Source organism: Megascapheus bottae, chromosome 8 (genome assembly GCF_031878675.1).
Source record: "Megascapheus bottae isolate mThoBot1 chromosome 8, mThoBot2.hap1, whole genome shotgun sequence".
Classification (NCBI taxonomy): Eukaryota; Metazoa; Chordata; class Mammalia; order Rodentia; family Geomyidae; genus Megascapheus; species Megascapheus bottae.
Genome location: NC_143516.1, coordinates 23,189,378 through 23,300,621, shown reverse-complemented (window position 1 = coordinate 23,300,621; position 111,244 = coordinate 23,189,378). Strand labels below are relative to the sequence as shown.

General features: G+C 38.1%; 2 protein-coding genes across 4 annotated transcripts; one reads left to right on the top strand and one right to left on the bottom strand.

The window, feature by feature from the left end:
- The first annotated feature begins 49,000 nt into the window (after positions 1 to 49,000).
- Arg1 (arginase 1) lies at positions 49,001 to 60,837 on the top strand. The gene is made up of 8 exons (XM_090338117.1): positions 49,001 to 49,220; positions 54,008 to 54,080; positions 55,932 to 56,106; positions 57,608 to 57,767; positions 59,186 to 59,280; positions 59,675 to 59,779; positions 59,973 to 60,109; positions 60,345 to 60,837. The coding sequence occupies exons 1-8, from the start codon at positions 49,158 to 49,160 to the stop codon at positions 60,512 to 60,514; spliced, it is 978 nt and encodes a 325-aa protein (XP_090194243.1). The 5' UTR covers positions 49,001 to 49,157; the 3' UTR covers positions 60,515 to 60,837.
- Positions 60,838 to 64,992: 4,155 nt separating this feature from the next.
- Positions 64,993 to 109,340, bottom strand: Med23 (mediator complex subunit 23). Of its 3 annotated transcripts, XM_090338115.1 has the most exons (30): positions 109,148 to 109,340; positions 108,842 to 108,873; positions 108,571 to 108,658; positions 108,320 to 108,444; positions 106,396 to 106,507; positions 105,594 to 105,692; positions 105,308 to 105,409; positions 104,643 to 104,712; positions 103,221 to 103,333; positions 100,034 to 100,129; positions 99,465 to 99,482; positions 94,222 to 94,422; positions 93,296 to 93,439; positions 90,165 to 90,310; positions 88,366 to 88,611; positions 86,193 to 86,335; positions 85,026 to 85,200; positions 83,712 to 83,875; positions 82,175 to 82,299; positions 79,091 to 79,296; positions 78,823 to 79,003; positions 77,801 to 77,971; positions 76,926 to 77,142; positions 74,092 to 74,328; positions 72,529 to 72,694; positions 71,842 to 71,914; positions 70,695 to 70,909; positions 69,948 to 70,068; positions 69,138 to 69,269; positions 64,993 to 65,955 (listed from the first exon to the last, which is right to left on the bottom strand). In XM_090338115.1, exons 1-30 carry the CDS (start codon positions 109,184 to 109,186, stop codon positions 65,788 to 65,790), a joined length of 4,125 nt encoding a protein of 1,374 aa, XP_090194241.1. In that variant the 5' UTR covers positions 109,187 to 109,340; the 3' UTR covers positions 64,993 to 65,787. The 3 variants fall into 3 exon arrangements, with proteins under 3 accessions (XP_090194241.1, XP_090194242.1, XP_090194240.1); XM_090338116.1 differs by lacking the exon at positions 99,465 to 99,482; XM_090338114.1 differs by lacking the exons at positions 64,993 to 65,955; positions 69,138 to 69,269; positions 69,948 to 70,068; ... (2 more) ...; positions 72,529 to 72,694; positions 99,465 to 99,482 and having other exon boundaries at positions 73,943 to 74,328.
- Between the last annotated feature and the right edge of the window lie 1,904 nt (positions 109,341 to 111,244).

Below are 111,244 nucleotides of genomic sequence, written 5' to 3'. Positions count from 1 at the left end.
GTGTGTGGGGGGGGGACAAAAATGAAGAAGCAGACTGAAGCAGGTTAAAGAGAGAACGTAGGGAGCAAGTCAAGGGAGCAAAGAAATCAGATGAGGGATCAAAAGAGAAGGACTTAAGATGGGAACAGGAATAACCCCTCAAGAGAGACTGAGGCAGTGGGTGCTTGGTTCAGTAAAGGTTAGGGAAGAATGTGTGGAAAGGGCAACATGAGCTGTGCGGAGAAGTTAAATTGACAGAGAAATAACAAGCATTTAGTGTCCAATGCAGTCTACTAGCACCACTTCTTACCTGTGAAAGCTCAGTCTCAGTGCTTCATTTTTCTGATCCCGAGTTTCTTCATATCTGAAAACAGGACACAGATGACTTCATGTGGTTGTTGTGAAGATTAGAGAAAAGGATGTTTATAAAAGGCTTAGCATGGTGCCTGAAACAAAAAAGGAGGACCCATCAAATATAAATAAGCCATTATTACTTTATAATTATTAATTAGCATTAACAGATCTCAGGGTTCCAAAGGCATGTGGGAAGGATGTAGCCCTGTTCCTTCAGGCAAAGTCTCCAGTAGATGAGATTGTCATAAACACAGATAGGACCAGGATGCTTCAGAAGAAACCTCAGTGCTCATCAAGCCAGCTAAGAATAGTACAAGTCCTGGCAGTAGCTTCTAGCAGTGAGAAACTGTGATAAGGTTTTTGTTGGGATACATTTACATAAAAGTATCTCTAACTACCTCAAGGGATCTCTCTTTCTCTTTCATCTGTCCCTACATGTCCATTCTATATTTCACTTGTCCAACAGGCCCTGAACATTTACATGTCATGCACATTGGCTCTTATTGCCTAACATGATTTAAATCTAATTTAAGTATATGCCTGGAGCGTGGCCTAGTGGTAGAGAGATTGCCTAGCATGCATGAATCTCTGGGTTAGATTCCTTTGTACCATGTACAAAGCTGGAAGTGGTGCTGTGGCTCAAGTGGTAGAGCACTAGCCTTGAGAAAGCCCAAGGACAGTGCCCAGGCCCTGAGTTCAAGCCCTGGGACTGGCAAACAAAACAAAACAAAAACAAAAACAAAACAAAACAAAAAAACCAACCAAACCCTGACTCCTATAGTCCAGAAAGTCCCCTTTCTTCATATTTTAATTTTTCAAATCTCTTGTCTTTAAAATATGAATCAGATGTGTGTATACATTGATTCTTTCCTAGGTTAGCACTACTGTACTTTGCTGTAAAATATATTAATCTGCACATATCTAAGTTGTTAATTTGTTCTGGGATTATGCTCTATTTTTCATATCATAAGCTTCTTTTGGAGAGGGTCCTCTTTTTCTTTTCCAGTCAATTCCTCACAAGCCATTACAATGTTCTGCAAACTTTAGACACACGGGTCATTTGGGGTAAGTATAAGTGGGATGAATCAAAAGCGAGTCTAGGGTCAGGCAAGGTGGCATACATCTTTCATGTCAGCTACTCAGGAAGCAAAGGCAAGATGATTGTGAGTTTGAAGCCAGCACAGGTAAAGGTAGAGAGGACTCATGTCCTAAAAGCTCTACACAAAGGGAACTGAGGTATAGATGAAGTGGTAGAGGGCTTGTTGGCAACTGAAGCCCTGGGATTAATATGGATGCTGAAGTGTGTGTGTGTGTGTGTGTGTGTGTGTGTGTGTGTGTGTGTGTGTGTGTGTGTGTGTGTGTGTGTTGTATGCAAGTGGGCTCAGGGGAAGAAGGGTGCATAAGTGAACTCAAGAGATTTAGGAAACATGAATTAATAGGATTAGTCTTTCCTTGCACCAATTTTTTTTGCTTCTCCATTTTCTAATGGGTTTAACAATATCTTTTATTTTCGATTCTTTCCTATGCCTTCCTTTTCTTCCTTCTTTATGGAGTGGAAAGACCTGTGCATTCTAGGAAAAAAGCCTTATATTGTTCCTGTCACTTTGGAACAAAAACAGGGCAGACCAGGTCCCTTCTGCTTTCCAGTAACCTCTTGGCATGTCTTTCACACAGTCTCTCTCTCATCCTGGAGAAGTGGAGGAAAGCCATGGATATAGAAAATCTGCTGCAAGGGTGTCACTGGGGCTCAGTACTGCCTACCCTGCTGGCTTCCAGGAAGAATGGGCATTTACTTAGGAATTGCTGAGCTTGGCTCTGTGGCTTATAATTAGCAGGCTCCTCTTCACTCGTTCCAGGCGAATTATTTCTTCTTCTTCTTTTTTTTTTTGTCTTGCCCCTGGCAGTGACCAGTCATACTTCTTACTGCTAACTCAGTTAAATCCCCAGGAGAGGAGGAATAAGAATAGTTCCTAGCAAATTATAGCAAATTATTCTTTCATAAAGAATTTAAATTAGGAAATGGGGTAGCTTTAATAGTGTTGGCACCCAACTGGGAAACTTAGTGAAATGTCTTTAAGTACTTTAACACATTAATAAAGATTCATTCAAAGTATAACTTGTGTGGCTTAATTAAAAAAAACTTGGTACTTTCAAATTTTAAAAACTTACAATTATAATATGGGAGAAATGTGAATTCTCTTAAATGTACTTGAATTATATCCTTACTAAGATTTTGAAATCACCTATTAAATGACTGAATTTTACCTTTTAAATTAGAAGTACTAATCTAACACTAAGGCTAATGTGACACTCAGGCTAAATTCTTAAAAGAAGCATGATAATAACCTAGATATTTATGCTGTGGTGCTAATTCATGTGTTCATTTCTCTATCCAATTCTAAAGTTTTTTAAATTATCTTTAGGTAGCTTTACAAAGGAGTGGCAGATTCACAAAGAAGTTTATGAATACAGTGCATCTTGATCAATGTTGGAAGATAGCTAAACATCTGGGAAATATGCCATCATAATCAGTTCTGATGCCATTCCAACCAGTGGAAATGCTGTGAGAACTAGAGAGTTCAGATGGAACAGATTAAATTCTTACTGATGATCTAATGATCATGTTTTGCTCTGTTCTTTTATTTTAAGTAGAGTGATCTCATGCTCCGTGGACTATACTCCTGTGTTCAGGTAATGCATGACCCAATTATTATTTGGGATGAAGGTCTTGAACTCAGGGCCTGAGCACTGTCCTTGAGCTTTCTCAAGGTCAGCACTCTACCATCTGAGCCACAGCACCACTTCCAGCCTTTTCTGTGTATGTGGTACTGTGGAATAGAACTCAGGGTTTCATACATGCTAGATAGGTTCTTTATCACTAGGCCACACTCCTGGCTCCAATTATTTTATACTCTCTGAGTTTGGGATTCTTCCACTGTGCATCATCATAGATCACCCTTTTGTGTACTTATTGTTCTTTTAGGAGGGCTTGACAAAAGGATCTTATTCTACCTACATAACAAAATCTATTATATTATATCTTACAATACTGTGAGACAGGAACTTGGACAAGGACCCGTTGGTTCGTTCTTTCCACCTCAACATCATCACCTAGAGGAGGAGAATCAACCAGATGAGCCTCATAGGCTCCTGACCCACAACATGGTGAAGTGCAATTCAATAATATGAAGGGTCTGGTGGTGGGCAGGGGTTGGGGGTATCACTTGTACATCCTGACATTTGGGAGTTTGTCTGAAAGGCTGTGCTTAGCTAAAATTGTCAGTGTCAGGGCTTAATATGGTCTCTCTAGCAATCGAACCCCAAAGCTGGCAGACACTGTGATTGAAAGTCCTAGAAGGCCATTCTACTTGAGAAAATCATGTATAAGAATGAAGGGGGGAGGGGGGAGAATGTAGTCAAAATTAAGAATGCCACAAAATTAAGAAAAGGGAAGGGGTGGGGGCACGGCACTGATAAGATGCATTGCATTCATAAACTGCTTTGCTATACGTCATCTCCTTTGCACAACTACTTACAAATACTTCTGAAAAAATAAAAGAAGGAAGTTTTTAACATTATTTTCTAATATGCCTCAAACTATGAGCCTCTTATCTCAGCCTCCCATGGATTTGGGATTGCAGCCATTGTGTCATGTCCTTTTTCACTTTTCTTGACTTGATAGATGTGCAATGGAAAGTATGTTATTGTGTATTAATATCAACACACGCAAAGTTTCTTCTATAAGTGAAGCAATAAAGAAAGGTCTGTATTTTACCTGGTACTGATGGTTGGGAGACTATTGAAGACAAAAGGGACCAGATGAGCAACCAAGGAAAGAAAGCCCCCAATAAGCTTAAGAAGGAATGTACAAGCAGTGACATAGCAAACCTTACTCTACTCAGCTGAGGCTCAGGAGCGGCCACATGTCTTATTCTATCTGGTTTTCTCCAATGAGAATATTTTTTTCTTCTTCTTTCAGTTACATTCGCCAGATAGTAGGTGCATTACTTCTCACACATTGATACCCCTTCTCGTGGTTTTGTCCCCATTTTCCTCCTCCCATCCCCTCCCAATCATCTTGTTTTCTCCCCTTCCCTTTCCTATTTCAAATAAACAAATAAAGGCATATATAATACACCAGGTAACAAAATCAGATACAGTAACAATATGAGATTAACCAAAGGGCAACAAAGGAGAAGAGAAATGACATAGTACATTAAGAACAATAATCACACAAGATAAAGCTCTTGTTTCCATATCCTAGAGATCCTTTCATTTAGCCACATCCTACATAGCCATATGTGCATAGCTTTTGAACCATTCTGATTCTCTGCTCAGGCTATCCTATACATATACTAATTATTACAAGTGAGGGAAACCATTGAGCCTATGTTCCTTTGGGTCTGGCTTACTTTACTTAATATGATTTTTTCTAAGTCTTTCCATTTCCTTACAAATGAGGCAATGTCATTCTTTCTGAAGGCAGCATAGAATTCCATTGTGTATAAATATCACATCTTCTTGATCCAATCATCTACCGAGGGGCATCTAGGTTGGTTCCATATCTTTGCTATGGTAAATAGTGCTGCAATAAACATCATTGTGATAGTGGCTTTATGTCTTTGTTTCTAGATTTTTGGGTAAATGCCAATGAGTGGGATTGCTGGGTTATAGGGGTAGCTCCAATGGGAATCTTAATAATGTTTCTGCATTTTGGATGAATTTTTTTCCTCTTCATATTGGGAAAAATCTCAGATAAGATACTGGATAGTAGATATTTGTTGACTGAATAAACAGATGAGGAGTTTTCTGAGAATTTGATTATAATTTGTTAGCCATTAACACTAAAATCACATGGCTCAAAATTTATTTCTAAAGGATCAGGAGACAGATTAAGTCCTCAGGAATCACATGTTATTTATTTTCCCATCATTTTGTTTTGTTTCTCTTTCTGTTCGTATTTTGGCTCCAGATAAAGAGATAATACTGATTTCTTTCCAACTGAGTTTTTTGTCTAAACAAGAGTATAGAAAACTGGGCTGGGACCCTCAATGTCAGCTTGCTGGGACTGAATACTATAAGAAAATAAGAGTAAGATATGCTCCAGAACAAAGTCTTCTTTTGTCTCAGGAATACACTGAGGAGAGAGTATGTATTTGATGTAAGGAGAAAAACAAGATAATGTTCTAAAATTGTAGCCATCAAAACTCAGTGACTTTTTTAACCTTGGCTGGCTGGATTGTATAGTGTGGAGTGTAGACTGTGAGGTTCATTTTTGCGATGGGCCACTCAGTTTCTATAAAGTTACAAGGTTGTCTTATCCTGTCTTTTATATTGCATAGCTTGTCTCAATCTCCACTTTACCTCCCTCCCTCCCAAGTGCTGTGTTTGCTTTGCTTTGTCTTCCTGCTTTATACAGCTCTGGGAAAAAAAAGTAACAACAGCAACAACAATAATATCTTCTGTAGTTAAGAAGGGCTTAGAGAGGGAAAGCTGTACCCCTGATTTTTTTTTGTCTGTTGTGGGGCTTGAACTCGGGGCCTGGATCAGGCCCTGAGCTCTTCAGCTCAAGGCTACCATCTTGAGCCACAGTATCACTACCAGTTTTCTAGTAGTTAATTGGAAATAAGAGTCTCTTGATCTTCAGTGCCTGGCTGGCTTTGAACCACAATCCTCAGATTTTAGCCTCCGGAGTAGCTAGGATTATAGTTGTGAGCCACTGTGCCCATCATGTACCCAAGATTTCAAGGGAGGATTTCAATTCCCAAACACACACTGGGTATAGCATTTACTTGCTTAAAAACCAAACATGGTAGCTTTCTAGCTTTCATGGATGTGGAGGAAGTCTTGTCCAGAGCACAGGAAGGGAAATCAGGTGCCAAGCTGAGCTGTATTTGGGTAGGGACATTCAGGAGGAGTCTCACTGACAGACACGGGAGGGGGGTGGGAGATAGGGGAGGTCTGTTTACCATGTGCATTTACAGCTGAATGTTTCCCTACTACTTACCAGCAGTGTTGCTATAGGAGGGCTTGTGGCTATTTTGGATTCCTTACTCCTTTTTCTGACTCTAGACATGAATGAGAAGTGAGAAGTAGTTGATAGAGCATCTGATGATTTATTTAGTCATGTAATTCTGGGGCATCACTTGCAGCATGAGGACAATATCAGTGTGGCCACATGAGACACATCAAGGTTTCTATTATTTCCACTTCCTAGAATGTTATCAGTACACATTTTGAATACAGGCTCATGGACATTAGCTTTAAAAGGTCTGGTTTTCCATAACAGGTTTAAAGTTCCTTTCTACTATAATGGTCACACACATACAAAACCAATAAACCAACAGCAAAAAGCAAACTGCAGGCTCTCCCTTCTTCTCTACACTCTGTTTACCCAACTTTAAATTTACAGAGTCCTCCTAGCAACCCTAGCATTTCAGGAGTTGTCTGTAAGGAAGGAGACTCTTTTACTTTGGAATTTCTAGGTATTACAGCTGCTCAGGGACTTTGGGATCCACAGAGATAAGTTCTTACTGCTTTACAAACTAGGCCATGGGGATCTAGTGGGTAAGTCTTTAGGAAAAGAGCCTTAAATGAAAATTAAGTTAGGGAAACGAAAGCCTCCAAAGTAGTGTGACTGAAAAAGTTTTGCTTTTGCTTTGTTTTTAATCAGTAAATAAGATGTCAGGTACAAAGATTCTAGTGCTGTTTTATCTTCCTTTTCCACTGAGTATGACTCAGATACATTTGTCATCTGGATTTTATTGGGTTAATGTGTCAAATTTACTTTCATATGCCACCTTGGCTAATATTGGCATTTCATTGTTCTGCATTAGTTATTATTCCTGAAGGAGTTGTCTTTGGTCCTATTTCTGATTTTATTGGAAATGGATTAATGTTTTAATCTGAAATTTACTTGTAAAAAATCAGATGGTTTAAAAAATGCAAATCAAAACAACATTTGAGATTCTACCCCATCCCAGTTAGAATGGCCATTATCAAGAAATCTAGTAACAATGTATCAACAGATGCTGGTAGGGATGTAGTCAAAAGGGAACGCCACTACACTGTTGGTAGGAGTAAAAACTCATTCAACTACTCTGGAAAGCAATATGGAGGTTCCTCAAATGACTAAACATAGAGCTCCCCTATGACCCAGCAATCCCACTTGTGAGCATTTACCCAAATGATCATAAACAAGGTCATATTAAACCTACCAGAACAACCATGTTCATTGCAGCACTATTTACTATAGCTAGGATATGGACCCAACCCAGATGCCCCTTAGTAGATGAATGCATCAAGAAGATGTGGTACTTATACACAATGGAATTCTATGCTGTCATCAGAAAAAATGACAGTGCCCCCATTTGTAAGGAAATGGAAAGACTTGGAAAAAAAATCATATTAAGTGAAGTAAGCCAGACCCAAAGGAACATAGGCTCAATGGTTTCCCTCATTTGTAATAATTAGTGTGTGTGTAGGATCGCCCTAGCAGAGGATCAGGATAGTTCAAAAGCTATGCACATATGGCTCTATAGGATGTGGCTAAACGAAATGAACTCCAGGATATGGAAACAAGAGGGTTATCTTTGTGGTTGTTCTTTTTAACATACTATGTGAAGCTATTTCTTTACTCTTTTGTGTTTTTTCCTTATGATTTGTTCCCTGTTTTTGCTGTTTCTGACTTTGATACTTGGTGTATTGCATGTATGTCTATCTATTTTATTTGAAGTAGGGAAGGGAAGGTTAAAATAAGATGATGAGACAAAGGACAAAGGATGAACTGATGTAATAGTGATAGACACTGGGAATTTCACAACTTGGGAGGGGGTGGGGGGAATGGGAAAAAACAGGAAGGAGTAACGATGTTCAAAAAGTAATGTACTCACTACCTTATGAATGTAACTGTAATCTCTCTACACATCATCCTGATAATAAAATGAAAACTTAAAAAAATCAGATGGGGGGCTGGGAGTTTGGCCTAGTGATAGAGTGCTTGCCTAGCATGCACGAAGACCTGGGTTCGATTCCTCGGTACCACATACTTAGAAAAAACCAGAAGTGGCCAGAAGTGGTGCTGAGGCTCAAGTGGTAGAGCTCTAGCCTTGAGAAAAATCCAAGGACAGTGCTCAGGCCCTGAGCTTAAGCCCAGGACTGGCAAAAAAAAAATCAGATGGCTGTAGGCTTGTGTGTGTGTGTGTGTGTGTGTGTGTGTGTGTGTGTGAGGGGGGGGGAGATCTATGTGGGTTTTTAATTTCACCAGTGTTGGTTTAACATGTTAGTTGCACCAATATTTGTTATATGTGGAACACTTGGTATACATAAAACAGTTATGTCTTCTTGATGGCAAGTTCTCTCTCTTTATTAATATGAAGTGACCTTCTTTGTCTGCTATGATTAATTTTTATTTAATACCTATCTCTGTTTTATGTAGCTACTACGCCTACTTTGAGCATTTGCTTAGAAGATGTTTATACAACCTTTCACACTGAGGCAGTGTGTGTTTTCATCAGGTAAATGTGTTTCTCATAGATAACAAATGGCTGACTCTTGCCTTTTGATTCAGCTCTCCATTCTATGTAATTTGATTGGAGAATTGAGCCTATTGATATTATTCCTCCATATTTTTACTGATCTTTTTGTGTGTGTGTGTGCAGAAATCATTAAGTACCTTTTGTGATGCTGGCTAATATCAATAAATAGTTTTATTTTTTGTTAATCATAGAATATTTAGATTTGTTCTTCTATTTGGACAAATAGTTTTACTGGTGATAGTATTCTGGATTGGTAGTTATTAGCTTTCAGCATGTGAAATACATCAATCTAAGCTCTTCTTGCAGTAAGGATTTCTTTTGAGAAACTTCTTGTTATTCTGATAAATTTTCCCTTGTACATAATTCATGTTTTTCTCCGTGCAATTTCCAGATTTCTTTCTTTTACTCCTCTCTGCTTAGTCTTTTAATTATATTGTCCAGCATTGTTCTTTCTGCTTAGGTCTTTTAGATGTTCTAAAAGCCACTTTTTCCTGGATGGGCTTTTTTTTCTCTCCAATATTTGGAAGTTTTCTGCTCTTACTCTATTGAATATATTGACTAAGGCTTTTGTTATCATCTCTTCACCTTCAGCAATAATACACACAGTCTTTAAATTGAGTCTTGAATTTCTTGCAAATTCTTTTGTCCTGAATTTTCATCTACTCTTTCTTTTTTTTTTAACTTTATATCCTTCTTTGTGCCTAGTAATTCTGTCTTCTTTATGATCCACTCTGCTAGAGAGGCTTTCCACTTTATTTTTCAGTTTAGTTAAGTTTCAGGATTTTGTTTTTTGTCAGTCCTGGGGTTTGAACTCAGGGCTTGGGCACTATCCTTGGGCTTTCTCAAGGCTAGAGTTCTTCCACTTCAGCCACAGCACCACTTCCGGCTTTCTTTTCCTCTGTATGTGGAACCAAGGAATCAAACCTGGGTCTTCATGAATGCTAGGCAAGCACTCTACCACCAGCCCCAAGTTTCAGGATTTTTATCTCTTTATTGGGATCCTTTTGTATTGGTTTCTTTATTTTCTTAATGCATCTATGTTTTTTTCTTTCTTCTCTTTTAGCTACATTAATGCATTCTCTTTGAACACATTTAGCTCTTGCATTGACTTAGTTATTTTTAATCTGTGTCATTGCTAAACTCCTTCATTTCTTTATTTGTATGTTCTTTATGTTCTTTGTGTTTGTATAGTTCTTGTAGAGGTATTCTTTTTTTTTTTTTAACTTGTTCTGGGGCTTGAACTCAGAGGGCCTCAGGTGCTGTCCTTGAGCCTCTCCTTGCTCAATGCTAATGTTTTATCACTTGAGACACATACCACTTCTGGATTTTTCTGATTTGTTTATTGGTGATGAGTCCCACAGACTTCCCTAGTTCTGGCTTTGAACCATGATCCTCAGATCTCAGGCTCCTGAGTCGCTAGAATTACAGGCATTAATCACTTGCACCTGGCTGAGGTCCTCTTTTATTGCACTGAAATTCTTACCACAGTCCTTTGAGCTCAATGTACAGGTTTCTTCTCTTTCACTGTCATTTTAATCCTTTGCTGTATAATTATTGATTTCTGGAAATGCTGTATTTCCGTGTTCTCCTATCTCATATGTCATATTTCTGTCATATTTTACTTATTTGAAGACCTTTGAGATTTGAGCTTTCAGTTGCTTGACTATTCCCTCTGAGTTAAACCCTATATTCTCCGTGGACTGAGCATTGGCTTAGTTGACGAGCTGTTTCTTGCCCCTAGCATGGGAGCGTCTTTCAATATTAAGAACTACGCCAACTCAAAATCCAATAGATTTCTTGCTTCTAAAATGTGAGCTAAATGAAGGAGGATGAGGGGAAAGAGGCAAAGAATAAAAAGTTATTCCTCAACCAAAATCATTATTCCCATTTTTAGTAGAACTATATAGCAAAAAAGTGTACTATATTATTATTATACATTTCAAATTTTAACCGGAAAATGAATTTCTTTAGCTCTGAGCATAGTTCAAATGCTAGAGCAATCTTTCAGCAACTATAATATTCTGTAGGCTTAATCTGCAGTATCTTACACACACACACACACACACACACACACACACAATTATCTCCTATTATATTAGAACATATGTAATATGTTTCTTTCTTTCTTTCTTTTTTCTGTTTTCCATTTTGATTGGTCATGGGACTTGAACTTTGAGCCTAGATTCTATCCCTGAGCTCTTCAGCTCAACAAGGATACCGCTCTACTAGTTGAGCCACAGTGCCACATCCAGTTTTCTGGTGGTTAATTGGAATAAGAATCTCAGACTTTACTGCTGGGCTGTCTTTGCACTGGGATCCTCAAATCTCAGCCTCTTGAGTAGCTAGGATTACAGGTGTGAGCCACCAGTGCTGGCTCCTTGGGTTTATTTCTTAGCAGACAACCCTTAAGCTATTTGGAATTGAAAGAAAAAGTACATTCTCTTCTGGCAGGTACCAGAGTTAAAGTTCACAAAGTCTTGCTTATTTGTCATTTTTGTAACCACTAATTTCACAGCTTAGTTTAGAGGCAATGAATGATTAACCCAATTAGTTCAGATGCTTGTTGATTTTTTTATATACAAATGTAATTTTTGAAAAGGTAAGCATGTACATTATTTAATTTAGAAGGCCTATCAGCCTGTCTCCACAAGTCAGGCTAATCCACTGCTACAGTTGAGGGTTTATCACTTTAAAACACCTTTGCTTCCTATTTAATATTGTAAAAAAAAAAAAAAAGACTAGAGAGCTGCTTATTGTAGTTGTATCCATTTGTAGACTTTCCTCTTCTGGGTGATAGGCCAGCTTGTATGAGTAAGTTTTTAACAAAGAGAACAAATATTAAACTAGTTAGATTTGTTATTCACATCTACAGAGACATGACAGACTATTCCAAAATGTAGTAGCTGTAATATAATTCAATATATTATCTCTGTGAGTTGTCCAAGTCATTCTCCACTGTCTGGTGGGCTAGTAGGAAGACTGGAAGGACCTAAATAACTTCACTCGCCGGGTGTTTGGCCTAGTGGTAGAGTGATTGCCTAGCATGCACAAAAGCCCTGGGTTCGATTCTTCGGTACCACATACATAGAAAAAAAAAGCTAGAAGTGGTGCTGAAGCTCAAGTGGTAGAGCTCTATCTAGCCTTGAGGAAGTCCAAGGACAGTGCTCAGGCTCTGAGCTCAAGCCCAGAACTGGCAAAAACAACTTTACTTACACTGGTGACAGTTGGGGTTGTTGGTTGTGGGTAGGTCTTAAGTCTTCTCTAGTGGGCCTCTTCATATAGCTTCCTGGGCTTTTTTCTTCATGGAAGCAGTAAAGGAACATTCCACCTAAGGCCAAGTAGTTACATATCATCTTTTAGTTCTATTAATTAAATTCTATTAAAAAATTACACTGGTTTTAGAATCTGTTAACACTATGGAAGTTCGGGTAAAAAGTACAATAACCCACTATATCATGTTTGTTACTCCTACATAAGTTAAAATTATTTTAAAGTAAAAAAAAAATAAAGAAAAAGACCATGATTTAAGGAAGTTGGAACAGAATCTATCACTTGATTGCAAGACCACATGAAATAAGAGAGGTTGTCATATTCACACATTGTGCTTCAAAATCTATTTGACAAGCTGGACACTGGTGGCTCACACCTCTAATCCTACTCAGGAGGCTGAGAACTGAGGATTGTGGATCGAAGTCAACCTGTGCAGAAAAGTTCCAATGAGACTCTTATCTCCAATTAACTACCCCAAACTGGAAGTGGCACTGTATCTCAAAGTGATGGAGCACTAGCCTTGAGCACAAAGATGCTCAGGGACAGCACCCAGAGTTCAAACCCCACAAGCTTATGTGTCTGTCTGTCCATCTCTATACCAGCTGGTCAATCTGCCTCTGTTAGTCATCACCCTTTTTCTCTTCTGAATCAGCTTTGTTCGTATCGCTACCATTGTTCCTTAAATTACATTTTTCTGAGCAAGTTCCAGAAAGAATAGGTTGCTTTAATCAGACCAAAGAGCAGTCACTGACTTGACTACTGTGTCATACTGATCTCAAGACTGAGAATCCTCCACTGATTCCATTGTGAGGAGGATTTTGCAACAAAGAAGGAAGGAAGGAAGGAAGGAAGGAAGGAAGGAAGGAAGGAAGGAAGGAAGGAAGGAAGGAAGGAAGGAAGGAAGGAAGAGAGGAAGAAAGGAAGAAAGGAAGAGAAAGAAAAGTAAATGTGAGGGGGGAGAGAACTTTAGGTATATGGCTTCACTCTCTAAAGTCCAGATGAACTCTTCATTATCAGTATCTCCTTTGTGGGGTAACATGTCATAAAACACTTATGTGTGACGCTTGGCTGCTTGTCTGTGATAATTTACAATCATTTGTAGACATCTCAAATAGTCAAATTGTATTTGCTGCCTGGGCTGTTACCAAAGCTCTAAATTAACTTTCTATTCTTTTAGCATTCCTTTAGGCCCTAGCATTGGAATACAGAACTTATGATGAGAAAGAAGAAAGCCTAGGATTATTTGACATGGAAATTCTACTATTGCTTAAAAAATATTAAGCTCATAAATGCAATTGGTATCTTGTTTCTTTTGTGTTGTCTGCATTCTAATTGTAATAAGAAATGTGCTGGTTTTCTAAAAGGAATTGGAAAAAACTGGTTCTTAGAAAATTTGATTTTTCCTATGTTCAGTAATCATGTAAATAATCATGTAAATAATATCAGAACCACCCCTTCCTTGAAGGTCAGGTAGATCAATCTATAAAGATTTAGACACTCTTTTTTAAGGTAGATCTTGGGTATTTTTCTTAAAATTTTTCTTAGTTATTAGTCTACTCATGTTTTCTACTTGAGTCAATTTTGAAAACTATTTCCTAGAAAACCAGCAATTTCACTGTGACCTTCATTTTTACTGGTAAAATGAAAGTCCTTTCGAGTGATTCGTCTGTAATATAATGAATAATTTAAAGATGTTCAGAGTAAGTCAAGCATAAAGGACAGGGAGAAATAAAATAAGCACATTTTAACAGTATATTGGGAGCTATACCCTGCCCAGACTGCTGTCACATTCTTTAAAGCAATTTAGAGTTTTATGATTTTTAGAACAAAAGTTATTCAGAAGGTTATACTAAAAAAAAATCACATTCTGAGTAGTTTGGTTTTCTGTGAGGTTTTTCCTTTGAGCCAGCTGTATAGAGTCCCACATTATGAAATGGAAATGTTTCCTTTTCAAAACAAAGGCAGATTCTTGATGAATAAGAAAACATTTTTATGTCACTGGAGAAACAGACTAGTCTGCTACCATGTTTACAATTTACAGAGAATAACTGAAACTGAGACTTCACCAACTACTGATCATTATAAATGAAAAAGTAATTTCTTGGATTCAGATTTCTCTGAGATCATAAAATCCCTCTTAATTTAATTGCAGAGAAAATAAAACTTTTTCCTGGAACGTTATGTAAATTGGAGAATGATGAATCATTATATGTATTGCACTGTCATGTTCAACACTGTTAATTACATCATCGCCACAGCTGGAATTCCCTGGTCCCACACAACTCTCTGAATTTGTCCAAACATTTTTCTTTCACATTACACTCACACGCATCTTATGAGACTCCTAACTTCTTTAGTAGCCCCACGTTTGCTTGCTTTGAGATATAGCCACCTTCGGCTCCATATCCCCCTTGAATTTCTCCTTGCAATCAATCACCATCAGTTCTACCTTCAATGCCTTTTTCTTTTTCAGACCCCTTTTCAGTATCTCCTGTTTTCAAAAACAAGAGAAGTGAGATTCACCTGGGCTTATCACTTATTCTTTTGCCCAAGGGTAGCACTCTATCACTTGAGCCACACTGGCTTTTTCTGTTTATGTGGCACTGGGGAACCGAACCCAGAGCTTCATGCATGCTAGGCAAGTACTCTATCACTAAGCCACATTCCTAGTCCTGTGTTCATATGTCTTGACTGCCTTAATGAAGAACCATAAATGTGGAAGCTTAAGATGCAGAGCTATGCTTTTTTATAATTTTGCTAAGCACTCTTCTACAGAAGGAAAACACCGACTTGATAGTATATCTGACCTCTTAGAAATAAAGGCAAAAGAGAAAGATCAGCAGGTGATAAGATTTTATAAAATACATTAAAATTGATGATTAGATGATAAAGAGTAGAATGAACTACATGATTTGTTTTATCTTTGTAACTTATTTATAAAATTGCAATCTTAGGAGCTTAAGACACACAAATACACTTCCTCATAATTTTGTTGCTCACTCTTCAACAAGACCATTCCATGTTTCCTCTCATGACAGACTTGAACTGGTGACTTTCAAAAGAGTAGTATAGTGTTTGTGGCTATCTCTCCCCTGTACCTTTCCATGTTTCTGGAAATGCACTACTGGTTTCTTTTCTCTCCCCTGAAACTCTTACCCAGCCACATAACTTCCTTGGTGTCCTTTTTGCTTCAACAGAAAGTCCCCTAGGGTGAGGGCTTTCTGTGATAACCCCAGCCGTGCTTCTCTCCTGAGATTCAAGGTCACAGACAAAGAAATTATGCACCTAAAAAACCTGGACACTTGGGCTGAGAGCATGGCCTAGTGGTTTGCCTAGCATGCCTAAAGCCTTGGGTTTGATTCCCTGGTACCATGTACACAGAAAAAGCCAAAAGTGGTGCTGTAGCTCAAGTCGTAGAGCCTTGAGAAAGCCCAAGCACAATGCTCAGACTCTGAGTTCAAGTCCCAGGATTGGCAAAGCAAAACAAAAGAACCTAGACATTTTGTTTCCTGAGTCACAGATTGCTGTCTTCCATTGTCTTCAGAAGTGGTTCCAATTAGCTTCAATTTTCACCGTACACACCATCAATTTCATGAGACTACATGCTGGGACTCCTGAGAATTTTTTTTTTTTTTTTGCCAGTCCTAGGGCTTGAACTCAGGGCTTGGGCACTGTCCTTGATCTTTCTCAAGGTTAATGTTCTATCACTTGAGCCACAGTACCACTTCTGGATTTTTTTGGTGTATGTGGTACCAATGAATTGAACCCAGGGCTTCATGCATGACAGGCAAGCACTTTACTGCTAGGCCACACTCCCAGTCCTTCTGAGAACTTTTTATAGTCTTTTTTTAGTTGCTGCACTTTCTGTAAGGGCATAGCAATAAGTTTCTATGGCATAACAACCCTCCCCTGGCCAGGAACAGCCAAGTCTCTTTCTGGACAAAATTTCCAATTTCTGAAGGGTTCTCATTATTGTTAAACTTGAGACAGTTATGAGAAGGGAAAATGCCATGATATTTTAGATTTTTCTTCAGAGAGCCTCTTTTATCTGGTATCATTGAAGTGGCTGGTAATATTTCAGCAAAAAAACTTCTGGAAAGTGAACAGTAGTTGAAATTGTATCTGAATTTCAGAAAAGAACAATTAAACACAAGATCAGGAAAGATTAAGTATTTTAAATAGGATAAGAGGATAAAAGCCAGGAAAAATGCTATTATTTATCTTCCCTTTATAACTTCTACAAATCTATAATTAGAATTATATATATATATAATTATTTTTGCCAGTCCTGGGCTTGAGCTCAGGGCCTGAGCACTGTCCTTGGGTTTTCTCAAGGCTGGAGCTCTACCACTTGAGCCACAGCATCATTTCTGGCTTTTTGCTATGCATGTGGTACCAAGGAATCGAACCCGGGTCTTCGTGCATGCTAGGCAAGCACTGTACCACTGTGTCCAACTCCTGGCCCCAATTACTTAGAATTTTAAAAGTGGACAAATAATAGTAAAAATCAATGGAAGAACACAGAGAGGTTGTAAGCAGAACAAACAAACAAAATGTTTTGGAAATGGGTTTCAGCTACCTTAGTATTTTAGATCAACTACAGGCATTTTCTAGTTCATTCCTTCTCTTTTCCTCCTTTCCTCCTCTCCTACCTTCTTATTAGTGCATCTATTTGAATTGCCCTCTATTTCTATGAACCTTATTTTTCTCCCCATCATACCTGTATTTTCTGTTTTCTTAGTTTGTTGAACAATGGCAGTTCCCAAGGTAGAATAAAAAAACAGTGACAGGAATACTGACAGATGTTGACAAGATGAGAAGATCAAATATATTTGCTAAATACTTTGTGAAACAATATGAATAAGCATTGATACTCCCTTTATTAAGTTAGTGTAAAGACTAATGGTGGCATAAATTTTTTACAGCATATGCTGGACACAGAAGCTACAATCTCTATCTTGTTCCCTCCCCATCATGTCTTCTCTAGGTATAATGTGAGAAATGAGGAACATGAGGGTAAAGAAGCCAGAAGATTTTCCCATATTACCCTTGTGTCTACTGGGAAGTAAGTTTATGGTTAGTAGCAAATTCTTGCCGTTTAGTTCTGAATGTATGCAGTCTTTGGCTCATTGGGCAGTCAGCAGATACTTTTTGAGCTAATGTTGTCTCAGTCTTTTTTAGTTATCACATTAGATAGCATTTGAGTTCTAAGATAATGGTCATGAAGACTTTGAACTTTTTTAAAAAGTAGAATTGAATATTTCTTCAAAATCATTGCTTTTTATCCAGTGACATTGACTTAGTGCCTAACAACTCTATAAATTGTCACCATGACAACACATGGTCCTCAATCCTATTCAGACCATTAGACAGATGTTATAAATAGAATGTTCTCTTCCATTTCATCCAATTATGCCTTAACCGTTATTGCAATAAAATCAAAGATAGTACATAGCATATTAAATATTTTGCCTTAAAACTCCTGAGTTTCATGAGTTTCCCATTTAATAATTCCCACAATTATGTGAGGCATGATGATTATTTCATATTTAGAAATTATTTTGTTCCCTTAACAAGTAACAGGAAGTCTATTATCTGGTGAGTATAAGGTTATGTACAAAATAAGTACAAAGAGAAGCAAAAATAACTTTTCTTTCTTTGGGAAATGAATAACACAAGAACCATAGACCATCTATAGATGATCTATGAATCTGTTAATTCAGAATTAGATAATATGGTGCTTACTTTTACTTCCAGCAGTGCAAACACAACTGATTATCTCCTTACAGCTGCAGTTTGTTTGATTCCATTGTGAGTATCTCAGTTTATTACAATAGTGAAAAGTTATTAACTTGCTAAATGACAAGCCAGCTAAGTTAGGAGGGGGAAAAAGTGTGTAAATTCCGACTCATGGATTGTCTTTCTGTTATATTTAGAAATACATTTGTAAAGAAATATCTTTCTTAATGCCAAAGAATATGCTTTAGGAAAATGTTTAGGGAACAAAACTATGTACATTATTTAATCATATTTTACATTCAATCTTAATGATCATTTTTCTGACTGTCTGAGGGATATGAAAGATTGCAGAGCTGTCTGGAATTGGTAGTGACCATAGTAGTTATTGTTAACCAGCTAGTATGTTTTGGAAATGCCCATAATCATTATCATAATCTAATAAGATGTCTATTTTCAACAACCTTACTTTTAAGATGGAAGACTTGGGACTTAAAGAGATTGGTATGTTGTCTGGCTCCTCGGTGATGGAGGCAAAGCAGAGAAGATTCCGGGTGCTTCTGGGATTCATCTTCAGTGGTTTTTAATCCTATGGTAAGTGACGCATAGAGCATTTTAAAATGGGATTTCACAAGTGAATATTTCATTAAGTAAAGATGATTCTAGTCTTGTCAGATGGCTTGAGATATTACATTCTCTCATTATGAATAAAACCCACTTCCTGCAATTCTGTTGCACCAAAATAAAATTCCACTAGATGTGGAACCAAAAGCCTCACCTCTGAGGTCATTTGTGGTGTTCTACTTAGACCTGCCTCTAACCCAAATTTCCTATTCTGCACCCTTGACTTAGGGAGTGCAAATGGCTCAGGTGGCCTTGCCATAAATGGACTGTGGCTGATAAGCCCATCAGTAGTGAGCCCTGCTCTGGATGGAAACAAAGAAACTCTCAGTTTGGGAGGCAATGAAAACACACACTGTACGTGAAAGCAATGGAAAGAAATGGGGTCATCATTATTTTTCCATAGAGACCCTACACCGCAGAAAGCACACTAAAACTTCTATCCTCATATTCCCATAACTAGGAAATGTGTCTTAATTTTACAGATGTTTCTCTCTCTCCTCTCTCCCTCCCTCCCTTTCTCTCTCCCTCCCTCCCTCCCTCCCTCCCTCCCTCCCTCCCTCCCTCCCTCCCTCCCTCCCTCCCTCTCTCTCTCTCTCTCTCTCTCTCTCTCTCTCTCTCTCTCTCTCTCTCTCTCTCTCTCTCTCTCTCTTCTCTCTTTCTTTCCCTCTCTCTCTCTTTCTTCCTAAGATCAAGCCTTGCCAGTGAATGAAAAGAATTGTTTCACTTAGGGTCTTGTAAAAAAGAAAAGAAGAAAAATCAGAGCTTAAATATGAAGAGATATTTAGGACTTCAGAGGTCTAAAATCCTCAGAGTTAAAGGGCAAATTTTCAAAGTCTTGACTACTCAAAAGTAACTTGAATGAATTTCTGTGACTTGGATAAACGTCACTGGATAAATATCATTCCAGCAAGGATTAAAATATGTCATTAACCTTAGCACACAGGATTGCATGGCCTACAGCAGAGCTCCTCAGTCTTGGCATTATTCATACTTGAGGTCAGGCAATTCTTCACTGTGGGTCTGATTTTAATAGCATCCTTGACCTCTGTCTACCACATGGCTGAAGCATGCCCTTTTGATGGTCATGACATCTGTAAAGTCCTCCAGATACTGCTAAATGTTCCCTTTATAGGAAAATTACTCCAGGGAAGAATTACTGCTGAGACATTTCTCATTCAAGCTCCGGTGATGTCTGTTACTTCAGTTGAGTCCTAGAGTTCCCAAGACCAGCTCTATGAAAATGTCCCATACTCTTGAAGATGGCTTGGAAGTCTAACTTGTACAGTTACTAACTATGTTTCACTATTCAAATGACAAAATAATGATACCAGTAGTATTATTTATCCAATTCACTCACTTTTTTTTTGTTAGTTCTGGGGCTTGAACTCAGGGCCTGAGCACCATCCTTGGGCTTTCTCAAGGCTAGAGCTCTACCACTGGAGCCACAACACCACTTCTGGCTTTTTCTATGTATGTGATACTGAGGAATCAAACCCAGGTGTTGATGAATACTAGGCAAGCATTCTACCAGTAGGCCAAACTCCTCGTCCGGACTTCATTCATATATTTTTTTTTTTGGTTTTGTTTTTGGTTTTGTTTTATTTTTTCCAGTCCTGGGCTTGAGCTTAAGGCCTGAGCACTGTCCTCGGATTTTCTCAAGGCTAAAGCTCTACCACTTGAGCCTCAGCACCACTTCAGACTTTTTTCTATGTATGTGGTACCCAGGAATTGAGCCCAGGTCTTCGTGCATGCTAGACAAGCACTCTACCACTAGGCCAAACGCCCGACCTTCAGTCATATATTTTAAATTCACTTATCCAACCAAAATGTGCCAGAAAAACAGGAAACATTATGTTTTAGGGATTCAGATTGCTGCCTCCCCCAGAAAATCCTGATTGTTTTGATTTCCTGGAACTTGCAACCTAGCAGAGAGATAGATATTAATCACACAACTGTTCACCTAATTACAGCAAGAGGGCACTGTGGAATACATGCCATCCATGATTAGAGATAAACAAAAACAGAACAAAGCAACAAGCATTCTGTAACATCAGAGTAGTTTCTGTGGTTACCATAATACCAAACTATAATGGCAGACCCACAAAGAGCAAGATCACATTTTGTTGTTGTGGTCATGGGGCTTGAACTTAGGACCTGAGTTCTGCCTCTGAGCAATTTTGCTCAAGGTTAGTGTTCTACCACTTTCAGCCACAACACCATGTCTGGTTTTCTGGTGGTTAATTGGAGATAAGTCTCATCGACTTTCCTGCTGGGGCTGGCTTATGATCTGCAATCCTCAGATCTCAGCCTCCTACGTGGCTGGGATAACATGGACCCCCCCCAAGATCAAGATCACTTTTTAGAGAGGATAAAGAAGTCTATTGCTGTGCAACACGAACCAGGCTAGTGCCAGGAAGAAGTCTGGATCCCGAGGGAGGGGAAACCCAGAGTTTTTATACAAGCTGGTTACATTAAAAATGGGCATTAAAAAATAAAATTAAAAATTAAAAATGGGCATTAATCAATACCAAAAGTCAGGGGACCTCACCTCTACTTCTGATCAGGCTGTCAATACCTTTCTAGTTGTACAGAAATCAGACATACTGTTACTACCCCTTTGGTACTTTTTTCTTTCTTTTTCTTTTTTTCCCCCCGGTCGTGAACTCAGGGCCTGGACACTGTCTTTGGATTTTCTCAAGGCTAGAGATCTACCCTTGAACCATAGCACCATTTCAGGCTTTTTCTGTGTATATGGTACCAAGGAATCAAGCCCATGGGTTCGTGCATGCTAGGCAAGCACTCTACCATTAGGCCACGTCAGTATTGTTTTTAAAATGGGCTTTCCCACTGTAGATCCAGATGGCCCCACCTAGTCTGTGCCCAACCCCACAGCCCCACCAGGCCACATTCCTGCAAGTGGGCGGGACCTTATTTCTGGCAACTGTGTGCTGGAAAGTCCCTCCTCTCAGAGGGACTAACTCTACTTCAAAGAATTCTCCTAAGCACGTTTTTTTTTTGTTTTTTTTTTTTTTCAAATCACACAGAGTGCATGATGCAGGAATGACACAGGTACTGTTGTTGCTGTGCTGTAGTCAGTCAGTTTGGAGTCTCAAGTTCTGAGAGTAAATGCTTAGATTGTTGTACGGGAATTCAGTCATGAAAAACAGAGAAGCCACATTCTGAGAGGTGGAATCAGGAGTTTCCATTGGAAAGCCAAAGACTGCAGGTAGATTCTTGTCTCAACGACTTGCAGCCCCTTGAATAAACTTACTGTAAGAAAACTGATCCATGAGAACAGGAGGGGAAAGAAAGAGCAGAAACAAAACAAAACAAAAAACAATCTAGATCACCTCCCATGGAGAACTAAAGTGGGACACCAATGTGACCAGAGAAGAACCAGGCAGGCAACAGGAGAAATGACACATTAGGCATGGTGTAAAGGTGCCTGAGCTGCTCTGGGCCTAAATAGGGCCGCAGAGGGCAGGGTCACAAGAAACTGGCAGGTCCAGTTACCTATGAACCAACCCTGCCCCGCCTCTAGGCATTCTGGCATGCTGTTACCTGGACATGGAACTTCCCTGCCTTTACCATGGAGAGGAGACGGTGCCAATTAAACCCAATTCCCTGTTTTACATGAGGTGGCAAATTTGGTGCCGTTTACATACAATATCTTTATTTCACGATTTAAGACAAGATCTGTTGGACATTGCCGCCATTAGTCTTTGCTTCTCATTACATGATTACATGTTTATGACTGTCTCTTTTAGCTTTATATATGATTGGCTTACTTTTAAGGATAAAGCATTTCACATATACACAAACGTATAGCTCGTGATATAATAAATACCCATTTGGGCCAGGAGTTTGGCCTAGTGGTAGAGTGCTTGCGTTTTAGCTTGCACAAAGAACCAGGTTCAATTCCTCACTACCACATACATAGAAAAAGCTGGAAATGGTGCTGTGGGCTCAAGTGGTAGAGTGCTAGCCTTGAGAAAGTCCAAGGACAGCACTCAGTCCCTGAGTTCAAGCCTCAGGACTGGCGAAGAAGAAGAAGAAAGAAGAAGAAGAAGAAGAAGAAGAAGAAGAAGAAGAAGAAGAAGAGGAAGAAGAAGAGGAAGAAGAAGAGGAAGAAGAAGAGGAAGAAGAAGAAGAAGAAGAAGAAGAAGAAGAAGAAGAAGAAGAAGAAGAAGAAGAAGAGAAGAAGAGGAGGAGGAGGAGGAGGAGGAGGAGGAAGAGGAAGAAGAGGAAGAAGAGGAAGAAGAGGGAGAAGAGGAGGAGGAGGAGGAGGAGGAGGAGGAGGAGGAGGAGGAGGAGGAGGAGGAAATAATACCCATTTATCCTTTCCTCAGATGGAGAAATTAAATGTTACCAATAAATACACTTGGAGCCCTGGTGTCTATGTCCTCCTCAAAGAAGCTTTTTGGAAGGAGGACAATTACAGCCATCTTGAATGAGGTATGCAATAGTATACCTTTACTACATGTATTTATTGCAGTCCCGAAAAAAAAAAAAAAGGATTGTCCATGCTCTTCAAGTATAAAGTCATATCATGTTATAGGAGCTGTAGGCCCCTGTCCTGAAGAGGCCTTGATGGCTTTCTCCTAGATTCCAGGATAGACTGCCACATGTCTGCAGGAGAGAAAAGCTTGGAGCGAAGGGCAGAAGTAGAAAATGGAGTTTGGACCTAGCCCTGGTGGCTCACACCTGTTATCCTAGTTACTCAGGAGACTGAGATTTGAGGATTGTGGTTCAAATTCAGCCGCAGCATGAAAGTTTGTGAGACTCTTACCTCCAATTAATCACCAGAAAAGTGATGGAAGTGGCGTTGTGGCTCAAGTGGCAGAGTGCTAGCCTTGAGCTGAAGAGCTCAAGGACAGTGCCCACACCTAGAATTCAAGGAGTTTGAGATACTTAATTTTTATCTTGCTTTTGGCTAATGCATGAGACCAGTAAGAGTCAATGCTTTCAGCAAAAGTCACTTCTGAATGCCTACTAGAGTGACCTGTATTCATCCTGCTGTAATTTGTTCTGCATGAATTAGTTTGTAGTTGATCTAGGCTGAAACATGAAGGTCTAGTTTATTTATTATTGCTGCTCTACAATATTCAATGCATACAATTACAATTTATTTATTCCCTCCCATGTTGCTGAACTGTATTGTATTCAAGTGCTTTGTTTTTTTTTAATGCTGTGATAATATTCTTGGGCACAAAGTTCAGTTTTTCTGAAGACTATGGGCAAAGATTGACAGGTTGAAGGGTATAACACATCTTCAATTCCCTGGACATTGTTAAATGGATATTCCAAGTAACGCTACTTAAAAAAAACTTTATCAAGTACATGAGATATCTCCTTGTTTCTTGTCTCTCTTCTCCAAACTTAGTACATTGTCAATCAGATATTATGTTTCTCCAAGTCTGTAGCTTGTCATTTCACTTTATTTATGATGTTTACTGTTAAGCAAAACTAAATTCTAGCATAATTAAATCTATCAATCTTTTTATCCATGGTTTGTGCTTTTTGGTGTCCTGGTTGGTGAAGCCATATAAATTAATGACTTTTAAATGTTGTTTGCATATTTTGACTACTGTTTTGTTAGTTGTGCATAATGGTTTCCTTTTAATTTCCTCCATGTCTTTTATTATTTGGTTTTATGTTCTTTTTGAAAATTTATTTGCCAGTTATGTATGTATGTGGCAAGTAGTTTCTCAGCTCAAAACTTACGTTCATTTTATGTTCTTTTGCCAAAATTCATCTTAAAACCAAAACCACCAAGATTTAGTCTCAAAAAGATTTAATTAAAAAATTTTAGGATCTCATAGTCTCTTCAACCAATAATGCTGGGGGAACTGTATCTCCACACATAAAAATCTGAACCCACACCCTCATCTTTTACCCTGTACAAAATATTCCTTCAAAATGGATCAAACATGTCAGAACAGAAACAATGAAATCACTACAGGAAAATACAGGGGAACACTAGAAGGAACAGACAATGAAGGTCTCTGTAGGACTCTAATTGCTCAGGAAATAAAAGATTGACAAATGGGACTGCATTAAATGAAAGTTTCTGCATAGCAAGAGAAACAATTACCAGAGTAGGAGAGACTCATGTAGCTATTTATTGGACAAAGAACTGACATCCAAAAAATATTAAGTGAGTAAGAAACCAAAAACCAAAACAGCAAATAACCTAATTAGTTGGACATTTGGGCAAGCAAACTGAACAGAAATCTCAAAAGAAGTATAAATGCTCAATAAATGTACAAAGAAACATTCAGCAATCCGTATCCATGAAGGAAATGCAAAAGAAGCAACATTTAAATTCCATCTCATCCCAGTCAAAATGGGCACTATCAAGAAAACAAACAAGAAAGACTCTTGTTGGGAATGCACATTGGTCCATTAGGTTAGCCACTAACTGACCCAGCCACTACAGAAATCATATAGCATGTGTCCTTATAAAACTGAAGCTAGAACTACTATATTAATGGGCACCAGCTAGTCATGAGCCATGGGAAAAAAACAAAGGACATTCTAAGGGGAGGGCAGAATCACAATATTTTTCCTTATTAAATTAGTGCTGTAACCTTCAGTTACAGGTAACCTCAGCCCTGTAGAGAAGACCTAGGAATAGAAATTTTCATTGGCAATCTTAAGAATGATTAAACCCCAAAAGTCTCATCTTGTTTTCTCCTAAGACATAATCCATATTCAGTCCTCTGGAACTCTTCTTGGCTTTTTAGTTAATTTCTTGTCCACTTGCAGGAAAATTGGCTGATCTGCACATCCACTTGCTTTTTGTGTCTCTTATTGTCTTATTGATTTTATCCAGGATCTATTGTTTTTCTTTCTTAATTCTTTGTTTCTCTGAACATAGATTTTTTTTTAAGTTCCATCAGATATCATTGTTATTCTTATTGGAACATACTGAATTTAGAGATTAACTGAGAGAAACATTCTCTTTTACAGAGTCATATAAAACCATGTAAATATCTCTACTCTGTCACTAGCATATAAAAGTGAAGTTGAGTTTTGTATAGTGTTTTTATATCTAATAATAGGGTTAAACTCTACATCTCAGAGTTGTTTACTTTTCTATATAGACAACCATAATATGTATGGAATTTTTTTAAAAAACCCAGACATCGCCGTGAGTTTGGCCTAGTGGTAGAGTGCTTGCCTTGCATGCCCAAAGACCCGGGTTCGATTCCTCGGTGCCACATACATAGAGAAAAGCCAGAAATGGTGCTGAGGCTCAAGTGGCAGAGCTCTAGCCTTGAGACAGTCCAAGGACAGTGCTCAGGCCCTGAGCTGAAGCCCAGGACTGGCAAAACAAAACAAAACAAAACAAAAAAATCCTTTAGGGGGAATTTGGCCTAGTGGTAGAGTGCTTGCCTAGCATGCACGAAGACCTGGGTTCGATTCCTCGGTACCACATACATAGAAAAAAAAGCCAGAAATGGTGCTGAGGCTCAAGTGGTAGAGCTCTAGCCTTGAGAAAGTCAAAGGACAGTGCTCAGGCCCTGAGCTCAAGACCACGACTGGCAAAAAACAACAACAACAAAAACTCTGACATCATCCGTTTTGTGCTAGTAAGACAAAGTAGCTAAGACTATGTGATTCATGAGCAAACAGTACATTTTTTTTATTGTCTGTGAGGCTTGGATTTCCACAACTGAATCCATGTTATCTGGTGTGAGTCTTACTACATTGTCACATAGTGAAGGAAGATGAAGAAAAGAGAGAATTCTAAAATATCCTCACATGACGAGTGGAAGAGAGACGACCACTCCCACAAAATCCTTTTCTTTTCCTCCCTTCCTTCCTTCCTTCCTTCCTTCCTTCCTTCCTTCCTTCCTTCCTTCCTTCCTTCCTTCCTTCCTTCCTTCCTTCTTTCCCTTCTTTGCCAGTCCTGGGCTTGAGCTCAGGGTCTGGCACTGTCCTGGCCACAGCACCACTTCTGGCTTTTTCTAAGTATGTGGTACTGAGCAGGTTTTCATGAATGCTAGGTAAGGACTCTACCACTAGCCAAACTCCCTGCTCCACAAAGCCCGCCCCTTTTTTATAGTGCTGTTAATCCATTTGTGAAGATAGATCCCTTGTAATATAAGCCTCCTATTAGATACCACTTTCCAACACCACTGCATTCAGGATTAAGGTTCTAATATGAAAATACTGGGGGACTATACTCAAACCAAAGCAATTTGTATGTATTTAATATACTCTCTGTCATGTAGTAGCTAAAATTCCTAGCAACAGCTCACGCTCCATTAAAATACTAAATGTCAATAGTAAACAAGTCACTTTATTCATTTTTTATTTTAAAGCTGGATTTCTATGTTCCCACAATGCACACTTGATATTTACCGTGCATTTAAAAACGACATACAGTCTTTACTAACTTGAGGAAGTCCTTCTGTGAAAAGGTTGCTAATATAGCTTATCATCATTAGAAATCAAAATATTTAGTCTCATTTCCTGCATGTATTTAGATTTTTCTTCAATCTGTTCTTGTATCAATGAGTGTATCAAATTAGGCTCTGTTTTTCTCAATAGCAAATAATATACATTCTTCCATATGTCATAGGCTGACATAATAGGCCCATCTGTAGTGTTTTGTTAGCTATTAAATTAGAAGGTATCTAGGAATTTCCAGTCTGTTGAAAAATAAAAACCATGCATGTTCATCTCTAGACACATTCTCTATTCTGGCTCTGTGCCCAAGGGACTGCATTGGCTATCAGTGGCTGGTTCCTTCCTGTGGCACAAGTTCAGTCAATAGAAGGCAAGAGTGGGATAAAGTTGGAGTATATTTTCTCCCAGCTAAATCAATGCTAGGCCACAGCAAATTGTCTTCCTACTTCACTAAGAACTCAGGTCCTATCACCCAGCTTTCTCTATCCCCTGCTTGATCACACCAAATTCCACTAAGATGCCTTCCTAGCTGCCCTTCTGAGCAGATGGCAGCTATCCTCCCACTTATAGTTACTCACCTCTAAGTGCTGTTTTGTTGTACATTGGTTCCATAATCTCTGTCTGCACCTTTGTGAATCTCCCTTTTCTTCCTTTATTTCAGTGGCCTTACATAATTCATTTTGTGCTTGTGTTTCCTGCTAGGAGACAAGCACAGAAGTGAATAAATTGTCCATTCTTTACCACTATAGCCTGGATATGGAGGTGGATGGCTTTTAAATCAAGTATTTCTGCAGCATATCTATTCATTGTCCTGAATGATATAAATGACCAAGTTAATAATTATTACTTCTGGTGGTGTCAGAACTCTTTTCTGTTGTCATTGATTTGGACTGCTGTAGGTTTCAAGCAAGAGTTAAATGTGCCACATAGAAGGAAGCTAACACAATGCTCTAACAAATTATCAAGATACCATGACATTTATTTGGCTTGAAAGGGGGAAAAATGAAAGGGTTAGGAAATGCTTCCAAAGTAGAGATTTGAGCTACTGCCATAATTTTCTAGCTCGTGTTCTGTAGACCCAATATTACCTCTAATCTGGCAAACTATAAAGGAAATTACAGAGTACAAGTCAGATGTGGAAAGCAAAGATATGGGGAGTTATTTAACATATCAAAAGGAATCTACATGGACTCCAGTCCCTCCTGGTTATGCCACAATGACTTTCATTTAGAATGTTTCTGATAAGCATTATATTTGACCTTTAAGCTGACATATTGGACCAAGTCGAAATTAAGCTGGAACTGGAGAACTGTTACATTATCATCAGAGTGAGGAAACAGGAACAATCATACATTTGATGATATTACTGTTTGTGGTATATTTTCATTTGTCCTAGGATGAGGAGAAATTTCAGGTGAAATTTTAAGTTCCAAGTAATAGAGTTCATAGGCTTTCCAGCTCTTCCTGGGGTGTCAACTATCTCTTAGAAAAATGGTAACTGAGACCTGAAACCAGGGAATTTATCCTCAGCATCTAAAATTGTGTCTTTAATATGTACAAGGTACAACACCAAATCTTGTTTAGAGAAATACTCAATAAGTTATTATTGAACTTGTTTTTGCAAAAATACTCCAGATTTGTAGTTTCAAAACAAATAAGTAGTTTGTTATAATAGACAAATATATACTTTAAAACATTCAACAGATGTTGTTTCAATAGATCCTAACAATTGGGTCACATTCTTGAATTTCTGCAAAGTCCTCTTATCTAGCCAGTACTGTTTAAAGAAACATTGACTTAGTATAGAAGTTGTAGTAAAATTTGTATAAGGATAAGCCCAACAGAAAACAAAATAGTAGAAGTTCTTTTGGTTGGCTTATTTAAAATATCTTTCACTCCATCATATTTTTCTCTTCCTCTTCTGAAAGATTGTGTTTCTCTGAATCTTAAAGACAGATTTCTAGATGTGACTTGGGTCCTTCTCTTCAGAGGCTCTTCTGAGATTTCAGTTTCTAAGAAAGCCTTATATGGATAATGCATGGTTTGAAGCATCTGTTTCTGTAGTAGAGGTCAGGGCACAGATCACATGTATGTACTGGCAGCTCAGATGGTGGCTTTGTGATCCCATAGCTTCAGCTATGAAGAGTCAACAGCTCCTGGAAGCTTGGTCAGTTTCTGCAGTCATCCTAAAAAGTTTTTGTCATACTGTCTGTGGGGCAGGGCAAGAGAGGATGGATGTATGGTCTTTCACTAAGACCCTGCCCAATAAAGTGGATCACAGGACAACACTGCTTTCTCAGTACAGATGAGATGACTAATGACAGAAAAGAATCTGCCATTGGAAATACACATGTAGGAATAGTCAGTGTGCACTTATTATCACTATTTCCTGTGCAATGGATAAGGAATGGCTGCCATGAACTGGTAAATATGAGTATGAGGAGTCTGATAGTCAAGGAGAAAGGACAAAGAAGGATTGATTGACAGATAAAAGCCAAGTGCTGAAGTATTCAAGTACAACTTATATAGAGTGTGCCAGTCTTGAAAGCAGACAGATATCTTTTGAAATCAGGTAGAGAAGAAAGGAAAGCAGGATAGCTGAGTAGGAAAACATTTTTTAAATAACACTGGAGAAAAGTCATATTAAGTCAAGCTAGACCCAAAGAAACATAGGCTCCATGGGTTCCCTCATTTGTAATAATTAGCATACATCTAGGATAGTCCTAGCAGAGGCTCACAATAACTCAGCTATGTACATATGACAATATGAAATGATGCTAATCAAAATGAATTCCAAGATCTGGAGTTCCTCTCTACCCCTTTTTGGTTTATCCCCTGCTGTCACTGTTTTTGATTTTGGTGCCCTGTGTCTTCTGTACATGTTCAGCTGATTTGGGGAAAGGAAGGAGAAAAACCAAATGATGAGACAAAAGACAAATGCCGAACCAATGCAACAGTGATATCACAGGACACCGTGTTAGAAATGAACTTTACAAGTTGGGGGGAAGAGAGTCAGGAGGAAAGGAGAGGGGAAAATGAGGGAGGGGCAACAATGTTTGACCCAAAATCATACTCATTACCTTGCTTATATAATTTGTAATCCCTCTGTACACCCCCCCTTACAATGAAACAAAAATGAAAACAAATAAATGCATACACACAGAGGCAATAATGTGGTATGAACTCAGGGTCTAGTGTTTCCTAAGCAGGGACTCTCACCACTGAACCATGACTCCAGACTTGATTTTTGCTGGGTATGTTTGGATAGTGAAGTAGGGATGCTGAATCTGATTGGCACCATCTTAGCCGCATGGGGGATGATGGGGCATCAGGTTTAACTGGTGTCCCTCTGGTGGCACTCATGGTGGAGGCAGGGAATTCTCACCTCCCAGCTGGGGGGCATAAATGAATTCCTAAAGGCAGGGGCAGGGAGTTGGACCATAGGTTACTGGGCCTGCCAGTCTTGGGTCATAAACCCTCAAGCTCCTGTGACCTTTCCCCCTGATCTGATCCCGTTGAGGCCTGGACTAGCTCAGGCCTAGATACTCCATGCGGCCTGTCTCCACATCAGGTCTCCTTGTCTACTGGTACTCCTGCTGGTCAACATAGTGCCGCTTCAGCTTTCCCCTGGAGCTGGTCTGGCTTGTTGGTTTTGTTTTTCTGCTCTTTCTTTCCAGTTCTCATGGCTCAGTTCTCTGACAATGTGAAGTGAATTCGCAGGGCTGCAGGTCTTTGTGACAAGAATCACCTGCGGTAACCGCCCTAAGAAAGACTCCTGACTTGACCTTTCAAAATATGGCTGCATTTCCTCACTGTCCAATTTCTGTAGCTCAGAATCCACATTGTTTTTAATTTAGTGTGATATAATGGTAGTGGAGGTGGACTGAACTTCCTGGCTATCTTTGTAGAGTTAGTCCAAAAAATGTGAGTGCCAAATGACATTTTGAGTTTTGAGCATTTTTTTTTTAACCGTGGGCTTTCCCTACAGCCTATGACTTTTTTCCTCTTGTACATAAATTTATATCTTTGTACTTCAGTTGTTTAAACTAAGTACATTTGAAATGACAATGCGAATGGTTCTAGACATCTCTTATTCCTCAAAATTTTACTGATTTTTCCCTCATTCCAACTAGACATATCTCTGTGGACTGGCAAAAGGTCGAGTTAGGAATGAGCCTGCCAGAATAATCTGTTCATTGGTAACAAGGAATGACCTATTTTGAACTAAACAACCTTGAATTAGTCTCCCCCTAGAGGTGATTATTTTTAGTCTATTGAAAATATATTTTAAAAACAGAACAACAAACTAAGCAGCAGCAACAACAAAGAAAACCCAAGGGAGCCAGTCCTTTTTAAGGACATTGACATTCTGTACCAACTTAATTTACTTTAACAACTGTTTCTAACCAGTTAACATAATGCATGGCACAGGAATAGTTTACTATCTGAGACTCCACTGCTGTTTTCAAATCAAGTGAGGTGTATGTGCATGCTCGCCAGACATTTGTGGGTTGTGTCTATGTATTCCTGTTTTGGGATTCATTTGAAGATACTTTTTGAATTCTCGGATGTGAAAACAGATTGTGTTACATATGGAATGTGAGAGCATTCTCTAATTGCTAAATATTGTCCATTCTCAGCCTTGACAAAAAAACCCTTAAAATTCATCTTAAATTATCTACTAAAGTTAATTTGCATACTATCCTTTTATGGGGCATTTTATTATATGTTAATCTAACACCCTCTAGTGTAACAGTTTGCTACAACAAAGTTGAGTGTCTATTGTTGATTTCTACTTTCTCTTTTTTTATTTTCTCACCACATAGCCTACATCAGTCTGATCTCAAACAATTCTCCTATCTTGCCCTTCTAAAGCATTGCTAGTGTGTGTCATCATATTTGGCTCTGATTTCTAATTTGTACAGATCTATGGTTATTAGATAATGTCATTTTATCTTTTTTTTTTTTTTGCCAGTCATGGGGTCTGAACTCAGGGCCTGAGCACTGTCCTTGGGCTTTCTCAAGGCTAGAGCCCTACCACTTGAGCCACAGCACCACTTCCAGCTTTTTTCTATGTATGTGGTACCAAGCAATTGAACCCGGGTCTTCATGCATGCTAGGCAAGCACTCTTACCACTAGCCCAAATTCCCAGCCTTATTTTATCTTCTTTGCATTTCATTTCCAAAGTGTCCACAATAAAAAAATACTGACCTAAACAGGACTTGCAAGACTCATGCCATGATTGTCGGTTAATAAAAATGACTTTTCTGAATCAGAACATTTTTATTTGCTTATTTATCTGCCTCTGTATTTATTTATTTGATTCAGAACACTTATCTGTGTGTTTATTTGTAACTCTATGAGTATTCGTGTTCATATTTTACTATTTCTTTATATATTGATTTATAGTTTATTGTTCCCTTACTGTTTTTTCTATACATATTGAGATAAGACTGGTTGTCCAGTCACTCTGTAACCTCGGCTGACTTTGAACTCTCAAGGGTCCTGCCTTCGCCTCTTGAATACTAGTCTTACAGGAGTGCATAACCACTCCTGAGAAGACATTCAGTCCCGAGTGTCAAAGGAAAAATAATTTTGGAGAACAAAACAGTTGTTCTAATGTAGTTGTTCTTGGAATTTTAGAGCCAAAGGAAAATAGAGAAGCCTAGTGAGAGCTAGGCTGCATTTTTTGATGTCACTGTCTTTGGGAAAGGCTGTAAGTGGCATTTCTGGGGTTTCCTTTAGTATACAGTGCTCTGGCAGGTTTTTTTTCTGCCTCAGGGGCTCTGGTGTAGTGACAAAGGCATAGCCCTGTACACAAGGCGCTCTCTCAGGCAGTTGCTGAGATTGCAGGTTTGAGACTCCTCAGGACATGGGCTGATATCACAGCAGCAATCTTTGTTCTTGCATGCTGTTCTGAGCTAAACTCCATCTCTCAAATTTCAGATGTTGAAGTCACAGCCCTATGACCAGTTCCTCAGAACGTGACTGCAGAATGGAGAACAGGGGCTTTATCGAGGCTATCAAGTTAAAATGGGATCATTTAGATAAACTCTAACTCAGTAGCAGTAGCAACCTTATAAAAGGGGAAATTTGTGGAGATGAAAGCAGAGACTGAAGTGGGGGTGGAGAGACTAAGGAAATCTAAGATCAGTGACAAATCAGAACCTGAGGAAAGACATGAAACAAATTCTCCTTTCCAACTTTCGTCATGAAACCACTACTTGATCATCACTTTTATCTTCTTCTAGATGAACAAGGGAGCTGTCGTTGCTTGTTATACCGCCAATAAGAGCATTTATTATTTAGACCGAGCAACTTAAAATCTCCAGACACATGACAACTTTTTAATATGATGTGGTTTACATCCTATTCAATAAAATAGCATCTCAGGGAGAAAAGACTTTTGGTAATTGCCCAGAAGGTTATCATTTTATAAATTCAAAATTAAATACAAACGCTCTGTTATAATTAAGCATTTGGGGCTAGTGTACATCCTATACAATATGTTCACTTTATATGACACTTCATTAGTGCACTCCTGATTCTGACTGTCCACCAAGAGATGCTGAGGGAGCCACTGATGCTGGAACAACACTTTTGATCCCCTCATCACGACCAGAAACTTCTCTGCACAGACATCTCGTTCCCAATCAACTGTCCATCTGACCTGTCAATAATTTTACAAGAATAAAGTGCTCCAAAATAATTACTTCCTATGTCTGTCCGTTCACATAAACTGATTAGGGGCTTTAGGTTATTCTGCAATTCTATTCTTCCTCATTATTCATACATTGTCACAGTGAAGAGATAAAGAGCTACCTCAATAGGTGACAAGTAAAGTATCTTTTCCCCCCACCCCTGAATTTCCTCTTTGTTTGTACTGCAGACTTATAGATATCAGTGGGTTTCATAAAGGTAAACAGAGCCTGAATAATGGATTTTCATATCTTTCTGTTGTATGGTGAGAAAACACAGAAGCCACAATTTGAGAGGTCAAATTTGGTGCCATTATTGGAGTGTCGGTGGCCTGCACATTGACTCCTGTCACAAAGGTATGCAGCCCAGCGAATACACTTAGAGATACTGTCAGAAAACTGAGCCACGAGAGCCAGAGAGGAAAGAAAGCACAGCAAACCAAATCAACTCCAATAGAGAGCTAAAGTTCACGGGGAGGAGTATCAGGAGACACAGAGTTATAAACACAGAGATAGGAGGCATAGTGTCACCACACCTGGGCTGTTTGGGACCTGACTAGAATCAGAGTCAGAGGGCAGGGTCACAGGAAAATAGAGAGCCTCGAGTTCAAAGCACAGGATTGACAGGTCCAGTCACTTATTGTCCAAGTCCCTCCCCCTGCCCCTAGCAACTAAAGCACACCCACCACCTGGGTGGTGAGACTTGCCCTTCCTCCATCATGAAGATAAAATGGCTCCAGACAAACCTAACACCTATCATCCACCACCCAGATGGCCAAGATGGTGCTGGTTAGATTCAGCATCCCTCCTAATTCAGTCTCTTGCAATCATGGCATATAGTTGTCCCCTCCCCCGGCCCATGGGGTTTGTTCAACTAGGACCTGGGAAGAGAAGGGCAGACGAATGGAGGGGCAGGAGACACGAAGAAGGAGAGCAAGTCGGAAGGTTTGATCAAGCTCTCATTTATTGAAGGTTGCAGTACAGTTTTTATACTAGTTTAGCAGGTGAGGACTTTTCAGGCTAGGGGGAGATCAAAAACAAAAATGAGGAAGTTGTGGCAATGAAGTCATTGCAACAATTGTTCAGTTGTGGCAATGTCAAACCACAGGAGGTATCGCCTAACTTCTGAGAACCTGTTGACTAACAGAAACTATATGGATGGCTGAGTTGACTAACTAGAAAACAAAAATTATATGGATGGCTGAGAGGGTATTTCCTTTCCTGCGCTCCCGGCAGTCCCTCAGTGTCCATGAGGATAGATTTGAAGACTCTCATGATCCCCAATCCTCAAGTCCCTTGTGTTACATTTGGAAATAGCCTACACAACCTTTCCATAATACTTTAAATCATAATACATAACAAATACTATGCCAATACGTGTTAAATACTACTGATAAGATCAAAGATCTGAACAATTAGGGAATTAATTAAGGAAGAATTTTTTTCCCCAAAATAATTTCCAGTCCCAGTTGCTTCTGATAGGAATCTGCTTTGTTCTCATAAGTTCGTGTTCCTTCCCTCTCAGTCCAATTGTTTTTAATTTTTTATTGTAATTAATAGAAGGGTTACAGTTATATTCACCAGATAGTGTATTATCAGTCCAATTTTTTTTTGCCAGTCCTGGGCTTGAGATCAGGGCCTGAGCACTGTCCTTGGGCTTTCTCAAGGCTAGAGCTCTATCACTTGAGCCTCAGTATCCAAAGACCCTATATGAAGGACTTTCCTCTTCCCCCTTGGCCCAGTGTTTTTATGTATCTAAAGATGGAATATGACGGTCCAGCAAAGCATCAGGTGCATTGCATGTTTGTCCTCAGGCAGGTCACTGCAACTTTGGCTTAGCTGAAAGCCCCTCACCCCAGGTGGAACATTCCATTCTTGGCCTCCAAGAGACCATAGCCTAGATGTTATTTTGTGCTTCCATGTTAAGACCCATATAAGCCACCCCAAACCCAGCCCTCTGCATAACTTCCATACCTGTGGGAAGGTTTGTACCCTTCTCTGGCAATAAATAGTCCTAGCCAGTTGAAGATTGAGTCTGGTCTATTCTTTTTCTGTTCTGCATTTTTCTAACAGATTTCCTAGCAGTTCTGCACCCGTAGATAAGGATGGAAGACTAAAAACATACATTTCCTGGATTCTTCCAGCCAGGCTGTACTGGTAGTGAGGCCTTTTTGTGTCATTGGATTGGTTCTGAGAACCATTCCTGCTGCTGCAGAAGGGGCCAGGGTGACCAGGGTACTTGGAGTGCTATTGAGTCCACTTTCTGACTACAGGACACACAGTTGCTGGACTTCTGTGGGCTAGAAGGAAAACTTTCCTCAGGAAAACTCCTTGCAATCAAACTCTCCCCTACTGACATTGTGAAGTTTGGGCCTTCATTTTCCAGGAACTTATCTCGGAACCTGATTTTCCAGTATGTCATTTTTCTGAGCTGACTGGGATCCTTTTTAAGAAATTCATTTTCCAGTTTAATTGGCACCCAAATCCTTTTCTTCCCCATACCTGAGAACTCTGACCTACATACTCTTTATGAAAAACTAAATGACTCAACAATATTAAAAATAGAATAAAGTGGACCATCTATCCTTAAATTCCTGGGAAATAAATTTCCTTTGATTTCTTCTCTCAGCCCTTCCACAACTTTATGCCATTGTCATCATGTGGTTAAAAGAAAAAAATACCAAATTTGTAATTTAATGTTCAGCTTACTCTTTGAGGATAATAAAACTCTATTCACCAGTATTTCCTAGTCCCTATTCTTTTTCTGTTTTTGTTGTGGGTTGTTTTTTGTCTTTTCTTTTTTGGTACTGGGGATCAAACCCAGGACATTGCACTTGCTAGGCAAGTGCTTTGCCACTGAACTACATCCCAGCACTCCTTGGTTCCTATTCTTATCTGTCTCTTATTCTGGAAGCAAAGATGGCCTGGAGAATGCACTGCTCTCAGGTCAGCATGCCTGTGCCTGTTGATTTTTTAGTTCTAGATATTTATACATCTCCCTTAGTAAGGCTTAATATGTTAATCTTCAAAGCAAGTCTTTTGATTCAAAGGGCTAGAAGTTTAAGAGAATAGAGAAATATGTTTGATTAATTTGATTCAGCATTCATTTTTCTTCATTTTGTCTTCAAATAGCAGAGACAAAGCAGAGAAAACTCATAGACTTGTTTGTGACCAATCATGGAGTTGAGGAGATTGGACGATATCTTCAGAAAGGGTTGTGTTTTTCTGCCTCTTCTATTTTTCTTTTTTCTTTTTGCCATTCCTGGTCTTGGGCACTGCCTTTGGGCTTTCTCAAGGCTAGCCCTCTACCACTTAAGCCACAGCACCACTTTTAGCTTTTGCTGTGTATGTAGTACGAAGGAATCAAATCCAGGACTTCATGCATGTTTGGTAAGCACTAGGCCACACTCCCAGTTGCCTCTTCTAAAAGAGATGTGGCCGAGATACTAATGGGTACATGTGGGCCAATTAATTAGTCAATAACTTCTTTTACAGGTTTTATGTAGCTCCGAGAACTATTGGGGGGATTAGAAAAGCAGGCACAGGGCTAAGTTTCTGGGAACAAGGGCTCAGGCATTCATAGGCAGCTGTAGGAATGTAGGGAGAGGCTTTCACATCTGGACATTCAAGGGCAGACGGGGACTAAAGGAACAATGATCACTACCAGGAAAACTTCTCAGTCTTGCCTGATCCCCATACTGTGATCATTGTCATAGGTTACTTAGCAGCCTTCCTGCATTACCAGAACTGTGACAGTACATTGTTCTTTTCTGTGACTAGGCAGGAGCAGGCCTTCGCCAGCACTGGAATTAAGCACTTAGCAAATTGTGTAGGCTATTGGAAAGTACAGATACTTGTTCCCCAGAGAGTGACCAGAGAGCACATACTCAAGACCTGAGACATACTCAAGACCTCCCGAAAGTCTCTAAACCTGGGATGGAGTAGAACTAGATCTGGAAGTCAAAAATTAGTAACTTCTACACTCTTCGAGGTCAAAGGCGTTGCAGTGAGCCCAGATATATTCAACAAGAAGGAGCAAAAAGAAAGGGCTTCCTGAAGTTTGTGGCACAGAGATAAGACTTGGATATTCATATATTGTTCAATGCCAGATTCAGTTCTGGTTGATGACTTAACAAGACTAAGCCTGATAGTTAATATTCTAATTAATTTTAGGTAGAGTTAATGTTCAGTCTTCATTTTCTCACTTCCTCTTTTCGTCTTCTGCAGTGCACAGATGATCCCAGATATGTTCCGTGGCTCTCTGCTTACTAAGTCTCCCCCTGGGGCTAAGATACCTCACTGGCTCCATATGTCTTGCATTTTTGAGTTTTCATCTCTTAATTCCTATCCACTAATCTTCAGGGTTTGGACAGTTTATCCAAGTTAAAATGTCTATAAATAAAAATAGGTGGTAGCTTGTGCTTGTTTTCAAGAGATTGTAAATTCACATGAGACAGGAAATCCACATTCATCAGGATGTCCTGTATTCTGTACTATGCAAACAGTAGTACGTTGTAAGTATTCACTATCTGACATCTATGCTGAATGCTTCAGGCTCTGTCCTCAGCGTCACAGGTGCAAAAATTAAACAGCACTAGATGTTCCAAATTTGTTTGTTTTTCTTTCCCAAGAGGACTGTTTTGCATTTGTCTAGGCAGTTTCACTAGGTGGTAGCAAACCACAGCCTTATCCAATAAAATTGCTTGGCCACTGATGTCAAAGAACTAAAACCAGTAACCTTTAGGACAAACCAAGATCTCTGACTTTCACCTGTTTGTTCTAAGTATATCTAGAGTGCTTGCTTGTGTTTCCTTAGCTTTATCCCATGTTTAATTTTATATAAGAAAAAACTTTGTATTGATTGGCTGAGTAGTGAGGTTTAATCTGCTCATATATGTAAAACAACGAACACATCATTGACACCATGAAAGCTCTTTTGTTGTATGCTAGGCTTGCTAATTGATCTTCAGAAAATTCAATCTATTCATCCATCTCTGATGAAATAGTATCCTGCACTATGTAAGAAGTGTTGAACATGCCAGGATTCGTAGTTTTATTCATTCTTTCCCATGGTCTCTGTGTCTTTCTTACACCCTAGAGTAACTGCAAATATTAACACTGTAGGAAGAAAGTGCATTCTCTGTGTATTATTTATAGCCCTGTTACCCAAAAAAGAGCTGGCCCAGTTTCTCATTCCACCGGAGCAATCGGCACAGCCCACATTCCATTTGATTATTAGGAGACACAACAGGTCATACTTCTTTAGCTAAACCTAGACATCCATGCGGTCCTGAAATTTGGTGAGAAAAAAAGCCCCTCCTGGGAAACTGATTTGCAAGAAATTTGCTATTTGGAGATGAATCTCCAGGAATCCTGTGATGGGATTCAAGTCAAGAAAATGTGTACAGTACATGAGCCTGTGTTAAACTTACATGTGTGTTAGCCAAGGAGGCTTAAATAAGAACAAGCAATTGACATGCCAGTCCAGTCCATTTCAGTGATTTTTCAGATTCTCATCTGCATCCATCAAAAACATTTGGAGGAGTTTGTGAAAGGTCAGGATCAAGGACAAAATTTGCTCTACACACATTCAAATTCATCAAGTTTGGGAGGGTAAAGGGCTAGGAATATTCCAGCAAAGCTATATGGCAAACTGATTTCTGAGAATGTTTGTTAGGAAACATTTATGTTCTGAGCCTTGGGTGAATGCACAGGGTGAAAACTAAGGCATCAACCAAAGTTAACGTATACAGTATATCAGGAAGATAGGGAACAGAACATTGACAAAGCAATGTAGTCCTTCATTTTTGTGGGTGTTTTTGGACAGTTTTCAAACACATGCATATCCACTGCTTCTCAGCATCAGCAATATTGAGAAGCAGTGATTGTTAGTTATGTTTAATACAAATAAAGAAAACTTGTGTAATTTCCTCTAAGTTTCTGTATGTCTAAGATGAAAAAAACAGATTGTCCCATGACTGTTGACTGCTGAGTCTGGAAGAAGGAAATCTAAGGTAGGTTAATTAATTCCCCACACAACGAGGGAATAAAGCTGGATTTAAGTGAATGTTCATTGCTATATCATGGAAATCTAGGGATACTCAGTCTTCATCCACAGGGAACACATTCAGAAACCAAAAGCAGCTATCACATCCATACAAGGCAATATTATTTAGTCTTTCCAAATAATAATGGAGATCCTCAATAACACAGATATATCTTGGTATATACTGTACTACAGAATTCCATGTGAAGAATGGTACCTTTCATGTAAAAATGTATATGCACTTATAACTCTGAAAGCTCATTTCATTATAAACATCTAGAGATAAAAGCAAAGTAAGATAAAGGAGAAAGAGCTAGAGACTATAAGAAATGCAGGTTACTGTTTTAGCTATTTTTCTTGAATCTTGGTGAGGAAATCAACAGCAATAATAGAAACTTTACTGGACTCTAAATGGAAGAAAGCACTCAGAAGAAAATTTTCTCTAATTTGTATGTAAGTTATAGAAATGTCTAGCACAGAAATAATATCTACTGAGTTTGGGAAGATAGCCCATTATTTGGAAGTTTCTCTAGAGCATCGTATCCCTGTTCTTAATGCTAACTATAAAACGTACTATTTCATATAACAGTAACAGTGTTAGCATCCAGCAATATTACAGTGAAGGAATTCATTAAAATGTGCCAATCACATTTGATCATTGCTATAGTTGTCAAAATGTAAGATATTTTTCAAAAGCGCTTTGTCTTCTGGATTTTTGAAATTTTAGAATGAAGAATTTGGTCCAGGGAGAAGGGTTAAATCCTAACAACGTTTGATTTTTGTTTTAAGCAATCAAGAAAACTTTTCCAACTCTTAGCTACAGAATACCATAAAACTTATTGATAGTTTTTTATTTCATTGTATGCTTTTTCAAAAATTAATAACATATTATCAGCTTAGTCCACTTTTTCTGCATAGGCCTAAAGAGTAAAAGGATAACAAGACAGAGTCCCATTCCAGAGAAGCTGCTCATCTTACCATTTAGTTTTCATATGGCAATAAATTCTCTCCAGGGTAAAAGAAGCACAGATGTACTCCTTGAATGAAGGACTTTCATGTGCAGAACAGCTCCGAGATAAAGAAACTGTCTTCAGTGGCTGGTTTATTAATTTGAACAAAATGAAATACTCTTTGTGATCATCAATAGTAATTTTGGGGGGGGGAAGAGGAGACAATAAATGAACACATGAATCTAGAGAAAAACATCCCATTAAGAGCATATTAACACTTGTAGACCACAGATTCTCCCTTAAGCATGGGACAAATGTGAAAAATTGTCCTCTGAGGGTGCCTGCCTACCCAGTATTGCAGACAATTGCAGAAATTCAACAACCATGAAGTACATTCATGGACATCAGTTTATCAGCCTTGTTCTAGAAATTTGTTCTTGTCAAATGGAAATGTGGCAATATTTATTCAGCAAATATTTTTAGAACACCTACACTAGCAGAGGCTCTGTGTCAACCAACCCTCCCACCCAACTCATTACGATGTGTTTTAAGTTTTAAGACGCACTGGCTTGAGTCAAAATGTGCCATACTCAGTTCCTGGTCCCAGAAGTTCTTATTTATTTAGTCTGAGGTGAGATTGCTGTCATTGGTGTTTGTTTCTTAAACTTCTCCAAGAAAGTTTCCTGCGTAAGTATACATAGGAAACATTGGAGACGTACACACACACACACACACACACACACACACATATGCAAGCACACACACACACACACACACACACACACACATTTCTTGTTAAACAGAAACAGCCCTAAAGGGAAGGAAGTTATACTGTCCACACCTATATGTCTGTGACCTAAAGTATGATGGTAAACTAGCCAGGAACTTTATAAGCATCTAGTATGAGAGGCAGTTTTGCTTCAGACACTAAGATACTTTGTAAGTTGTGTATTCCAGTCACTAGTCTGCAACTAATTTACTGTGGAAAAGCAGGAGCTTAAAGTGTTGCTTTCTAGCTAATTTCTCCTTTAGAAATTTTCAGTGCTGTGGACCAAACCGAGGACCTTCCTAATCACAGCCATGTTCTTTTATGCTGGCCCGGGCACTGTCTCTGAGCATTGGTGTTGCAGGCTAGCGCTCTACCTCTTGAGCCCCGGTTTCACATTTGACTCTTGAAGCTTTATAGCTGGGGCTGGCTTCCAGCCCTGATTCTCAGATCTCAGCCCCCTGAGTATCAGTTAGGATTACAGGTGTGAGCCACTGGTACCTCGCTAAAGTTGTTTTTTGCTGGAAATTTTAAGATAAAATATCCACATGGTCGGCATGAAACTGTAGGAGAGGAACCTTATTTTTAGGGTGGTGGCTTTGAACTTCCAATTGCTGCCGTTAGTGACAAAAATAGATCAATGTTCGTTACTAATCAGCCATTCTGCTAACAGTCTCTGTGAGGCACATGGGTTTCACAACTAATGGAGAAATCTTTGCTCTAAACAGTGTCTATGCTTGTAATTCACACAAGAAGCGATTTTTGCAAGTCACTGCCCTCTGGAATATCTACCTCCACTCAAGTCCAGCAAACCATCCTATCTTGCCCAATGGAGTGATCTTTATTACATCGCTCACTAAAAGGATTCTGTCCAGGGTAGGTACTACTTTGAGGACGTTGGGCTAACAAGGAGAAAGAAGGAGGTCGGCCCTGGTGGTTCATGCCTCTATTTAGGATGCTGAGACCTAAGAATCACAGTTCAAAGCCATCCTGAGCAGGAAAGTCCATGAAACTTTATCTCCAATTAACCACCGTAAAACCATAAGTGAAGCAATGGCTTCTAGCAATAGAGTGCTAGCCTTGAGTCCAGGCCCTGAGTTCAAGGCCCAGGACTGACCAGATCAACAACAAAAAGAACAATACAGGAAAAAGATAATTTACAATGATGCAAACAGAACAATTGAACTTGCTGAAATTGGCTTCAGAAGTGGGGAAGAGAGGCAGAGAGAATGATGGGGGGAGAAGTTGAGGTTAGTGCAATGTAAACACGGGTGGAAAGGTAGCAATAGAATACCCCTTGGCAAAAATAATGTAAGCTAAGAAGAAAGCAAAAAGAAAAAAGCCTTCCAATCACTATGTATGTATACACAAACATGTCAAATATACAGATGTGCTTAAAAATAATAGTCATCTTTTAAATTAAACATTTGCCATATCTAGGACCAAGATGGGCCATATTACATAGATTAGTCAATATAGCCTTCATAAGAACCATGAAAAGTTGGTATTATTATCCTCATTTTGAGCTGACTATCCCAGTTTATATTTCCAGTGTTCAACTCAGTTCTGGTCCCAGCATCTCCAGACATTTCATTATCTTTCCAATTTTTTTATGCTGTTATGATGCACAGAATCCTGATACTGACCTCATGCTTCCTTACTTTGCTATGAGTGAAGGCTCATATGACAGAGCCACAATCTCTTGCAACCCAACATGTGAAAATATTTGAGGAACTAGCTGCAAAATTCTTGTCACCTCCCTGTTTCTGGTTTTCATGAAATCTCTGTTTTAAGCAGGTTAGACATTCCTATTCAACTTGGGATTTATCTTGGCAGTTGCCTGGGAGCCTTTAGGATGAATTAAGCTATTTACAACTTCATCTGTTATATCATTCAACTAATACTGGGCCAAATACTTCTCCGAGAATTAAGTGCTCTTAATGGTAAGTTAATCCCAGCTAATAAGAAATTATGTGCTTAAGTCCTGATGTGATGTGTCTTTGTTAAAGAGAGCACAACAACAACAACTACAGAAACACTGGTCAAATCCTTCCCTTGATCAATGACATGATGGCCCTAAAAGGGGGGAGTTAGAATTTTATACCTGCTTGCAATGACTATGATACTTGGGGGAGGGGGCTTTTGGGGTATCCCTTATCTTCTGCACTCAGGGCTGATGCTATACCACTTGGCCCACAGATCCATTCCTGGGTTTTTGATGGTTAACTGGAGAAAGTAATCTTAAATAGTTTTTCCCCCTGGACTAACTTTGAGCTCCAATTTTCAAAGATCAGCCCCCAAGTATATAGGTTTAGAGGCATGAACCACCATTACCTAGCTACCGTTGCCATGATTCTTAAGTACTTAAAAACCCCCATAAAGCTAGAACTACATATCCCCACAATAACCAAACCATGAAATCAAATCTGGGATACCCGTCAGCGGATGAATGCACGAAGAAAACATGGCACATAAACATACGACGGGGTAATACACAATATTAAAAGGAAGAATAGAATGAAATATGAGGGTTGTAGGAACTATAAATACATCATCAGGTTAAGCCTGAAAGCCAGACTCAGAAAGGCGTGTGTGTGTGTGTGTGTGTGTGTGTGTGTGTGTGTGTGTAGCATCCAGATTTTTAAAAAGGCATGATTGTAAAAGGGGATATTTTGGTGAGGGAAAAGCACATGGAGAGGGAAAATGGAGATGGTGAGAAAGTGAACATGATGAATCCCAGAACTGGGATATAGAAGAAATGGGACCAAAATTAAGTTCCTATATTTATATGCAAAATGTCACACTCTAGGAAATCCTGAAGTAAGCAGAGATATTCAAAAGACAAAAAGAAGTTTTCCAATCACTTAAACAAGTAAAGATCATCCAATCTAGCCAGAGAATTCCATAAGGACATCTAGGAATTATTGTTTAAGATAGACAAATGGCATATGTGTTCTCTCATGTGCTGAAGCTAGATCTAAAATACACCCAGACACAATCACTTGAACAAGACTCTAGGCATTCACACACAGTGAGACCAAAGAGAATACTTTAAAGGAGGAACAAAAGTGCAATGTCTCTATGCTTCTAATTGTTTAAAATAATATGTGTCAAAAGGAACTCTAGGAAATTGAAACAGGTTATTTTTGTGGCTTGCTTGTTCATTCATCTGTCTTTGGGAGATGCTGGGGGGGATGGGAGGCACAGGGTATATAAATGCAGCAGTGATACTTATTAGACACTATGTTGAAACTGAGCTAGACAACTTGTGGGTGGAGGTAAGAGGGAAAGACTAGGTGATAGTGAGGGAAGGGATGACATTGTCTTAATAGAATGCATTCATTACCTGATTTATGAAATGCTGACTCCTCTGTACACCACCTTTATAATAATAATCATTTTAAAGAGTTTTATTTATATTTCTGTTTTAGACTCATTTTAAGAATGTTGCCTGTGGGCTGGGAGTTTGGCCTAGCAGGCTTGAAGACTCCAGTTCGATTCCTCAGTACCACATACATAGAAAAAGCCAGAAGTGGTGCCGTGGCTCAAGCAGTAGAGCTCTAACCTCGAGAAAGCTCAAGGACAGTGCTCAGGCCCTGAGTTCAAGCCCCAGGACTGGCAAAAAAATAATGTTGCCTCTGAATTATGATTTGTAAGCAAAATGACAAAACCTCCAACAAAACACAAGGCGACAAATACAACCAAGTCTATTCTTTTTGCCCCTTCCAACACTGAGGTTGAACTCAGAGCCTGGTACTCTGTCATGACCCAGTCCCCAGAGACCTAAAACCCCTTCTTCAGGGACATCTGTATCTTACAGTTTGTCAGGATCCTGCTTCTTTGCACCTTACCTCCTGTGACTGCCCCTAACTTGGCTTCTCTCTCCCTTGCACGGTGACATATGAAGAGCTCTGGAAGTCGGCTGATTGATCATCATATTTTACAATTCTCCAAGTAGACTCATAGTGAGTATATTTGTTGTCATTCTAATTCTTTTTCTTTTAGAATAAAAATGACTTATTAAATGCTTTTAAGTCAAATAATATCAGTATGATACTTCCTAATCAAGTTTGCAAAAACAGAATTTCTTTTTCTTTGCTTTTGTACAACATTTTATTGAACAGTTCTATTTCTAATAAACTAGTTTCTAATAGTGAAGTAAGCTCTCCCAAGTAAAAGTCATTCTCCAGTTTTTCTTTTTTTAATTTAATTTTTATTGTAATGTATAGAGGGGTTACAGTTATATTCGCCAGATAGAAGGTGCATTACTTCTCACACATTGATAGCCCTTTTCATGGTCTTGTCCCCATTTCCTATCCCCACTCCCTCCCAATCATTTTGTTTTCCCCCCTTTCCTTTCCTATTTCAAATAAACATATATATAATATACCAGGTAACAAAGTCAGATACAGTAACAATATGAGATTAACCAAAGGGCAACAAAAGAGAAGAGAAATAACATAGTACAGTAAGAACAACAATCACTCAAGATAAAGCTCTTGTTTCCATATTCTGGAGACCCTTTCATTTAGCCTCATCCTATATGGCCTTATGTACGAAATTCTTTTATATCCTAAAAAAAAACCTCTTAAATTCTCTGTCATAGCCCCATCACCCACCTAACAAAAACACCCTCAGCACTTTGCTTTGTAATTCTCTCCACTCTATTGCCCCTTTCCTGGGTGGGTGGGGGTCACAGCTTTGGCAAGTCAGGGCCAGGAGTTTTAGCAAATGATGTCCCCATCTGGTTGTTGGTCAATGTGTGTTGCCACAGGATTTCTATAAATCAGTGATTCAGTAGTTCTCAGTTTTTGCTGAACTGTGATAAGGCAGAAGTCTTTATGGTTGTTTCCTGTTTACATGCTGAAATATGCTTTGGGATGATGCATAACAGAGCCAGGGAAGGAAATGAGTAGGGCTGGTTGGCCAAGAAGAATAATCTTACAATCTTTGTCCCTTTGACTTGTTCTCATGAAATGTGTCTCAAGAGAGTCTCTAGTTCCCGCTCTCCTCACTTTTGTTGTAGAAGAAATTTCTTCCTTTCTTAATTATGGTCAAAACACTTCAGCTAGACTAGATGTAGTTTCTTTTAACTATGTACTTCCCTGATCCTCTTTCTACTCTAGGAGGTTAAGAAATGAATGTCAGGAGGTTTGCAACCTCATCAGTTCTCTGCCTAAGCCCCTCCCTCTGATTCTCACTGGAGGGAGGGTCTAAAAGTCAAGCTCATAGATGATACAAAGTACAATGAAATTTTATGAAGGCACTTGTCAGATTTCTTTTGGAATAAGATGGAATGGTTGAGTTGGGAATTAGTCCACAGTTTCATCTATACATTTATTACTAATGAATGGAATGGGACAGTTGAGTTATGGTTTCTGGTAAAGGAACACAGAATTCTTACACAAGACACCTCCCTCTTTAAAAAAAATCAGAAATGGGATCATTACCACATTAGTTTGATGGGCTCAGGTTCTGGGTGGGGAGAATGTTTAAGGAAGTAATAGACAAGTTGGGTGCTTTGAAAATAAATGACTAGGTTTATGGATCATGTAATAGAGGAATTTCTTGAAATATTTCAGTACAGTCATCCTAAATAAGAGAGACTTAAACAATAGAGACATGACAGTCTAGACAGAATGCTTTACATCGATGAAAGGGTCATTGACCATTGGGTCAAATGACAGGAAAGGATTCTTAGCTCCGAGACATATTAAAGTTCTCCAAAGAAAAAATTTTGGCAGTGAATTAAAAGTCTGTTTACTAGTGGATATTAACTGTACCAAGGGGTTTCATTATCAGATAAACTAATTCACATAGAAGAAAATATGAAGTAAATACTTGAGGAATAGGCATAACTCTTTTTTTTTTTTTTGCCAGTCCTGGGCTTGAGCTCAGGGCCTGAGCACTGTCCTTGGACTTTTTTCTCAAGGCTAGAGCTCTACCACTTGAGCCTCAGCACCACTTCTGGCTTTTTTCTATGTATGTGGTATCGAGGAATTGAACCCGGGTCTTCATGCATGCTAGGCAAGCACTTTAACCACTAGGCCAAACTCCCGGTCCTAGGCATAACCCTTAAGTTAGAAGGCCTAAGGAGGAAATTATTCAATTATTTTAAAATTAGCACTTTGGGGTAATACTAGCACTTGGGAGGTCAAGGCAGGAAGGTCCCCAGTTCGAAGCCAGTCCAGTATACTACATAACAAGATCTTGCTTCAAACAACAAGCAGTCAAAGAATGCTATACATTTACATTATATACGCAAAAGCACAAGTAGATGTAGAAAACCTATTTGGGAAACAATCATGTCCAATGGTCTGGAGAGTCCTTGCTTTCTTCATGGATTCATTCTATAATTAGGTTTTCAGTATGAACATCTTACCAGCCCTGATGCTTCAGCAAACAGAATCCTTGCCTTAAGATATTTAAACGATCCACTATGTTTTCTATCTCAAAAAGCTAAAGGACTTTGTTTCTTTTCCCTTGTAAATTACAATCATGGCAGTTTTGAAGTGGGGAGAATCCTTGGGTACCTTTTTTCATCTGGATTCATTCCTTTGCTCAAAGACAACTTCTCAGGAACATGTAAGTAGTTAATAGCTGATTCTTTCTAGTGACTACAATGCAAGCTTGAGGGTTAGGTCCATCTAGAATGCCTAGAATGGAATCTTTCTCCAGAACCTCTCCAAACTTTGGTTTCTTCATTCATTAAAAAGATCCAGTGATGGCAGGGACTTGCCTAGCATACACGAAGTCCCAGGTTCAATTCCTCAGTACCACATACATGGAAAAAGTTGGAAGTGGTGCTGAGGTTCAAGTAGTGGAGCTCTAGCACTGAGAGAAAGCCCAAGGACAGAGCCCAAGTCCTGAGTTCAAGCCATTGCTGGTAGAAAAAAAGATCTAGCGATTAGATTTAGCATAAAATTGGTGTAGAGATGAAATGAACTCGTATAGAACAGAACATTGGACACATGGTGAAAACTCTGCTAATGGAATAAGAAAATATGATCTATCTATACAGTGGAGATCTACTAAGCATAATATAAGGTTCTGATTTTAAGACTAAAGGATTAGAAATTTTCACCTCTCTGTATTTTTAATATTTTGATTTCAAAAATTATTATTTTTGTGTACATCACATCTAAAAATTTGTAATTTTTTCAGTTATCAATTAACTACTTTTTCCCCCTTTAATAATTCAAAAGGAAGTCATGCACTTTCTCGGAGAGTATATATCCTAGTGGTATATAAAATGTGTGTCATGGGTTAGCCATTTATTCCAGTAAATGAACTGTACCTCCACTCAGGATATTAGAACAGGAAGGAAAGTAAGAGGCAGTGATGACAGACCCAGCCTTCTCTGTCAATGCTCCTTACAGTCACAGCACTGGGGAGGATAATTTGCATAGATGGAGCCATTGGACTGCATGTGCTTATGAAATCATGTGTCACTGAGGAAAGATGAATGCTATTCATCCCATCTGGCTTTAACATTTTTTAAAGGGTGTGAGCTACGAACATGAATAATGCACACGTAACTAGAAACCTGGGCTCAGAGGAATCCAACTCATTCCACGTACAAAGCGTTTGCAAGACTTTCTGTTGACTCTGTCATTCTTCCGTTCAGTGGGTGTGGCCAGCCACCCTCATTAAAACAAAAATAAACAAAGCCAACCCAATTATAAGTAAGGAGGAAGATGTGCCCTCTGTGTTGCTGGCTTGCAGCAGGTGGTGGCCAGCTGGACAACAGTGAATAGCCTGTGTATTACAGCAGAGAGATGGATATAAGGAACAAGGCAAAATCTGTAGGGATTATTGGAGCTCCTTTCTCCAAGGGACAGGTGAGTGGAAAATCTGGCTTCCAATAGCTGGTATTCATTGGACTATTTTAGGACTTTCGTATTTATAAGGCATTACTGTATGATTATGTTTCTCTGTATACTCTAGCCAAGGAACATGTGGTTTAAAGTTGTCTTACCATTTGTGATACAGTGTATTTATAATCTCAGCCCTATTTACTCTTACGGTTCCCAATCTCAGCCATCATAGTCCATTTGAGATGAATCTATTGAATGTTTACTCCTATTTTTCTTGGAATGGAAATGGGCTTTCTGTGTTGTAACTCCTCATGTAGGATTTTTGCTCTTGCTATTTTTGATGATTGCTGTGTAATTAGTGGGAAGGAGAATTTTAAGAAAATACATTTGTTTGGTTATGTAGCTAATGACCAGAAAAAAATCTTAATTGGTAGCAACCTTCACACTTCCAATGTGGATAACTTAAATGTTATTGATTTGTGTAAACTAGGTGAATGATTCATATTATTTTAGAGTTGTACTGAATCTCTAAAAACATTTGTTCTTGGGCTAAGGTAGAAATATGTACATGTCTCTTTCATTGTCATAGGCTCTTGTGGCCAGAAGGGGCTTCACAAGAATCAATTTCATCATGTAACTGATGAAATAGCATCCAGGTGCCAAGACCAAGAATGTCAAATAACTTAGGAAACACCTTGTCAGTAAGTGCAGTAGTAGATATTCAAGATCTTCCTATACCTATGAATAAAGACATATCATTCTCTTCCTTGGTTTTAGGCCCAGGGCATTCTACTAAATCATATTTATTTATTTTTAAATGATATGGATTTTCCAATACTAATACAAACAAATTATGAAAGTGTAATCTCAGGTTGTCCATCATTCTGAAGAAAATGGTGCCTAAGCTATTCACAATAAATCACTTACATTTTAAGAAGTGTTAAAAAAAGAAATATGTACATGTCTCTTTCTAAGGAGGAAAACATAAAAAAAATTCTGCATGCAGAACAAACCAGAGTTTACTTTGTCTTGATACTTTTATGTACAAGGAAAGTTTTATATGGACATTTTTGTACCAAAACCATGGGCTTTTATAAATATTGTTTCTAATGCAATTCTGTTTGTAAATTCATTTATAATGTGAACTGGGGTAGCAAAGACAGGCTTTTTTGTGGTTGTTGTGCTAAAAAGAATCCATGAAATAGACGTTTAAGTGGAATGAAAAAAAAATCCCGGCCACAATGACAGGAATAATGGATTCATGAATCTCTCAGATTGCCTCGGATCCATGGAAGTGTGAATCAACACACACCAGCAATGTGTGAGTGGACAGTCTTTTTTTTTTTCTGCCTGGGCACACTCATCATGGTAATTATAATGAAATGACAGAATGCCTTGGATTTTAACATGGCTATGATTAAAGAGAAAGAAAAAAAGTCAAAGGTAGTTGCAACTCCTAAGGCTGATTTTGTTTTTCAATGGAATATTTTCCTCAGTGTTTGTTGTTGTTAATAAAAAATCCAGTCAGTCTCCATCTCTTACCTCTTTCAGTTTTGAAATTTTCCTGTGCGCTCTAGCTTTTATTGCAAAACAAATTGGAAGAGGTCAGAGGTTGGAGGCCCAAATCACATTTGGGCTGTCAGTAAATAATGCTTCACTTCTCCTGGCAACCATCCAGGGATCTCCCAGAACACAGGGATATTTTGCTGACACATGTTCCTTTAAAAACCCACAATCTGATCACCTGTGCTTAGAGCAGTTTATATTATTGATAGGAAGGAAAGGAAAAGAGGAAGGAAGGAAGGAAGAAAGGAAGGAAGGAAGGAAGGAAGGAAGGAAGGAAGGAAAAAAGGAAGGAAAAAAGGAAGGAAAAAAGGAAGGAAGGAAAGAAGGAAGAATCTCACTTGACTCTTCTTTCAATAAAACATGAAGATAAATGTGGAGCTTATTGTCCCTTGAGTATAAGGAATAAAATTGAGTTTTTACATTCTAATTCATATAATAGAGGAAAAATGGCCAATATAGAAGCTTTGTTCCACCTAAAGGTGGTAAAAGTTTGACATTCAGGTACAGAGGGATTAGAGGTCAGATGACTAAAAGCTTGGGCCTGAGGAACAGCTCCATCCATTGTCTCACCTACTTGCAAGGCAATGAATAAGAAATGAGGTAAGTGCTATTTTTCTGTATCATGGGGTTAACTAAGGCTCAGGGATTTCGCTAACTTGCTCAGGGTCACATAGTCCTGGCTTCTGATTCCAAAATTTCCAGCCTTGTCTTGCACTAATGCCTCTTCAAAGAGCCCAACGACATAGTGGACCTGACACTTGTGACCAGCTAGGGACTGGGATCTGTTTAGAAAGTCAGTGGAGTTGGCCAAACAATTGTGGAAGTGAACAGATAAAACCAAGCAATGAGCAAAGACTGATCTTAAGAAGCAAGCAGTTAGCTGGGCGCTAGTAGTCTGTAATCCTAATTACTCAGGAAACTGAGATCTGAGAATCATGGTTCAAAGCCAGACTCAGCAGGAAAGTCCATGAGACTCTTATATCTTATTATGAACCACCAGAAAATCAGAAGTGGAGCTGTGGCTCAAGGTGATAGGTGTTAGCCTTGAGCAGAAAAAGCTAAGGAAAACCACCAAGCCCCTCAGTTCAAGTCCCATAACTGATAAAAAGTAAAAGTAAAATAATAAAAGTTAATTATTATTAAAAGAAGAAGCAGCAGAAGAAGAAGCAAAAGAAGGAGGAGGAGGAGGAGGAAGAGGAGGAGGAGGAGGAGGAGGAGGAGGAGGAGGAGAAGAAGAAGAAGAAGAAGAAGAAGAAGAAGAAGAAGAAGAAGAAGAAGAGGAAGAAGAGGAAGAAGAAGAGGAAGAAGAGGAGGAGGAGGAGGAGGAGGAGGAGGAGGAGGAGGAAGAAGAAGAAGAAGAAGAAGAAGAAGAAGAAGAAGAAGAAGAAGAAGAAGAAGAAGAAGAAATTAGACAAACAAAGAATGCAGAAATTCAACGATTTTCTTACGAAAAATACAATGTCCACTAAAGGATGTAGGAGATTTTTTCTAACATCTGTAGGAGAGGGAAAAACGGCAAGGGATTTTTTAAAAAATTAAATCACGATTTTTAAAGTTTCTTCTATATGCCAACCCTACATGGATCAATCTAAAGTTTAGATTTAAATCTAACAATGGTGAGAAAAAGAGACAGGAAACCTTTTTATCTACTAGATGGGATGGGAGGAGGTTGGCTGATAACACTCCTGTGGAAAAAAGAAGTCAGTTCTGATTTTCTATACACAGCTGGCTATAAACAATGAACATGGATGCACTGCACATTTCAAGATAGTTATATGAGAGGATGTTAATTAAAAAATGGTTAAAATTAGGGCTGGGAGTTTGGCCTAGTGGTAAAATGCTTGCCTAGCATGCAGAAAGACCTAGGTTTGATTCCTTGGTATTACATACATAGAAAAAAGCTGGAAGTGGTGCTGACGCTCAAGTGGTAGAGCTCTAGCCTTGAGAAAGTCCAAGGACAGAGCTCAGGCCCAGGACTGGCAAAAAAAAATGGTTAAAGTTAAAGATGATGACTATGCTAATAACTCTGAGTTGAGCATGATCCAGTGTACTCAGGAATCATGCACATACCTTTCCTCACACGTACATACAAATATTACTGTCAGTCAAAAAATAAATTAAAAACTTTAGCAATGAACGGCATAAAGGAACAGAATGGAGCATACATAGGTGGTCTAGGGGCCAGATGGGGAATTTAACATTGATCATTTTCCAGACCTCATTGAGGATTTTCCTAGTCATCTGCCATTTGACTGACAAAATTTTTGCTTACCTTGGGAACTACAGCTCCCGAACTTGACACATACACATTTCTTTCCACACATCTTTTCATCGGACACAAGGAAGTAGCTTTATGTATATAAAGTGCTGTTGGGAATTAGGCTCAGACAGATAAATACTTCTTTAGACCTGTATCAGTCGGGGGGCTGGGGAAAACACACATGGAAAAGGAATATTGGTTTGTAAGATAGCTGTTCAGCACAGGTAGAATTTCTCGTGGCCTGTTTAAGCAGGATAGCATCTGACAGTACTGGGCTAGGCTTTGTTTGTAGTTTCAGTTCCTAGGTGACAACTTCTCTGTTGCCTCTTTCTCCCCAAGAGTCCTAACTTCTTTCTGGGAGGATTTGCATATGGATTTCTTTCACATTCTTTCCTTGCAGATTCCTGTGCCCAAACTGTTTTCCAGGTTGTTGTGAGGTTTCTGCATTATCATCTCATCAGGTTTCTTTGATTTCCTACTGATACTGAAGGATTTGGCTCAAAGCTCAGCTGCTCAGGCAGCCTTTGCTGACACATCTCTCCTTGGCTGAATTAGAAGCATTCTGTTTCATTTATTGTGTGTGTGTGCGACATTTTACAAATTGAGGTCAAATGTCCACATTTTGTACCAGCTTACAAGTGACTCAATGACAGATGACCTTTTCATTTCATGATTCTATCTTCAACTGTGCTTTGTTGTTTATCTTGTGGTTGGGGGGTGGGGCAGCAACCTAGTATGATGGAAAGAAGTGGGGTAGGTTTTGAAATTCGAAGACTCATTATCTGTGCACCAACAGGAAAATCAAATCACTTTATGATTTGGATTCTTTATTCCTTATTCCTGAATTATCTTGGGGTGGCATAAGTCTACTTTAATGTGATGATTAAATGCAAGAGTAGAAATCTGGCTTTGTAGTAGCTGAAGCTATGGGAGTTACAATTTGATAGTCATGATGATGGAAGCACTTTCTTTTTCCCTTTTTCAGCCACGAGGAGGGGTGGAAAAGGGCCCTGAGGCACTGAGAAATGCTGGTCTTCTGGAGAAACTTATAGACCAAGGTAATGTTCAAGAGAAAGGACAGCCAGCTTGAGTTCCTCTCCACACGGAGGGGAGAGTCTGCAGTACTGCTTATGTCACAGGAGTGCAAGGCTGCTTTGAAATTCAGAACCATATCCTAGTAAACAAGCAGACAGATCATGAGACAAATGCTGAATATGTATTAGTGAATATGTATTAGAAAGACATTCTGTTTTTCCTGTCGAACTGCTATACAAAAGAATCTATGTAGTCAAGAACTGGGGTCTGGTAAATAGTAGTGGAGTTAGGGTATTAAAAGGGAAAAACAGGAGTTACAGTTAGTATCCTACAAGTCAGATGATTTTTTTTTTTGTAAAAAAGACAAACAGTAATAGTGGTGTCTACTGTTTATATACTGTGTGCTCACAAATACATAGCACACAAATGTAAAATTATGTATATTAAACATGTAGGCATAAGTATATGTTATCTTTATATAAAAACTCTCATTTACATGGTGATGAATGAGACTGTGGGACAACTGGAACCCTTATATATTTTCAGTGGGAATGTAAATGACACTGCCACCCTGCAAGGTACTTTAGATTGACCTTGAATGGATAGTAGCAATATTTATGATTACAAACAAAATGAAAAAACAATATGGCCCATCAAGTGATGAAAATATAGAAAGTGGTAGGTCCATACAATGAGATAAGAGTACTCAACAGTGGAAAGAACTGGACTAATCACGTGGACAAAACTCTGATTAATGCCATAAACAGCACGTCAAGTGAAAGAGGAGAGACATAAATGACTATGTGACTGCATTGATTGGATTTCTAGAAAGACCAATGTATAGCTAAAGAAAGTAAATCAGTGATTCCTATGAGTAGAGCAGGAATTACAAGGAATGGAAATGTTTTACATATTGACCATAGTAATAATTACAAGATGTAGACAGTACCAGAACTCATTTGAGCTGTACATTAAAGTGAGTTTTAATAATTAAGAATTATATTTCAAAAGGTCATAAAAAGGGGAATGAAAAGGAAGTAGAAAGGAAGAAAACAGGGCAAAAAGGAGAAGGAAGAAAAGAAGGAAGGGAGGGAAAGAAGGAGGGAGGAAGGGAGGAAGAGAGGAAGGAAAGAAGAAAGAAGGAAATAAGTATGAGAGGGAGGAATGCACCCAAGAGAGAAAAGAAAGCATGGGTAAATGGCCTTTTCCTCAGCAAATATAGTTTGGTCACGTTATAATCAGGTGAAATTTCTTTCTTTCTTTTTCTTTTTGCCAGTCCTAGGCTTAGGCTCAGGGACTGAGCACTGTCCTTGGGTTTTCTCAAGGCTAGAGCTCTACACTTTAGCCACAGCACCACTTCTGGCTTTTTTCTATGTATGTGGTACCGAGGAATCAAACGCCGGTCTTCGTTTCATATTCTACCAAACACTCTACCACTAGGCCAAACTCCCAGCCCTCAGGTGAAATTTCTTGAAGGTGAGTCAAAAATACCCATAGACATTAAAATAAATACAATGAACACTGACTAGTTCAGAACACGGAGTTGATCCCATATCATAATTTTTCAGGAAACGCTCTAGTTTTTTGAAAAAAAAAATTCTGGCTCTTTTTGGGAGTCTATCCAGGTCAAACATATTTGTTATAGAAAGATGAAAAGCGTACAGACACAGAGAGATTTCTACTGGTGTTACATTTGTGTGTCTAGGCTAAGTGGATTGATTTGAGAATTATCTGTGCGTGTGGCTGGATGCGACGTCAGGCAGAGGCAGTCATTAGTTTCATCTTCACAATGATCACTGTCTTCAGACTTCTCTTTTGCTTGTTACTTATGAGTGACATGCTTCTATTTAGTAACCTGAACCTTTGACTCGTAGGCTGTGATGTGAAGGACTATGGAGACTTGTCCTTTGATGACGTTCCGAATGACATGCCCTTTCAAATGGTGAAGAATCCTAGATCTGTAGGAAGTGCCACCTGCAAGCTGGCTGGTGTGGTGGAAAACGCCCAGAGGCAGAAGAGAATCAGCGTGGTCCTGGGAGGAGACCACAGGTCTGGCACCGGGGCTGTACACCGGGAACTGGGTATAAACGGAGTAAGAGAAGAACAACAAAGATCACAAGAGAAAATGAAGACAGGAAGGCACTGGTCATTATTTTCTGCCTTAAGAAAATACTTTATGGTTTACTTTACGATGGAAGCATAGACTTAGCTCTACTGGAAGTCCTACCCTATCTCTATTTTTTAAAATCTATTACAACAGAAAATACATAAAGTAAAAATTGGATTTCATCATAGGTTTACATTTCTTAATAATAAACCACTAGGGAAATTCATACCATAATTCAACTTGATCACTGATGATACAATATATGTGCTTATTATTCTATATTATAATTTAAATTCTATATTATAAAAATTTTATTCTATAGGATAAAAATTTTGTAAGTGCACACACACGTAAATGCATGAGTCTGTCAACTCATCATGTTATATGTGTTTCTCTTCCTCCTCCTCCTCCTCCTCCTCTTTCTCCTCCACCTTCTTCTTTTTCTTCTTCTTCTGATTTTCATGTCTTCAAGTAATATGGCCAAGATCAGTTTTACACATGGAACCTTTTCAGTCTTCACACTAAAATGTAATTTTTCCATCTCATTTTTCCAATGAGATAAAAAAGAAGAAACATTCCTATGGCTGTTGGCATAAGCCCTAATTACTTCACTATCCTTAGTTTCCTCTTCTGTGACAATGCCACAATCAAAAGGTGGATTCACTTTCTTTTTCAAGAGGGAGAAACATTTAATGGAAATTTTACAAGTGGCAAGTGGCCAAAACATAAGAAACAAGAAGTAACAACAGACACCTAGAGTCACTCTCTAGGTGACATTGAGACATGACTGCTTCCAGTGTGAGAATCTGAAAATTCATGATTCTCTGAATAATATTTACATGTTCCCAAATGGGAAAATCTAGACATTTTTTTTAGTAATTTTCAAAATGTTTAAGTTCTCTTCAAGACACCCCTAGAGATCCCATTCTAGCAAGATGGATGGGCTTTGATGATCCTGGGATGTCAGAGGAGATAGTATGGCAGGAGAGTGGACAGTTACTGTATTAGCGCATTGCATAAAGTGGCTAAGAACCACTGGCTATAGCATAAGGATGGAGTGATGTTCCCGTTACAAACGAGTTGGTGTTGAAAAACAGTTAAGGACTTTTTAGTTACCATTCACTTAAGTATTCAGCCATACTCAACTTTGAGTGTTGGATAGGAATTTATGCCAACGATTTTCTTCCATGATTTTCATTAGAAAAAGCTTTTATAAATGCAGTTGCACTTCAGTAATGTTAGCAGTGTAATGATCACTTGTGGGTAAGAATTTGTACGTGCTCTACCTTCTGCACTGCTACAAGTGCTTATCTCTAAAGCCCAAGAGAAACAGCAACTTCAATGCAAAAAAAAGAAAACCACGCAGGCACACTAGATTAAGGGCATGATAGCTATGTGATGGTGTCCTGAACGTGCTTTTCACGTCAACTTTTTCCTCCGAAGTCTGGCGATCGGGAGCATCTCTGGTCACACCATGGTCCACAAGGACCTTGCAGTCATCTGGGTAGATGCACACACGGACATCAACACTCCATGGACTACCACCACTGGGAACTTGCATGGACAACCCGTGGCTTTCCTCCTGCGTGAACTGAAAGAAAAGGTAAAAGGCTGCTTGGTACTCTGATATGAAGACTGTTCAGTAGTAGTAAGCAGCAGTCGTCACTGTCATCCTTGTCATAGTAGATCAGGAGGTGCAAGACAAGTAGGAAGCGTCTGACATCGAGATTCTTAGGCATAATTGCAAACCATTTTCTCTGCAGCAAATGAGTTTTGACTCTACCTTAAATGCGTTCCATGTAAGCTTGACACTGTTTTCAGATTACTTCCAGGAGCCCAAACCTTGAGCAAGCTCACATAGTATTTGCACTTAACCCAGGCACACCTTCCATCCACTTTAAATCCTGCTGACAGTGCTTATACTACTCACCCACTACAAATGATACCTAAATAGTTCTACTGTATTGTTTAAGTAATAATAAAATGATATAATTAAAGGATAGATTTTACTGTATGGTTTAGGGAATAATGACATGATATGTAAATAGTTCTACTGTATTGCTTAGGGAATAGTGATAAGGGGATTTACATGTTCATTATAGACTCAATCATAATAGGCCTATTTTTCCAGCTTGACTGTGTATCTTTCCTTGGAGGTGGGGCAGAGTCCTGCTTTATAAACATGTTACAGAAGTTCATAGATGAGCAAACATACAGAAGACGATATACCAAGCATATCTTGGAACAAGGGCTAAGCCAAGTCTCCCTGCTATGTGTCCCATGGCTTTCCTGTTTTGCAAAACGGTTCCCTCCACATCACAGAGTCTATGAGAATAGTCTTAAAATGCAGATGAATTTACTATTTCATACTTTTACTATCCTACATCATAACAAGAAGGATATCTGTTCCTGTTCTCCATAAATTTCCTTTCTAAAATAGTGAAGATAAAATTTGAGTGTTCACTGATACAGTTCTAATAGCTCAGTCCTTTTGGGTGATAAAAGAGGATACAAAGTGACTCATGTCAAATACGCGAAGGTAACATCTTTTCCACAAGGGATGTGTTTACAAACACACAAAGCACCAGGCTTTGGAAGCTTGGACTCAGGACAAAGCAGGTGTCATTCGTCACATCACAACAGCGGGAGCGTGGAAGGGTCTTGTCCGGTATTTCCATCAGCTTCTCCAGGCTGCTCTCTGGATTAGGTTCTTACTAGAAAGCGAAGTCATGGAAATGCCCTCATCTCTTGACATGAAATTCCCTAAAAAGCAGGGCCCACAAGAAATGGGACAGAGGACATAAAAATGTGTCCAGGTTAGATCTGGGCGACTGGTTAAGTCTGGTGAAGCCAAAGCGATGAAGGGTACAAGAGGCAGCAGACATTCTCGTTTCAATTTTATATTGTTTGCAAATGATTTCCTTTAAACTTACGCTATACATGTAAGACGGATGCAATTCAGTGAGTATCCTTTTGCTTAGGAGAAAGGTATAACTAAATGGATGTAAAATGCCATTGTAGATGCCCTCGGTGCCTGGATTCTCCTGGGTGAATCCTTGCATATCTGCCAAAGACATCGTGTATATTGGCCTGAGAGATGTGGACCCTGGGGAACAGTGAGTTTATTCCTGGATATATTTATCTTCAGTTCTGTTCTTTTGTCTGCTGGGTATATTTTACTGCCCAAATATATCAAAGGAAATTATTTTAAGGGCTAAAAGTGTAACTCAAGTGGCAGTCTGCAGAACAAGCACTGGACCCAAGCTCAAACCCCAGTGTTATCAAAAAAGGGGATTCATTTAAATTCCAACTTACTACATATACACATGTGTATCCATAAGTATACAACTTGTATATAAGTATATACGTTTATAACTTAGTGGACATATTTAAACACAAAATTTAAATATTTGATATATATTTCTAATTTTCTCTCTTCTTTAAAAGGAAACAGTAGAGAACAGAGACAGACTTACTAATTACAACTTATTTTGATATCACCTCTTCTAGCTATATTGTGAAATCTCTGGGCATTAAATGTTTTTCCATGACGGAAGTGGATAAACTGGGAATTGGCAAGGTGATGGAAGAAACACTCAGCTATCTCCTGGGAAGGTATGCTGCTCACGTGTGTGTTTTGTGTGTGTATTATAAAGGCTCGCTGACACTAGTCAACATGTTACTAACAAAGCTGTTCAAAAATTCTGGGACTTTACTGGGATATTAAAAAAAACAGTAAAAATTGTATTTTACTAAGTGTTCTACTTAATATCAACTTCATATTGAAGTGTTTTCCTACGTCTTAAAGTAGGGAAAGGCCAATTCATCTGAGTTTCGATGTGGATGGACTGGACCCGTCATACACACCTGCGACTGGCACGCCTGTGGTAGGCGGTCTGACTCTCAGGGAAGGTCTCTACATTGCAGAAGCAATCTACAAAACAGGTAGGCGACAATTCAAGACAGCACAGATATGTGCACTTAGTTTAGCATGTACTTAGGTTGTCTGGATCTGAAAACTAAGGGCCAGTGAACACACTGCATCGAGTGATATAATCACTAGTTTTAGGTGGTCATCACCTCTTTAATACTATGTATCTGTTGAAACCATTGTGTACTGATATTGACCTGCTGCCTGGTTTTCTAAATCAATTCTATCATTATCCTTTTGTTGTTGTAGGATTACTTTCAGGATTAGATATAATGGAAGTAAACCCATGCCTGGGGAAGACATCAGAAGATATAACTCGGACAGTGAACACAGCCGTAGCCATCACACAAGCTTGTTTTGGGGTGAGTCGAGAGGGAAACCATAAACCTGGGACAGATTACCTGAACCCACGTCAGTGAATGTGGCTACTCACGGTTCTGCCCAAAGATGGGTTTCTCTTTGAAAAATGTCTTTCCCTCATTTGTCATAATCAGTAGAAACCTTGGGCTCTCCTAGCAGAGATCTGCAATAGAGCAAAATCTTGATACATAAGGCCATATAGTATGAAGCTAATTGAAAGGACCTCCAGGATATTGAAACAAAAGCCATATAACAAATGATTGTTGTCCTTAATGTACTATGTTATCTCTCATCTCCTTTGCTGTCCCTTGGGTATCTCATATTTTTACAGTATCTCATTTTGTTATCTGATACATTGGATTTATTTGTATTTGGTTATTTGAAATTTGATAGGGAAGGGGGGAAAACCAAGCTGGGGGTGGGGGGCTGGGGAGTGGGGGGAGGGTAATGGGTACCAAGACATGTGAAAGGGTATCAATGTAAGTGAATTAATGCACCTTCTATCTGGAAAATATCATGTAACCCTTTTATTAATTACAATAAAAAATATATTAAAAAAAGAAAAATGTCTTTCCAACAAATGTAAGTTCTATCATTTCTCTTGTGAAATTTACGTATGAACACTTTAACTTTTGAAATAAAAAAATCTGTTTCTAGTTTGGAAAAGGATTTATGTTTAAAGAGAAACACAAACTAATTTCCAACTAAAAAATAGTGGCATTTCAATAAATATAACAGAAGTTCTCCCTTCCCCTTCCCAAAGAATGGAATTTGCTAACAGGTGACAAAGGTACCCATTCTGGAGGGGATGTATGTGGGGGTAATACTACATGTCCATGTGGTTCAAAAGACATGATTTTTGTAATAAACTCTTTTATAATAAGATTTTGTTGTCCACATCTTTGTAAATACACTTAACACTCCTACATGTATGTATGTATGTACATTTGTTTTTTTTCATCTGTAAAATTGATAGTCACAGACTTAGGAAATTCAGTAATATTAGAAGACCCAATTTAGTTTTTCTAAGCATTAAGCATGAGATTATTGACATTTTAAGCATGGATGTTATTCAGATAACCTAATGGAACGTAGAGAATATTTTCTCAAGCTATTTTGCTTGCAAGATCTGCTAAACCAGTATGAGGATTTTAGTCAAAATTATCTGTGGCATCAAAAAGTCTTATACTTTAGTCAGTGCAGTTACATTGTCTCAGCTGAAATCTCTAAGCATTCTAAAAATTCATTGACTCTGAAACATACTAAAGAAAATGGGAGAAAAAACCCAAATGAAAACAAACTACAATAATCAAAACAAGAGAAGCAAACTTTTCTATTTATTTTATACAGGAACCCAAGAGAATTAATTCTATTATTGAGCTCTTTGAAAGATTTTTTGCTATACTATACCAACAACCACAAACATGCTAAAGAGCCCCTGCCATCTCATTTTTCTCCTGAACCCAGAATTTTAAGTTTATCCATTGCCTCAATAGTCTGTGTGTACAAAACATTGTCCCAACATGGTAGCTACATGTAGTTACTTAAAGCTTAACACAATTTAAAATTGTTTTACATTCCCAATGTTTAATGTGCATATGCAATTTTAACTACTGTATTGGATAGCAAGGTAAAATCAGTATCATTGTCACTCTGTTAGAGTGGCTGAAAACTTAGTAATGAAGGAAAACATTAACAAAAGAGAATATAAAGGCATTTTCTTCCTTTATTTAGCTCTTAAATCTAGATATTGATGCTCTATTACCATCTCAGATTAATAACTCTAAAATCCCCACTCATGGAAGTGTGTTTCTACATTTTTAAACCTAGAGAGGGAAAATGCCCATTTTTAATAACAAAGAATTATTTTTAAAAGATGGAAACAAGAAGTTTATCTTTGTGATTGTTATTCTTAATATACTAAGTGAAGTTATTTCTTTCCTCTTTTTTTCCCTTATGGTTTATCTCATATTGACTTTGGTACCTGGTATAGTGTATATATGTTTATTTGAAATAGGCAGGGAAAGGAAAAACAAGATGAGAGGGAGGTGGTGGAAGGGGAAAGTGGGAGAAAAACATGGGAAGGGGTGATGTTCAAGAAATAATGTACCCACCAAATGTAACTGTAACTCCTATATATCACCCCAACAATAAAATTCAAAAACATTGTAAAAGTGATATACAGGAGTTAGTTACATAAGGTCATGATAACGCTTCAAGTGTTGTCCCTCCCTCATTTTCACCCATTCTCCTCAATCCCAACTCTCATCACCAAGTTGTAAATTTCATTCCCAACACAGTGTCTAGTGAGTATCACTGTGGCATTGGTTCACCTTTTGTCCTACTATCTCTGTGATTCCCCTTTCTGTCCCCAAATGTATATAGGATACAAAGGGTACAAGAATTAAAAAAAAAAAAGTGACACCGGGAACTAAGAACGAAGAAAAGGGGAGGGAAGAGGGAGAAGGAGGGGGAGAGAAGGGAGAAATAACTGTAAACAGTACACACACACACACACACACACACACACACACACACACACACACAGAGGAAAAAGACCTTGTTTCCACTTCAGAGTTCATTTCAATAAACATCATTTTATACAGTCATATGCACAGAGCTATTGAGCCACTGTGATCATCTACTAAGAATATCCTAGGGGCTGGGAGCATAATCTAGTGGTAGAGTGCTTGCCTAGCATGCACAAAGCCTTGGGTTCCATTTCCCAGAACCACATATATATAAAAAACCAGAAGTGGCACTGTGGCTCAAGTGGCAGAGTGCTAGCCTTGAGCAAAAAGTGTTCAAAGACAGTGCCCAGGCCCTGAGTTCAAGCCCCAGAACTGGTAAAAACAAAAAAATAAAAAAACACCCCCTCCAAAAACCATCTGAATTCTTATTTTAAATGAGAAATAAACATTTCATAAGTTTGAGATCATAAGAAGATTAAGTACTGATATAGTTCATTGAATTTTAATAATTTCACTCTTTACTTAAAGGTATACTGCCACAAAACAAATTATAAACTTTTTTTTTAAAGGTTCTACAGAGGTTGAACTCAGGAAAATGGGATTTTTAATAAACTGGAATATCTATGTGCTTAAGAAAGTGATAACACTGGTTTTACCCTCCTTTATTGTTTTTATAGTACTAATGTCATAATTATTCCCATTCTAGGATCCTAAAGTATATCGAGAATAACATTTGTAATCATTTCTAGCATAAAATTTAAGAATTTTAAGCCAAGAAAAGCTAGCTACACCATTTTATATATATATATATATATATATATATTTTTTTTTTTTTTTTTTTTTTTTTTTTTTGCTAGCCCTGGGCTTGAGCTCAGGTCTGAGCATTGTCCTTGAATTTTTCTCTAGAACTCTATCACTTGAGCCTCAGCACCACTTCTGGCTTTTTTTCCCCCTCTATGTATGTGGTACCAAGGAATCAAACCTGGGTCTTATGCACGCTAGGCAAGCACTCTACCACTAGGCCAAACTCCCAGGACCCCATTATATAAATTTTAAGCTGGACTTGCATGGAAAGTATTTAGTGATTATGAAAAATATGAACCAGAAAGAAAATAAGTATCTAGTAGACAAAATGCATTTGAGAATAAAAATTAGGATAGTTGGTTAAATTCACTATTTTGTGTGCGTGTGTATACTGGTCCTGAGATTTTAACTCAGGGCCTGGGTGTTGTCTCTAAGTAACAACTCCACTTCTAGCGTTTTTTTTTTTGGTGGATAACTGGAGATAAGTTTCATGGAACTATCCTGCCCAGGCTGGCTTGAAATCACTATCCTCAAATCTCAGACAAGTGAATAGCTAGGATAACAGGCATAAGCCAGTGGTACCTGGCTCACCAATTTTAAACATTAAACCAGTAAATCTTATTTTGGTTGGTCATGGGGCTTGGACTCTAGGCCTGGGCACTGTCCCTGAGCTCTTCAGCTCAAGACTACTCCCCTACCCCTTGAGCAACAGCTCTACTTCTGCTTTTTTAGTAGTTAACTGGAGATAAGAGTTTCAAGGACTTTAGTGCCCAGATTGGCTTTGAACCTTGATCCTCAGATCTCAGCTTCCTGAGTAGCTAGGATTACAGGCGTGAGCCAACACGCCCAGCCAAACTAGTAACTCTTAATCCTAGTCAGTCACTAGCTGCAGTGGAGCTCAAGGTGAGGCGCTGCTCTCCGAATGGTACATCATTTCAACCACGAAAAGTCACAAGCCAAATGACTACTAGTGTTCAAGTTTTTCACAATTCATGTCTCAAAATCTAACAAATCCTAAAGAAATGAAATGCACACTGTTTTAAATATATACTGATTCTAAAAACTGAAAGAAATATTCCAAGTGAGAATATTAACCTGTAAAAGCAATTAATTTAGATTTCTTTGAATGTTTTTTTTTTTTATCATTTTTAGCTGTAGAGTTGCTTTACTAGTTTATGAATACAGGGCATCTTGATCAACTGTCATCCCTTCCAGCATTCACTCCTCCCAACCCACCCTTTCCCTTTTTTTTTTTGGTCTGTGTTATCAGTTCAACATCTTTACCCTCTTCCTTCCTGCCCCAATCACAGATAGGAAAGTCACCAATCATTTAGGCATGAGAATTTGTGTATTTTCATATTTTTTGCATTTATTTATTCTGGATTTACATATTTTCAGATGTGTCATTTTCTTACACAGTTTCCAACTCACTTCATACAATATAGTTAAGTTCAAAGCAAGGCTAAAAAAACTGCCAAATATATCTTGGTAGAAACATTAGAACTCTACTTGGAAAGTTACAACAAATTTTCCAAATTATTTACAAAACAATATGAAACCTGTTTGCTCTGGTAAAGTGGTCTAGAGTTCTTTTGTTGATTAAAACATCAAAAACAAAGAACTCTATTATCCTGAAGATAAGCTGAAGGACATTTATGTATAAAAGGATTTGTAATGACTCTTTCATACGCACTTGAAGAGTACTTGTACTTTGTACCTGAAGAGAGAATTTGCCATTAATAACAAAAAACAAAAACAAAATAATGGTTAAAATAAAAATGACTGAATGCCTGGTAAGTTATTTGCACAGATACTTCTAAGTTCCTGGGGAGTCTTAGTAAATTGGTACAAATATAAACAACATGTAATTTACTTGATCTCTTAGAGACAAAAATATGATAGGGAGATGGGAAGTATAAGGTGTGAAAACATTCACCATTTGAATAAAAATAAAACAATCTGAACATCCCCGCTGCTTCTACAGCATCACCACAGCAATCACGTTCAGATTTCATAGATTTGAGTCCACCTGCAAACAAGTGGCTGTAATTCCAGCCTCACTGAGTCACTGGCAGGGTCGCTGGTACCTGAGTAGACTGAGGTGCTGGAGACCCGCTATTTAGGGCTGGCTGAGGCACTGCAGCCGGCTCCAACTTGCTGATGTGCGTGATGAATCGAAGACGAAGTTTTAAAGCTGGTTTTAAATTGCAGATAATCTTCTCTACCTGTGAGGTGAAACACATTAAAAAATACTTGAGCCAGACAACTTTTACTTCCCTCTTTTAAAGAAGCAATTTACAAGTATGCTTAAATATTATAATAGGGAGGGAAATAGGGGAGATGAGAAATTGCTTACATGTTTTAATAAAACCAGGTAATTATATTTTTTTCCTTACATGAGACAGAAATCTGTTTTTCCCTCTCACACATTTTGTGGGTATATGTGAGGTATATACATAAAGTTGGTATCTCCAACTTCATTTATTTATACACACACATGTACTCTGACCACTAACAGCTAATTGGCCATTCTACTACCAAAAGTTATTTATTATTCTTAATAAATAACTATATTAGAAATTTTATACAACCAATAACTCGGTCATCATTTTAAAATGCTACCTTCAAAGAAGCATGAACATCATTATAACGTCATTTGAAAAACTCATATTTAAACATTTACCCATGAGTCTATTTTTTCTTTGATTTACACTTGGAATTCAGGCTAAACAAAATTAGACATATTCTTAAAATATTTCAAGGAAATAGATGTCTCTCTGTCTTTTAATGTTTACCTAGCTATATACATCCAAATGTTCTTTGACCTCAAGAGGAAAGCTCAGTTCAAAACTTTTTTCATTTTTGTATTCTCACATATCAAGTTTTTTTATTGTAATTAATAGAAGGGTTACATTATATTCGCCAGATAGGAGCATTACTTCACACACATTGACACCCCTTCTCATGTTTTTGTCCCCATTTCCCTCCCCCGACCCCTTCCCAATCATGTTGTTTTCCCCCCTTTCCTTTCCTATTTCAAATAAATGTATATACAATATACCAGATTACAAGGTAAGATAGTGTAACAATATGAGAATAACCAAGGGACAACAAAAGAGCTGAGAGAAATAACATTCACTCATATAGCTCCTGTTTTGATATCAAGGAGGTCCTCTCATTTAGCCTCATCCTATATGGCCTTATGTATCTAGGTTTTGAGCTATTGGAATCCTCTGCTAGGAGAGTCCAAGTTTTGTACTAATTATTACAAATGAGGGAAACCACTGAGCCTATGTTCCTTTGGGTCTGGCTTAAGATCTTCATATCTAAAAAATATGAACAACTAAAAAAATTGAATCACTCCCAAACTAATCTTCAAAGAAACAACTATTCCATTAAAAGATGGGCCAAAGACTTAAAGAGAAACTTCTCTGAAGAAATAAGAATGGCCTATAGACACATGAAGAAATGCTCCACATCTCTGGCAATAAAAGAAATGCAAATCAAAACAACTCTGAGATTCCACCTCACTCCCTCCAGTTAGAACGGCCAAAACCAAGAAATCTAATAACAACAGATGCTGGAGGGGATGTGGCCAGGAGGGATCACTACTACACTGTTGGTGGGAGTGTAAACTCATTCAACCACTATGGAAAGCAGTATGGAAATTCCTCAAAAGACTAAACATAGAGCCCCCTATGACGCAGCAATTCCACTACTTGGCATTTACCCAATCGTCTAGAAACAAGGACATACTAAAGCCACTAGCATAACGATGTTCATTGCAGCACTATTTACCATAGCAAGATATGGACTCAACTCAGATGCCCCTCAGTAGATGATTAGATTAACAAAATGTGGTATTTATACAAAATGGAATTCTATGCTGCCATCAGAAAGAACAACATCACCCCATTTGTAAGGAAATGGAAAGACTTGGAAAAAGTCATATTAAGTGATGTCGAATTTTTTTACTTCTAAGTATTTTTTTGCCAGACCTGGGGCATGAACTCAGAGATTGAGCAGTGTCCTTAGGCTTCTTCCTCAAGGCTAGCACTCTACCACTTGAGCCACAGCACCACTCCTGGCTTTTTTCTGTGTACGTGGTACCAAAGAATTGAACCTGAGTCTTCGTGCATGGTAGGCAAGCATTCTACCACAAGGCCAAACTCCCGGCCCTAAAAAGGTATTTTTTTGTCTTAACAGAAGCATTTTTTTATTGGCTCTCCCCATGTTCTGTTTTAACAAAGCAGACATACATGTTCTTTCTCTTTCTTTGACATTACAGCTGAAGCACAAAGGAGTCAAGGTACTCTTGTCTCCAGCTCCTAAAAAAGAATCCTATACATTAGAATTCATATATTTCTATAGGAATTTGTTTTATTTTCCAATGGAGAAGGTAAGTAAAACCAAGGACACTATATACATGATTTGAATATAATGAAACTTGTTTACATTGTACAATTAATATATAATAAAAACATCCAACAAAACTAAATTCTAAGAAGTGATGCAAAAATAAAAAAGGACAAGAGGGATGGACTTCATCCATGTGCCTTATTTCAACCCACAGAAAACGCATGTATGATCCAAGGAGGCCACTGTCCCTCACTACTTGTTGAGTTGGGGTGTGAATCTCTTTAACTCTACCAACACTCTAACCAGTTTTATGTGATACAGAACACAACCAATACTTATTCCAAGTGGAAGCCCAAATAGTGAATCCCTCCTTGGACTTTTTCTTCAGATTAAGCATTCCTATATCCTTCAGATACTGTTCAGGAATTGATGACTTCATCATCAATGTCCACCAGTGTGCCTTGATCAGCAGGGATGGGGACTCCTTCACTTCTCTTCTAGGTTGTTTGTTTGTTTTTGTGGGTCATTGGCTTGAACTCAGTCTGGGCGCTGTCCCTGAGCTCTTCAGCTCAAGGCTAACACCTTACCCTTGAGCCAAGTCCCACTTTCTGTTTTCTAGAGGTTAACTGGAGATAAGTCTCAGGTCGATTTGTGCCCGGGCTGGCTTTGAATCTTGATCCTCAGATCTCAGCCTCCTGAGTAGCTAGGATTACAAATGTGAGCCACTGGGATCCACCGACCTGGCAGGCTGTTCTAGTTTTTTTTAAGCAGCTTTTCCTAAGGAGATTACTATTAACTTCTTAGGGTTTTTCTTTCTTTCTTTTTTTTTTTTTTTTTTGGTTTGTTGCAAATACTGAAGGGGAAGGAAGAGTGAGAGAATTTATACTTGTTATTGTCTCTAAAAAAAGATGCCCTTATAGCCTTAAATAGGCCTGGTATCATCTCTTTTCTCATAAAAGAGAAAACTAACCAAAAACAACAAAAATCTATCCTTATACGTTCAATTGTACGAGTCAAACATTATTAAAAATAAGTAAATTTAACTTACTTGCTCCTTTACACTGTCACCAGTAAACATGTATTTCATATGATACAGGAAGTCACAAATGGGATCCATATAGTTCAAATGGGTGCTGCACTGGTCGACATTTAGCAGCATGTCATAAAATGCCACACCAATCTATTCAATAACAATTCAAAATTATTCAAATGGCCAAGTTGGTGAAACAATCAAGCATGATGCAGCTGAACTCCATCGAACACCAGCACACAGGTATGGCATGTTTGCTAAAGATCATGTCCCTCTATACACATGGGAGCTATGATGCAGCCTGCATTTATGACAGAACCCTTCATGCTACAGAAAATTCCCTTGAGGGCATCACCAGGATTTCTCTTCATCACTTAGTTACTTCTCTTAAAAGACAACCCCCTTTCTAGATACCATCTAGATACTTCAGGAATCCTCAGGCATGTTCTTCCTCATTCCACTTAGCAGCAAAGGCTTCTAAGGATCTGCTCCTGGTGGATTTTCTTATTCCCTACATTTTCTTACAAGTGACCAGCTTTATCTAGTCCCATGGTTTTCATTAATTTCTCCATGAATTTTCAAATGTATTTCTATATTTCTTAAGTTTCTTTCCAACTTCAATGATATTTCCTCCAGTATCTCTAGTGCAAAACATCCCACACTAAAGTCAAAAACATATTAAGTTCCCCCCAAAGACTTTCAGACATAAAAACTGATTTGACTACTATAATAGACTACTAACGGCTATGACTGGCATTTTGAAACATTGGGCAAGGAAATTAAATCCTTCTGCACTTACACTTTGTATTATACTGGATCATAATTTACCTCTATCATACATCGAGTTCTCTCCTGCTGAAATCTTTGTAAAAATGGTCCCACAAGATGGTACACGTAAAGCAGCTGGTATTCAGTCTTTACTATAGGTAGAAGTACTTCAGTAAGAAACCTAGAATTTGAAGATAGAATTTGTGAGGTAAAATAAGTTGAATTTTTGAATTCTGTAAGCAAAGTATTTACAAAACTATGAAAAGTATTTACAGTATTCATAATGTTTTTTAAATTTTGGTAACAGTATTTAAATTAATCTTACATCCTTCCTCATTGGCTCTTTCATTTGATTACTAAAATAAATTACTGCCAATATAAAAGTGATTCTTAATAGTGCAACTATTGAATGACAGGTGAATTATTATCTGAAAGAAAAGTAGACTATTACTCTATCATAAATGTCACTGCTAAGAAATTTTGAATCTAATTAATATTCATTTTATGATCATAGAAAATAGGTAGTTATTTTAGTTCCAAAAGCAACATTTGGGGATATACTCTGGAAAAAAACGATGGTTGCCTCCTGCAACCATATTAACAGAAGTAGTAGATGCTAAATTATTTGTTCATACAAGTAAATTTTTAAAAATAATTCTGAAATAAGAGGCCTTCTAACTACAAACTCTTAATGAGAACATTCTTATTTTGTAAATAGTACACACACACACACACACACACACAAGCTTCATCTGTACATAAATTTTAAAAAAGGATGAATTCTTTTTTTCAAGAAGTTATACTTACTTTGGAATGAGAGAGAGTTGCCCAATGCTAGAATGGTGCCACACAGCATGTGCTAGAGCTAATGTATAGCTACAGCTCATCTCCGAGTAGGACTGATGACAAGCCGTGAAGTCAAAGAGGCGGAATGGATAGCCAACCCACTCTGTTTCTGATGTTAAACTGTTACTGTTAATAACACTTACAATTCGATCATGAAGGACAATCCAGTATGGTTCCTTTAAAATCAAAAGGAAAGCTTGGTGAAAAATACCACTCACTCAGTAGTGATCAACCCCCAAATTTATGATATTACTACTTTTGTCTCCTTCAAGGCTTTTCATTTTTCCAGCTTGTGTCTATGCAGCAGAGATTTCAGAACAGTGCTGGGGAGCTTTATGACAGGTCAAAGTTAGTAACTACTAGTGGAGAAATGCTGGTCAGTTTGAAGGCTGCATACATGCATCTGGTTCAACTTATTTAGTATTTGAAACCATGCAGGAAACTTATACAGGTAACAGTGGCAGGCATACATGTAAAATTCAGAAATAATTACATATACTTTGAAGGTATGTAAGGGAAGAAAACTCATAAAGTTGCATAATCAAACAAATTTGTTGAGAACTATATTACATAATATTATTTAAAGATAAATCACACAATGATGGGGTATTGATTAGAAGATATATGGAAGTCAGAGCAGGGAGACCTTCACATGAGCTGGAGAAGGCAGGGAAGGAAGTCCAAAGCCAATAAAGAATGAGCAGGCTTCAGTGATAACAGAAGGAAAAACAGTTACTGTTCAATATCTTATTTACTAACACATCACGAGACCTAAAATGTCTTGGTAAGCTTTATAGGGAAAGCATCTTAGATATATAACATATAACATATATAACATGCTAAATAGCCAAGGATAGTTCACATTATAAGGTTAAAATTGAAGTTGGATAAATAAGGTGGTTCCAAAAAATGCACAGATCATTAAGCATAGCAGATACATTTTAAATGGATGCAGAAAGGGAATAATTACATGAAAGACTTTAAAAATAAAAAAAAAATGCTAATATTTGTTTTATAAAATCATTCTGCACATATATTTTTCTTTTAGGCAACAAGCTATTGCTATTTGTATTTCATCATTGAAAACAAATTACAATAATTAACTCACTGGTAGGGCAGTGATGATCAAACCAATTGCATTCATCCATGCTGTAATATTCTCTCTTGGCACTAAAGGCTGACTGCAAGTGGATGAAAACAAAATACATGTGAAATTATAAAAACATTCTACATGGCATTTTATCTTTTTGCTTCAAAAAAATACAATTCAGAGAACTGACAAGTGCTTAAAAAACTAAAATGAGTTTCTTATTGATGAAAACTTTTGAAGTTAGTAAGACCCTTTAGTTTTTTGTTATAACTAACAATCATTGCTCAGCTAAAAAGACTATTTCTACATTTTCCTTAATCATTATTATCTACTTTATGTCTACCTTTAAAGAATCTTTTTTTTTTTGTCTTGCTGTTAGATATTATACTTGTGTTTGTGAACTTGCTAGAAAAATGATGGACCACACAAGCTACCTCCAGCTCATGAAAGTCTTGAAAGACTAGTTTTGGAGGTAAGCTCACATTATTCCCAAATTAAATGTCATACAGGTATCCAGCAATAAAATGGAAAGAAACTTAGGTCTTTTGAGCCTCATTAGAGCTCATTTCTTCTACCTTCGACATTACAAAGACAAGATCAGGAACATGGAGACAAATACTATCTAAAGGGCAATAACTTTGGAGCATAGGTTTGTTCAAGAGCTCCAAATGAACAGAATCTTCCTACCTGACAGAGAATACATACCTTTTCAGGACAACATTTAGAAGGGCATTGCCCACATCTTTGCCTGGGACTGCCAAGGCCATCAGTTCCACACAAGTGACATGCAAAGCATGTGCAGCAGGGTTGGGAAATTCGTTGAATCTCCAGTCACAGTTTGGGAAGGGACCAGGAGATTTGCCGGCCATTGGTGTCAACAATTAAAGCAATAACAATCTGATTGTCTTTGACTGATTCACCCATTTGTACAACACTTTACAGATTTCAAAATGTTTTAAGTGTATGCAAGACATGCTGCTAAGTGTGATTTATCTATAGCGAGATTAAGAGGCAAATATGCTTGACATGACAATGTACACAAGATATTATATGTAAATATGGTGTTCTGATGGAGTGTGTATGTGTGTGTCTTATAATTGCAACACTGCATTAGCAACAGATGTAACCAGGGCACTCCTAGGCTTATTTTGTTAATAGCTAAAAGACAATTTCATATAAAAATTACTTTATAATGAGTAATTCTTTTTTTTTTTTTTTTTGCCAGTCCTGGGCTTGAGCTCAGGGCCTGAGCACTGTCCTTGGACTTTCTCAAGGCTAGAGCTCTACCACTTGAGCCTCAGCACCACTTCTGGCTTTTTTCTATGTATGTGGTACCAAGGAATCGAACCCGGGTCTTCGTGCATGCTAGGCAAGCACTTTAACCACTAGGCCAAACTCCCGGCCCCTATAATGAGTAATTCTTTTACCTAAGGTACCGAGTTCCTTGTTTAGGAAACATGCTCATTTATGTAAAATCTCTCTGGTAGATAGTGGTAGACTGCAAAAATATGCATGTCTTTGAAAACTAAAAATACAAAAAAAGAAATAAAAATTCCAATATAGCAGATTTTTCTCTGAAAGGTGTTATTACTATGTTTGTTAATATTAGTATTTTTTAAATTATTCAAGGACTTGAACAGGACTGTCATAATAGTAAACCAGATCCTTAACTATAATATACAGTCTAGTGACACACAAATAGAATTTTTCCCTTGAAGAGAATCTCCATAAAGTTTGTTTTTAGAATTTTAATCTACCTGAACATCAATATATCTGCTATGATTGCTAATTTAAGATCTCACTTTTACAAAGGTAAAAATAAGGTAGTTTTCAAAATAACTAAGAAGCTGGGCATAAAGCTTTGTGGTTTTACTTCCACATACTGAACAAGTTGGGATAGAAACCGCTTGAACCAAGTTGTTCAAGTTTAAGGGAAAAAAAAGTCAAAATCATGGGGCTGGGAGTTTGGCCTAGTAGTAGAGTGCTTGCCTAGCAAGCACGAAGATTCGGGTTCAATTCCTCCGTACCACATATATAGAAAAAGCAGGAAGTGGTGATGTGGCTCAAGTGGTAGAGCTCTAGCCTTGGGAAAGCCCAAGGACAGTGTTCAGGCCCTGAGTTTAGTCCTCAGGACTGGCAAAAAAAAAAAAAATCAAAATCAAAGCTTTAGAATATATAAAAATAGTACATTGAAAAGAAAAAAGTGTTCCCATACATCAAAATACCGTAACTTCTGGAGATCCTCAAAACTAGCAAATGAAAGGATATTATCTACCAGTCTGCCAATCAGCTTGCAGTAATAGGAGTCCTCTGGAACCCAGGGACTGTCCTCTCGTGCATTCATGGCGTTCTTCAGGTAAGTGTCACTTAGACACCAGCCCTGTGGGCGATTGTCCTTGAGCGAGCCAATGATTGCATGGACAAGTTTTCGTTTGAGATGGTCACGCTTTCTCAGGTACATTTCATAGTAATGCAAAGTATTATAGAGATACGTCACTGGTCGATCTATAAAGAAGAAAATAGGCTACCATAGTTTTTGTCAGGTTACCACCAACTGTATAGAATGGATGTTCTGCTTTCAAGATTACTGAAAAACAGCCCAGAAGATTATGCTGGACAACTGCATGGAATTACTATTTTAAACTTATATTTCTTTTATTGGTAGTATGCCTGAATTCAGGGTGCTTTATGACTTGAACCACACCTCTAGTCTTTTTTTGCTTTACTTATTTTTTGGATAGGTATTCGCCTAGGGCAAGCTGTAGACTGTGATCCATCCAATCTCAATCTCTTAAGTAGCCTGAATTACAAGAGTGCATTCACAAACACTGACCTTTATTGTAATCTTAAAACAGGCAGGAGGTTTCTAGTTAAAACACATAGTTTAGTTTGAAAATATTTATAATGAGCAAGCAATTTTGCCTCTGGAAATTTACCCTGCAAAAAGTGAGAGGTAGAAATGAATGTCACTGGCTGGGAGCTTAGCCTAGTGGTAGAGTGCTGGCCTACCATGCACAAAGCCCTAGGTTCGATTTCTTAGTACTACATACTCAGAAAAAGCCAGAAGCAGTGCTGTGGCTCAAGTCAGAGAGCACTAGCCTTGAGCAAAAAAAAAAAGAAGTGTCCAAGGACAGTGCCCAGGCCCTAAGTACAAGCCCCAGGACTGGCCAAAAAAAAAAAAAAAAAAAAAAAGAAATGAATGTCACTGTAGTCTTGTATCAGACAGACTAGACAGTCATGGACAGTGATGATGATATATGTCCATAATCCAGCTACATGGAAGATCAAAGCTAGCTCAGGGAAAGTTAGTGAGACTATTGCTAAAACAAAATATGGGCATGACTCAAGGGTGGTACTCAAGCCCTGGGTTCAAGTTCCAGTACCACAAAACAAACAGCAACAAAACCCAAACAAGGTACCTAAGAGAAGACACACAACATACTGATACTAGTGATGACCTACATAGAATGGAATTGACTAGCTGTAAAATACAGAGGGACTTTTTTGCTGTCTATATAGCATGTTCCATACCTAATCACAAAGGAAATAAAAAAATGAAAGGAATGCTCTCTTGAACTTCTCTCATACTCCACTGGGGTCTATGGAGGACTACCCACAGATCAATAAATACACTTTATCCCCATGGTGGCGACCACTCCAAGACCTTCACACCTCAGTTACTCACCCCATCATTCTACAGATTCCTTTCTTCTCAGGGCTTGAACTAAAGGCCATAGCGCTACTTCTGACATTTTGTTGGTTATTTGGAGATAAGATGAGTTTCCTACCAGGGTTGGCTTTCAAAGTCTGCACATCTCAGCCCCCTGAGTAGCTAGGATTAAAGGCATGAGTCACTGGGACTGACCACAGAGTCTTGAGGTTGGTAGTCCAGTTACCATTCTTAAGACTTCGCATTTTTCCCTTTCCTCTTCTCTGTCTCTCTCTTCTATACTGTACTCCTTACAGCTAGCCAAACAAATTCTGTTTCTTTTTTTGATATGTGTCCTTTCTCATTTTCATTGGTGCCATTGTGTTTAGCTTTTGACATGCCTCACTGATATGTGTTGTTCCTTCCAAGACATGCTGCCTTATCCTAAAATAATGCTTTCCATGCCATCATCTTACTCAGTCACTTCCAGCTGGCCATTACCAACAAGCATTTAAGATGATAGTCAAGTATAATATCGCTTTTCAAGACTCATGCATGAGTTTGAATGCAGGGCTTCAAGCTTGCTAGGCTGGTGCACTATCTGTGAGCTACATTTCCATGTCTTCATTGATTATGGATTTATTTTGCGTGTCTGTATGCGTACATTGGTACTGGGCTAGAACTGCTGCCCTGGGTTCTTGCTTGGCATTTTAGCTTATGGACAGCACTTAGCTCTTTAGTCATATCTACACTTCTGTTTTCTTTGCTGGTAGAGTGGAGACAAGGATCTCTTAGATTCTCATATCTCTGCTTCCTGAATAGCCAAAATGATATGATGTGATCTACTAGGGCAGAATTACAAGGTGTTTGAAATCAGAATTCCCATTCAGGTATAAGCCAGAATTGCAATCTCCCTATTGCAGGATTCCCATCATAGCTGAGATACTAGGTGTACACCACCACACCCAGCTGATGGTCAAGAAGGTTTCACAGCTGTACTTCTACTGTGATCCTTCCTATCTCAGCCTCATGAGCAGCTAGGATTACAGGATTGACCCAATAGCACTTAACTATCCACATCTCATTACACCAAAGTAAACATTCTTATTTGAGCCCAAAAAGAAAATTTTCTTTAAATATAACTTAATTTTTCTAATGATGCTTTCTACCTACTGGGTTCTTTTTCTCCTTCTGTTTATACAAATCATGATTACAGTTCAAATCCTACCAGTTCATAAATTCTACCTAGATCCATTTAGTTCACAATAAATCACTGTACTCTAAATCATATTTTTATGTCATGTTTTCATACTTCATGTCATCATTCCACAACATTCATCTTTAAACTTTAAAATACATTAAAACCTTTACACCCACTATTACCAAATGATCATAGCTGGTATATTTTACATCACAGAGGTATTATTGACAATCAGAATTTGAAAAAGCTTACCATGAAATTTATATAAGCCTCCAAGGTGATCCAGAAGAGTCTCCAGTGACTTGGATACTGGAAGCAACTCTAAAAATCTGTGAATAACTATATCAAAGACTGGGAGGAACCGAAGACACACATTTCCAAAATAGATTGGCAGATAGGGAGACTGGATTTGAACAGGAGGATCAACCTGTTCTGCCAGGCCCTCAAAATAGAGCTTCTCTGGATATTTCTGTAGAAGTGAGGAGATGGTACATGTTTAGGGCAGCTTTTGAAAATTTTCTTAAAAGAACTGAAAATATTGTTTCTTTCTTTTCAAAAATAAAAACCTTGTTTCTTGGTGTTGTTGACTGAACCCAGGGCTTTACATATGCTTAGCTTATATTTTACCACTGAGCTCTGATTCCATTCACATTTTACATGATACTTTATTATATTTTTCTTCATTTTCTTAAGAATCCTTATTCACAGTCACTGAGTTTAAATTTATTCTTAATTCATTAGTGCAATTTTGAAGCTAATGTACTTCTATACAGATTATAAGGAAAACAGTAAAATCACCGAAAAAAACAGCCAAGTGGAATTAGCCAAATATGTACCCAAGAATTCGAAGGACTGGGGCTGAGAGTGTAACCTAGTGGTAGAGTGCTTGCCTAGCATGCAAAGCCCTGGGTTCAATTCCTTGGAATCACATACACAGAAAAAGCCAGAAGTGGTGCTGTGGCTCAAGTGACAGAGTGCTAGTCTTGAGCAGAGAGGCTCAGAGACAGTGAGCAGGCCCTGAGGTCAAGCCCTAGGACTAGTTAAAAAAAAAAAAAAAAAAAAAAAAAAAAAGAATTGAAAGGACTACTTGAAACACTAATTACAGTTAATTTAATTATAGTTAGTACCTTGTGATAATTCATGTGCTTGGTATGCCAGTCATTCTGTAGCCAGTGCTCTGGTGAATTTTCCTTTACAAAGTCATTCACTCGATTTCTAAAGTCATTTGGTTTGAGTAACAACAACTGAATTATGAAGTAACAAACTTGGGCTTCATTTCCTTCATGACTTCGCATAGCCTTTGGAGAGTAAAAAATTAAATGTAAATATCCAGTATGTCCAAAAGCAGGGCTGATACTTGTCAAAATTTTAATATATATATTTTTTTATTACCAGGCTTCTTTCTTAGATGTTTTATCTACCTCAAACAAATTATTCACCTGATGAACCTATATTTGGCTTGCCATTTCTTCCACCGTAATGTCTACTGTTACTATTTGAAAGTTAATGGACTCTTGAGTTATGGCTGTTCATTATTTCCTTGGCAGTATTTTCCCTACACTTCTATTTTAGCCTTTTTGTTTTTATTGTTGATGGCCATGGAACTCAAAGCCTGGGATCTTCTCAAAGCTAGAGCTCTAGAGCTGGTTTGCCACCTCAATTATCATTCCTATTGTATTTAAAAAAACATATCAGTTTTTAGTATGATTTAGAAATTTCTAAAATTTTTCTCGAAATCCATCAGCATGAAGAGACAGTGGCTATAAGGAACATTTTAGTTGGGACAGTAGCCCAAGTGAACAGAAATGGTTTTATTAACATGCTACAAGAAATGTACTGACTTTTTAACTACTTCCTGTACTTCCTGGGAGTATGTCAGAACTGAATATATTTAAGAACATCACAAACCAGTATCATATCTATTTTATTTACTAGGAAGATTTGTACATACAACAGGAGATATTCAATATACACTTAATGAAAATCAGAAATCTCTTGATTCTTTTAAGGAAGTTACAGGATGTGTGATTATAATATAAACAAATTAAGTTCTATGAAGCAATATGAAGTTAATTTAATGCATACCACATCTATGAGCCACACACTTGGATCCAAAGAGAACAGGGCTTAGAAACTGATTTATGCTTACCAGACAGAGAATTAGTCTGTCCAACGTAACAATGTTGTACTTCCATACCATGTCATTAAGAATTTCAATACATTTATTCAGTTGTTGACCTCCTGCTGATGTAGAGAACTCATATACTAGGAAATCTGCAAAAGTTCTTACATGGGCTACCAGGGCCCTGGCCCCAATTCTGTCTAATACTCTGAAAGGCAAAGAGTAAAAATGCACTTGATTATTATACGGCTATCACTGTGTGCCAGATGGAATGTAAATGAGATTTCTAGCTTACCTATAGCCAATTTGACTAATATGATCAGTTTCCAAGAGCATTTTCCAGAGAAGACACAGGAAGAGAGGAGGAAAGCCTTGCACAGAAAACTGTGTAATGATGTCATTTTCATTGGTCATTGACTTCCACTTCCTGTACTCCTCTTCCACATTTTTTTTCAGATTAAAACGACTTTCCTGAGGTACATTATTTTGTTTGAAGAATGCCTAAATGGAAGACAAAAAGGTTTCAGTTCTCTGATTATACTTAAATGAGCACCATGTATATGCAGTTAGAAAGTTAATTCTGAAATTAATAGGCCAAGTAATCTCATCCAAGTCAGTAAGTAGTCTGAATTTCTGAATATGGAAACAATGAGGGCTTATTTAATCTAAGATTGCCTAAACAGAAATCCAAGTGAGCCTGAATTCAAAGTTCCTCAAGTTAAGAGCTTGATGCCCTGAGCTCCAGCTCCAGTACAACACACACACACACACACACACACACACACAGAGGATCTATTCTTTTTTTTTTCTTTTTTTTTAATTGTAATTAGTAAAAGGGTTACATGATATTTGCCAGATAGAAGGTACATTAATTCACATACACTGATACCCTTTCACATGTCTTGGTTCTTTTGTTATATAGTTTAGTGTCTCTGTGAAGAAAATTCCCAATCAACAGTATCAGAAAATTCTTGGGTTTTATCCCATATCTACTAAACCAGCAAATTTGGGGGGCTGTAGACTAGCAAAATGGCTCAGCAAGCCCTTTAGTGTTTTTTTTTTTTTTTTTTTTTTTTTTGGCCAGTCGTGGGGCTTGAACTCAAGGCCTGAGCTCTGTCCTTGGACTTTTCACAAGGCTAAAACTCTACCACCTGAGCCACAGCACCACTTTCAGCTTTTTTCTACATATGTGTTACTGAGGAATCAAACTTAGGCCTTCGTGCATGCTAGGCAAGCACTCTACCACTAGGCCAAACTCCTGGCCCTCTAGTGTTTTTTTATTTCATATATTTTTTATTGTAATTAATAGAAGGGTTCCATTATATTCACCAGATAGAAGGTGCATTACTTCACATACATTGATACTCTTTCTCATGTCTTAGTCCCCATTTCCCTCCCACTACCCCCAACCCTCACCTTGTTTTTCCCCCTTCCCTATCCAATTTCAAATAACCAAATACGCATATATAAAATATATCAGATAACAAGGTGAAATACCGTAACAATATGAGATGGCCAAGGGACAGCGCAAGGGATGAGAGATAACACAGTACATTAAGGAAAACAATCACTCATTATATGGGTTTTGTTTCTATGTCCTGGAGGTCCTTACATTTATATTACATATTATATGGCCTTATGTATCTAGAATTGTTTTTGCTATACGGGATCTTTTATTATTCCACATGAAATTTTGGATTGCCTCTTTTTATTTCATTAAAGAATGACATTGAGATATTGATGGGTATTGCACTGAATTTGTAGATAGCCCTTGGCAAGATTGCCATTTTCACGATGTTAATTTTTCCAATCCAGGGGCATGGGAGGTTTTTCCATTTCCTCAGTTCTGCTTTAATTTCCTTTTTCAGGGTTGTAAAATTTTCATTAAAAAGGTCCTTTACATTCTTAGTTGATTCCTAGGTACTTTATTTTCTTTGATGCTATTGCAAAAGGAGTTGCTTTCCTGATTGTTGCCTCATTCCTCTCATTGTTGGCATAGAGGAAGGCAGTTGACTTTTGAGTGTTAATTTTATACCCTGCTACCTTGCCAAAGTTTTGAATCAGCTCAAGAAGCTTGGGAGTGGAGTCTACAGGGTTCTTTAAATACAGAATGATGTCATCTGCAAAAAGGGAAAGTTTCACTTCCTCTTTCCCTATTTGGATCCCCTTTATGCTTGCTTCTTGCCTTATTGCTCTGGCTAAGAATTCTAATACTATGTTAATGAGGAGTGGAGAGAGTGGGCATCCTTGTCTCGTTCCTGATTTTAGAGGAAATGGCTTTAGCTTTTTGCCATTAAGTATAATGCTAGCTGTAGGTTTGTCATACAAAGCCTTTATTATACTGAGGAATGTTCCATGGATTCCTAGTTTCTTCAGAGCTTTTAGTATAAAGGGGTGTTGGATCTTGTCAAATGCCTTTTCTGCATCTCTTGAGACAATCATGTGATTCTTGTCCTTGTTCCTGTTTATGTGAATTATATTAATTGATTTGTGCATGCTGAACCAGCTTTGCATCCCTGTGATGAATCCTGTTTGATCATAGTGTATAATTTTTTTGATGAGTTGCTGAAGACAGTTGGCCAGTATTTTGTTGAGAAGTTTTTCATCAATATTCATCAAAGAAATGGGTCTATAGTTCTCTTTGATGAATCTCTGTCTGGTTTGGGTATGACGGTTATGGTAGCTTTGTAGAATGAGTTTGGCAAAGAGCCTTCATTTTCAATTTCGTTGAAGAGTTTGAGGAATACTGGTTTGAGCTCTGCTTTAAAGACATTATAGAATTCAGCTGTGAATCTGTCTGGCCCTAGGCTTTTCTTGGATGGAAGGTCTCTTATTGCCACTTCTATTTCAGTGCTTAAAATAGGTCTGCTTAGTTGGATTAGATCTTTTTAGTTCTGTGTAGGTATAGTAATATTGGCTAGAAATTCATCCATTTATTCTAGATTCTCAAATTTGTTGGCATAAAGGTTTGAAAAGTATTCCCTCATGATGCTCTGGATCTTGGTAATTTGTCATGATATTACCATTCTCATCTGTGATTTTGTTTATTTGGGTGTGCTACTTTCTTTTTTTGGTAAGATTTGCTAAGGGTCTGTCAATTTTGTTAATTTTTTCAAAGAACCAACTCCTTGTTTTGTTGATTCTTTCTATAATTTTTTTTGGACTCCATTTAATTCTGCTTTGATTTTAATTATTTGCTTCCTTCTACTGGGATTAGGGTTGGTTTGTTGCTCTTTTTCCAACTTCTAGGGTTTTTTGTTTTTTTTTTTTTTTTTAATGGAGGCTAATTTTCTTTGGACCTTATCAAGATTGAACTACAGACACTTTCACTGAAGATGATTTCAAGTGTATCCATTACATATTTCACGACAAAATTTACCTGTAATGGAGCTGGGAAACAGCTAAGGGTGTGTGAAGCCCAGTTATGAGGAGTAAAATTCATGATGGTCTGAAGTATATCTTTACACCATGTTCCTTGAATTGAATCAGAGCCTGTAAAAAAATCTAAACACAAACAGATATAGTTCTCATATATATGACCATATCCACAGCTTATCAAATACATTATCAAGGAAGAAAAACACAAGGCCATTCCGAGACCTTAACTGTACTATACTTAATGTTCACCTAGTTACATTAAACTTAGAACTACATCTTTCTACTTTATGAATAGCACAGATGCCAGTAAGTATGAGAACAGTGAAGAGACCACAAAAGACACTTTATTAAAATCTGTCTTTTTTTATTTTGTCGGTCTTGGGACTTGAACTCTGGGCTTGGGTGTTGTCCTTGAAGCTTTTCAGCTTAAGGCCCTACCACTTGAGCCACAGTACCACTTCCCATTTTCTGGTACTTAACTGGAAATAAGAGTCTCAAGGACTTCTGTGCCTGGGCTGGTTTTGAACTGTGATCCTCAGGTCTCAGCCTCCTGAGTTGCTAGAATTATAGGCATGAGCTACAGCACCCAGCTTCATTTATTTTATTATTATTATTTTTGACAGTCTTGGGCTTCAGCTAAGGACCTGAGCACTGTCCTTGGACTTTCTCAAGGCTAGAGCTCTACCACTTGAGCTTCAGCACCACTTCCAGCTTTTTTCTATGTATGTGGTCCTGAGGAATAGAACCCGGGTCTTCATGCATGCTAAGCAAGTACTCTACCACTTGGCTAAACTCCTGGTGCCCCAGCTTCATTTTTTTTAAGTTTAGAGAGTAACAGTGATTCAATAGTGGTGCAGATCTAAGAGTATCCCTTTAGTTCACTCCAGGTATGATTTATTGGCTCTTAACTGAGTTAAGGAAATTGAATCAAGTAAGTCTTTTCCAGGGATTAAAACAACTATGTACTACATAAATCTTCAAATCATAGATTTATTTCAAAGATCATTCAGTTATCCAGAAAAGCTCTTAAAATACATCTCACTCTCCTAACTTCACCTATGTTTACTAATATGACATCCTGTAATAGAGTAGATACTCTCAGCAGATCTGAAAATCCCCAATGTATCTTTTCATCAGACATTACAAAACAATGCAAAATTCAAAACGGCACCTTTCTCACTAGAATACTTTTACATTAAAAAAATGCTACTTATGTTAATGTGATGTAAGGACTTTAAGTGAAATAAGTATTTTTAAGTGTCCCTATCTTAATAGTTAATGAAGTAAAATATCCATAGATACAAAGTACTTGGGAATTTCAATTTCTTTTTTTATAGTATAAAGCTGCTATGAGAACAAAATTCTTAAGAACCACTATTTTAAAATTATAGAAGATGACCAAAAACAAGTTCAACCAGTTAAGGGATGGTGTGCCTGAGTTTGGAGTTTCCACTGATACTGACGTGAAAGATTACAATACCATGCATGACCAAATATCTTTGGAGCAGCAGACACTTCCTCTGTAAAGGTCACTGTACCTGTCACGTGAGTTGCTCTGGCTAGCGTCAAAATCAAGGCTCGGTTCAATTCTTCAGATTCCGCTGACAGCACGGTTTTGGGATCACTAAGGAAACGTGTGAATTGTGGCTGGACCTCTGAGCTGCCTAATGCTGTTATGAGCCTCAGGGCAGTGCTTTCAACACTGAAAGGGGGAAAAACAAAAAGAAGTAAGAAAAAGCTACAGATAGTAGTGAAGAATTATGAAGAACTGAAGTACTCTGGATATGAGCCTCTCCTGAGTTACTAGGATTATTGGCATAAACCAGGGGTAACTGGCATACATTTTTATTTTAAAGCAAAATCAAAATGATATATGTGTCATAAAAATATCATTTTGGTTTTGCTTTAAGAAAAAAATTTAAGTAGTTGAACAAAGGAATTAAAGCTAATTCTAGGCTAATTAAAATTGGTAAACTATATGTTTTCTTTCCCTGATTAACACAAACTCTTTTCATTTGTAAGAATCAACACTAATTTGTTTAAAAACTCTTGAGATGCTAAAATTTAAAATGAAAACCATTTGACCTTTTACATACCAATAGGACTAAAACTTTTTGTAAAGCATTACAAAACACTGGTGGACTTCAAGAAAATAGTTCCAGGGCTTGAACCCAGGTCCGTACACTTGCTCAGCCTGTGCTCTACCACTTAAGCTATACCTCCAGTTTCACTTTTTATTTCAGGTATGGAGTCTTATATACTTTGCTGCCTAGGCTGGCTTCAAACTGTAGTACTCTGGATATGAGCCTCCTGAGTTACTATGACTACAGGCATACACCATGGGTAACTGGCATGCATTTTTATTTTAAAGCAAAATCAAAATATTTTTTAATGATATATATCATTTTATTTTTAAGTAGTTGAACAAAGGAATTGCTATTCAACAAGGTAGTATATGAATATAAGAAATCTTGACCAATGTCAGCCTTTCACGTATTTTAACCATACATTGAAGTGTATGTAAATCTAGTATTATAAAGTGTTAAGTTAGTACATAATAAAGACTTTGGAAGTATTAATTCAACTACCTCCCTGCCTATATGGGAAATATAATACCTTAGAAACAGAGTTTTGGGAATTATGACATGACTTGGTAGCAAGAATTAAGGCCCTAACACAAGTAAAAACACATACACACAAACCCCTCTTATCCCCCCCCCCAAAAAAAAAAACCCCAAATTGCGCTTTATAACACAGGAATGAGAACATGTTGATGTGAAGGATCAAATTCCTTGGCCTTAATATAGTTTCTAATAATCTTAAGGAAAGGAGGTCAACTTTGAGGAGCTCACCAAAGATGGAGCTGGTTCTGGTTTGTTTGTGCAACTGCAGCCAAAGTATGAAGATGACTTAGTAGTTGAACTCTATAATGAGGCTGAATATGGTGCATCCGGTAGCTGAACATCTCAAGCAGAGTGTGCAGGATTCCCCATGCATGAGACTTGAAAACAGTAGGCAAAAGCTGACCTGGAGGACAGGAAAGTAAGTGGCAGAGTAACTGAAAGATACACATCAAAGGATATCTAGAAAAAGCTACATGGAGTGAAATGGGTAAAAATTTGATCATGAAAATACACGCACTGAGACAAATACACATATATTCTGTATTCCCTCATCTGACAAATGAGACTCAAATTAATCTTGAAAAATGAAATGAGATATGGTATCAAGAAAGATTTTCTAACCTTTCGCATTTCTCAGTTCACCTTTAACATTATTTTTAAAAACACTAATAAACTTCTTTTCATGGCAGATATAGGGACTGAACCCAGAGTTTACATGCATTTCTATGAAGTTATTAATCCCCAGCTTTGTTTTTTTTTGTTTTTGAGACATTGTCCAGTCTGGTCCTGAACTCACTGACTTAAGCAATTCTCTGCCCTCAACCTCTTAAGTAGCTAGGACTACAAGCATCACTGTGCCCAAACTGTATTCACATAGAAAAAAAGTTATATTCGTTATACTCAACTCAATTACCTGGGAGGAAGAGTTACTACAGTTAAAGTTATACTGTATTGGTAAAACAATACTGTGAATCAGAAAGTATATTATAAGAAACCAACATTATGAAATGTCTTCTGTAACTAGAAAACCTCTTTATCCTTTTGCCTTAGATTTGAGAGGACAGCACTGCTGCTACCTCCTGAGAAACCTTTGCATAAAGATAAGGACCAGGACTCTGTCTGACCTATTCATTTATATAACAAGTACCCAGCACATTACCTTTTGCTTGCTACTTAAAACAAGGACCCAGTCCTAACAGACACCTTCTTATTCTCTGCTTTTTCTCTTAATACGTGTCACCTGACTCCTTGCCTATTTCATTAATTTTTTGTACTGTCTGTCTTTCTCCTTAGCAGGGATACCCTGTGATGACAATGAGGGTTCACTCAGCACACAGATGAGCATGCATGACTTAATCTGTTAATGATTAGACATAACAGAAAGTCCTTTCTTACTTATAAATCCTTTGATGCCCAAAGATTCTATTTCCATGTAGACCAATAAACGGCTGTAAGTTTCCACTAGGGCTGGAGCCAACGCCACACTGGTTTTTGTATGTGCAAGTTTTATCACCCTGGTTGCAATGCTGTGAATAAGGCTGAGGAAGAATAAAAGGGAGAAAATAAAACTCCTTTTTACAAAAATGCACGGGTTACTCTTTATAGGTAACATAAATCTGACCTGAAACTCTTCAGATGGGCTTGATTCCTTTAATATCTCTAAGCTGTGTGAAACAACTGGTAGCTATAACACTGCACAACTGGATTCTTAATTTTTATGCTGTTTAAAGACAAGGGGTACAGGTGCTTGAAATACATGATGGGATTCCTCTGCTCATGGAAACAAATAATGGCAGTAAATCATAAGAGCTTGAGTGCTTTTAGCCTGCCTTTTAAATTTAAATATGATACAAGGTACATCTGACGAATTAAACAGTTTTTATATCACAGCATTATTTCATAAATAACTGCTAAGATCTAAGTGTTAGGCTCCAACACTGCTCAAATATGTCATCCATGCAAGTGGAGCTTATACCCTATCACAATGACATTTGAACACACACACACACACACACACACACACACACACACACACACACACACACACAGAGATGTGCTCTCAGTGGTCTACATCATGTTTGAAGTCTGAGCCAATATTTAAAAGCTGAAAGGTTAGAAATAAAAATCTAGATTTCTAGACCTTCTCAAAGTATTCTTATCCTATGAGTTAGCTAAGGTGGTAGCACCAGAAGATGAGTCCCATGCTCCCCAGTGTCCTGGTCTCCACAAACTCATGCCTTAGATGTGCTAACATCTTGTTTCCCATGAGGGTCTAGAATCATACCCAATAGAGGCATGTTCCATCGTTTTCAAAAACATAATTCTAAGCGCATCTCTGTAATTTATGCAGTAAAAACTTTAAAATTATGCCAGGGGCATAGTCTAGTGGTAGAGGCTTGCCTAGCATGCACAAAGCCCTGGGTTTGATTCCCTGGTTCCACATACACAGAAAAAGCCAGAAGTGGTGTTGTGGCTTAAGCGGTAGAGTGCTAGCCTTGAGAATGCTCAAGGACAGTGCCCAGACCCTGGGTTCAAGGCCCAGTACTGGCAAAAACAACAAAAATAACAACAAAAAACCTTAAAATTTTTATATTCCTGGACTTGTAACTCTACTTCCAAAAATCCATTTTATGAAAATGAAGAAAAATCCTGAAAAAAATATAATTATATAACTGCAACAAAGACAGCAAGCATCACCAGCATAACAGGAAAAATTTCATAAAACTTCACTGTGCAACATTGGGGAAGAGATTAAAAAAACATACAGCAGCTCAAAAATTATATTTGAAAACTCTGGAATCAAAAATGTTTATTACAGAAAAGCATGACAAAACAGCCCACTTTTGTTGCTAACAAAAACAAACTCCCTACTTACCTATGTAAAAAACCACTAATAAGACATATACCAAGAGGTTTTATCATGCTTATTTATTTATTTTTTGCCAGTACTGGGCTTGAGCTCAGGGCCTGAGCACTGTCCTTGGGATTTCAAAAGGATAGAGCTCTACCACTTGAGCCTCTGCCCCACTTCTGACTTTTTTCTATGTATGTGGTACTGAGGAATCAAACCTGGGTCTTTGTGCATGCTAGGCAAGCACTCTACCACTAGCCAAACTCCTGGCCCCGTATCATGCCTATTTCTTATGAAGGGGTTATAAAGCTTTTCTTTGTTCATATGTATATATTCCATTATTTCCTATATTTGATATTTTTGTAATAATTTCTTTCTTTCTTTTCTTTTTTTTTTTTTTGCCAGTCCTGGGCTTGAGCTCAGGGCCTGAGCACTGTCCTTGGATTTTTCTCAAGGCTAGAGCTCTACCACTTGAACCTCAGCACCACTTCTGGCTTTTTTCTAAGTATGTGGTACCAAGGAATCGAACCTGGGTCTTCGTGCATGCTAGGCAAGCACTCTACCACTAGGCCAAACTCCCGGCCCTGTAATAATTTATTTCTTAAAAAAAATCAACCATGTGAGCACATGTATTATATACACATAATCATGAAACTAAAGTTCGTAATCTACTGCCATCAATCTCTAGATCTGAGCCAAAAAGATGAAAGAACATACCTCATTTTGGCATGGACGGTCAGTGAGTCTAGCAGATTCATTGGAAGGGGAGTAATAGATCCTGAGGCCAGACAACTTGTTCCAGGGAGAGGTATTTTCATAATTCCATTTCCATAAATAGTTTCCACCAGAGCTCCCATGGGTAATGTAAAACACTCTGAATTTGTAGAGTATGCATTACACAACAGGGCAATCTTATAGTCATTCATCTGTAAACTTTTATTTCTCAGACTCTGCTGCAGAAACCTAAAAATCCACATAAAGTAAAAATGATTTACATTAAATTAATGTGCTATTGTGTGTGTGTATGTATGCTGGTCCTGGAGATTGAGCTCAGGGTCTGGGCTGTCCTGAATTTTTGTGCTCAAAGCCAGAACTCTATTACCAGAGCCATAGCACTTCTATTTATTTGGTGTTTAATTGGAGATAGGAGTCTCAGAGACTTTCCTACCTAGGCTGGCTTGAAACCATAATCCTCAGATCTCAGCCTCCTAATAGCTAGGATCACAAGCATGAACCACCAGTTTTCAGCTTAACTTGCAATTTCAAAAAGCTCCATCTTCCTCGTCACTATTTTTTTTTGCCAGTCCTGGGCTTGGGCTCAGGGCCTGATCAGTCCCTGGGCTTTCTCAAAGCTACAGCTCTACCACTTGAGCCACAGCACCACTCTGGCTTTTTTCTATGTATGTGGTACTAAGGAATCAAACCCAGGTCTTCGTGCGTGCTGGGAAAGCACTCTACCACTAGGCCAAACTCCCAGCCCTGTAATCATTATTTTTCATTCCTATAGATACTATAGTTTCTGTGTAAGACAGAGTAAAACTATTAAGATTCCGTAAGTATATGCCATTTATACAGTATTTTCTTAGGATAAGTTTCAGAGAATGAAAAAATAACTTACAAATCCATGAAATTTTTCTATGTATCATCTACTTAAACACAACATAGGTTCTCATTAGTAATAGCGCTATGAAAAGATAATGGCTATCTCATAAAATGTGTGAAAATAAACCTACTCTCTATAGTCTCCTATGAAGACATCTGGCCAAGCTTTCAAGTTCTAGGAGAAATTTCTACTACCCCTAATGCCATGCTTGTAGCACAGTCCTATCTAAAAAAGGAAACATGGCTTTGGAAAATACATGAGGGAATGTGCTAACCAAATCATGTTATTTGGAAGAACAGAAAATGGAAGATGTCTCAGATCATACCCAAGTCACAAGCATTTGAAAAAATACCTCCTCATTTATAAAAGTTAAGATAGATATGTGGATATGTATTGTACTCCCAAATACCTAAGATACTGAAATGAGAAAACTTGGGTTCAAGGCCAGCCTGGACAAAAAAGTTCATGAGGCTGTATTTCAAAGAACCAACTGGTTGTTACATGGTATATGCCTAGAGCTCCACTATGTGGAGGAGGAGGGAGAGTTGTGGTCTGAGGTGGCCTGGGCAAAAAGGGGAGATTCATTCTGAAAAATAACAAAAGCAAAAAGAGCTACGGATGTGGTGTAGGCAGTAGAGCACTTGCCTATCAATCATAAACGTCACACACACACACACACACACACACACACACACACTTACACATGCATATGTGTATGTATAAACTGGGTTATTCTATTTCTGATCTTGCTTCTGATTAATTTCCCTGGCTATGTCATGCATATTAAATATTCACTCTTGCCTCCATTAGGTGTGGGAAGATTTTTTAAGCTTTGGTCATATACTTAGACTAGTATTAATTTATAATTCGCTACTTATTAAGTGGGAAAATGGTCAAGTAACAAATGACTTACTCATGATGTAGTTTCAGGGAATGAGGTATTGGGATCTGTAGGTTAGAGTCATCATTTTGTGCTTTTTTATTGAGATGAATCCAAATACAAGTCATTGCAAAAGCATGAGTTGACTGAGGTTTGTTAATATCAGGAACTGGGATACACTGAAAAAGAACAATTGGCATACTATTTAAGAAAAATTAGAATTAAATAACTATATGCATCTTAGTAATCCTTTCTGGTATAACCTTAAAGAGAGTTTAGCCTCCATGGTTCTTTGGCTCAATAATACAATTCAGAAGGTCCGACAGTCATTTTAAATATGATAAATATACTGAAAACACAATCTAAAAGTCTTGCATAAACTTTTTTAATGATCTTACCTGACACATAAATATGCAATGGTACTCTCCATGGAAACATTACATAGAACATATAATTTTTGTGCATTTATAATTCAGTTTTTAGTACATCTATTTAATTTGTAATTTGTACACTTAAAATATAAACAAATGGTACCTGTTAATGTATATACCATGTGACATTTTGATACATACATGTAATAATAAAACAATAACCTCTACTGCAAAAACAAAATCCTTTCTTCAGGATTTTGTAACACACTACTGAGCAACAGACTCGACTATGTGCAAAACCTACTTGACTTTTTTTTTTTTTTGCCAATCCTGGGCTTGAGCTCAGAGCCTGAGCACTGTCCTTGGACTTTCTCAAGGATAGAGCTCTACCACTTGAGCCTCAGCACCACTTCCAGCTTTTTTCTATGTATGTGGTACTGAGGAATCCAACTCGGGTCTTCATGCATGCTAGGCAAGCACTCTACCACTAGGCCAAATTCCTAGCCCGCACCTGATTTTTTCATCCTGGAATTAGGGCTTGAATTCAGAACCTCAAGTGCTCACTTAGCCTTTTCATTCACAAGTGGCATTCTACCACTTGAGCACTTCTTTAGTTCTAGTACTACGAGTTCTTAATTACAACTTAGGATCCAGTGATAGCCATTTTGCCCAGAGCTTGTGAAAGTATATGCCTGCCTGCCTGCCCGTCTTCACTCCCTCCTTTCCATTCTCTCTCTCTCTCTTTGGTCATGGGGCTTAATCTCTGGGCCTGGGAGCTGTCCCCGAGCTCTCTAGCTCAACGCTACTCCCTACCCCTTGAACCTCAGAGCCACTTCCGTTTTCTGGTAATTGGAGATAAGAGTCTCAAGCGCTTTGTAGTGCCCTGGCTGGCTTTACTGTGATCCTCAGATCTCAGGCTCCTGCTAGGATTACAGGCGTGAACAACTGTGCCCAGCTTTTTTTTTTTTTTAAGTCTGTAGTTATACAAAGGAGTTGCCATTCAACATGAACAGAGAGCTTTAATATTATAATTCTTTAGAAAGACTAAATCGGAGCCAGATGCTCGGCCTAGTGGTAGATTGTTTGCTTACCATGAATAAAAGCCTTGTGTTCAGTTCCTCAGTATCATATACACAGAAAAAGCTGGATGTGGTGCTGTGGCTCAAGTGGTAGAGTACTAGCTTTGAGAATGCCCAAGGACAATGTCCAGGCCCTGAGTTCAAGCCCCATGACTGGCCAAAAAAAGAAAGACCAATTCAACATCCAACAAAATAAGTACCAAGAAATGGGTACTTGCAAGGATGATGGGGACAAGTGAGAGGGGCAGATGAATGAAGAGGAAGGAGGGGGAGAATGCAGTCAAGAATTCATTGTATATACCACAAAATTAAGAAAAAAAAAGGGGGTGAAGGGATAGACCAATGGGGGTGGGGGTTATATCTGCTTTTCAAGATCACACACACACACACACACACACACACACACACACACACACACGTATGAGAAATAAGAATACTTATAAATTGACATGTTAAAGTATAACCCCTTTGTACAACTACTTAAAAATATATTTAAATAAATTAATACAAATAGGCACAGTGGTATGTGCCTGAATTTCAGCCCTTGAAAAGCTGAGGCAGGAAGATTATATGCCAACATGAGATGCACAGCCCTCTCAAAATAAAAACCCTAAAAAATAGGCAGTCTACCCAAGCAGGAAGGAAGCAGAGACAAGAAGTTTCTGAGACGCATTTCAACCAAAGCTGGGCACCCTGGTGTGTTTGTCATCTATCATCCTAACTACTTGGGAGGCTGACATACGGACTGTAGTTCCAGGTCAGCCCAGGGTGGATAGGTCAACTGATATGGGCATCTGGAGTTTGCTTGAAGATTGTCCCACATGGACAATTCCTCCTTATATTGATAAGAAGGAAAATGAGGGTTTACTGTTCTGTTCACTCTTAATTTTTATAAATTTTGTAACTCATGCTTAAAAATGTCTATATGTCTGAAAAATGACAACAATCAAAACATGTGACTCAAACATTTGCTCTCTTATGCAGAATAGAACAAACACTGAGGGAGTACACTGTCATTTAACTGACAAAATCAATGAAACATACACTTGTCACTTAGCCATTCAATGTTGTGCATAGATTACAACAGTACAAGTGTTTTAAATTATATCTTTATTAACTTTAAGCAGATGTGCAAAAGAGTTATTCTTCAACAGAACCATTCTGAAAGTACAATGCACCTTGATAGAAATCAACCTTTCATTGATACCCTCCTTTCTTTCTCATCTAATGGTTGTTTTGTTTTGTTTGCCACTCCTGGGCTTGAGCTCTGGGCCTGAGCACTGTCCTTAGGTTTTCTCAAGGCTAAAGCTCTACCACTTGAGGCACAGCACCACTTCTGGCTTTTTGCTATGAATGCGGGATCGAGGAATCGAACCCGGGTCTTCATGCATGCTAGGCAAGCACTCTACCACTAGGCCAAATTCCTGGTCCCCCCATCTAGTGGTTTTTAAAACAGCAGACTTAGTCTGATATACTAGATATTAAATTAGGGATAAGGATAAACTAGAAAACTTTGTTCAGTTTCTTTTTCTGTACATAAAGTGATCTAATGTCAAAAGAAAGTGAAAAGCTCAGACTGCGAACAGGGTTAGTCACAGGACTAAGGAAAATAATTCACCACATTCCAGGGCTGTTTTCACAAAATCACAACAAAATCCTTAATAAATTAGTCATAATTCTTTTACCATACTGTCATATATTCAGTAAAACTTACTTCTTTTTCTGGATACAAAAGATCAAAGAGCTTCATGACAGGGAGAAAATCACCAAGTGCATTTTTCTGAATGCTTCCAGAAATGAACTGCAGGAGAACCCACATCAGATGATCTCTGCCTTTAATCAGGCCTCGCCCTGCTAACTATAAAAGGCATACATGCATACACAGTTACTTAAAAGAAATGTACAGAGTTGTGTTTTAGAGTTCTGTATTTTGTTTATGCTTTCTTACGGAAACTCTGGCGTGATGGCCAGGGTCCTAAATGTCCCCCAAAGGCTGTTATGCTAAATGCCTGGTGCTATTGAGACATGGGCAGAACCACTCCCCACCATGATGTGTGCCCTCAACACAGGTCCAAAGGCAAGAAGCCAAGAAACCAGGGACTGAAATCTCTGAGCCAAAAGAAACCTTTCCTTACTTTTGTACCAGTTCTGGGGCTAGAACTCAAGGTCTGGGTACTTAAGGATAGCATTCTACCAACTGAGCCAAACCTCCACCTCTGGCTTTTTGGTTGTTAACTGGAGAAAAGAATCTCACAGACTTTCCTGTCAGGGTTGGCTTCGAACCACAATCTTCAGCTCTCAGCTTCCTTAGTTAGAACTACAGGTGTGAGCCACCAGCATCTACCCCTTTCTTCTTTTTAAGTTACTTTTCTGAGGCATTCTGTTATAATAATGAAAAGCTAACTGACACAACATTTGATCTCTGCTCTCAAAATGACCATATCTAACTTTGCTGTGTAGGTATTACTCTCAATTCAAGATGCATCATGTATAGCCTGTTGAATTATTTTCATACTGTATGTTTTGGTTCTACTTTCACAACATATCAAAAGTCAATGCTTCTGAACAGAATTTAATTGGTGGAAAAGGAACAATCAATCCCTGGTGAAGTGGCTCTGACTCAAGACACTTGGGACATACCTTCTGATGAAGAGAAAGGACCATATGTGGGAAACTGGCAAACTGGAAAAGCACAAAGAAAATGAGCTGACTGGAGAGATGCTGCCAAAGGAGCTGGCTTGTTCCCCCATCGTCAAACTTCTCCTCGGTCTCAGACCGCTCCATGGCGTACACCACCAGATCCACCAGCTGGTCTTCCAGCACAGGGCAGCGCTGCTTCTGCTGTAGGGCAGAGATTAAATACAGTATTCCAAAAGCCTCCCGGTTAGTTTCAGAAGTTACCAGTTAATGGGTATAACTGTTAACAAGAGGCTGAGAAAAGCATGGAATGAAGTTGAACTTAAGAAGTTTAAGGTTAGATTTAGCATATTAAAGCTGCATCATGTCACATGATCATAAAGGATGAGTTTCAGGGAAAAAATATCTAGGTCTTCCAAAAAACAGACCTCCCACTAACTTTTTACTTTTCAAGTACTCAGGTTTCGCTGCTCCAATTTGACAAAGGCATTCAAAAGCACAGTATGAAATTTTGTTATTTACCTTTTGGAAAAAGGGAATACTCTAACAGGGATATGCAATGGGAAAAGCATTATTAATTTTGTAACTGAACTCAAAAACTGAAACCTCTGTATTTCCAAGGATCAAATACTGACAAAGAGCCAACAAAGCAGTAGGTAAATCTGTGTGTTTTAAGGTAATGTCCCCAAGTTTACATTATCATGTAAACAAGTATAAGGCAATAACTATGGGGAATTACTCTAAGTTGGCAACAATCTTGATACTAAAATGTCCACTATTAAAAGTAATTGATTTCAATGTCAATCTCTGCTCTTTATCCACCTTGGAAGCCAAACAAAATGCAGCTTTAATTTTAAATTAGATCATTTTAAAATCTAAAAGAAGAAAAAAAGACTGGCTTAAACACTAACAATGAAAATGCAACTTCCCTTTCTAGAGGCAAAAAGATTTGTACTTTTCAAAAGTAATTTTTAAAATATACTTTTAGCAAACAAGTATGTAAATCCATATTTAAAAGCAACTTCATTTTCCCTTTCTGAATATCTGTATTCCTTAGTAGCAGGCAACAGGAAGCCTTTCCAGTGAATACAATTTGTAATAGATGCTTTACCCTAAACTTTAGCTGTAATAATCAGTCTTTTGCCATGAAAAAGGGATATGAGTTCTTCAATTTTGGAAAAAATGCAAAATGGGGACAAATCTGGGAATCAACATAACATAATGGATTGCATCCCCTCTTTTGCATGCTCTTTGCCAGCTCCAAGTTGTAAAGCTCTAACACAGCTGCACTTTCTTCAAGCATGCAGGGAGAACAAACATCTATCCAAAACAGTAAGCATCAATGGTCATTTCATATTGTTTCAGAAACACAATGCCATGATCACAGTTCAACGACATTACAGATTTACAAGTAGCAATATTAACACCAGTTGAGACTATAGTACTTTCCTCCAAATGTACTTATCATTATGAAGCAGAGCAAAGTGCAACAGACAACACTACAGACTATTTCTTAAGTCAGCATGCAAAACTACTGTGTACAGGGCTTGAAATTCACTAGTTCTGCCAACCACCAACAACCTAAGGAATGTGTCAGACAACACAAATTTAGAGTGAGATTATTCAAAGTATACAAGAGTCAGAAAAAAATTGGGAAAAGAAGTAAAGCCAAGGTTTCCAGTAGGAATTTTTCCACTAGTGATGGGGATTTGCTTTCAAATTTAGAGACTAACCAATTGCCATCTATTGCTCCATCCTCGGTGGCTTTCCACCAAGCTAGTTAAGGAAAAAAGAGCAGACTAAATAAAATTGAAATTGAGCATGTGAGTCACTTTGGAGTTTTCCTGTAAGTATTAGCTATTTATTGTATTTTTTTTAAAAAAACTTTTATCCACGTGTGTTTTAGGCATACCCTGATGGTAATAGTTAATGGTTTAAAGGGGAATATCAAAAATATTACAATTTTGACACAGCAAAAAACAAGTAGGAAATTTACAGATAAAACTGATGGCCTTTAAACACACATCATGATTCACCATTACTTCCAATCTTTCTGATAAGAACTAAATCCATTAGGAATCTCTAGAATACCTAGTGCCCTGATGTTAAAACAGAACACTTTATCAGGTTTAACTGTAAATTTCCCAGGTGTTTCTGGTTAAAATCAAGGACTTTTTTTTTTTTTCAGACCAAGTTTAATGATAGCATTAAACTTGTTTTGTTTACCTGCCAATTTTGGTAATATGAAAAGGAAAAGATTTAAATGTAAAACAGTATACTGCAACTTCCAAGAAATGTTTTTCTTTAGTTTTAAATGATTGAAAACTAGTATATTAAAATGAAAGCTTCACTATATGGCAGATTGTTTTATAAAGTAGATCAAATGAACATTAATAAAACCATTTAGTGATTTTCAAGTAAAGTTTAATCAATCACTAGTTAAGATAATTTTGCAAGTTAACAGATATCAGGCCAATGGCTGTTCCTATGTTTCTTTCTGAAAGCATTCCTAAATTTAAGGCTCCAAAATATTGACATATGAAGCTGAATTTTTAGCTTAATTGTATTCGTGTGCATATTTAGAGTTAACATTTTAACAGTGAAAATATCTAAATAAAGTATTTTAGCAATTCTACTTAAACTGCATTGGAATTTTAGTTTAAACTTTCAATTTTGATAAAAGCTGGAAATTGAGTACACAGAATAAAAACAATAACACAGTTCCACCTATGTCCCTGTTTCCATCCCAGCACTATTTCAATTGATAAGAGGGAATGCTTTTCAGTCTGTCTCCTATTCTCCACGGAGTGGCACCGGACATTTCTCACATCCAGTTCTAGCACTAATTTTGTATTAAAAATTCAACATACCATACCTAGAAGTCTTAAGCAAATTCTAACTCATTGCTTCAGGGCTCTACATCAATGTTAAAGCAGCATCTATTCAGAACAAGTAAGGAGGAAAAAAAAAATCTCTCAATGCCATCTACCACTTATTGCTTCAAAACCAAGGATAATGCCAAATCAAAAACAAACTGTATGCCAGTTAACAACTTTAAAAAGATTATTTCAAAAAACTGCGTGATTAATTTCTAGTAGCTGGAGTTCACAACAAATTAACAGCTAGAGGAGTGTATGTGATTTGTGATGACTATATTCAGCAGAAAGGAAATACAAACTCATCCGTAAACATCTAACACAAGATTTTTCCACTGTGAGTTTAAGTCTAACACTCCATCTTGCTAATCATAAAACTGGGCTATTTATGATCTTCTTAATGCCACCAATTTTAGAATAAACTATAGCCCAATTCCTACTGGAAAATGCAATATGGATAGGTCTTAAAAAGGTTTTAAGCTTTAAGTAAATTATTGCACTGCTAGAGAAAGGATAAGAAAGTATAGTACAGATTATAGTTCTGCAATGATAAAAAGATGTGATAAGATGATTAGATTACTTTTAATCATATGCTTTTTATACTGTACTCTCATTTTGTATGCTACCTTCTAGTAGGTCAAAGTAATAAATGAAGACAATATATATCGTCCCTCTATAAGTCCCCTTACTAGTTTTTCTATGAAAACAATTACTGTACTGATGAATTGTGAAATTTTGACAATGTTTACACTACAGTGGGATCAATACTAATAATGTTCTGTCAGCATTTCCATTATAAACTTTATTTTTTATGGATTTATGTCTTAGTCATAAACTTTTTGTAGGTTGAAACTTGTTACTGAAACAATCAGATCAGAAATACTCTTCCTGGAGTTAGTTTGTCAATTTCCACTTTGAGAAAAGCTGCCCCCTCCCATAGGTAAAAAAGCTATGGATAATTAATGATGCGGGGGTGGGAGGGAGGTGCTTGCAGCTCTACTAACTCTGTGTGCATTTATTCAGCAAACTATAAAAATATTAAGTATGAAAAGTTCATTATAGAAATAAGTTAAAGACATGGCATGAAGCATTCTTCAAAAGTTAGCTAAATACTTACCTCTAACTCAAATGAAAGTTGGTAAGAATTAACGATTTGGTTTTTAAGATGTTAAAGTGACAGGTTCTGTGAGGTAACTGTCAGATACTCTAGTGGTGAAGCAGCTTCAGTTTCACATGTACAAAGGCTTTTGTCCAAACAAGGAAACTTGGTATATATTTTTTCAGAAGAAAAAACTTAAAATAAGAGATACTGCTTCTAGGGTGAGGTTTGGCATGCAAAGTTTCAACACTGAGCAAGTTTTATGGCCAAGCTATATGTCCTTAAAAATAGGGCTTTATAAATGGAAGCACTGGCACAACCTTCACTATAGTATTGCAAACAGTAACGCTATTTTATATAACCTAGACAAGGACGTCTTTTTAAAGTCAAAAAGCTGGTCTATTTTTAATATGCTGGGCTCAAAAATTTTTTTTAACAAAAATAACTGGAATCACTATTTTCCTTAAAATCTCCACAGTCAGAAGTTCTAAAACAGACTTGGGACTATGTAAGAGTTTGGCATACAAAGTGTAGCCACAGTGTTTTTCCCCCTGGCCATAAGAGCTGCAAATGAGAGGAGCTCACTCTAGGAGGACACATGTGGCAAAGACTGATAAAGAAGGGTGTTTGTCAAGAGGTGTGGGGTCACCTAAGAGCGTGACATTTCTTAGTCAATCCCCAGGTTGCCAAAAAAGCTTTTCCTGCATAAAGCTTGCCACTCCAACTTTTTAAAAGCAGCACATCTCTATTAAAATGCTTTCTTTCTTTTTAAATTTAATTTTTTTTTTACGGCAAGGCAATATAAGTATTTGTTGTTTACATTGTTTATATTCATTGTATGGAAAGATAGTGGCTACAAATCTTTCCATCTATGAACATTCCATCAGGCTAGGTTAAGCTATAAAGTATAAAAACAGTAAAATGGAGTGGGAAGAAAAACAACCCATCAAAAAGTGACAGGCTTCACTGAGTGCCAGGTGTTGTCTCTTTTTTAAAAAAAAGTGAAAAGGAAAAAAAAGAAAAAGGAAAAAGAAAAAAGAAAAAAAAACAAACACCAAAAAAAAAGAAAAAAGAAAAAAAAAAGAAAAAGAAAAACCATCCACCAAAAATAACTCGCATATCCCAAGAAGATTTTTTTAGTGGCCTTGGTCTCAGCATGGTCCTGCCAATTTCAAGCCCCGACCATACACGTATTCTCTAAATGGAATCAGTGGCTACAAAGCGGCCAGCGTATCGTTAGTCACAATACAACAGTAAGGTTGTGAACATACCTGAGCAATGTTCAAGGTCTAGAGCATTGGAGGATGGGCAGGACAAGACAGGACAGAACAAAAATAAAGGAAGAAAAAAAGAAAAGACAAAACAGTGACTATGAGGCCAGCCTCAAGGAACCCAGAGTCAGCATAAACCCTCCCACATGTTCAACCATCAAAAACCAACACACACCAAAAAGGGGGGAAGAAGTCAGCATAAGAGGCCACACTGTAGATACCAAGGGTTATAAAAATAGACACCCAAGCAACAAGAAGGGTAAAAAAACAAAAAACCAAAAACCAAAAAACTTATGGTTAAGTCATGTGTAGGTTTCTCTGGCAAAAGGTATACTTGAAACTGGCCTTATAGAAAAAAAAGCAATGCAAAACAAATCAACTTTAAAATTACTTCCTTTTAAACATTCTTAATGCAAGATTTAAACAATAGAAATACATTATTTAATAAACTATATACTAAAAGTCATCAGAGTCTTAACTGTTTTGCTCAGTTAGCTATAGCAAAGAAAAAAAAAAAGAATAGTGCAGATTCTACGCATATTTTATTGATTTCCAGCATAGTACAGTACCTGCTTATTTAAACCTAGCATATTGCAGACCATATCCCTGGAATAAGGCTGTTCCAATACATATCTCAACAAAGCAGTCTGTGGTTCAAACAGATCCTTTAAAGAAAATAACAAAAAATATCATGCTTCATTATCAACATAAATGTTAATGCAATTATTTGAAACTGAGATAAAAAAAAAATCTTCCAAGGTACTTATTACCTTCCACAGTAGGCAGAATCTAGTAGAAAAAAATAGTTTTAGTACTTACACATAATCTATTGAAAATTGAGGTGAAGAGATTTGCTCAAGGTTATATTTAGGTAGAAGGAAAAAAAACTAGAACCTTATCTTTTCATCCCACTTACCAGTATACATCCTACTCTTTTCTGAGACCACAAAAGGTTCATATTTTTCCATATCAGTCTCATTCTAAAACATCAACTTTATAGTGTCAAAGTACATGCATGCATTCATATATATATATACACATATGTTTTTATTGTATATGGTCACAGTTCTAAGACATATGACATATAGAAGCTTTATTAAAATCTTTTCTCCCTTTCTGCAAAAACTTTGACAGCTAATTTTTAGCAGCATTCCTAGGTCTATAATTTTCGGATAACCAAAAGCAGTTTGTAAAATAAATCATACTAAAAGATACGTTTAAAAAGGTATAAACAGGATTGAAGAGTGTATACAGATGGGCGTGAATAAAGCACAATGAAACTCACCAAACACCAAAAAAGGGAGAAGAGATTGGGTACTGGTGGCTCATGCCTGTATTCCTACCTACTCCGGAGGCTGATAGCAGTTCAAAGCCAGCCTGGGCAGGGAATTCTGTGATATCCTTATCTCTAACCACCAAAAAGCCAGAAGTGGAGTAGCTATGGCTCAAGTGGTAGATCACTAGCCTTGAGGACAAAAGAGCAGGAGCAGTTCCCTGGGCCAGATTCAGGCCCCAGGACTGGCAAACACACAAAAAAGTAAACAAAAAATAAAAACAAAACAGTGTATTTTTCAATCATTATCTTTAAGTGATAACTTGGAAGTTTATTTAATATGTTTTGAATATGAGCTGCTCAGGTCCTTATTTCCCTAACTGTCAAAGTAGCTTTTATGGCTCTGAAATATATGAACTTACAGAAAAAAAAATCAATTATGGGCTGGGAGTTTGGCCTAGTGGTAGTGCTTGTCTAGCATATACAAAGACCAAGGTTTGATTCCTCAGTACTATATACACAGAAAAGGCCAGAAGTGGTGCTGTGGTTGAAGAGATAGAGCCCTAGCCTTAAGAAAACCCAAGGACAGTGCTCAGGCCCTGAGTTCAAGTCCCAGGATTGGTTAAAAAAAATGAATTATTTACATGTGTTCTTACCTGTGGTGTTCATTTAGCTGGCTTATAAACTATTTTAAAATGTTAACTTATATTTATTAAAGATTTTATTCTAATTATTCCATCAATGCCAGGAAGTTTGAGTTATTTTAATAGTTTTTTTTTAAATTACCACGTTACTTTTAGTTCTATTTTGTTGATACTCTCAACAGAAAGTTTATACACAATTTTAAAAAATGTTAGCCTTGGTTTTTTGGGGGGCGTCTTGGAAGGAAAGAAGGAAAATTATTATACGCTGATTTTTTTAAGGTAATGTTTAAAATCTGGACTATTACAAATGTGAGGTGAAAACTTTTCCCTCATTACTGCATTCAATTCCTAAAAATTCTTTTGTCTTGGCCGGGAGTTTGGCCTAGTGGTTAAAGTGCTTGCCTAGCATGCATGAAGACCCGGGTTCGATTCCTCGGTACCACATACATAGAAAAAAGCCAGAAGTGGTGCTGAGGCTCAAGTGGTAGAGTTCTAGCCTTGAGAAAGTCCAAGGACAGTGTTCAGGCCCTGAGCTCAAGCCCAGGACTGGCAAAAAAAAAAAAAATTCTTTTGTCTTGCCGGGTGCTGGTGACTCACACCTGTAGTCCTGGCCACTTAAGAGGCTGAACTCAGAGAGTTTGTGGTTCAATGTCAACAAGAAAGGCCCTGAGACTCTTATCTCCCATTAACTATGTAAAAACTGGAGGTAGAGCTGTGGCTTTAAGTCTTGAGGAAAAAAACTTGGCCTTGAGAAGCTTAGCCTTGAGAAAAAAAGCTCAAGGATAGTGCTTAGGCCCTGAGTTCAAGTCCCACAACAGGCAAAAAAATAAAAATTATTTTATCAGTTAGACCTATCAGGCTGTAGCCTCTTTCAACTCACATCAGTTAATAGAATGTCTCTTAGTTCCTTTCTCAGTTTTAACAGTAAAATAACCGGGCACATCAGCATTTACTTCAAGTACTCATTTTAAAGATTTCTTCGATCATTTTAAAACAGAATAATCAAACTATCAGTATTACATAAAATTGTTTACAACAAGAGCTGGTTTAAAAAATGAATACAGTTGTAAGAAGAAAAACTATATTCCAAAAATATAAATTCCATCAGCAAGATTTCTCATTAATACAAAAGTTTAAAAGAAGCAGTAAAAGAAGGAATTTTAAAGACAGTTAACAAGCACTTTCTTACAGTGGTAAATATAGACACTATTTCCAAGTTTGTGGAGGACGAATGAATGTATAGCATAAGAATTAAGAGTGAAGATCCTGGAATCAGTCTGTGTTCAAATCCTGGCTTTTCCACTTGTTAACTGTAAGGATGTAGTCTAGGAATCAATTAAAAAAAGTTTCCTATTTCTAAGCACTCTGTCTGAAATGGATGATCACTGAGGCCCAAAACACTAACCACAAGGTATATGTGGATAATGGAAAGAAAGATTGTGGATATTTCCCTTTCCCTATCCTTATCCCTTTCCCTTTCCTTCCTGCCTTTCTTTCTTTTTGGTGGGTCATGGGAATTGAACTAGGCCTGGGCACTGTCCCTGAGCTCTTCAGCTCAAGGCCCTACCCTTGAGTCAAACTCCACTTCCCGTTTCTAGAAGTTAACTGGAGATAAGAGTCTCAGGTGCTTTTGTGCCCCAGCTGGCTTTGAACCTTGATCCTCAGATCTCAGCCTCCTGAGTAGCTAGGATTATAAGCGTGAGCCACCGCACTCGGCTCTACATACTTTCTTTACAATTTATTTCTGCAGACTATGAAGAGGTGATTTGGCAACACACACCTTACAATCTAAGATGTAAAATGTACGAAGAGTAAGCTTCCTTACATTTAGCAACATACCTTATCATATGGTAAAAGGCCTTTCAAAGGAAAACGAAGAGTTGCAGGGTCCAATTTCCATGAATTACAAATAGCACCTGAGTTATTTACAACTGGAAGAAGACTGCAACGACCTATATAGATTTAAAAAAATGTATTTAAATAAATGTGATTATGGCAATGCCAGGTACTTCATTCATTACATAAATATTTAATGAATATATATTCGGAACTAGGCACTGTTTTAAAAATGCTTCAGAATCTATTAATGAGACTGCATATGGGAATTTCCTTTGATTGCATTTTGGCTAAATAGTTGAATAACAAATTTATTTATATCTTCAAAACTAAGAAGCGTTGCATTTTGCCCATGTGTGTAGGACAGAAGTCACCAAATGACAATCTATGGGTCAAATCTAGACTGCCATCTATATCTATAAAAGTAGATCTGAGTACTGCTATAGATTGTGTGGTCCATGAAGCTTAAAGTATTTACAAGATAAAGACTGAAATCTATAGTCTAATTTGATAAATTGTATGCAGTATGACCTGAGAGACCTTATATGTAGCACATGTATATTTAGATCTATAGATACATATATGTAGAGAGACATAGAGAGGGAGAAAGATAGTTATCAGCTAACAAACCCAACGGTCTAATAAATTTTGGCACAGATAATCTCTCACAGGCACCTTACTTTCCAAGTGAACTAAGAACTATTCTTTTCAAAATCTGTTTCACTTCCATAATTATTATATACATAGTGCCTAAAATAGCACTGTCTTAAAAGCAGCACTCAGTAAGCAATCACTGAGTAAAGAGCAGTCTGAAGTCACTGTGATGTTCGGGCACTTAAAAGACAAATCACAGGTGTGTTGTTCTTTTTTTTTTTTTGTCAGTTGTGAGGCTTGAACTCTGGGACTGGGCGCTGTCCCTGAGCTGGCTAGTGCTCTACCACTTGAGCCACAGCACCACTTCCGGTTTTCGGGTGGTTAATTTGGAGGTAAGAGTCTCATACACTTTCACGCTTTGAACCTTGATTCTCAGATCTCAGCCTCTTGAGTAGCAAGCAAGATTACAGGCGTGAGTCACCAGCACCAGGTTCAAATCCCATGTTTTTGTCTTGTTTTTAAGATCAGGAAAATGTGAGAAAATAGAAGAGTAAATAAAGAAGCTTAAAAAGTGGTTCTAGTTACCAGGAAACACACTTCTAGTGTTATTTTGTTTTATTGTTGTAGTTAGAATGGTTTTATCTGAAATTAGATATACAGGAGGATACTTTTCTCTTCCTATACAAGGAAGAGGTCACAAGGCTACTATTACAAAGCTCCTAGTAATTAAATGACAAGCAAGCAATGCATGTATAAAACATCTTTTAGCCTCATTCAAGTCTGATTATTAAAAAGTAGGTACAATTAAGCATAGTTGAATTAGAATCTTACCACAAATGGAGTTTATCCTTGCTGTAGGCCTGAAGGTATCTACAAAGTCTGACACTAGGTTTCCAAGTAACTAAAAAAAAAAAAAGGAAGAAAATATTAAAAATAAAGTTTGTAAAATGCTTGGCATAGGATAATTACTCAGAGATGAGTTCCCTTTTTCTTCCTCCCAAATTACTTACCAGTTCACCTAGTTCTGAATTAAGTCAAGCCACAATATCCTTAGATTACTGATAAACCTGTTTTTTTAACATATAAATACTGTCTTAATGAGTCAGCAGAGAAATAAAAGAAAAATATGTATTGTCTAAAAATATAGTAATTTTTTTTAAAAAAGGTAAGCAGATTTTTTTTTTCCTTTTATGCCAGTAAGGGATCTTGAATTCAGTGTCTCATGATTCCTTCACTAAAGGCTAGCACAGTACCCTACCACTTGAACCACCCACAGCTTTTTGCTAGTTAGCTGGAGATAGAAGTCTTGGATTTGTCGGTCTGAAATGCATGGAAAAGAAGGGAACATTACTCTTTTTTTTCTACTTCTTTGTACTTTAACAGTATTATAGTAAATCCTTCCTAAAACATTTTTTAAGCATAGAAACAAAAGGCAGAAGATGATATAAATTAAAATAAAAATTTCTACTAAAATTTTTGGAAAAGGCAAAACATACCCAGTGTGGAAGTTTTCCCTCAGGATATAGTTTCCGGATCTCTGTGACTGCAAAATAGGCTGGTAATAAGCAGGCATTTCTTTCTAAGATATATGCTATAACCTAAGAAAAACAAAAGCGTGATATTATTCTTGACTAACCCCATATGTAAGATCTTTAAATACAGTAAAATTTTTTGGTAAAGGAAATGGAACATTCCACAATTATGAAAAGTTTACAAAGGTCCTCAACAAAGCTAGACTTTGACATTATGATCAATGAATTTCAGCTCTTTTGCTGAAATTACCTCTTTTGCTGCCAGAAGCTGCTGTACAACTGCAGAGCTCACTGTATTAGGAATTGTCAGGATTTTCTCCAAAATCACTTTTAAGAGATCTCGAACACCCTAACAAATAGGGAAGAAAGACAGAGTTGAAAAACGATAAATAATGCCCCCTATGTTAGATAAAAACATCCAAAGGTTTCAGGATATACTCTCTAAGACTGTACTTCTGTTTTCTGGATCAGTGTTAATAACACCAAAATATAAGGGTCAGGCTCCAAAACAGATTTCAAAATAATGTAATGCAGTGAGTAAACAAAGTTATTTATAAATAAAATTTCCACATTCTCTCAAACATTTTTAGTCTTTAAAACATTAGTTTCCATTGTTGCAAGATTCAAAAAAGCTTAGCTTGTGCCATGGGCAGAAATGAATTTGAACAGGAGTTGGAAAAACTGAACTGTATTATTATGAAATTTTCTGGCAGAAGACTATTTCTGATCATTCCTTTTGGCACCTTCTAACTTGACTCCCTTTGTCATATGACACACACTTTCAGTTTCTCCAATGTTTCAACAAGCTATTGTGTTAGTCACGTCTACATATCTATCAGTAGTTGCACTCACTATCTGATAGAGAAAAAAATTTTCACCTCCACATACATTTAGAGTATAAAACATATGATCAATTTTGGTGAAAGTAAGGACAAACACAGAGAAGAATTATTATCAAGAACCAGACAGATGATACTTTGTGTTCTCTAGTTTGATATATCCTAAAAATTAATCATGTATGAAATCAATCACTTTTTATAATTAGAAAATACCTTATAATCAACTCCTCCAATTATTTTCCGGACCAGTTTAAATGTTAAAGCCCAAAGTTGTGTTCTTTCCCATTCAAGAGTGTCAGAGTTTATCAAGGATTCACAAACTAGCCTAGAAAAAAAGGAGCACTCATTTCAATTACAAAGTAGAGTTTATAGGTTCTGTAATAATATCTAAGATCTGGGTACCCTGGGCATTACATTTATCACAGTGATGGTTATTTCTGTATTAGTGAAACATATTTAGATATGAATAACATTTTACTTCATTTTTTGCAGTTTAGGATTTGAGCCCAGGACTTCATTCTTACTAAGCAGGCACTCTGCCATTTGAGTCACACTCAATAGCTCTTCTGGCTTCCATGGCTTTGCTTAGGGTTAACCTTACTAGTGTAGGATCCACTTCCCTATGTTTCCTGCATAGTTGGGAACACAAGTGTGAACCCTCAGCCTTGGCTTATTACTTGTCATGGTATCTCACTTTTTGCATGGCCTAGGCTCTGACTGGGATCCTCTGCACCTCTGCATTCTGAGTAGGTACAATTATAGGTATGGGCGACCACACCTGGCTAATACATTATATCTAAATTTTGTATGAATTATAAAATTCAGTTTATCTTTTACTAGAAATAAAACTATCAAAAAATATTTATTTATTGTTTTCTAGGTGGTAGTAGTCTGTTTTATCAAGATAGTCACAGTGAGGGTTTTTATTTTGGGGGGGTTCATGGGGCTTGAATTAGGCCTGGGTGCTGTCCCTGAGCTCTTCAGCTCAAGGCTACCATCCGACCCTTGAGCCAAGCCCCACTTCCGTTAATTGGAGATAAGAGTCTCAGGTCCTTTTGTGCCCAGGCTGGCTTTGAACCTTGATCCTCAGATCTCAGCCTCCTGAGTAGCTAGGATTACAGGCATGAGCCACCATGCTCAGCTAGTGAGATATTTTCAACACCAATATATCTTTCTGAAATGTGACACTAATACTCATCTATTAAAAAAGGGCCTATTTCACCCTGCTTCCCTCCACCCCTGCTTTTTTTCAATCTTTTTTTTTTTTTTTTTGGCCCCCTTCTTTCTTTCTGGCCCCGCTCGCTCCGGCCCCGCTCGCTCCGGCCCCTTCTTGCTCTGGCCCCCCCTCCGGCCTCGCTGGCTCTGGCTCGGCTCGCTCCCGCACGCTCCGGCCACCACTCGGTTGGTCTCCGCTTGCTTTCGCTCTCTGTCGCTTGTTGCAGTCTCGTCTCTGCCACTTCCGGCTTGGTTGTGTATGTGGGATACCGAGGAATCGAACCCGGGTCCTTGTGCATGCTAGGCAAGCACTTTAACCGCTAGGCCAAACTCCCGGGCCCTTTTTTTCAATCTTGACAGAGGTATAAGTTCTGGTAAAAATGGGGAGGGCTGACTTCCTTCCTAGACCTGTTTTACAAGCTTTCTCTTGGATTCCATCACACTGTGAAAAAGTCAGGACTACAAGGTGAGGGGAGTCATTGTGTATACTGGCTGAGAGTCCCCGGGAATGCCCAAAGGAACACATGAGTGTGGAAGACTTTGTCACAACTTGGGCCTTTGCCAGATTATAGTTACATAAGACTATTGAAAAAAATACCCTTCAGCTCAGCCACTTGATGAGACTTACTTCCATTCAACTGTTTCCCAACACTTTATAAAAAAAAAAAGAAAGAAAGAAAACATGTAATTCTAGCTATCTGAGCCTGAGATCTGAACATCGTGGTTCAGAGCCAGCCTGGGCACTAAAAAGTCTGTGCGACTTATCTCCAGTTAATCACCAGAAAATCGGAAGTGGTGTTGGGACTGAAGGGTAGGGTTGTAGCCTTGAGCTTAAGAGCTCAGGGACAATTCTCAGACCCAAAGTTCAAGTCCCATAGCCGACAAAAGAAAGGAAAAAGGAAAGACTCATCGTTAAACATACCTGGGTGGCAAGACACCAGTTTCAACTGCCATTGCCAAGCAGTCATAAAGAAAAGATATCCTTTTAGGACTGTGCTGGCCATGGATAAATTTCACAATCCACTGGATGCACTGTTCATGAGACTCCTGGAATTTTTCAAAAAAAAAATTATCTTCATTTTAGGTCTAAAGTATACCCTCAATACAGCAGACCCTTTGTTTATGACGGGTATCAAACCAATCTGCTGAAGGTATTAAGTATACAGTGCTCACCTGAGAAAGACCATTCCAAAACTGTCTGAAGGCTGCTAAACAGCTAATTAGTTTTGTTTTCTCATCTTCAGGCGTGTCCATAAACATGCTGCGAAAACAAAATTCCCATTATTTGCCATTAGTTTGTAAAGGCTAATTAAACACAGCCAGGATAGATATTACACTCCCCGCCCCCTGCAAGCCAAGCCCAAGACAAAACTAATACAATTTTGCAAAGACACAATGAACCTCCTAATACCCCCCCTCCCAAATCCCCTCTCCATTTACTCACCCCGGGAAAGCCTCTTCTATAATTTCTGTTTTCTGTCAAAACAACAACAACAAAAGCCATAAATGATTTTTTTCGTTTTTAAATTTATTTCCAGTGGAAGGGCTCCGTGGATTAACATGACAGAACAATTGGGGTGGGTGGGGGGAATCAGCCTTTCTCCAATCAACACCCCCATGAACTACCGAGACGGGCCGGGGCTGCTGCACACCGTGCAGCCTGTGCGGCCTGAGGCCCCGGCCAGGGCCAGCGGGTCTCCCACTCCCGAGCCACCCACCCCGACACCGCCGGCCCGCAGCGGGCACTCACCACCACCTCCTCAAAGATGTTCTGCAGCTGCGTCTCCATGTGCACCGCCTTGTCCCCAGGCCGCTGCAAAACGCAGCACCCGGGAAAAAAAAATAATACAAATAAAATTTAAAAAGAAGCGAAGGGGGCGGATCACCGGGAGGAAGCCGCCACTCTCTCGGGTCGCTTCCTTTCCTTTCCCGCAGGAGCCCTCAGCAAGTAAACGGAAGCTGCGCGGAGTCACCGGAAGTTCCCGGTGCGCGCGCTTCAGGCAACCGCCCAGAAACTAGAGACACAGACTAATAGTTCCCGCGTGGAGAAGAACGGGCTGCCAGCCAGGCGAGACAGCGTCCTAGTGCCGGCCATGGGCCGCCACCTACCGGTTGCAATGGGAATTGCTTCCTTTTCTTTTCTCTTTTTCTCTCTCTCATATTAAATCTTTTTTTTTTTCTTTTAAAACCAGGTAACAAAGTCAGATACTGTAAGAATATGAGATTAACCAAAGGACAACAAAAGAGAAGAGAAATAACACACTACATTAAGAATAATAATCACACAAGATAAAGCTCTTATTTCCATATCCTAGAGATCCTTTCATTTAGCCTCATCCTATAGGGCCTTATGTACCTAAGTTTGATCTCTGCTAGCAGAGTCCTAGATTTGTACTGATTATGACAAATGAGGGAAACCATTGAGTCTATGTTCCTTTGAGTCTGGCTTACTTCACTTAATATGATTTTTTCCAAGTCTTTCCATTTCCTTACTAATGGGGCGATGTCGTTCTTTCTGGTGGCAGCATAGAGGGAACTGCTTCCTTTTAGAGGCTGGAAATAAAACACTTGGAACCCGAGGGCTGCAGCCAGGACCAAGTGATGTGCATGAGTGGCCCACCATCCCACGAAGGTGAAACCACTCTTCCTTTGACCCTATGGACCATGTCTTCTCAGCTAGGGAAAAATTAGTGCCTAGCCCAGTGGTGGACTCTAAGCTGGCTTTTAATGAAGGTTGAAAAGAATAAGAATGAATGCATTTATATTGATTTTGAATTGGAATCACTGGACGATTATCTATTCAAGATATAATCATATAAATATAAACATCGCTAATTGTTGAATACTGAAGGAAGTAGGTACAAGCTGGAAGATTTTAAAAAGCACAAAATTATCGAAGTTCAACAATCCTAACAATCCTCTTATTGTCCTCCTAACAAGCTACCTCATGGACTCGCTGATCTGAGTTCAGTTTTCAGGCAGTGTTCATCTACTACTTGGAAAATTTCCATGGTGCTTCTCTGGGGTCCAAATCAGTATATTTTCAGCAGACACTGGCATTGTTGATACTGCTGCTAGCTGCATAACTGAAAAGGCACAATTGGCAGCAAAGAATTTTTCCAAAAGAAAACACAAATGAAATTTTACATTCTGCTTACTGTTGCTCCATGCACTGAATAAAACTGACTCTTTATTTCCAGATCTTCGCAATGTGTTTCCATCATGTTCATGTTTATTCCTATACACTGCAAGTTACTTTAAATGAAATATATAAAGCATAATTTTTGTCATAGGTTGACACTTGTTTAACATGTCAGGCATGAACGTCTGTGAGAATCATCTTCCAGTAACCACCAGAAAACCAGAAGTGGCGCTGTGGCTCAAGAGGTAGCACACTAGCTTTGAGCTGAGGAGCACAGGGACTGAGACCGGGCCCTGAGTTCAAACCCCACTGTTGGGAGCCAGAGTGGAATCAAACTGTACCTTGATTTGCATCAGACAATGGCTTTATTGTCTTATTGTTTTCTGGCCTTATTCTGTTTAAATGACCTGAGAATTACCATATGAATGTAACACCTGGAAGTTCCCTGGGTCTCAAGAAGGGAAGAAGCTGGGGTGGAAAATAAACCGGGCAGTCTTTACCTGGACTGCAGACATCCCGGACCTGGTGTGTCTGTCTCTCTTCTATTTTTTCCTAGTCCTTGCCCCCTATTTCAGGAACTCCAATCTGCGAACCCTGGTTTGCTGCCGGCTGGCCTCGGCAACTGGCGCCCGAACAGGGACCCTGAAAATCTGGGACGACGGTGGAGGACCCTGCTGTGGTGAGTAACACATCGTAGGACTATTA

Excerpts from the sequence above, each read along its gene's own strand:
- Arg1 (XM_090338117.1), top strand. The coding sequence starts at position 49,158 with ATGGATATAAGGAACAAGGCAAAATCTGTAGGGATTATTGGAGCTCCT. Across the intron at positions 54,081-55,931 it reads GGAGAAACTTATAGACCAAG|GCTGTGATGTGAAGGACTAT; the intron begins GTAATGTTCAAG and ends TTTGACTCGTAG. Across the intron at positions 59,780-59,972 it reads CTCAGCTATCTCCTGGGAAG|TAGGGAAAGGCCAATTCATC; the intron begins GTATGCTGCTCA and ends TACGTCTTAAAG.
- Med23 (XM_090338115.1), bottom strand. The coding sequence starts at position 109,186 with ATGGAGACGCAGCTGCAGAACATCTTTGAGGAGGTGGTG. Across the intron at positions 74,329-76,925 it reads AGGCTTATATAAATTTCATG|ATCGACCAGTGACGTATCTC; the intron begins GTAAGCTTTTTC and ends TCTTCTTTATAG. Across the intron at positions 72,695-74,091 it reads GATTGGCAGACTGGTAGATA|CAATGGCCGGCAAATCTCCT; the intron begins ATATCCTTTCAT and ends AATTGTTGACAC.